At 37.0% G+C, this 144,179-nt stretch overlaps 1 protein-coding gene and 1 long non-coding RNA gene across 2 annotated transcripts; one reads left to right on the top strand and one right to left on the bottom strand.

The window, feature by feature from the left end:
- Positions 1 to 53,757: 53,757 nt before the first annotated feature.
- Positions 53,758 to 75,011, bottom strand: LOC120754058 (uncharacterized). Its single transcript, XR_005701315.2, has 3 exons — positions 74,872 to 75,011; positions 59,194 to 59,302; positions 53,758 to 58,015 (listed from the first exon to the last, which is right to left on the bottom strand). It is a non-coding gene; the product is annotated as an uncharacterized LOC120754058 (long non-coding RNA).
- On the top strand, positions 74,893 to 135,856 carry SPRED1 (sprouty related EVH1 domain containing 1). Its single transcript, XM_040067194.2, has 6 exons — positions 74,893 to 75,033; positions 108,862 to 109,036; positions 116,629 to 116,797; positions 118,053 to 118,102; positions 126,028 to 126,186; positions 130,842 to 135,856. Exons 1-6 carry the CDS (start codon positions 75,005 to 75,007, stop codon positions 131,499 to 131,501), a joined length of 1,242 nt encoding a protein of 413 aa, XP_039923128.1. The 5' UTR covers positions 74,893 to 75,004; the 3' UTR covers positions 131,502 to 135,856.
- The last annotated feature ends 8,323 nt before the right edge of the window (positions 135,857 to 144,179 follow it).

The following is a 144,179-nucleotide window of genomic DNA, read 5'->3' as shown; positions in this document are numbered from 1 at the left end:
AATTAAAAGAAACCTTGGAAGAATGTAACAGTAAATACTATTCCAGTAAGTGCTTCTCTTTTCTGTCATGTAAATATGGTACTTTTACAGTCTCTTCTTTAATTGAAACAGAGAAATGTGACAATATTCAGTGTGGCAAATGGCTTCAAGATATCACATATATAGGGAATTTTGTCAGCATTTATTTTGAACTGCATGCTTTTGAAACAATTTAATATTGCTTTTCCTCAATACAGGTGTGTCTCAGGTTCCACATGTCATTTTATTGTCATCTAGTACTTCTGAACTCTGGTCAGGACAGAGTTTTATTCAGCTCAGTCTGAATAAAACAAAATTAATACCTTCCCCCATCTAAATCTGAACCAGTCTTCCTGTGGATAAGCCTTATTAACTTAAGTGTTTCCATTTACATCTGAATATTCTGATTACCATCAAAACCAAAAGTGGAACTTCCAAAAGAAATAATATATTTCAGAGAAATGTCACTATGTCAAGGCACTTTATGAATTAAATAACTCTTAATAATTTTTTAGCTATCAAAGTATTACTATTCCTATTACTGGACCTAAGATGACAAGATTTCAAGAAAACTTTGGCCTGCTTTTGAAGTCCACATATATTCAGATACTCAGCAGAAGATAAAGATCAATATATTAGATGCTTATGAAATCATATACTTGGGGGGGAAATGATCTATTTTAAATTTTTGTATAAAAATTAATTGCTGAAACATTGTAGCATTGATATTGACAGAATATATATTACATTTATAATTATCAATGTCATCTAGTGTAATTTTTATTTTCTGATCGTCCAGACAACCTAGAATGCTATCCTCCACATAGGAAGAATATACCAAAATAAAGCTTACTTTTTTAAAAGTAGCACTAATTTCTCTGAAAAATGTGCTTGCTCTACACAGTCATGTCCAACTGGTCAATTCAAAAACCTTCAAAATCTTATTTTCTTTGCTATTCGGGAAAACCTTTATTGGTATTTATAAAATAAAATTATTATAAATACAGTAAGTATTTCACCAGATTTTTTGCTGAACAATATTGGACTTCTTGTTGTAACTGGTGAACAAAATCTTATTGCTATCCCACCAGGAATCTGATTATGTAAAGTTTAAAATACTCTTGTTATGAATAAAAATACTAATAATTACTAGAGGTCTGTCTCCTTCATCAATACAAAAACCTCCTTCCTAAGCAGTGGAGTAATTTCATGAGTTATTGTCACTATGGTCACATTGTTATCCTATGTAGAGATATTTTTCAGCATGGAGTGGTGTGGTGTTACCTTTATTCAGTATTCTATTGCCAGTTAGTGTCTCTTGAGTTGTGTTTTTAATCTATATTTATATTTATAAAAAACTAAAACAACCAGCCAAACCCACAAAGCAAACAAACAAACAAAAATCCCTGTGCTTCTTTCGGCTCTGGTTGTCACTTCCTGTCAATACTACACCAGACGTTTTAGAGCGTTTCCCAGTGCCCTGTGCTGTCCCCGGGGTTAGCTAAGGGAGGCATGGGTAAGGTTTTGTCACTAGGTGGAGCTTGAAGCTTCAGTCCTCAAGTGCTCATCTGCCTCGTTTCCTGCCTTCAGCAGGGAGTTCCTCAACATTTCCAATCCCGTAGCTAGGCAACTTCAAAACCTTTGGAGGTAAATTTGGTTGTATAATCTGTTGTATGTTATAAGTATTCCTATTAGAAGCACTTTTCTTTCTTTCTTTCTTTCTTTCTTTCTTTCTTTCTTTCTTTCTTTCTTTCTTTCTTTCTTTCTTTCTTTCTTTCTTTCTTTCTTTCTTTCTTTCTTTCTTTCTTTCTTTCTTTCTTTCTTTCTTTCTTTCTTTCTTTCTTTCTTTCTTTCTTTCTCTGATTGAGTCATGTTTGCTGGGACTGAAGTTGGTTAGTAATCAAAGGGAAAAGAATAAAGACTTTCCACATGTCAGCCTGCAGTGTAACCTCTGCAGCAAGTTGCTCCATGTTTGGCTCTTCTAATGCTCTACCAGAAAAAGCAGACTGATTACAAAGTAAATATGACAGTGCTGCTAACAGAATGCTATTTTGTATTGTTGTTGGGCTCTGAATGTTAATCACCAAAATCAGTACTCTCATATGCTGGTAGACTGATAGATAAAATAGCTGTGTGTCAACACCCAGCCCACAGCTGGGGATTCATGAAATCAACACCAACAGTCCTTATGTCCTAATATATTTCATGTGCAGTAAAAACATACTTCCCTCAGGCTACAATGTGCCATTTCAGAAAACGCTTGGAAATACGCAGCCTTACATATGGTAGAGTGACATTTACTCCTCTGGCACCACATGGAGTGGAGGAGGAGCTGCCTCATGCTAGTGGAGTGCTCTGGTGTGGGAATAACTTGACCTCACTAGGGAATCAGGAAATCTCCCCTGATTAGACCCTGCGATTATCTCTGTTGGTTAGAACATGGTGCTAGTGGTACCAAGGTCACAGGTTTGATCCAGGTATGGGCCATTCCCTTAAGAGTTGGCCTTGGTGATCCTTTGGGTCCCTTCCAACTCAGAATATTTTGTGACTACTGCGCTTAATTTGTACCTCTAGAGGTAGGCTGATTTTTCTGATATCTTAGTATTACTGGAGAGATAACGAAACCTTTCAAAAAGAACAAATTGTATATGGCAGTAAATAGTCTGCAGTGTTAAGTTTAGGACTTTTACCTAGAAAGTCCTGGCTGCACACTATTGCCAGGGAAGGCTTCTCCAGGCAGGCTCCAGAAGGAACAGAACCAATGCACAGGGCAGAAGGTAGAGCAGAGAGCATCCCATGAACAGGGAGATGGTTAGAAACCATTCTCAGATGAAAGTGTGAATGTTTAACTGTTTGTGTGAAAGTTGATACTTTAGCCTAACAAATAGATTGAACTATTCAGAAAATCTTGACAATAAGTAGGTGTAGAGACAGAAGTGGGAAAGCAGTGCCAGGAATTACACAATGGTTTATGTAAGCATTTGGGGTCATATTTTTGTACAACAAAAATATTGTAGCAGTCAAGCTTGTAATTAAAAGGTTTTCATCTAATAAAAACTGACCTGAAAGGGAAGCAGCTCAAGTTACCAGGCAACAATTTGCAATGGATCAAGGCATGAAAATGAATTGCATGAAAAAACTGACTAGCTCATATAAACCATCCTATAATCAGTAGAATCAATAATTTTGAATAAATCACATACACATTGAGCTACATACAAATTATAGATCAACAACTATTCATAAAAATCCACAGTAAAATTTCAAGTGATGAACACTATCTAAAGTTGTATCTACAAAATAAGAAAATCTGAGACTGAATGTATGCATATATACATATGTTTTTATAGTTTACATAAAACCTTGCTAATGAGGTTGTATTTATGAGTATTAAATATAATCTCGACACTACTTTCCAGGTGTATTAAAGCATGTCATCTTATGTTATAACATGTTAAAGACTTCTATTTTAATGGTTCTAAGCATGGAAAATTAGTATTTGAGTCTTTTGTGTGTATATATTTATCTGTGATTTTGGGGAAGTCTAAATTAATTTACTTTTTTCCAGAAAGGGGCAAAAATAAAAAGTACTCATATCATTCTCTTGACGAGTTTCTGTGTCAGAGCTGCCCAAAATATGTACCACATTCACCATAATTTAAGCGGTTAGCACGCTTATTTTGGAAAAACTTTACACTTTTTAGTCACACCTTGCACCAATAGGACAACCCTTGGCAAATCTGTATTTCTTACAGATACTGTGGAACTCTCAAGCATCATGACAGAGAGGCAGAGGTTATTATCAATTGCTTTTGACATGCTCCTCCATCTTCTTTATTCACTACTTTCCCTAAAACTGAGTGCAGGAGTGAATGGTGAAGAAGACTGTAGCTTCCTTTTGTCTGTGATTCAGAAGTGCAGCTACTGTTTAGCTATGAATTTCTTTCATATTCCCTACCTTCTTATAAAATATTTTCAAATGGTAAATTTTGAAAATACATTAAAAAATGAATTCATGCCTGGAAATTACTAAGCTCCACAATGTTAGGCATAGCAACCTTTAATGATTCCTGGATAGACAGCTTGGCAAAAAATAACTGGTTTCTGGTTTGGATGTTTCAGAAATAGAATGAGTTTATAGGTCATACTCAGTCAGAAAAGTTGAAAGCAAGACACATGCTTTGAAAATAAAGAATACATGTATTCATCATTTCATTGTTTTAATTATGGTGAAAGAAGTTGGTGTCATCATTTTTCACACTACAGGAATATTCTCATCTGAGGAACAATTGTAAAAAAACCCCAGAGATTCTTTAGCCTAAATGCCATCTGAAAAACCATCTACATTTTTGGTTATTCCAGCAAATTCATTCAAGTTTCTTGTATACATTATGATGCCCTCCCTATGATTTACAAATATCCTAAGAAGTTTGGAAAGAGATTTAAAAGGGATAAAAATGATAGTAAATAAATATTAGACTAAGTAAATAAAAATGAATCTTGTGGTGAAGTGAGAAATATGTCTAAAGTGTATTAGATTAACTGCACTTGTTTTTGCCATGATATGAATTTATTGTAGAAATACAGTGATGATGGGAGACATGTACCAATATACAGTGATATTAGACCAGCCTACGAATATACATTTTACTACACTAGCCTTGTAATACCTTCATGTTATTTCCTGCAAATATAGCAGTGGACTAGCCCCTTTTTTTCAGTATTACAAGTACTCTAATCAAAGGGCAAACATAATAACACAGATATTTAAAGTATGACTGGCACACTTAACCTTCATTCAGTCTATAACCAGTACAGCTGCTACAGGTGTAGGGGAGGGATTAGAATGAGGATCACTAATTATGTGTCCTTGACATTAAGTAAGGAAAATGGCTCCCTATTCAGGAGTGTCAGCAGGCACTAAAGATCTTGAATGAAAATTAATCTTTTCTTAAGCCAAATTGAAAGCTTGTTTTAAGCAAGCAATAGAAGAAAGACTATAGAACTACCATATTTTGGTGGTGTGTCTTTGTTAAATTTTTGTTAAGTTATTCTCCCAATGGTTTATCTCTCTTACCCACTCCCCCGCCCCCCATGTGTGTGGTTTTACCCCAAGTTTCCCCTCCCTTGCCCAGCTATCATTCACCCCCTAGATCCACCTGCTACCTCACTTACATGATGTCAATCCTCCCTAGTCACTGCCCTTATTTCCAGAGGGTTCCCTGTCAGTCCTATTTCCCGCCTGGGAATTCCCCATTTTTTCGACACCCCGTTGGTCCATGTGACCCTTTCCACGCCCCTTGCCTTCCCTATAGGCTGTCAGATTGGAGTCCCTCCTTACCCCTCTCCCCGCTGTACATCTGATTGGCTGGAGAGTTGTATCCGCCCCCTGTTCCTCCCCCATTTAAAAGACAGCGTAAGCGTGGGCTTTTTGATTTTTCGACGCTGTCCCCCTTGGAGGAATACATCCTTAGAGACACACGAGAGAAACCCCTTGTTGTCCTTTGTTCCGATCCACGGCGCGTCACAAGCGATTGCTGCTGAGAGCAGGCAGCACTGCTCTCCACTGCTGCCTGAGCGCGATCCAGACCCAGGAGCGGCCACTCTTGGCACCGTGCCGAGCCGTGAGAGCTGGCTGGGACTCTCTGGCATCTTGTCACCATATGATGAGACAAGGTGAAAGAGATGGTTTTTTCCTGTTCAGTTCATCCTGCATACCTGTATCCTGTTGGAAATTCATCATCTCACTACTTACTTGATCATTGGTGGATTAATTTCTTCCAAGACGGTGATTATTTTACATATATGCCCACCTTTATGGTGAAATTTAATGACTCTACTAGTCTTACTTTATAGAGTGCTTTTACCTAAAGTGAAGTTTATCCAGGATTGTTCACTCTCACTGGCACCTTCCATGTTTGACACATGTAAAAATTGCTTTTGATGAATGATCTAAGCTAGTTCTGTTCGTAACATTTGAGAGGAGAAACTTTTTACAGGAATCTGAAAGATTTTGCTTACTGTGTGTTCAGTGTTTGTGAAAGCAAGGACAAGTTGACAAAGAAGGGTATTTCTAGATATCAAGGTCTTATTGGTACAAAGATGGCTTTACAGTTTTCACATGTGTGAGTGCATAAACTGGACCGTCCAATCAAAAGAAGGGAAACAGATGGTCTATTCTGAAATGTGAAATTACTACCACATTGTGATAATATTTGGAACAAACACATAAGTAATAATATTTTATTCAACTACACAATTTTATACATTAAAATATCAGTAGTATTTAAAGAAACACACGCTTAAATTAATTCAAGGCTAAAAGAGGTAGAGAAAAGATCCTACATCTCCATGTTTGACTTGAGAAAGAAACATCATTGCATCTTTGAGAGTACAGATGTTTATTTTATTTTGAGTACAAAGATCATGAGGCTAGGAAAATACACAGAATATTTGTGGCATCTCTGTTAGAAAACCAGCTGTGTGTGGTAATAAAGATGCAGAAAAAAAAAAAAAAAAGTTGAAAAAAGAACAAAGAAATGGGACACAAAATCACTAGCTACATTTCCTATATAGCAGAGTAAAGAATAAATGCCAAGTTAGGATAAGGACCACTAACATAACCAGGCACAAATAGAGGCCTATTATGATTACAGCCATCCATCACTGTAATTAATATGTTCTAACCAGTTTTTGAGTAATAGTAGGTCTTCTTGACCAAGCTGATTGTTATCAGATGGTCTTCAAGATAGTGCTTTTAGCAGCATGTAATAGATTTGCCAAAAGATTGGCTGTGGCTCCTTTGTAAATATGTTTAAATGCCACTCTGCAAAAGATTCAGTGGTTTACACAAGCTGTCTGCCAAATTACAACTCTTCTTTCTACCTTATACATTCTGAATATTTGGATATTCATAGATAATCCAAAAAAAAAAAGATTCAGACTGGTAACATACACCATGCCACTGTCATTTTGCTACTCTTGATTTAAGCATATTGTTTGACATAGTGGTAGAAAAGGGTCTGGATATCAAAGATAAAAAAATAAAATGGATTTTTGCATAGAAATTCAGCCCATAGCATATTTCTAGCGTTACATTAACTAACAGAGAACTGTTATCATGTATTATAATGCAGACTCCCTAAAAATCTCTGACCATCACCATTTGCTCTTAAAATCAGGCATTAATGCATAATATGATGGTATTTTCATAATCCCTGCAAATTATGCTTACTGTGAACAATTCAAGGATTAAAATTAAACAGGTTGCAAAATTGCATGTTTGAGGAGAAAAACATTTCATTTTTATGACTTTTCACATGCAGCAGCCTTGTTAATATGGTGTGCAGCAGACCAAATTAAAGATGCAGATGAGTAAGGCCAAAACGTCTCACACACGTTAATTACTTTTATTAAGTTGAATATTCCACAAATGTTCCAAAATATTTTCTGCATAAAGTAACAGGGAAGTGTCTGTCACTCTTCACTCCTCTCCTGAAAGGAATCAAACTCTTCTGTGCTTAGAGTAGTTACTAACTGAACTTGGAATTGGCATCTACACTTGGCATAAAGCTCATGTATTTATGCACCATGTGTACATACACTTCAGCACAAACTTATATGTACACACACATGAAAAAATGGAGGAATGGGACAGGTATTATAAATTACAATCAGTCTGGAGTGGGACTGTGGCAGTGCTGTTCTTTTAAGATTTGTCATAAATCTCCCATTTGCCCCCAAAGGCCTTCATTTGATATTAAGATCTTGATTTAATTTGTTGCCTTAATATTTTTTTGTATTAATAACTGGAAAAGTGACCCTTAAAAGCACAAAATACTTACTAAAATGGGGTAATTTGGACTATTTCTAAATGTATTCCAACAAACATTATTGCTTTAATAGCTATAGTCAGGTTCTATAGGATTTTATTATGTTATGAATTTACCAGACATATTCTCAAAGGGTAATGAATAAGATTCAGGGGGGAATTTTCTCAGTGTTAAATTGCTCTGGTTAATAATATCTACCCATTGCCAAAGGTTAAATGTAAAACATGGTAAGATAACTCTCTTCTTTCAAATCTGAAATCATAGTACCAAGTTTTCCAAAACCATGAAAATGTAAAAGGTTGTTTGGGTTTCTTAGAAGTTTGGGGGCGGGGGTTGGGGGGTTTGTTTTGTTTTGTTTTTTGTTTGTTTGTTCATTTTTTTGGTTTTTGTTTTTGTTTTACTGGTTTTGGTTTTGTTGGTGTTTTGTTTTTTTTTTTTTTTAGTGGTGGGGTTTTTGTTGTTTTGGGGTTTTTTTGTTTGTTTGTTTGGGGTTTTGTTTGTTTGTTTGGGGTTGGGGGGTTGTTGTTTTTGTTTGTTTGTTTTTTTACAGCCACAGGTAGCTTTGGAATAATTACAGACTAGTCTGTAGCAATTTTTGGTTCTGGAAATGCAAAATGGTGTCATCAGACTTCTAGCATTCTGGTGGGGGATCAAGATCTTAGGCTGACTGTAGCTGTTTCAATGAGTACTGAGAGATCATTTGCCATTTAAATAGCTCCAGTCCAAGCCACTGCAAGTATGTTTATAACAGAACAGAACAGAACTTCTACCTCGTGTATTATATCTATTTGTGAACTGAAATACAAGGGCTCTCTTGAAGAACTGACTAGTGGTTTTTGTGCTGCCTAACAGGCTATCACTGTTTTTTTACTCTGACACAAGGTTTAAGTGCAAGTTAGAATGATTCAGAGTGTCTTTCTGCATCCTGAATTACCTCTATGTGAAATGGTGATGATATTTCATTTCAGCCACACATTACTTAAATTCCAGACTGTTCTAGGCAGGACAGTATTATCAGAGGTTTCAACAAAATTACGCTACTTCTTTTTTCCAGTGTAACTAATAGGTCATTCTTTTAAATAGTTTAATTAAATAAATGAATGAAAGTAGACTGCATCCTATCTAATTTTAGAAATCTAAATTTAGGTATTGAGTATAAGTAAGTCATTTTCATTTCTTTCATCTTCATCATCTTCATAAATGAAGAGACGTATAAACTCCCTAAGGTTGATTCATCCTAGCCTACGATAAATGTCTAGCAAAGGTGGAATGATTTTCCATCTCTTCCTTTCCCTGTCCCTACCATGAGCAGAGGCAGCTTGTTGACTACATACGTACCTCTTCACAGTTCCATGTAGTTGAAAGAACTGCATTTCTTGAGTATAATTTTTTAAAATACTATGATTAATCTTTCTCAGAGTCATTTGTAGTAAATATAAACCCAAAGAAGAGATTCACCAGCTTCAAGTTTCAGATAACACATGGTTAACAATTAAGTGTATCAAATGTTGACATGGGAAATGTGTACTGCTTTGTGGAAATGGGATAGAATTATTTGAGGGACAATGTTAACTACGATGGACATCTGAGTTTAGACCCACTTTACCTTCACTTGTGTATTTGAAGAACAGAGTTCAATCCAGACAAATACATTTTAGACTTTTATTTCTTTTTAGATTCGTTTAGAACTCATCCTAGTTGTAAAAAAATGAAACTACTAAAACTACTGAAAATCTTCACCTGCTATAATCATTGTGTTAGTGAATAAATTAAGGTTATAAAAATTAGTCGATGCATCCACCTGAGGTAAAAAATTTGGACCTGCATTTTCAAGCTGTCTGTTGGCAGGATTTCTTAGTTGTAATAATTTTGGCTGCATTGTTGCTCAGTGGTAATTTTGACATTAACAGCAAGTATCATGCTAAAAATGTTTTTACATTCTAAGAAATAAAGAATTAAAATATTTTTATTGTTTAACTGTATCAAAAACTATAAATACATAGTACCATATTATCCCATCATCAAAGCATATTCAGTACACTAGAGGACAGTTTACAGCAATTGATGTGATGAGTGTATAAACATTTACATTTTCAGCACTGATATGTTGGTTAGCACAGTTTTAAGTTCATACTTTTTTGTATATCTCAGTGTGTTATTAAAACATAGAAATGTATTTCTTTGAAAGGAATGGACACAGTTGCATTTCTAAGATTCAGGCTTCTGTTGGGTGCGGAAAATGCAGTTACCTACGACAATATTGAAATTCATTTTTGCTTGAGTTATCCAGCCATAACTTGTGTATATATATATCACTGCAAAGATTGCCTGCAAATTCCTATTTGAGCTCTTGCATAAGTGTATAATGAAATAGAGTTTGTCGCTTAGTGATAGTTATGTGGAATTAGCTTCATATCTGCTGATAATAGCGAATAAAAGTATACATTTAGTCAGTTGTCAGACCTCTACAGAAATACTGAAATCATGGCCAATGTCTGCCATTTCTAGAAGAGATATAATAGCTCCTGTTGCCCAGACTCTAAAGTATGGACTCTTCTCCCTTTGCATAAACATTTCTTTGACCTACAAAAGATCTAAAAAATGTATCATTCAAAACCTAAAGAAAAGAAAACAAAACACAGCCCCCCACCCCCGTGAAAAACACCATATCAAAACATAAAGACCATACAGTCCAGTCAGTGCTCTCTGACTCTGAAGACATCATACTGGTTTCTGTGTGTGAGCCTTGCCTGGTCTGACTCTTTCTCATAGACTGGGTAAGACCTTTCATTGTCAAAACAGAACACAAGGATTACAGAATCACATAATCACAGAATATTCCGAGTCGGAATGGACTACAACAATCGTCAAGTCCAACTCTTAAGTGAATGGCCTGTACAGGGTTCAAGTCCACAACCTAAGGAGTTATTAGCACCATGATCTAAGTGTGACTTACATTTAATTTCAAACATGGGAACATGTGCAGCAGTAGTTAGCAAAAGCTTGTGCATGAGGATTTTGAATTCCTCAAAACTGTTTTTAGTTAGCTTAAAGCACGTTCTGTAGAAACTTACTTCCTGTGTACAGAACTGTCATGTACTCTGTGTTTATATTCTTTTTTTGTTCTTTAAGTAATTATTTGGTGAGGCTTCTCACCATTGCTGGGTTTTTTGATCTACTGCTACATTCCTGACGCAAATCTGATGTGAAGTCTTGCATCTCTTTTTCCAGTAAATATCAAACACAGCCCAAGTTCCAAGGCTTTCTGTACCTTTAAACAGTACTAAATGCCAAACAAATGCTTCGTATTATCCACATGTGTCATGAGCACTCCTCCCTCTCTGATCCAGACTCATTCCATCAAGAATACAAAAAGCATGGGAGACTTTTAAGGAAGCTGCTCTATTCTTTCTCTGCTTATTCTTCTTTGGTTACTCTTTTTATTAATTCATATATTTCTAGTATCAGGTAGAGGATTGGTAGTGGATACCAGTAATTCCCTAATGTCCAAGTCTGAGCTTTGAAGAGCAATTATTATGTTTTCAAGTGAATTGCTGTCTGCTTTGAATATAATGTTTCCTCACGTGAGATTGTTTGGCCATCTGTTGCTTTTGATTCATCCTTTTTCAACTCTTTAATGCTGTGAGAGCATATTTAAGGAAAGCTTATTCATCAACATGTTTTTCAGTATATGTTTCAGTGTGTGTTTCACTGTATGTTTCGGTATGTGTTTCCCTTGCACCATCAACACAAAATGCTCTTCCAAATTCAGATTTCAGCTTGCAGAAAATAATTTTTGTTCACAAATTTTATCTGTTGAGTTTTATGGGGTACTTTTTTTTTTCAGCTTGTTTTTCTAAGACTTAAATTGACACTATCACTTACAGATTATCACCTTTTGGGTGATGGGGGAGTAGGGGTGTGTTCTTCATGCAAACAGTTAATGGTATATGGTATACAGTACTGTCAGTCTATTGAGAATGTTCACTGTCTTCTCCCATGTTATTTTTGTTCACTTCATCTTGGTGTACAAAACCATAATAAGGATCTAGCCATCATTTTCTTTGGTGTGGCTTTTTGTACTTGTGCATTTCCACAGTGTACTGTGCTTAACTATTTCCCCATGAGTCCTTCTTCCCTTCCTCTCAGAAAAAAGCTTTTAATTTCAACTGCTGTTGAACTGGTTGTAGCCTTTCTCTGTGTCTGACCTGAAGTATGCTCCAAAGCTTCCCCAACAATCCTGGTTCAGCAGCTATTCAGATCACAGTCTGGAATGTTATTTCTTTCCTAAGGAAACCAAAGTATGGACAAAATGGAAAGAAGAAGGAAGGGTTATTGTTGATGAACTCATATTTATGAACTGAGTCATGAATTTTACATGTCTTTTGTGATCGTGTATCTGCTAACCCCATCTTTGCTGTTCAGCTTAATAATCATGACACAAATTATGTATATTTTACACCCTTCAAAAAATAATGAGACTACCATTAAGAGAATGAATAATAGGAAATTTATATTATGTGATCAAGTTACCATTTTGCGCCTTGGAAAATCTATATACAGGCTTTGCATATAAGAAGCCTTCCATAAATTGTGATATTAACTCTATCACTTTCAATATTATTAATTGCCTGCTCAATTCCTGAACCATGTGAGATTTATAAGTTCAGTGCTCTGGTGTTTTTCCTCACAGTTTAGTCCATCCAAATCTCACTTTCCGAAGAATGTTTGCTGATCAATGGAACAAATGTAACATTTCCTTTTATGACAAAAGTGAATAGGCAGGTATTTATCAACTTTGAGTCATTGTTACATATTTCTAGAAATAATTTAAATGGCATAGATTTGTATTCTAAATTTAAAGTTTGCATCTTTGTGACGGTATTCAATAAATATATGTATTTTTAATCTGTGAGGAGCAGCAGCTTTATAAAACTCTGTCATAAGCCATTGAGAATGGATAGTTATATTGTGCAGAGATTCAAATTATACAATCTATGCTAGAAAAAACTGAGTCCGTTAATGAAGCAAACATCCTTCAGTTCCTTGGTTCTTAGTAATTTCTGAACAGCATGTCATTAAAAATTGTTCTTAATGCAAAAGCAGACCAGTTAAAAGACCTAAGATAACTAACAAGGAATACAGATTTGTTGGGATGATGAAATGTGAAGCAGTAAGTTGTGCTTAATCAAAGTCACCAAAAAATCAACCTGGGAGTATTAGAATACAAAAATATTCAATAGACATAGGGAGTTAGTTGTGACAAAAATGCTGTCTTGAAGCCCCTCAAAGAGGCAATAAGGTAGTGCTAATGTACTGGTTTGTACGAAACTAAGTTGTCCATGATTAACTTCAATTTCAGGCTGTAGTATCTTACTTTCATCAGAAGTGGGGGCCAGTTCTTTATGCATGCAGGCATTCATAGTAATTAATTTTCAATGTACTCACAGAAGAAACCAATGACTTTGGCCTTAATCCCTAACAATGGAAAATTTCTCTATTTATTATTACTATTCCTCTTTAATTTATAGAAGGAGGTTGTATTTACAGAATAACACTAACCCAAGTACAAATTGTAAACCATGACCAAAAAAGAGTCTTCTTTTGAACTGAGGAGGGAAAAAAAGCCCCAAAACTAAAACCAAAACCAAAACAACAACAACAACAAAAACCCACAAAACAAAACAAAAAACATGGTGTGATTTGTAAATCTGATACAAGGATGGGAGAGATTTTATTATTATGGATAGCTGTCCTGGAGTATTAAAAAAAAAATCTGATTTTAAATAAGCCTGTTAAGGTTCGATGAAGCATGGACTGTGACCACCAGAGAGGCTATTGAGAAAAACTTTCTGGTGTCAGCAGTTAAGATTATTCATACCTGGTAGTTGTGCAGTATATTTTTATCCCCTTGAGACAGTTTAAAAAGAATCTGAATACTGTGAGCTGTTCTTTAAATATGTCAGATTATGGTTTCTTGAAACAATGAAACAAAAAAAACACCCAAATGTAGAAGGTACATAAATTCAGATTCAGTCTGGACAAAAAATAGTATCTTGTTCACCATGGCTATGGACACATATAAAACAAAACAAAACAAAAAAATCTAATGGTTTCTTGTTATCCCAAGGGCTGACCTTACAGGACAAAGTGTTATGTGTATTGTTTGGATGCTGTAATTACAAAGTGCAGCAGCATCCCAAGAGGCAATGAGAGGTTTCCACGTGGCTGTTTCTTCAACATAACAAGCTTTGAGATGTGTTCTCTTAAAACAGGAAACAGTGGAGGGGAGAAGCTCATAGTTGCTTAAGTAGGATTTTAAGCAGGCAGCCTCCAAATCAGGTTGCAATAGCTGTAGATCAGGACATCATACTGTTAAAATTAATGATTTTACCAATATCTTGAAAATTATTCGGGGATGTGTAGTGCCCATAAGATATGTTCTGAATTGCAGTTCTGTGTTAGTATAGATTTGACTATACAGGATATTTCTCATGGTGAGGGAAGGGAGGGGGAAAAGAGAACTGTTTACTGTAGCCACTTTATACCAAGTTTGACAAAGCATTCCTTCTGAAATCTTTTCAAACATCCCGCCTTTCAACTAGGAAACAGAGCAGAGATTCCTTTTTTTCCCTTCACTGTCAATAAGCACAATGGGAATTAAAAAAAAATAAATAAAAAAATAAAAAATTACATTGTGATTTCTTGCTTTAGATTGTGACTATTAAAAACAAATTTTCCTTTTTTATTGGAAGTGTCATAATTCCCTTGAAATAGACCAGCTGTGCAATGAAGCTCTTTTAGCTAAAAGACATGAGACATTCAGAACTGTAATAACTTACTTCCAAGACTCAGGCCTTATGATCATAACTAATACTTGGGGTACTTCAAATTGTTCATTATTCCTCAAAGTATTTGAAAATTCTTGTCATTGTAAACAATATGGCAGCTTTCCTTAGTTAAAGTTCACAGCAGCTAAACTCCTTCTCAATCAAATTTTCCCTCAAGTTATTAAGCTGAAATATTAAACATATTAAACATATTGCAGCAATATTAAACATATTAAACATATTGCAGCAAGAACTGTATGTATATTACATAATGCCTCTCTCCGTCTTACAAATGTAATTACAAGACAACACTTACGCAAAATATGAAACAGGAAATTTTGGGGTATTTTCTCTGACAATATAGCAGACTGGAGAGAGAAGTCTTAAAGTTTGTCTATTTAAGGATGTGATCTGCATTCCTAGTTACTAATTTAGCATCAAGAAAGAGGAGGGTTTAGTTAGATGCAGTGCATTGCCTTTGATAAACAGATGTTCCCCTTTATTTAACTGCTGCCCACAAACTTAAACCAAATTTATTTTTTTTTTTTTTTTTTTTTTTTTTTTGTTAGAGTATGTTAATTTCCAGACCTTGGTAATTATGTTACTACAATTAGAACATTCCCAATTAATATGTATTGCCATAAATTTATTAATTCATCCCTGTATGTCTCCATAATTCCCATAAAGCACTGTAGCTAAGAAGCTGAGCCTCTCTGTCAAAGCTGTATGAGTAACAGTTCAATAAAGCCACACCTAGTTGTCAGTGGACCAGGATTTGGGTAAACATGGGCCAACCCAGCACTCATGTGTCTGGTGACTTGGTAAACAGTGAAGCATTCAGAATTTAGGGTCCTACCTGCTGAGTGAATATAACCCCACCTTGCTATTATTGCTGTAACAGCAAAGTAAACAAAAACTCAACACGCAGTTCAGGAGAGCTGCCATTGGACCTACTTGAAAATAATTCTGTGCAATTGCTTGATAGGTTGCTAAGTAAATAAAGGCTCGGCTTTGTTCTACTTTTCTAGCCTCTAGGTAAATAACAAGTGTAGAAAAGCACCCACAAGTTAATAAGCAAATAAAGCCTTTAACTTTTCAAAAATTATCTGTCTTAGATACTGTAACAGATGTTATCTTGAATGTGTTACTGATTGCACTAGTTTATGAAGAATGCTTTGTTTTATTCTATCAGATTATATTTTATCTTTATGTATCTTTGAGAGTTACAAATGTTTAACTTGAGAGAATGACCAGATGTACTGTTAAAAATGGATATTTATAATTTCTTTACTTTTTCGTTTCAGTTCAACTGCTATCCACGTATACCCACAATATTTACGTAGCTCAGGATGTTAATACTTCCTAGGGATGGGTATGAACAAGTGTCCTTAAACTGTAGTTGGTTGATCACTACCTCAGAGGATTTGCTTCAACATACTTCTGTGACTGCTGTGTTCCAGATTTTCAAGGCTCAGCATCTAGCACAGCAGTTATGTTTGATTAAGCTCTCTTTTCAATTATAGCTTTAAAGCTTCACAAAACCTCATTGGAAATGCTGCTATCCCAGCTTCAAATTCTTCATTCGCATTCACTGACAATGCTGTTATCTAGTGGGCAGAAAGATTTCCTCTCAAACACTCCATCCACCCCTAACTAAGAGCATTCATTTTCATAGTATTTCCTGAAGGTACATAATAGTATAGTTTTGGTTATTTTGTACTCACAAACTGTTAAATATTTTTGACCCGATCTTTTCAGTAGCTGAGCACCTCCTTGGAGGTGATGAATGCCATTGCTTTGATCAACAGGCTACTTAAACGTTGCAAAGATGAACAGCTCCTGTAGTTGTGCTTGCTCTCATGAAATACTTGGGCCATGCCAAGGAATATAAGAGGTTCTTACTTTGCCTTTATTTCCCTGCAAAAACACACAGCTGGAGCCTATGAGTGAGCAGTTACAAACAAAGAGTTCTATCAATCCTACATCCTGTATTTATTTACACCAATAGGACTTCTTGTTTAAAAAAAGGCTCCTAACAGAAGCATTTCCAAAATTAAATTGTAAGATTTTCCAAATGACTGAAATGTTTTTTCTTTCATGAATTCCCTTAACTAAAAGTATTAGAAAAGAAATCATACAGGCCATAGGAGCCACTGTGAGTCAAAAAACTGCAGGCAGTCTTAGAACTATAATACACACATTAGCATTGAGCAAATCACAGCTATATGGTAAGCAAACCAATGATCACAATAGCAAATAGCTCTGCTACTGCAAACAAACTGCCCTTTCATTACATGAAATTTGATAAAAAAGCAAATTAGGCCAGAAGTAGTAACATAGTTCAGTCATAATATATGATACAGATATTGCTTCACATTTGCTATACAGCTCTAGTTTCTCTAAGACTCATTTTAAAGAAATGTTGACTATACATACATACATACATACATACATACATACATATATATATATATATATAAATACCTTTATATAGGGTTTGAATAAAAGCAAGGTCTGTATGGAAGCAGACAATTAAACAAAAAAAAGCTCTCAATGTTGTTTTTTCTAAAATTAATTATAAAAACAGAGTAGAGAGCTGTCTATTAATAGGCTGATTCCCACTAGACAGTAGCCAAAGAAGGAGACTCCCTTCCTCTAGTGAGAAAAGATAATATCACGTCTCATACCTTGCCAGCAGTTTACCCCTACATAGAAGAACTCAGTTTGTGATCATCTTAAAATGGCCTTTCTTACAAAGACGGAGATTTTGGCCCAGAAAAGGACTGAAAAAAGTGCACAGCTCAAGGGCTAAACTATCGACCATTACAACTGGTAAATACTAAAGAACTTGTTTAGCAAACAGATCAGTTATAGGTGTGTTGCAGTTCTACTGTATTTTAGGGCTTAGGTGAATGTATGGATTTACAGGTGCTTTGCAGCTGCTGTATGATTTTTGTCTTTGATTTACCAGCAAACCTTGATTCTGTTTTGGAAGGTAACCAGCTTGTAAAATGTTCAACCTATAATAGGCCCATCTAGGCCACATTTTAGCTTCACTTTATACTTTTGGCTTCTTTGGCTTTTAGAGGCAGGAAAATATTGCTCGATAGGAAGGGTTATTTTTCGGTTGCCAGAATTCCTTTGCAGTTTTAATGGAAAGAAGCAGAACTTTTTGGGGGGAGCCAACATCTCATTTCCATTCCACTCTCATACAGCCACTGTTGTATCTGCAGGGCCTGCAGAATGTAACTGCTGCGGCAGGGCGAACAAAGGCGCCATTCAGCATGGAGAGCAGCTTCCCTTCCGCACCGCTCTCTGGCCGCGGCGAGCTTGGCTGGAGCACGCTATCTGACCGACACAGGATTCGCTGCCTGAACAAAACTCCCCAAGGACACCCGTTTGGCATCCTGAATTAGTCCAGCGGGATGAGGACTTCCTTTTTAGCACTGGCGTGAGTGCTGAAAGACAGCTGTGACTCGCTTTTTTTTCCCCGCTCTTTACATACAGATGTACTCTTTGGGATCGTACTTCACAGAACTATCGCTCATGGGAGCTCAGGTGGCTGGTTCCCCTACCCCAACTGTGTTCTGGGATGGTATGTTCCAAAGTTACAGAAGTTGTGAGAGGACATTGTTACTAATCTGCTGCCTCTGGAATCTCATCGCAGGGGTCATTTCCTGACTTTTATGTCATTTCTGTCCAGTCCCTTGAAAGTTCCCACCCCCTGCTACTTTGTAAACTAAGTAAAAGAGTGATGGATTTTCTCATATTCCTGGGTTATTCAAATAAAAAAATTAGTTTACCGTTTTGCTTAAGAAAATTAATATAAAGGCAATTGCTGATTTTAAATAGTCAAACTATGATTAAGTTATACACTGTCTAAAGAGAAAGGAACACTTTATTCATAGCATTGGTTCATTTTAAGATGTCAACCGGATGAAAAGTACAAAAAAATTGTTAAAACCTCATTAAAAGCGTAACACTTTTTAAGCAAGAGTGCATACCAATCTTCAGCACATCTGTTTTTTAAGAGAAAAACCAGGTCACAACTTTCATTTTCAAGCCCTAAATTACATAGTATCCATATTATATTTGCAAGGCAGGCTTTTCTTCATAGATAAACAACAGATATGGTTGGGAGAGGCTAAACCACCGTGACTTTAAGCAGCATTTCAGCACAGAGTGATCATTATGAACTGTGTCCGTACAACATCAAAAAACAGTGATTAAAGGGAAAGATAACCAGGCTAGGATCAGTTGATCAATTCTATTCCTAATGAAATATCATTGAAGCAAATGGAAGTTTACATCCTGGATGAGTAAGACCCAGTATGTCTGCTGTTTACTTCTGCATGTCATGAACAGATATGGCAGAAATCTTTTCTCAGATAAACCAGTTTATCTCCAGTGACTCCAGGGATGTACCCTTTATTTAAATCACTATGATCAGTACAATTGAATGTACTGCACAGTTCTAATTTGAGGGATAATGGAGGCAAACCTCTGATTTGTGTAGTATGTTGTGTTTTCTCCTTTATTCCTCCAAATAAAACTATTTTATTTATAGTCATCTCCACAAAATGTGGACTTCAGTAATAGTTGTCGCAAAGGATTGGTGGTTCAGTTCAGATATACATCCAGAAGTTTAGCAGTTTCCAGAGTTTACCTGATCTTGTCCAAACTTCTCCAGTTGGGAAATTAGATGGTAATTTCCTAAAAACAGTCTGTCTTGTGACTTTGGAGTGCTTCCTTGTTTCATTAAGGTCATCTGTAGTTCAAGAACAGCATTTTGGCATTTCCGATTTCAGTTCTGACTGAAACAGAGAAGTGCCATGACATAACTTTGTAAAAAACTTTTAAGATATTAGATATGCTCCCTGTTGGATTGAATTTCATGTTAATTTTATTCTATATAAGCTGATCTAGCCCTTTCTACACAATAATGTCCCTAGTTCTTTTACTGACCAAATATATTTTGTCCAGCAGCATTTTTCAAAAACAAAATAATTTGAATTGAGTGTGAAAACTAGTTGGCACATAATTGCACAGAAAGATTCTTTGACTGTTGGGAAATATTTTTCCAAGCACTTTTTAAACCTATCTCTAAGTTTTCATGTACTTATCCTTAGACTAAATGATATGGACAGATTTATTGAGTGTTGTTACTAAAGGAGTCATTTACACTACAGCAACAAGGCAGAATGCTGTTACATCTTACCTGCAATATTCTCTTATATTAAGAAGTCCTATAGTTCTATGAATTAGAATTTTTGGAACAATTGCATCAGGATTCCAGTAAAAAATTGGAAAATAATCTTGAGCAGTGACCTTGCCTAAAACTTCTGACTTTTGATTTATTTTTTATTATATTTCTTGTATTCACTATAGAGAAATAAATTGTCCTCATCTGCAATTGAAATGGGTTGGTCATTTGCATAAACTTATTTGAGTAATCAGTTTTTAAAGCCTTAAGAACCAGCTTCCAGAAGAATGAAGATAAATTGCAGAGAAAGCAGTTGAATAAAACAACCCATGGGGGTGTGATATATCTGCATTATTTCATTGTAATATTCCTGTTTCATCTATTTTGACATAAACACGTACAAAAATGTATTTGGACTTTCATTTCTGAAATACAACTTTTGCAGCCTGTGCTTTCAAGTTACAAACCTACACTCCTCTTAAGCAGCAGTCTCTCACACAAGTGTCCAAACAAAATTCATATATAAAACTTTCTGCTAAAAATACCCTGATATGGCAGCCTTACACTTGTAGTCAGTGAATTCTCGTGGAATTTAATAACGATTGTGTTTTCCAGCTGTACAAGTGCCTGCAAATTTTGTTGCCTGCAAAGCTGGCTGATTGTTCTGACTTTTTTTTCCGTCTTCCTTCATACTTTTGAATGATGAATACAATTTGGTTTAGGTGTTTCTGCTGAAGAGGTCTAGGAAGGAGAATAGAGTTTGAATAAGAAAAAAAGAGAACTAAAATATAGATGGAAACGAAATGACACAACCAATATGATGCTACTCTAGTAAAGAATTCTTTAATGGCCTAAGCAGCTGCAAATGACAAGGAATTAGTCTTCCATAGCTCACCAGGATATAGAGCATAACCTAATGAAAAGTTCTTCCATTCTGTTTTATTCTCTTCTGACCTATCAGATTATATATAAATGTATTTAATGCTAGTTGTTTACAATCATTGGGGAAAAATTCTTTTGTTAGACATTAAATAAATGAAGGAAAGCAGTAATCATGGAAATGCAAGCTTTTGCTGTGTTGCCTACTAATTGCTTTTAAAAAATTACTCTAGGACCTTGTATCATCAAAAAGTCTCCAAGTTAGTGACTGAACATCTAATATTTCTTTTAAAAGTGCAACTAAGTTTTGGCTTTTTTATTTTTTTATTTCATCAAGATTCTTGACCATCAAAAGGAAGTTCCTTGCCAATGTCATCTTGGTTACACTAAAGCAAGAAGCTGTGAAAGAAAACAAACCTCGCATCTTTGTTAGCCTTTTAAAGAGAAGTTAAGAAGCGTATTCTTTTGTCTCTTATTAATGATAGGTCTGGCCTGCAGAACTATCGTGGGGTTTCATATACCTCAAAGCTAGCCGAAGACTTCATATCAAAATGTTTTGGGCATTTTTTTAACCTTATAGAAAGCATGGTGTTGTAATATCCTTTTTTTTTTTCCTTCTTCCCCCCGCTGCAGGAGAAAAGCCTATGTGTAGAATCCCTTCCCTTTCCCATTAGGAAAACCATGAAAAATATTCTTTCCAGTTGACTGAATATGAAACCAAATATTCTGGTTTGCTGAACTAATCTGAAATGTTTCATTTGAAGTCAACACATACTGAAATCAATAACCCTCTGCGGCTGCTTTGCTATTCGTCTCATATGTATATTCCCTCTTGCAGGCTAGTGTTTCTTGGTCTAAGTCTTTTCCAATGAGATGGATGATACTTCATCAAAGACACGTGACCTGTTTTTCAAGTGAAAGACTTCAGTTTGGCCATATGAAAATATTTCATTGTGAAAATGCTGAGATTTAGTATTTCCTTATTTTTACACTGGAATTTTTCAAAATAACACAACAAAATAAATAGGAGTTTCAGCTCTTGTTTCACTCTGAGATGAAAGGATGTATAACATTATTAGTCTCAAACATATGGTAGTCTGATTTTCATTCAGATCAAGCATGATTAGAAAGAATTTCCCATCCTACTAGTACAAACTAAATTACTTCATTCTGTATACTCTGGTCCCAAGTTTGCTCAAGAATCCATTAGGTTTACATGAAGTTTCCAGAACCAGAAGAAGACACCATAAAATAGATTTTATGTATTTTTTGTATTAAGGCCTGAGTCTGTTCCCACGGAATGGAGTGCATGTTTTGTCACCAACTTCAGTGAGAGGGGATTGTCTTAAATGAATGTTTATGGGTGTAAAAGCAGAGCCACTGGGCATTTGGTTATCTCTCAATGAGCTACATCCTGCTGTGATTTTTGCTTATACAAATTATAAATGGTCACTTTGTAAAGAATTGGGTTATCCAGATCCGTAACAAAAGAACTTTTTAAAGTGGAAGTACTTTTACACTTGTATTTGAAGTTGCTTGCTAACATGGCTTTGATAGGGAGGAGTAGATCACTAAAACCTGTCTTGTTTTAGGGTCTATTCCATCTTCTGATCAGAGAAACAGCATCCACAGGGCTATTCTTTCGCTATCTTGGATGAGGTGTTTAGAAGTAAAACAAAATATAGAATATCCATCAATCACAAGCAGTGCCGACATGAACTGGTGTTGATTTTGTCTTTTTCCTTCAAAACATTTTCTGTGTAGAGACCCAGTAACATCTGTAGCTTTAAATATTTGGGATTTAGTGTATCTCACATATAACTTTTCCCTTCCCTTCCCTTCCCTTCCCTTCCCTTCCCTTCCCTTCCCTTCCCTTCCCTTCCCTTCCCTTCCCTTCCCTTCCCTTCCCTTCCCTTCCCTTCCCATTCCTTTTCATTCCTGGAAAGTTTTGCAATGAAGAGCTTATCAGAAAAACTGTCATGAATTTTGTGAAGATTACCTAAGTACTACATACTACATAAGTAGTACTAGCATTATGGTACAAGTATTAAAAAATGCTCTGAGTGAACTTCTGGGTGTAGGATTGAAATTCTTTCACATATGCCCCTGCTTTCATGTATCAAAAAAGATTTCTTTCAAAGCACTGCCAGCTTCACTGAAAAGCACTTCATGTTTACCATTATTTGTTCTTGTCAGGTAATTTTCATGTTCTCCTGAGGCAGAACTTACCCTAGAAGTGCAATTCCATTGTGTGTAGCATTACCATTCCACTGCAGCAAAATGCCATCTTTTCATTCTTCTTTAACACCAAAGAGCTGTATTTCTGACAAGCTGAATTCCCATGGCTAATGTTGTGATTGACTACACCAAGAACAGCAGCCTTATTTTATTCATGTTTGGCAGGATGCTTTTGGGTAGTTTACATGACTTAAAGCAGACACTTCTGTTTTCTTCATGGAACCCTCAAAGTAAAAATGGAAAATCATAAGGTTTTCTTTATCCATTCTGTGATTAAATGGTAATCATATAAAAGAAATATATTCACCTACATTAAAAATAAAATCAATGCAATAATATCCTATATCCATTTTCTTGTAACATATTGCTGTAATTATGTCAGACCAAAACATCTCTTGCTGAAGTCAATCTAAACCCCCACACACAGAGACACAAAATCCTTTGAATTTTCCTTTTAAAGGAGCAAGATTCAAAATTTTGAGCTAAGGTTGACTTTTGGGCTATGAACTTAAAAATTTTCGATAATTGGTAAAGAAAGTTACCTATCAGTTTGTGACTGGTGAAGCTCTTTCGCAATCCATTTTAGACTATTTAGTTTTCTTTTCTACTCTGGCTCTTTTAGACTCCGTAACATTGCTTGATTTCATCACCATGGAACATCAAATAAAACCTGGATGATATTTTTACCAGTTATTTTCTTTCTTTTATACTTGTTCTCAGTCTCTTTTCACTCTAAGAAAAACAACCAAAACAACCACAATCAATAAGATTATTCCAGTTCTGTTAAGTTGCTGATTTCATGCTTTTTGGGGATCTGGGGAGATTTCCACACACGTTTCTATGAGTATTTATAGTGACGGGAGACATTTTTCTTGGTTTCAAAGTTACACATTTCAATCTAAAACATCTGCTAATTCATGAGAAGACAGAAGTCCGAGTTTAATGAAATCAATTTCATGTTACCTAAAGCTTCTCAGTACAAGCCTGCTGAGTCCCCAGTTTCATGGCAGAAACTACGGTTCCACAATTTGTTGGCTAAATCATTCCCACAGAAGCTGCAGTTGTTTCCAGCAGCAGCCAATCCCTGCACCACTAAAATAAAGTTGTGAGGAGAAAAAAGAAAAAGTATCACAGATGGTCATTTTGCTTCTTGTCCCCATTTGATGAAACAGAGCACAGCTGCACTCATCCAGTGACAATTTCAGCTCAGATATGTTATGGTCCTGCAGCATCGATGGGAGTGCACCTTCCCTGATTGTGTCTGTTGGTACTCAGCCAGTATGTGCTGATAGAAACCTTGGCTGGGAAGGCTCATGTCAGACTGTGGCAAGCAAGGAGGCAACACACAAGCAGAAACCACAGAAGGAGAACTCAGCTGGAGCCCTGGTTTTCAGTTCTGCATTCTTAGTACCACATGTTGTTTGTCCTTAACTCTAAAGCTGCCGTGTCAATTGCTTTTGTCTTCTGGTCTTTGTTGTTGGTAATTACTGGATTATTCAGGATGAATTATAGAAGCATCTTAAATCTGGTTAAAGTTACACTTACTGAAAGAGAAAATGCTGGTGTGATTGCAGATCCTGTACTTGCTGAAAAATATCATTAGCATTTATTTTGATAACAACACAGGCTGCACTTGTCCAGTGCAAGTACCTATATTTATTCCTTGCTATGAAAATATCAAATCAGAATTTCCTTTAGCTTAGTGTTTGTCTACAGTTTCCAAACTGATTTAGACTGTGAAATTCAGACTTTACAAGGAATTTTGGTCTTTATGCTTTTCAGTAGCTGCTTTTGGCAGCCATGTCTATACATTGTTCAGAGTTTACCATAAGCTCTGTGCAGAAAAAGTATTTAACAGTTGTAGTGTCATGTGCTACACTTCAAAACTAAAATATCTATGACAGATAACCTAACACAGAATTATTAGTATCCACATTTAATTAGGGATCAAATTTATGAGGCTCTTTTAAAAGGACAACTAATTTAACAAGTTGCTGTTACAACTTGAAGTAATTTACACTTCACTTCCTTAATTTCACAGAGTTAGGCAGATTTTTCCAGAAAATACTCACTACCTGTTCAATTTCTTTTTTATTTTAAAGATTTCCAGCTGTTGTAATTTTAATTTGCATATCCATGGTATGTAAAGTTCACAATTATTTTTTATGCTGGTGCATCAGTGTAGCAGATGTTTTCTCACTTCATAAAGCTTACATGTGTGACTAGATTAAGTTCAGCAATTCTATAAAGCCAATTCTGTTGAGTTGATTACTTATCTAAATGAGGCATAGCTTTAAAATAATCATAATCATGTGCTCCATAGTAACTTAGTAAAAAAAAAAAAAAAAAAAAAAAAAGGGCAGTATTTTCACCTAATGGGGTTCAGAGAGTTTCTGTTACTTTTCAGGCTAGCTTTTGCTTTTCTCTTTTACCCATGAAGGATAGCTTTCTTTGCAGAGTCTAATGAGCAGTCATATATTTTTTCCTATCAGTTTAAAATTAAATGCAGCAGCAAATGCTAGAATCTAAATGGACTTAGATTCATCTGGCTAGTGATCTTCAGGTCTCTCAAATTCCTTAAGCACCTTTAGGACAGGTGAAACTTGATGGTTTTGCTATGCAGAGATTTATGAATATTTATTTCTTGCTTGCATGCAGGAGAGTTGAAATGAAATATCAGTGTTCAGACTGCCATATTCTCAGTGTTTTCCCATGATAATGGCTCTGGTTCCCCTCAAACTTCCAGAAACCTTGTCTCCCTTTAGAATATGCAGTAAGACTATATGTTAAAATTCAGTCTTTGCCCATTAGCACTCCAGAATCACAAGCCTTGTTTAAAAGAGATTATCCTAAACTTGTTCTTACACAGAAAACAGAAGTTGACTTGCTGTCAGCTGTGTTTGGGATAATGGTTAGTGACATTATTTAGGACATGGGAGATGGAGAACTAATGTCATTCTCAGCCTGGGGGTTTTTAAAGTACCTCTCTCTCCTCTTTGTGACAATTCTGTAATCATTCATTGACAAAGCAGGGTGGGTCAGATGTGGTGATACTGAGTTACTGCAGAAAACAGGCAGAAAAAACTGGTTACTCTACTCTCACTGTGTAAAACTCAGCCAAGTTATTTTACAGCACTGAATTAGCTGAATGTATAAGTAAACGGAGACATATAAGTCATTTTGTGACTGCTGTGGCAATGTAATAAAACCAGTTTACAATAATTACCTGTTTGTATAATTCCCAGAAAATATTGATATTATTTAGACATCCAAAGCATGTAGCAGCTTTGTACATTAGGCCTTCATCAACATAACATGACATGTTTAAACATGATAATTTTTTAAGTATTTTGTTGCATTAAGAGCTGTGTAGCATCTGTTTCCCATCAGACATGGTAGTTAAATGAAGAAAGTATTTTATAAAATCTTAAAAATTTGTTGTCTCTTTATGCTTGTGAAATCAGAACAGAATCGTCACCCTCAGTTGTAAATGGAAAAGCTCAACGAATTATTTTTTCGAGTAGACTATGCAGCTACAGTGGCTGTTTGAAGTTAGGCTCTTTTGACTGCAGAATCAGCATGCCTTAGCAGCACAGAATGGTCCTGCAGTTATTTTCATCTGTAGAGAGCTCTTGTATGCAAAATCTCACCCATTATTAATTATTGTATTTAGCATCCTCAAATACACTTCTGTCTAAGCACCTTTCTGAGTAATACCCTCTTGTTCTGCCCGTGCCATATGTACAGGGGTATGAAAGGATGGCAATACTCCAAACATTTATATATAAAGGGTATTACAATTCCTGCCATAAATTGGAATATACATAGTTAACTAAATTTTGTACTGTAGTGGCCTGTGAAATATGATGCCGTGCTGCAAAGTTGTCGTAATTCTTCTTGTACCCTCATGGAGTCCAGCAAATGGAGCACCCAAAGGATTTTTTATTTTTTAAATTAGTTATGCCATCCTTAATTTTAGGGGACTACCAGCATTTGCGTACTTTGGTCTGAGCAACAAATCAATGGGACTGCCTATGGAGTACTCTGAATTTTATAATAAATTGAAATTCTGAGTGAAAAACTGTAACATACATGCATGTAGAGAATACCGGTCCCTTTCAACTCAGGTTCCCAAACAATTTGGATTATCAGTCACAGGCACTATGGTTTTGAGTTTTGGACAGCTTCTGTACACATCATCATTAGGTTTGGGGGGAATTTATGCTGGTTGTTTTCTTTTCCTTTGGGCTAATTATTGTGTCAGAAAAGCCTGCCTCAGGCAATATTTAGTCCAAGTCCTGCCTGTTAGATGCAGGTAATCACTTCAAGAACTAAACCAAAATTCTACTTTTTTTCCAGTTAACAGGTAGGTCAGTTTAATTGGTATTTGATTACTTCTCTGCAGTTAAAAGGATTCCTGGTTGAAACTGGCATTTAACATAAATCTGGTCTCTGTAGTAGGCTATCCATCCTAGTCAAGTCATTGTTGGGAGGAGGGAATGGAAGAAAATCTAAAATCTCCAGGGCATTTAAATGAGGGAAAAAGATTTAATGGACTCTGTAAGAAGTTCAATATTGTAATACATTTGTAGGCCTAAAATTTAATTAAATCTGTTGTAGGCTTGAATAAGATATTTCTTGACCCTTGTTTTCCTATGGCGGGAAAAAGAAAGGGCAATATTGACTGACCTCACAGATGAGCATTCATGATGAATAAATACATGTTTATATTATATTACATGCTTAGGCTTTGAATATGTAAACTGATTTATTAGAATGAGAATAAACAAAAGCCACACACAATGTGCATTTCTAATAGCATATGTGCATATAAATTACCATTTGTTACATAAAGTATCTGAGTTATTGAAATCTCAGATCTTTATAAAGAAAATTAAGATATTTCAAGCTGGAGTATGACTCAGAACTCTGTCCTTAAGATCCTTTGTGCTGTCTGAAAGATCCAAAGCAACAAGGGGGACAGATTTTATATGAGAAGCAGCAAAAATGCTGTCAAAAGCTAACATAAACAAATATAAAATATAGAGAAAAATAAATGTGTTTTGCCATTCTGTATGACTCAGTGATGCATTATGTTTAGCAGTGTCAACCATATGTTTAAGGCAAAAGTATGATTGTATTTCAGCTGATGTTTTTTCTTTGATTTTACAATATACCTGAATCCTGCACAGGTCTGTATTCACTGAGACAAAGGATGACAGCAAATAAATTCAATACATCAACAAATTACAATTCAATAAAAATCTTTCAATATATTTCCAGCTAAAGATGGTAAGAATGAGATAATCAGGCTCCTTTCTGCTTTCCCTGTTCGTGTCTTTGGCCCTTTTGTAAACACTTCTCTCTCTCTCTCTCTCTCTCTCTCTCTCTCTATCTCTTTTTTTTTTTTTTTTTTTTTTTTTTTAATGGGGTTAAAGGAGAGCTAGCAGGCAGTGTAGTACCATTTTTACTGTATTTCTCTGAGTCACAAAGTATCCTGAGAGATGATGGTATCTGAATTTGTCAGCTTGGTCCCCTCCTTGCATCTGACATAGCTTCAGTGTCAGAAACAGGAACAAAGGCTTGTGTAAAACAAAAAGAAGCAAGCAGCAGGACCAAAAATTATTTATGCATATTAAGAATGTGCACAGCTTGGGAAAATAATCTCTTCTCCCCTACATTCTCCAGTTCATCCTTTTCTTTGAAAGTCACAGGTATCCAAGTTTGCAGTGATCTCTTTATAAGCTGGACATTCAGAAGTTTATGGAAAGATGACAGATTTGACAAATAGCATTTATAGCAAGATGACACCAGCTACTTTTACAGATTTTGACTTACTAAAAAATAGTGCTGACAGATGTTTCTCAGTATACAATCACCTAAATAACTAATAAGTTATTAGGGCAGAAGTAACAAAAGAAGAGTTATTATTTAATCCATTAGTGAATATTTTTGCTACTACAATGGTTTCTGAGATGGCCGTACTGAAGTGATGGATATATAAGAAGTGTCTAAGCCCTTCCAAAAGAGGATACGAACATTACTACAACAAATAAAATTCTCCAGAATGAATGCCATTTAGAAAAGTGTCTTTCAAAAATATTTCTTCAGAAAAAAAAGACCAAAAACAAACTAACAAACAAACAAAAAAAGACAATAAGTAAGCAACAAATAGTCAATAGATTTATTTTTCTTCAAAAGCAGAATACTTTGCCCTAGAATGGTTCTTACAACTTTCTCTTTCCCTGCCCCCCCACCAATATTTGTAAACCTTTCTTTGATAATTTCATATGCTCTCACTTCCTACTGATTACAAAATATAAAAAAGTATTTTCTGAGGCAAGGTCTTTATAGAGGGTTGCTTACGAGATAATTTATTTACCAATTTAAATTCTATGAAGGAAAGAGTTATTCCAAATAAGGCTTATGGAAGTTTTGTAATAAAGCCTGGTGACATAGTCAAAATCTTAAAATAAATGTACAAACAAAGAGGGCAAGGGGATAAAAAATAACTATAAAAGCTTTAAATCTGAACTTTATGATTCAATGTTTCTCATGCAGTAATTGACTATAACTGAAATGAGAATGCTGTGTCCTTACATAACTGATGTTAATTTGGGTCTAGAACATAGGATATCCCTTGATGAAGTATGGGTTTGGGTGTGTCAGATATGTGTGTGTCTTCATTTGAAATTAGCTCCACAGCTGAACATTACAGGAAAAGAATGTGCTGGAGTTTCTTCCCATGCCATAGCTGAGAATGTCACAAAGGAGTGACTCATTGCCTGAGCTATATTTTCTGTTTCTGTTGTGTTTGGTCATCTTTCACCAGTGTGGGAAGATGGTATGTCTGGTCTCTTAAGCCCCACTTTATGTGCAGTAGCTGAGACATGGCCAGCAGCAAAGGTGAAACAATTGTAAAATATATCCCCTTATTTTTCCAGTAGACCTGTGTCAGACAGCTGGAAAACCTACAGTGAAATTTCATTGATTGTGTGCTCTTCCACACATGGTCTGTAACACACAGAGTAGGTTCAACTCTACAATACACTATACTGCGCTTCCTATGTGGCTCTCAAGGCCCCTAATGTGCCACTTTGGGATATGGTTTAGTGATGAACAAGGCAGTGCTGAGTTACCAGTGGGATCTGATGATCTTGAAGGTCTTTTCCAACCTTAATTTATGATTCTAGAGGCTGTAACGAGGCAGGAGTCAGTCTGTTCTCCCAGGTAACAAGCAACAGGACAAGAGGAAGTTATGGAAGTTATATCAGAGGAGGTTTAGATCAGATATCAGGAAAAAATCTGCACTGAAAGGGTGGTCATGCATTGGAACAGGCTGCCCAGGGAAGTGGTGGCATCACCATCCCTGGAAGTGTTCAAAAGGCATGTAGATGTGGCACTTGAGGATATGGTTCAATGGTGAATACAGCAGTGTCAGTTTGAGTTGGACTTGATTATCTTAGAGATCTTGTCCAACCTTAACAAGTCTATGATTCTAATGAGAAAACCTCCATTAGCCAATCAATTCTGTGACAATCAGTATCTCATCTTTTCTTTTTTGTTTTTGAAGATGGCCTATTTATGTAATTTCAAACAGAAGCATCCTTGATTTAGTATAAATTACTATTCTATCACATACAGAGAGGACAGCTGGTGCTGTTTCTGGGGGAAGAAAAATAAAAGAAACATTTTATTTAGGACTTTTGTATTTAGGACTTTTTCAGGACCCTTCACAGTAAATGGAAAATATCAAAATTGACATGCTTGCACTGTGGATTTTACAGGCTACTTTCTCTCAACTCTTTTACCAGGTTACAAAAGTCAATGAATTGCATGGAATACAACCTAAGGCAGGATTTCTGTCCAGACCTTTCAACAAACCTTATTTTGTTGAAAATCCAGCTTCAATTCCTGACCAGAGCCCTACTGCATGGAAGCTACATATGGCTCTTGTGTATCTGTGAGTCTTTCTAATCTGATGCTTCTGTGTTATTATTTCAATAGTAGCTCAACTTAGTCAGTTTCAAGCAAGCCTGTGAAGCCAGAAGATGCAAAGGTCATCATGTCACAATGACACCATAGATTCTCATGTACTGCACTACCCAGGGTGTGGAGGACAAGCTCAATTATGTGGATAGTACTAGCTGGTGATAAAACATTCCTCCTAAAATAATAAAAGAAATAAGTGAACACACTGCAGCAATGGAAAGAAATCTGCAGGTGATCTGCATGCGAAACAAGAATACTTCCATTTGCTTGATAGACTACTGTGTGCTTGCTCTGAACTAGCTCAGTCCTTTTATTCCTCCCCTTTTTCTCTTCAAGCTGTCGTACAGGTTAGCTGAATTCTAAATTCTGATATTTATGCGAGTGGACTGAGTACTTGCTATATATCTTTGTGCACTAGAAGCTGAATTTCAGCTCCTCTTTTGATCGTTGAAAAGGTGTATCCTGTGTATGAATGGAGAAGAAATAATTATGGGCCTTCCTTGCTATTTATACTTGTTTTCCTTTTTTCAGTATTATGCATCCACTGATTGTTGTCACAATCATATTTCTTCTATGTGATAAAATATATAATAGCACAAAGAGATGTATTTCATATCACCTTCAGCACCTCATCTTACACCCTTACATAGTCTGCACCTTTCAAAGACTTAAAACAACATGCACAGTTCTCATATTTTGTCCTCCCCACTGAGATTTGGTTGATCTCATATATACACCCATTTCCACTGGATTTCACAAACATCATGATAGATAGCAGGACAATTTGGAATATGATGATATTTCTGGCTTATTCCACTACCTTTTTTTCCTTGATCATTTTAAGAGAGATGCATTTCTTCCTCTGTGCTCACAAAACTCATTATTTCTTTGTATGGAGAAGTTGCCTTGTGTGCTCAATCACTTCCTCTCTATGAGAAATTCATTAGACATAGATACAGTCACTCATGGTATTTCTTAAATTCTGTTGAACATGTATTTCTGACAAATGCTACGTGTTCACTCCAAGGCATGATGCAGCGTTAGTCATCTTTATGTATTCATACTAAAAATAGTCAACCCCACAGCCAACTACCTCTGTGTTAGTGGAAGCCAGCTCTGTGACTGTGGAAGGGTGACTAACTCCTAGAGCAAACATTCTCCAGAATGCCTCCGCTTACTCAGTTTAGCTAGGACATTTCCTCCACTCTCTACATGATTAATGTTCTAACCATTGTCCTCAACATTAGCTTTGTATTGACAATGGTAATGAGAAACATTTAGTGTGAAACTTTGTTCCAAATTTAAAAGATTCTCTTTAGCAAGTTAAAGGGGATATCTTTATTGTTTGTACTTCCTCATGTTCCATTTTTGCTAAAGCTCATGAGATCAAAGTATGCCCTAAAACATCTTACATCACTCCTAGAGTTTAAAAATTGTGTGTTGGCCAATAACTAACAATTGATTGCTGTTAGATTTCACCAGGCACCACAGAAGGGGTCAAACTGATAGGAAATTTTAATATCTTTCAAGAGAATGTGAGAATCTTCCTGGTAGCAGAGAAGAAAACTGTTACAGACTTCTCTGTTCTGGACTAAGCCAGATCTCTGCAATGCCAAATAATGGTTACAGTTACAAACAAAGTGTACATTTTCATGCCTCTTATACATATATACATGTTTGTATACAGCCATAGATATGTTTGTGTGTGTGTAAAATATTTCAATGTCAATATATACATATTTTTGATAAATAAAGGGATACACGAACAAAAACTGACATGTGTCCTTTCCAGCTCTTATTTTGGTAAACTACATTCCAAGTCTGAGTTCTGAACTTAGCACTATAGGTCACTCTAAAACATATTTTCAGAAACCAAGCAAACATATATCAAAGCCAAAGTATTAACACCAGTTAGAAAGAAAACATCAGTTTGAACTTTCATCTGGAACTTGAAGCATTGCTGTGTCCTGGGCCTCTTGCTTCAAGAAAGACATTGAACATGTGCTGAAGCATGTCCAGAGTAGGGTAATGAAGCTGAATGAAGCCGGAGTAAGTCCTATGACAAGCAATTGTGAGAGCTAAGATTGTTTAGCCTGGAGAAAAGGAGGCTCAGAGGAGATGTTATTGCCCTCTACAACACCGTGAAAGGAGGGCGTTGTGAAGGGGGAGTCAGCCTCTTCTGCCAGGTGACAAGTGGCATAGTCTCAAACTGTAACAAGGAAGGTTCAGGATGGACACCAGGCAGGTAGAAATCCTTCATGAAAAGGGTTGTCACACATTGGAACAGACTCCCCAGAGAGGTGGCACAGCCACAATCCCTGGAAGTGTTCAAGAAACAGCTGGATGTGGCACTCAGCACTGTGGTCTAGTGGACAAGTTGGTGACTGGTCAAAGGTTGGACTTGATGATCTTGGTCTTTTCCAACCTAAATGATTCTGTAATTCTGTAATATATAAAAATAATTAGTTCACAGGAAACATATCAGAAGTTATCCCACAAAGTTGTTTTGATGAAGTGTAGTTAAAAAGATGAAAGGACTGAGATTCCAATCCTTATGTTTAAAGCTAAGTATTTGTTTTGCTATTACCTTACTATTTGATGAAAAGTTGGACATGAGCCAAGAGTGTGTGCACACAGCCCAGAAGGTCAGCCCATCCCAGGCTGCCCCCAAAGCAGTGTGGCCAGCTGGCCAAGGCAAGGGAGGGAATTCTGCACTTCTACTCTGCCCTTGTGAGAGTGCAGAATGTCCTACCTGCATCCAGTTTTGGGGTCCTCAGTGTAAGAATGATGTGGACCTGTTGGAGAGAGTCCAGCTGAGGGCCACGAAGAGCACGAAGAGGGCTTGGAGCAGCTCTCCAGGCTGAGGGAGCTGGGGTTGCTCAGCTGGAGTAGAGAAGACTTCAAGGAGACTTTACAGCACCTTCCATCTAAGATGGATTATAAAAAGTGGAGAGACTTTTTATACACATAGTGACAGGACAAGGGTTTTAAACTGAAAGAGGGCAAATTTAGATTAGAAGTTAGGAAGAAATTCTTTTCCTGGAGGATGATGAAGCACTGGAACAGGTTCCCTGGAGGGACTGTGGGTGTCCCATCCCTGGAAGTGTTTTGTGGCAGGTTAGATGGGGCTCCAAGCAACCAGATATAGTGGGTGGCATCCCTGCCCATAGCAGGGAGCTTGAAATGAGATGATCTTTAGGAGCCCTTCCAACCCAAACCATTATCTTGTTTAATGATTCTAGGATTCTGTTTGAAATGAAGGCTTGTCTGCTCCCTGAACCTTGGACATTTTCCTTCCAGAATTTAAGCAGAGGTGACAAGAAGCTGTGGTTAGTTAAGTTTTTCCAATGGTAGTCATTCTAAAAACAGCTATCTCCAAAAGGACCTCAGAAATTAACAATTAATGATCTTACTGAATGTTCAAAGTAATTATTTTTTATTGTTTCTAAATGTACTTTTTGTCAAGGACACATCTCTCTTGACTTGTTTCCTGTCTGCACTTGATACAGCAGAGATCTAGAACAGTATTAGCATGACAAAGAGATATAACAACAAAGGACACTATATACAAAACAAATTACTTGCTTTTACCTCACTGAATGCCCAGACTATCCTAACAAACAATACCCTGGCTCCCAGTCAACTCCCTGCAATTATGGCAGAGACTGTTTCAATGCATGTACTGAAAAAAAAAAAAAAAAAAAAAAAAAATCAGTCTTTAGCTATCTAAACAGAAATTATTTCATTTCTAATCTGGCCTTGGAAAAGGGGTGCAAAAATATCTCTCATCTGGTGTGTGCAACAGTTTTAAAGTAGTATACTCCAGAGGATCAAATTATTCAGGCAGCAGAATGAGAGGCAAAACAAGAGCCAAGGATTTTGAATAAATACTACAGCTGTGGGAAATGAGTTGCAGAAATAAAAGGAGGAGGGACCAGCTAGTTTTGAGGGTAATAAGCATATGAAATCTAAAGGAAACAGAGCAAAACTGAGTCTGATTTATACCCTAAATAACTTCATTGAGTTCATTAGAGTTCCACAGGATACTGAATACATCATCTCAGAAATTGGTAGGTAAATGATGGCTGTGAATAGGAGAGAGGGAATTCTGCAGAAATACCAGTCCTTTTGTCTTAAGGTTTTTCTATTATACTATTTCTGAAAACTTGGAAAGTGACAGACTCAGAGTGGTAGCTAGCGCCAACAGTATTGCAAGCAGGTGTTACACAACTCCCCAGATCCCCCAGCTCAAGTGCTCTGCCTTCATCCACAGTTCCTCTGCTGCTCTCAGTTTGGATCGCTCCATGCTGTTAATTTTGTGACGAGCTGGGTAGTGCTTTTGTTACACATACAGATGTGCAGCACTGACTAGAAACAGACCTCAAGATTGTTTCCACTCTAGGTATCTTGGCCTTTTGTCAGAGCTTTTCTGTTTTTCCACGCTTTTCAGTCCTCTGTGTTTGCAAGGTTAGAAACAAAACGGTCTGAGCCACCCAAATGTGATTCTCCACTAGGGACTATTTCTGCTTCTGCAATTCTTTTCTGTACACCCTTCCTTCCTGTTGACTTTGCTGCTTTGGATCTCCCAAGCTAAGTCTCTTATTGCTAGGGAAAAGACTTTGTTGCTCTCCATCAGTCTTTCCTGCCCACCATATGTTTGGGCATGACTAGGTGATGAGTATTGCTTCATACAGAATCTTGCCTCCTGTCTGTCAGAAAAAGAATGCATTTCTGTCTTCAGCCAAAAGGCAGAGAAACAGTGAATCCTTATTCACAAGGAAATTGTGTTTTATTTAAGATACATTGTGTCTGAAAATACACATGCAGCAGCAACTGTGACTTCTTGTATGAGACCTAAGTTTCTCTATGCCTGAGCCTTCCACCTGAGGCGGCCCTTGAAAGTTTCACCTGTTTTAATTATTTCCTATGAGGTTCTGCAGTTTTTCCTAGCTTTAGGAAAGGAGATGGAAGACAGAAACCTGAGATGAACCCAAAGAAGAAGGCCTACCACTCAGAAATATCAAGAACTACATAGGTTTATTTTCTGCATTCTTTTAGTGGAATCTCTGCCAATCCCATCCCCCCTTTCTTGTTCAGAGGACTCCTCAGTCACAATCTTGAAGTTCTTAGATGCACTGTATCTGCTTTTTGCATACAACTCAAACCAGGTCCACCTCTCTATCTACTAACATCAGGCAGTACTGATGGTCAGCTGAAGCTGTTACCATTTAGAGTACAACTATTCTCTGCAGGAGACTGACTCAGCTCCACGTGCTGGATGCACTGCAACAAGAACCCGAGTCATGTAAAAATGTGTTGACTTTACATTCAGTTTCTTCAAAATTGAATAAATTCCATTAGCGATACTTCAGTCCCAGCCCTAAATACTGAGAGTCCCATTCATTTGGCACTTAGGGGAGAGGTCAACATTGTGGGGGGTCCCCACCAAAGCCACTCTGTCATTCACCTCCTCAGCTGGATAGGGAAGAGAAAATACAGTTAGTCTCATGGGTTGAGATAAGGACAGGGAGAAATCATTCACCAATTTCTGTCACAGGCAAAGCAGATTCATCTGGGGGAAATTAGTTTGATTTATTAACAAGCAAATCAGAGTAGGGTAGTGAGATATAAAACCAGCTCTCAAACCATGTTTTCTCCACCCCTCCCTTCTTCCAGGGCTTAACTTCCCTTCCATATCCTCTACCTCCTCCCCACAAGCAGCACAGGGGGATGGGAAAAGGAGGTTGCAGTCAGTTCATCACACATTGCCACTTCTTCCTCCACAGAGAGGACTCCTCATGCGCTTCCCCTGCTTCACCATGAGGTCCTTCCTCCAGAAGACAGCTCTCCATAATCTTCTCCAATGTGAGTTCTTTCTTCAGGCTGCAGCTCTTCAAAAACTGTGCTGCAGAAGTTCTCCAGTAGAGACTTCCCACAGGATCACAGTCCCCTTCAGGCATCCACCAGCACCATTATGGTATCCTCCACGTGCTACAGGTGGATTTGTGCTCTGCTGTGGCCTGCAGGGGCAAAGCTGCCTCATCGTGGTCTTCACCATGGGCTGCAGGGGAATCTCTGCTCTGGGATCTCCTCCCCTTTCTTCTTCACTGATCTTGGTATCTGCAAAGTTCTTCTTCTCACATATTCTGACTCCTTTCTCCTGAGTGCTGCTGGTGTTGTGCAGCAGAGTTCTTAACTCCATAATGCCCTAGGTGCTAACAGCATTGCTGATGGGCTCAGCCTTGGCTGGCAGCAGGTCCATCCTGGAGCTGCCTGGCATTTGGACATGGCGAAAACTTCTGTCAGCTTCTTATAGAAATCATCCCAGTAGACCTCTGCTACCAAAATCTTGCCACACAAACCAAATACAAGCACAAAGAACAAATTAAACTAGATGAAAGAATAAAGCAATAAATGTTTTCTACTTATCTCCCACATTTATAAAAGAACAAAATTCTGTGGAAACATGATCTGAAAGGAACTTTTTTCCTCACCTGAGCTGTTTATTTTCTGCAGTACTTTGCTAGATGCAGTAACAGTAATATTAGGATCCTAGGCAGTAGGCAAAGGAAGCAGTTGTAAAGCAGCTGTAAGCTATTTAGGTGTGAAGATCATTTCAAGAACCAGGAGTCCAAAATGTTCATCATAAAGGGTGGGAAAAAACATGAGAGAAGCAAACCAGTATTTGATGCAGTGCCCTTCTAAAGCCTATCATTGCAGTTGCCTATTCTCATGAAATCAAGAATAAATCCATTAGAACAATAAATATACAGACCTTTTAGGTCCTTGCATGTTTAAATGCAGAAATACTGTTTTGAAAACTTCATAGTTTTTTACTATGGTTAATTGAAAAAAAAAAACCCTGTGGATATACTTAGAAAGCCAACAGATGGCTCCAAGCCACTGGATTCTTCCACACATCCCGTGACCCTGACCATCTTTAACTACAGGTGTTTTTATAAAGCTTTCTATCATGATTATGGGAGAAGGCCAAAATACCAACTGAATCTTTTCTTCCTTCCAGGGCGTTCTCGCTCAAAGCTGGAATTGGTCAGTATTTTGATAGACGTTATCAGTTTCTGCCTGGCAAGAAGGAAGGAGGAGCCTCTATCACAGGTATGAAAGAAAATTATAAGTGGTGGGTTTTGTGTTGGTTTTGTTTTGTTTTAAGGTTGGGGAGTTTTGTGTTGTTTGTTTGTTTGTCTGTTTTTTTAGCAATAAATGTAGAGCTACATTTTTAATTCTTTCTTGTGTTGCCATTTCAAATATTTTCTATGGAATTATTCTTAGAGTACATACACATACATACACTGAGGAAGTACACAGTCCACACATGAGAATTTGTTCATGGATCTCAAATAAACAAGGGAAAATACTACTCTCACATCTGGCAGTCATTTCTTCATCATAGAGCTGTGCATCTGAAAGCATTGCATAATAGACATGCAGGGCCAAAATCATCCTGGGTGTAACAGTACTGACGTCAATTCCCTTACACCACGAAAGAATTTTTTGTGTAGAATGCAAACTGTTTCATGTTTCTTCAGTGAAGAAACACTTCACTGTGGATGCTTCTTTACTTTATTTTCTTTAAACAGCTGGCAGCTGGTAGACATTGGCTTGCTGACCAATTGTAATAAATGAGATGGACCATGAAAAGGAAAAAAGGACAATGGGTATGGAGACTAAAACAATTGGCATTGAGGAGTTGAAATGCTATGTGCTGTATGCAAGGGATGCTATTTCAGATTATCTCTCGAATGGTCACTTGAATTGTGTACCTACTATAAGCTAGAAAATACAGGTTATGCTCCTGAAATGCCTGGGATTTTTTCATAACATGCTTGGATTTCCTAGAAACATGAATCATTTCCTACTAACAAAGGGTAAAATTTTTAGGCATAGTTACGTGACTTTAAAAGCAGAAGAACTCTTTTAAAAAAATGCAGGAGCAATTTCCAATTTGCAGTTCTTGTCCTGTCACTTTAATTTTAAATCTCCAAGTGTATTTCCTCTCTTGTCTTCAAGGTGGCTGGTCCTTGGCGAGCTCCTTAACTCACAGTGTTAAAAACAGGCAGATTCCTTTAGCTGACACTTGAATTTACCTCCTGGTTTGTGGATTAGGAACCATTCCACTAGCAGAGAAACAGGAAGTGAAATTTCTTGCAGAAAGGTCATGAAAAATGGGAAAATTAATATCTGGAAGCACTGACTGATGGCTGCCAAATTAATATTTGCCTAAGTTTTGTGAGGTTGAATTTTGGTTTTGAAATCCAGAGGATTTTTTCTGTCCTAAGAAAGATCCTTTGTGATCCTTTGTGTCCTAAGAAAGGCATGTGTTGTACATCTTCCTAAAAGCAACAACGCAGATTATCAAAAATATTACTGTTGAACCATAATACTTTATAAAGGTTTAGGCTCCACATATTAAGGCATTTTAAAGATTTAGAGTCTGCTTATATAATAAAATTATATAAAGACTTATTAATCTCACACGTCTGTAAACCTTAGCCACAAAATTTCAGGGTACCTTTGTGGCTTCAGTGCAGTAAGTGGAATCTTTGCTATAAACAGAACTTTACCCTTAGCCCAAAATCAATTAAAATTGTTTCACAGATCACCAATGCTTTCTGCAATAACATCTGTAATTTACTAACTGTATTTGTCTGTAATTTGCTAACTGTATTGTCCTGCACAGAGGAAACAGAATGACACCGGTTCCTCCCTTATTCTTCTGTATCTTTGGGCTCTTGACCCTGCTCAAAAGGAATTCCTGAACAGTCTGCATTTGCTGCTGATACTTACACACTTAGGCACAACACTAAGCGGAGATTATGCCAGTCATAGCTTAACCTAAAATCTTCCATTCCTTTACAGTGTTCTCTCTTTGATTGTATTTAGTGGGAACAAGATCAAGATACAGGATGTGGACATATAAACATGTAAACATACACATACAGACATTTAAAAATATATTATGGATAAATCCCGTATAAATTTTACATTGTGGTTGGGTGTGAATTTATATTTTTTATATTTTTCAACTTATTTGTTTCAAGAGAAATGTAACAACTAAATTGAACTACAGCAATATAAACAAGCTACTAGAAAGCAAAAAGAAAAATCTGTGTGTGTGCATACGCACAACTTTGAATTAAAACTATTATTTCTTTAACTGAGGAATTTCAGACAGAAAAAATCAACATTTGCAACTTCAAACACAAAAAATAAAATAACATCCTTAGTCTAGTCACAGTTAACCACATAGTGACTAAATATAGCATCAGCTGGTCTTCAGGATGCATCCACAATAACAGATTACTCTAAATGTTCTGCTGCTATTCCTTACCTAATATTATGTCTACAACAAAATGTGGAAGTTTAAAATATCTCTGTAATTATGGTAAACAGACAACAATCACTAAAATTGCAGAGTACTGTCCACTGTTCCTAACCTACAGGTTGTATATAGAAAACTAAATTAAACAATTCTGCCTACCACTAGCATTCAAACACATACTGAATTCCAGGTGCTGGTGAAGCACAGGGAAATCGTATTTTGAGTGAGATATAAATTCATCCTGATTTTTGTTAAGATTTTAAGGTGATTTCTAATTCTGAGCAACTAGTGTATGTTTCCTTACTAACTGTGTTGAGAATTTTCACAGACGTTTAAAAATGTAGAAGTCATTAGAAAAATGACACTATTTCCTCTTGCTTCCTTACTTTGAAATGGAGAAATTACTCAACGTCCAAAAACCTTTATTCAGGTTAACAGAATAATGCAAGTCAAATTCCTCTTGGAATTGAATGCAAAAAGAAGCAGGTATCTTTAAGTGTCTCTCCACCCCCTGTTTTGAGGACAGCAGTCCTTATTTCCGGGCATGGCTTCCACCCCTCCCTGCCTGCGACCCCGCCGATGCCCTTTTGCTTACGTACAGCAGCCTTTGAGTGAGAACAGGAAGAGGCGAATCAAAGAAGCAGCTGTTCTCTGAATCACAATCCTCTCTGGATTTCTCTATAAAAAACCTAATAGAATGATAAGACCGAGAGGAAGCATAACATTCCTTGAAGCCACCTCTGCAGCTGCTACCAGGAAGCTCAGAGACACGGTAATAAGGATGGATGCAAGTGCACACAAAGCTTTTTCTTTACAGATTGAAGGTGTCTTTCACTTTGGCTTGTACAGTCTACAGGGCTGGATAGCCACAAATTCAGACTCATTTGTACAAATGGTCTGTTAGACGCTGCCTTAGTTTAGCTCCCAAAGCTCCCCTTCTATCACAACCTAAGTAAAGGCTTCCCAAGCCTGCATTCAATATTTTCAAAGTTTGTATTTCAGCTCTCTCTTTGCTTTTTAAAAATATATCCATTTTTGGTCTACTTGCTTCCTGGCCTAAATGAGCATGTAGAGGCCAAAATTTAATATTAACAACCTGTAAACAGATTTTTATCAAGACATCAATGAAAAATTTATAGATTTGTATAGCGGTTGTTGGGCAAATTCAAGAAAATCTTTTTTTTTTTAATTTTAAAAAGACCAACTTGTATTTTTTTGAATGCAGATTATCTGTTTCTTAATTACTTCAGATGCTTTTTCAATGAATAGAGCTGTAAGATGTCCTGAATTTCAAAATAAACTTTCTTTTGTCTTTCATGTAACAGATGAATTATACAGTTCCTGTAGAAGATACTCTCAAGATACTTGTAAAATAACCAAAAATCAGAGCCATTTGTTTTGAAATGCTTAGAAACATGACTAAAATCATAATCAATAAATATGGTTCAAGTTTTCTGGCCAGAGACCTGCGCTTCTGTTCAGTTTTTGCTTGGAATTTTATCAACAATTAGAGGTTACTAGCAAGAGCTAAGACCATAAAATCATGGAATATCCTGAGTTAGAAGAGACCCACAAGGGTCATTGAGTCCAACTCCTGGCCTAAGAGTCACACCCTGTGCCTGAGACCATTGTACAGGAACTTCTTGAACTCTGAGACATTTTTTTCTGTGACCTCTTCCCTGGGGAGCCTGTTCCAGTGCCCAACCACCCTCTGGGGGAAGAACTTTTTAGCGATAGCCAACCTAAATCTCACCTTACACAGCTTCATGTCATCCCTTGGGTCCGGTCACTGGTCACCAGTGAGAAGAAATCAGAAGTCAGAAGAAATCACCAGTGAGAAGTGTCTGCCCTCCACTTTTCTTCATGAGGAAGTTGTAGACAGCCATGAAGGCTCCCCAGAGCTTCTTTCTCTCCAGGCTAAACAAGCCAAGTTGTTCAGATGCTCCACATATATCTTCCTCTCTAGACCCTTCAGCAGCTTCACAGGACACTCTCTAATAGCTCTATATCCTTCTTATACTGTAGTGCCCAAAGATGCACACAGCAAAACTAATGTAATCATTCCTACGTTACTAGAATCATAAATGACTGCTCTTTTACCTCTTCCTCCATTAAATTGTACCCCAAACTGAGAAGTACATTCATTTGCAACTGATCAATTTCCATGCCAATTCCCGAAAGCTTCTTAAACTTAATTCCTTCTTTCAGCTGCTATTTCCCTTGTGCTGTTTAGAGAAACAAAACAAAACAAAACAAAACCAAAAAACAAAACAAAACCCCAAAACAACAAACAAACAAAAACAAGACATCACCAAAAAAATCCCCCCATTAATGACTGTCCTTCCTGACTCGTAGTTCCTTCCTCTCTTTCTGCTTTTACTGAGAAATTGTATTCTGTGTGATGCTCTTGAAAACTAGGCACTCGGTCATTCCATAATTTATGTATCAAATCAGATGCAGACTTACTTACTTACTTAGATTAATAGATATTAATGTTCCCTAGACTGCCACTTGGTTTGCTCTTCCACAGTACAACCTCATGGTTCTGAAGTTTTACCTACACCCTTCTATTTCCCCATCCAAATCTAGATTTTTTTCATAGTCTAATACTTTTTGTTAAAGGAATGCAGAAACTCCTTTCAGTGGGTCAATATGAAGAACTTCTAGAAAGTATGTACTAAAACTACAGGAGCTAGCTTGTGAGAATAATACATTTAGTATAATAAATCCCTGCCACTTAATTTAGCAGCCTCTGGTAAAATTATGTGACCCACCCCTGGAAGTGTTCAAGGCCAGGTTGGATGGTGCCTTGAGCAACCTGGTCTAGTGAAAGGTGTCCCTGGTCATGGCAGGGGGGTTGGAACTGGATGTTCTTTAAGGTCCCTTCCAACCCAAACCATTGTATGATTTTATGACCGTGCCTCCTTGTAAAATCTTTACATTCCTTCAATGAAATAATATATGCATATGACTAACGACTAATGAAAGTGACTACATTGCAGAATACTTGCAGTTTTGGGGATATAGAACAGGTTTCTATTTGTTGAGGGCAACCTTTGTCACTCACATTTTAGACTTCCAGTGTCTGACATGAAACGAGAAAAGTGTGGCCGTAACTTACTTGCAACATTTGTGGAAAACATGAAAAATATATAGACCTCATTGGATAAGGAAACTGCCACCATGACTCAGTTTAAAATGAAAGCATGATATGCAGAGAGTGCTGAAATTGGACATTTGCTATCTTGTTGCTTTGTAGTCATTAAAAGTCACCATGGACCTCCAGAAACCTTTTCTCCCATTCACTGTGTTTTTAAGCATAGATTTTAATAGATTTCATAACGTAAAAGATGGTGGAAAAAAAAGTGTCTCTGTTCTGACATTAAATTTGTGTTTTAAATTCACGTTCTGGTAACTTCCGTAGACCTTTCCCCATATATTTTGCATATGGTACTAATATGGACAGAAAAAAGAACTTTCCAACAAGTTTAGTTGGTGACCTTGGATGACACTTTACATTTCATAAAGTGTGAAAACAGACCTCATTAATTACTTAAAACATTTGTTTTCTTGATTAAACTTTTCATGAATACATGACTTTAATTTTCATTGTAACTTGGGCTTCTGAATGGAAAAGTCACCATTGGAAAAGAGCTTAGATGGCTGACTTGGATATTTTTTGATCAACTTTTGTTAGCTTTAGCATTAAAAAAAAAAAAAAAAAAAAAAAAAATCCTGTAATACTTCATCAAGTTCTGACTAACAGAGAATCAGAAATGTTCTAAAATGTACAATTACAAACAGGCCTAAACTCTGAGACATTTTTGTGGTTTCAGAGAAAACTGACTTAAGTACATACGTCCGGAAAGTCCCACCAAGAAGCCACTTCTGTATTTTCAGGAAATTAAGCAAAAAGACCTACTGCAATTTTTCTATTGTAATTTGTTTATTTATTTTAAACCACATAATAAGCAGAAATATTTGATCATAGGTGCATTATTTAGACAAAAAAGAAATTTTTGGAAGATAAAAGAGTTGTTTATATAAACAACTGTTCTCAAAATTTTTGAGACCAATTATAATGGTCTTATATTCTCTGAGACTGTGAATAGTGGGAGGGCTCAAAACTTTGTAGCTGTGGAACCAAGTCAAGATCACAGTCATTCTCTTAAGTACTTTGTTTTTACTTCCTTTTTCTGGAATGACACATGGAGACTACTGGACAGATGAAAAGTTGTAGCATATGCCAGGAGACGCCTCTGAAAAGTCTTGATAAAAAGGGTGAGTGGAAGAGTAGTATCCTGAATTATATCCTGAATTGCTCCTCCTGAGCCTAAGAACAGCTGTACTAGATCTGAAGGATCCCATAGCCCCACATCCTGTCCCCAGCACTGGTCAAGAGCAGGGACCTGCAGAGGGGTGTAAGAACAGGAAGACTGTATTGTCAACATTCCCTGGTATTTGGAAGATCCCAATGACCAGTAATTTATAATTCAGAAATTTCTTTATATAGGAACCTTGGGTTTGTCTAGCCCCATATTCTATCACCAAAAATATGTGTAGCTAGATATATAAAACCCAGTAAAAGTAGGTTAAACATACACTTTCACAGTCTCTTAATTCTTTTAGATTTGAAGACTTCCTAATCCTGATACCATTTGTGCAGTAATCCACCAACAGGTCTCTCTCCCGGTTGGGTAACCTTTCCCTGAAATGCTGTAAATTGCCAAAATCCACAATGTCCTTTGGTAACAAGTTTCACAAGCTTCCTACCCCTTCTGCTTTGAATTTTATTGCCAACAGCTCAACTTGATGGTCACTTCTTGCAGTTGATAAAGACTGTTAATAAATGTTAGAAGGATTAAAATTACACTCAGTGTGATTCTGATGTATCCCAGAATCACTTTTCACCTTTTCAAGAAGCATTTTTTTTTCATCATGCCTACTCTCTGCATTGAAAAAAAAGGAAAGTATTTTTCCTTTTTGGGGGGGAAAGTTTACCAGACCAACAGCTTTTCCAGTTCTCTCAGAGTTTCTGGATTTCAGCAGCATTTTCTATCTAAAGCCCCCAGCAATCCAGAACCCAGGCAGAAGGCACTTGAAAGATTTCAAACAAGAGTAAAGAATCCTCTTCTGATGCTGAGAAAACAGACAAGGAAACCTGGAAACCAGACTTTGTGTAATAATAGAGGTATCAGACAATTAGAGACTCGCACCTGCCAAATTGTAGCCTGATCATTCAGGATACTTTGTCTCTGTCCCAAACGACCTCTAAGCAATATTGCAATGCTGTGATACTCAGAGTGAGCCCAAAGCTGCACAATTAGTGATCACAATGGAGGGATCACGAGTTGAAGCTTAAATAGAAAGTATCTGTTTCATATCACTTCTGTGCAATCTTTGTACCTTTGTGCTAAGAGAAAAAGATACGTTCTCTAGGACTAAGAGAAAATGGAAGGAAACAAGAATGTTTTTCATATTAGCATAGTAAGTACTGTCATATTTCTGCCACTGAAAGGGTGATGAGCTCACATAATTCATACAATCAGAGCATATGTATATTATGGAATGTCCAGCAGCAGTTAAAGACACCGTTCCTTTGTTCAGTTGCCTCTTTGGTGTTGTGAAAATGTCTGTCTTCTGATAATGCAGGGTGCCTTCTCATATTACTACCTTACACTTTGTTGTCTTCTATGTTTAGGACAAAGTCCCCAAATGTTTTACCTTACTAAAGGTAGAATGTTGTATAGAGTAGGCATTTTTGTAAGGGTTTAATTCTGAAAAATGTAAGCAGTGATGTGAATTTACAGAAGAACCATCCTGTCATCCTGCATCCTGCTACTCCCACGCACAGCACAGCGCTGTGTGCGGTGTCACGGCCTTACCTCGCATAAGCCTCCCATCTGACAAGACATGACAGCTGAGCTCGCACACGCCACCATGCTCTACAGAAATACTAGGGTTTCTTATGCATAGTGACATGCTGATAAACTCTTAATTAGCTGCTGTTTATGAGTGTCTGCTTCAACTGTAGATCCTAGTTCATTTGCCTCTGCCTATACTATGTCTCTATGTGCCAAATAGGGATTATATTGCAACTGGTATCCTCTTGTGTGTGCCTATACAAAGGATGATCAGCTGTAAAGCCTTCTGTGAGACATTTTATATGGAAAACTACTTACAAAATATATCGAGTTGCACCAGACAGCTGTCTAAATTCTGGAATGAGTATCTGCTAACCATTTATATGCCAAGATTGTCATTCAGAGTTACTTGTAACTGTATTCACTAATGCAAAAAAAACTATTTGGCAAGTAACATTTTTCTGATTACCAGTCGCCCTGATACTCAACATTGTACCAGCCCAGCACAAGAGTAGCATTGTGCTTTTCCTCATGTTACCAATCTTTGTGGTCTACTGTGTTGTCACTTGAAATTTCAGATGTCTGTTTCTAATTGAATGCTTCCTTCTCTGATAATAAAGGTGATTCATATAGTGATATAAAGTCCTAAATATTATATGGGGGTTTTTTTCAGAACACACTTGACCTTTTTGCTTTAATGCCACTCAGGACTATTCTTTAATTATACACCTTTTTTCAAAAGGGAGTTAAAAAGACAGTAAGGACTGCAAATAATATGATCTCTAAAGAGATCTATATGAAAAAGGTATAAAGATATAAATATAAACTTTTTTCTTTGCACTGGAATCAGTGAAAGCATTTCTGACAGAACGTCTGTGACAGTATGTATATTCTATGGTGTCTTCCCTCTTTCAACACGTTCTTCAGTAAGATGCTGAATAAAATTAGGCTTCACTTAGAAGCAGATACCTGTTATATGCAGTCTTTGAGCAGCAATGAGCACAGTTGAAACCTATGCTTCTATTGGAGTCCCTTGTCACTCCGACAATAAAAACAACATGACTGTGCTGAGTAGATGTGACCTCTGCTTTTATTTATACTGGGGTTTTTTATTATTATTATTTACACCTGTATTTGGATTTCACTCTATTTTAATCTGCTCTGTCATAGGTCATAATTTATGTTTCCCCACCCTGTCTTTAAATTTGCATCCAAATCATAGAAAAGCTTACAAAAAAAAGAACCCTGTAGAGTGAAATAGGGAGAAACAGCACTGGCTGTTCCACTAGAACAAAAGAATTTTTCCCTCTTCAGATTCCCAGAACCTTTATCTGTGAGCCTAATGGGTAACCTTATCTCTAAATATTCACAAATGTGCTGAAGTCCTGATTCCATACCACTTTAGGTTTAGCAAAGTAACAAGAGTTACAAAATTATCCTTGTGGCTTACTACTTAATTTATCTATCCAGTTATTCCTCTCAGAACTTGAAAGGATGGATAAAAATAATATTCACCCCACCTTGCCACCCACCTACATTGACCTTTTTTACCTCTCTAAGCTTTTCCTTGTCTGATGGACATGGGAGTGACAGCAGAACTTCTTTAGTCTTGCTGCCAAAACCTCTTTTCTTGTGGGAGTTGGGAGACCTGCTAGTAAAGGTACCTTCTGCATTCTCAAATTTGAAGGTCATTGTCTGGCTTTGTGCTACTACTTATGTAGTAAGCTTGTTGTTGATAATACAGCATCCCTTCTTTGAAGCTTTAACCCTAAAAGACACCATTTCTATTTGGCAATAGTTTCTGATTCACATGTTCACTGAAGTCAGGCTTCCTCTTTTGAGAACTGGAGGAAACTAGATTTGTCATTTGAAATGTCAGCAGCTTTTACACAGGGAAGGGAAGAAAGAAGGAAAAAAAAAAAAAAAAAAAAAAAAAAAGGAGTGGGAAGTAAAGCCAGGGATTTGTACTTCTATCATAACACTGGCAAGACCTCTGAAAACAGGAACAAGAACAGGTCTTGGAATATTTTAAGTGTGGTGCCAAATTAGTTCCCACCTGTATCTATTAAAAAGTAGAAGTCAGCAGGAACATAAAACACTGTTGATTTATGTTCCCTAATCTCCTGCCAATGTCATATTATTGTCATTGTACAGTTGGCTTTACAAGGTCCAGCAAAGGACTGGCATCACCAAGGGCTATGGAAAGCCCTTTGTACACATGTAGAGAAAAGGAATGTCTTCTCCTTAAATAACAATCTTACTTATTCCTCTCAGTGTGAGATTGGAAATGGTAACACACCACTGTCAAAATATAGTTTAAAAAAAAAAAAAATCATCACAGAACTGTCTTTTATAAAATATTTTACACACAACCTAAGGGCATTATTATCACATTGGCAGAAAATCAGTTTTTGTCAGAATAAAGTTCATTACAAAATCTAAAGCAATATTTACATATTCAAAAGCATGACCATATAACAGCAATGCAAAGAGCCTCCAAGCAGGACAGTTTCTGATCTATTGTCCATTAAAATGGGATCATTTGGCCTATTTTTAGAAAATCTACCTTGAATCAGGTCAGCAGTCTGGTGACTTCACCCATTGCAATCACATTTCAGTGCATTCACCACAAGAGACTGAACACAAGACAGAGAGACATGAAACTGAAGAATCAATAAAAATAAAATCTGTGGAAAATGTAATCTGAGACCATCACTCAAAAATCCAAGGTGAATGAAATGTTTGTAGATACAGGAGTGCCACGTTTTTGACACAAGATGACAGATGGGTAAAGGTGTGATTCACAAGCGTTTACTGAACAGAGAATTAATCTCAGTATTACAAGAAAATTTGTGCTGCATAGGAAAGTCTGAGAGAGACCATATGGCTTTAAGTCAGGAAAATAACAGGTTTGCTGCATGTAAAAAAAAAACAAAAAAACCAACCTCTTACTGAGGTATGTGGTTTTGATGGCAGATTTAGCAAATGATTGGCACAATATAATAGAGTGTCATTTTAAGAACCACAGAATTATCCTACATTGGTGGTACATGCCTTTATTGTATGGGCTGAAGTCTCAGCCTGGCTCTAAATGTTTGTGTCTATTTCTTTTTTAATATTCATTATTCATTTTTTCACAAAAGATATTTTGCTTGAGGCGATGTGTAATATATCATTCAATCTATCCACTGAATGTAGCTTTACTTGGGGGAGAGACTCTAAAAGCAATTTATTTCCATTTGGAAATATGAACAGTTAACAGGAAAATTCTGTTAATTTTGCAATTAATTTCTTTTTATGGATGCGTAAGTCAAAGTTGAAAGAATTAATGTTTGACAAATTTTATCCTGTTTTACAGATGAGATTACATTCCTACACAACACTTTAAAAAAAAAAAAAAAAAAGGCTGAGGGAAATCATGTGTTTATTCTAAATATGTTCGATGTACACAGAGGAAAAAATATCTAACTGTAGCCTGTTAAGTATTCCTGGAAATTGATGGTTACCTCTTACAAACAGGAAATGCTTGGCAGGGGACAGAACACGATGCAGCGGCTTGCAGAAGTCACACCTCAGTTGCAGAAATGAATTTATACTGTGTTTTGATTAGAGAACTAGTAGACAACAAGTGCACTTAGTTCTTTCCATGGAGAACATCCACATTGCCCCCTTCTCCAGCAACAGTACCCAAAAGCCCATGGAGCGGAGTGGCAAAGGTGGTCCTGGGTCAGCTGGCTGACAGCAGACAAAAGAGCAACCCCTCGGAGCAGTGTGTGGGGCAGAGGGGAGGAAAGAGAGCAGCCAGCATGCAGAGCTCCCCTCCAGCAGCACTGCCCTCCCCGTGCTGCCACGCTCCCTACCCAGCTAGGAACCCCTCCCTCCCAACCAAAACTTCTCTGGCAACAGACCTGAGCAAATTACATGCGTGAAGTCCACTTTAATCGCAACCCTTGCAGCCACAGAGACATAACTTGTGATGCATCTTCTCAGTACTTCACCCAAAGGCAGACCAACCAGCTGAGGAAATGAACAACAGTAATTCCCCTCAGAGCATTTGCATCCTCTTCACAGTACTTCCTCATGTTCCTCATTGCATCTTTTCTTTCTCAATATAGAACTTCAAATATATGCATGCATAATTCAATTCTGTATTACACAGCTTCTTCTGTGATTTTCCTATCCTTTTTCAGTTTTAGCATGATTCTTTCCATATTTCTCCAATGTAAGACTAGAAAACAATAGCAACAAAAAACAAATCGGAAGTACTTCCTGGGAATTTTTGCATTTCCGTGATGACCTTCGGTCTTCTGTGTAGCTGTGGAGAACCTTTATCTAGTTTCTCAAAATCTCTTTTGACCACTTCTGTAAATCTAGTCAGGGTACCAACTCAAGCGCGTAACAGCAGTCCTAAGTGCCCCTAAATTACCTTCAGAAAATACCTGAGATGCCTCTCTTCCATTTACATGCCTGATTAAGTGCTTATTTGCTATGCAGAGCAAAGCTCTTGCTTTGAAAGTTCTGTTTGCTTAACAATTATCTTTTTGAACTAGAGCAATGCTAGACGTTTCTGCTCTGGTATTTCCAAATCCTTTCTTGGCATGGTTAATCAATCCAAAAGCCTTTTCCTTGTTTAAACAGAAGACTGGATTTATGAAGGCCACAAATCAAGTTTCCTTACTTGATGTTATAGTTTGAGTTGTTTCTGAATTTCTCATCTGCAATATGAAGACACTGACCAACATGCCAGCTTAGCAGCTCTGCACTACTCCAGTGAGACAAAAGAGTTTTAACTTTCATAGGCTTTATAGAAAGATAATTATTTTCACTTTCCTTCTGCAGCTTCAGTGGCTACAGAAAGTTTGGCTTTCCCTTTTCCAAAGACTTGGCATGAACAGCTCTCTGGGAGAAAGCGGGTGTGTTCCTGTCAGATTCATCTCTGCCTGAAATATGGAGTTTAAGCAGTGGTCCTTTAACTTCTCTGAATGAAAAGTTTTTTCTTTGTTCACTCTTTGTTCTTTTCCAGGATCACTCCACTTAAAGGAGAAGATGATCTGTCACTTTCTAGTGGGACTGGATGCTATTGTAGTGCCCAAATTCAGTAAACACGAGGAATTTTTTTAGCTATGGTCGCATCCCTCTTAAGATAGGCTGTCTTCTTTGTGATTTCAAGCATGCTTCAGTATTAGCCAATATATAAGGAAAAATATGTACATTTTCATTCTTCCAAGAATAGCCTAGTATTAAATAACCATAAATCAGTTGGAGACTGATCCCAACTGAGCTCACAACTCAAAACTTCAAAACTCAGAGCAGAGCCCAATGTTTGAATCTCTTCTATCCAAAATTATATAAATCCCGAATGTGGCTAAAGTACTACAACATAGACAGCTTCAATTGTTTTCTGTCTCTGCTTAGCTGTTTTCATGGCCTCAGTCTTGTCACTTTATCTTTCTCACACTCAATTTCTCCATCTATAAAATGGTGTTAAACTGTACTTCTCTGTAAAGTATTATAAAATGAACTGGGGAAATGTTTCTGTATTCCTGGGGTTTTATTATAGCGATCGTGATCAGAACCCTAGTGGTTCCACTGAATATAAGCCAAAGATTTCTGTGCCATTCATCACAGGTACAAAACCAAAACATTTTTCTGGATATCAAAAGTGACTGGACTGCAGTCGTTGCCCTCCAAGTAATTATCCATTTGTGAGTCACAGACGTACTTACTAGGTGATGTGTAGCAGAGTATCTACCTGAGGACTTCCAGTAGAATGGATACCCTTGTTCACCTTTAGTCTGTGATCTGGCATATAAATGGAAAGTCACAGGATTTAAAAGGTTTTCACATTTAGTATGCACATTAGTAATATTAAGACTGGAATTAGTTAAGGAAAGCATTAAGGAAAGTTCCTCTACTTTTAAAAGACAACATGCATTTCTGGCAGATGCTTCTCAATACAGGACAGCAACAAATCTTTTACTGCTTTGCACATGCAGGTCACTGCCAATTATATAAATAGGGTAGATAAGAAACTAGAGGATCTTAGATTGGGCAGTGCTATTTACTAGGATAAATAATTCAACAAATATAGAAGTAATCAACCTTAGAAAGTTAGGTTTACCTAAAAAGGCGTACCACATTTGCAGTAAACTCAGTTACCCAGTCCTTGCATCATCTTGCCTTACAAATTGGCCACATATTCATGCTGACCTAAATTACTGGTTTGTAATTGGACACAACCTTTGAAAAGTTTCTCATTTGGACTGAACTTTTTATGACCTGCATAGAAAACTGCTATTTGAGGGGGGAAAAAAAAAAAAAAAAGACCATAATTTGAGTTATGATGAGTTTTGCTCATAGGGATACAATTCATTTGGGAGTTTAATTTGCACAGAGGTCATTCCAAAAAAGCATTTTATAAATGTGACAACCATAGAATGCTTTTCTGCAACTAAAGAGTTAAATCTGGCCCTTAAAAAGCATTCAAAGCAATCTCTGAACGTTTTCTTTCGGCTTTCCTGTCCTTCCATGCTTTCATGTATGAGATGCAAAACAAGTCCTTCACCTGGGATTCTATGCAAAGGTTAGGTCACCAGCCTAACTGCTGAAATTGGCTGGTTGTCCCAACAATAAATTAGTAATTTGCTAAATAAAATCATTCTGCACCGCAGATGTATTTGCCAGTGCTGGGCTTATGTATGTGGACAACAAATCTGAAAGCCTGTTTTTTGTTGTAGCCAAACACACCTGAATTTAAACATGTCCAGTTTATAAACTGCCAGCTAAATCTAACAAGCTGACTATAGATAATATGTCGGTTTTGCCTACAAAGTAGGGATGCAAGGGGTCAGAGTTACTTCACTTACTACTTTTCTTCAGAATGCTTTCTCAGATGGTGTAGACAGTTGTTAAGATCAAAAATCTGCTCAGCAAAGTATGTGTGACTCATATAAGCCATAGTTTGCTGAATCATCCATTTTTACAGTTGAAGGGCTTCACTCATTCTTGCATAACAATTGCACAAATGCAGCCTAAACTGGGTATAAAATGCTCCTAAATGTGGAGAGTACTTTACAGCCTCTGCACCCAGTTAGTTCCAGTACAAATATTACTTACTATAAAGAGCAGTGGCAAGCAGAACTTGAAGAAGAAAATCCAGGGCACAAAATATTCTGGTTATATGGCATGCTCTATGGAATAAAAAAGTACAAATTCACACATACAAAAAAGTGGTTATACTGTCATTTATTTTGCAGCTTAGTTTCTTATCATGTTGCTTTGGGCCAAAGATTCTGTTATTAGGGTTTAGAAATAATCGTATGTTTATTAAAAAAAAAAAAAAAAGAAACTTATTTTAAATCACTTAAAGAGCTTGTTTAGAAAAAAATTTAAACATGTTCACTTCATTAATTTTGTGTTAGTAGTATAATATCTGAGTTATAAGTGCTTCTGGTAGCCCTTACATAAGTCAGAACTTAGTTCCTTTTTTTAAAATTTACTTGTAAAATAGGAAGAATTAAATCATGTTTTCCAGTATTAAAGGATCTTCATAAAAGTTTCATTATTAAAAGTAATTTCTATCTCCACTATTCATTTTGCATAAAACCCCCAAGATAGCATACAAATATTCTAAGTGAAATCTTACAACCCTAGCATGAAATACTGATAATAATGTGGGTTCAGGAGTACAGAAAGAGCATTATAAGATACTAAGTTCACTGTTCATCATCATCAAAACAGCCAGGACTGAGAAGAAAATAATTTTAAAGTATCTGAAAGTCAGCAAGAAAAACACAAAGGAAGGTGTTGAGACCAGATTGGCTGGATTGAAACTTCCAGTCTTTCCAGACTTGTAATTCCATTCATCTCTGGAACAATTCTGAGTGCTGGAAATCTTTTTTCATAAATGTATGTTTTACATTTGTGTATTTCAGTAGTAGTGATAGCAATAGTGGTATGTGTTATTATTTCCTTCATGTGCAGAACACCACTTTCTGAGCACCAACGATACCTGTGATCTCAGACCTGACAAAAATTGGATTACTGAACAAAAACTAACCTGTACTGAGTTACAGCAGCATGGATGTCCATAGGTTACGGTGATTAAACTACTACCAAAACTTAGCTTGGTTCTCTGATTTTTGTTGGAGAAAATTACTGATTCAACTTTTCATTTAGAGCTAAGCCTGTTAGCAGCAGCAGCTTCTGTAGGATGTATATCTTGAACACTTTAAAATCATGTTAAGAGAAGTGATAACAAATAAGCATCTCAATGCTGCTCTTTAGGAAAGAAGAGTGATAAGGGGGAGACTAACACACATCAGAGTAAGAAAAACTTTTCTCTATGCACATCTTTTCTTGAGGTGCTATGTGATCGTAAAGCTCCATTTTAGAAATACAGAACTGGTCAGGCATTAGGTCATAATATATTTGTGTTAAGATATAAGATATGACTGTACTATGAAACTCTAAAATGGATTTGGGAGCTTTTTGATATATTACCAGCCCCAAAATTGTTTTTATTCATTAATAAAATGAGTTAATCTATTTTCCATTCTTTAAGCAAAACTAAGCTCTACTTGAAACACTTATTAACTGTGTTACAGCACAAAAACTCCTTTAATGAGCTTGCCCAAATCTACCTTAAGGGGGCTTATTTGAACATTGCTATCCTCATTGTAAAAACCACAGTCACCACAGCCTCCTCCATTATGGCAAAGCCGTAGATCCACCTACAGATACATATAGGGGCAGCTGTTGCCTAGCACTTAATGTAGGTAGCATTCTCTTTGTATGCAAGCATCCTATCAAGTTACTCATTTACAAATTACCTTACAACATTCTTCTCCATCTTCTATTCTGTATGTGCATATGTGTGTACAGAAAGACACACATACATTAAGATGAAAACTGGAAAGTACACATAAATATCCAATCCACAAAGGGCTTTCTAAATTCGTAACCGTTCAGTCTTATCAGTACAACCAATCTTGCTGATCTTTGCTAGGAGGCAGAAGTGCCAGGATAATAATATGACACACAGGGTTGTTCCCTGCCTGCTGAATAAAATGTGGATTTAAAATTTAGGAAATATTTACTGTATATTTTAATATACTCAAATATATTTAAAGTCTTTTATACAGCAAGATAATTGTTAATTAAATGAAAGGGTTTCAGTTCATTTACATGTGTAATATTTGCACAATAATGTGTTGTGTTATGCATTTTGTTGACATTCTTATATTCTGCCAGAGAATATGCTGCACAGAGTTAATGAAAGAAATTATATGATTCTGCTGGTAATGTTTATTTACTGTATTATCACCATACAATTTAATTATTCTGATCAGTTGCGACCTGACTGTCATTACAGTCATGCAGAGATAGGGCAAACATTTGGAACTATAATGATAATACTTTAACCACTTTGCATTAAATTATAGGCAATATTTAAATTTCTCTCCAAACTTAGAGTAATTTCTGTCTGGGAATGTACCTTTTACTTCAAGTTTGGGGGGCTTGTTTATTTTCCTTCCTAATAAGCAGAGTTATTTCTAATTCATTAGAGTTCCTTTAAAAATCAGTCTTTTGCATGCATATAGATTTACTCTTGAATGTCTAATAAACAGTTTTGATTTGGAAATTAAAATTGGCAATTGATTAGACCACTCCAGAGCACAGTATAGCTCCACACTGATGAGAGCTACTCATAGATTTAACTGAAGGCAGTGCAAATTGCAGCTTATATACAAGCACCTTACTTAGAGAGCTAAATGACAGATACTAGCTCTTTCATTGACTTGAACTTATTTGCAACCAATAACACAAATGTGATAAAAATCTGGGTAGTAAAAATGCATTTGCTTAGATTTTACATGGTTTGTTTGAGACCTAATCTTGATCTTGTTAAATTTGCTGGTAAAACTCATGTAAACATCAATCAGAGGTGTAATCCTTTTGCAGATTAAAATGTTCTTGCCTATAAGAGGAGATGTTAGCTATTGGTCCACCTGAAAAAAATAAAACAAACTTGTAAAACAATCATGTCCGCCTGAGTCTGAATTAGATGGCTCCTTCAATATTCATACTTGTGGTTCAGCAGAGGAGGAGGTTATCTTTCATAAGATACAGAAGCCAATTACTGCTTTAGACTTACTGAATAATTCACTAAAAAATGAATACTGGAAGAAGTGTACTTAATGCTTTACTCAATTCTGAAAGTTCGATCAAAATGTGTGACTGGATCAAGCAGAAGCTTGGCACTAAATCTGATACGCCTTTTCTGAGAGGAAGATGCTCAAAAGATCTGGAGTATTTTTTCTGGTAAATTGGCAATTGTGATTGCCTGGGGGATTGGACAGGGGTAGAAACTGTTTTATTGAATGGATGAGAATTCTGAACACAGCAGGAAACACAATCTACAATGCTTTCCAAATTGCCGGCACTGATATTAAACATGTATGCCTCATCCCACTTGAGTAATAAGAGTACTGTGACTTAAATTTATTTCTCATAGTGGGGAAAAAACACATCCCACTGTGATAAAGTACTAGAATAATAATGAGACAACCTGGAGAATGAGCTCTGTGCTGTTCACTGTACACCTGTGCTGTAGTACCTGCCAGTCAGTTCCCATGGCCCCTCCATCCTGTGTCCCGCAGTCCCGCGCCAAATTGAATCCCAACAAAAAGACAGTTGCTGTGCTGCATGACTCCCAACCTGAAATTCTAGCTCATGAGAACTAATGGCAATTGTATTAACTGTTTAAGCACTATCTGAATGCTAAAAACATGAATTCTAGGTTGTTTTGTACTTCCTGCTCATTTTTCTTTCCTGATCCCAGAGGAACTGCAACAAAGGGTCTGTCCCTGTCTTCCAATGTACTTATTTTATAATCCAAGAGAATCTGGGGATATAGAAAACACTTCTGGTCAGGAGGAAAATTGCAAGGTCCATTTCCTAGAACTTGCCTGGTCCAGTTCCCTAAACGTGGCAATTCCTACTACTTTCCCTGGACAAGCTCAGCACAGTCTCGTGCATGTGTCCTATCAGCAGGAAGCTTTCCCCAGTCCAAGGACACTTGCACCAACAATGTGGTTTTACTACTGAAGCTTTTTCATGATCAAAAGAAAAATGATGTTGCTTAAAGCCTTCCCCTGGATGGCACAGGCCACCAGCCAATCTTACTGCATGGTAAGAAATACCCCATGCTTTCTTGTCCTTCTCTTCATGGACTCTATATCAAGCTACATTTGGAGGTGATGGGAAGTACAGCATCTACTTGAATAATAAGGAAATGTTGTTATACAGTTGCCCTTGGTAATTTATCATTCTTTAAAGAAAAATATGGGGAAAGAAGCCATCAAAAGGTTCAGCTAGGACAACATAGTTCAAGTTGCATCTCCCTGTGTTTAGCACATGATCAAGATATTGAACATCAATAATGAAACCATATGGACTAAATTTTTTACCCACTCCATTCCCAGTTCCACTTTTTCTTGTGGCCAAGTCTGGTTTTGGCGTTCGATCTGTTCTAGTCACTCCTCCCATCCCTTTGATTAAATTAGTTGCATATGTAGATTTGCGTTCGTGTGTTTTCTATTGTCAGATAGCATCTAATACTGCATCTCTCTCAAATGAGAGTAAGAAGGATGGGCACAAGCTGCATTTTATCTGTGGGTTTCTCCACTGTCTTCCCAAAGTATGTAACACTTTTCTCCTCAGACTTTTCTCTTTTTTGCCTTATCTTCATATATCTTGAAGAGTTCTTTGTGTGTTAGCTTCCAGTAGCTCACCCTCCTCTCTTGAAAATACAAGGACTGCAAATAAAAAAAATTAATAGAAAAAATAAAATAAGGTTTTAAAAAAGCTGGAAAAAGCAAATTGCATTAAGAAAATAGCAACAGGCTAATGTGATCCCACATAATTTCCTAACTTGTGGTGTATGAGGAGGCAGTGATGGATTTCATGCTGTGAATGTTTTATAACTACACTGAAAAAATAGCGTTTTATTGTAGGTTTGTTTCAGACCTCAAAAGCCTAATGATGGTCATGCCAAAATAGCACAACATGGAAGTGGTAAAATAAACCCCAAGCAGATGCCTCATAGGAATATTCTGTGCCATATGATTGCATGGTTTTACTAGGGAAGGCTTTCTCATACAGATAGTCCAATGGGTCATTAGTGAACCTGCCAGTCTTAGTGGACATTTCTGTTCTCTGTGAAGATATAATTCCTCTTCCTGATCCTTAAGGCTTGTTCACTCATGTATTTTTGCATCACAAAACCTGAGAGATTCATATATCATGCTAAATATACTAGATCACTAATATATTGCAGAGGAAGTCTATTGAAAGTAGAAAATGAAATTTTCAGTGATACCATTAAGAAAATCTTAATATTTTGTAGCTTTTTCAGGTGCATTACTGCAATTTTCACCAGTTCTAGTTTCCATCTAAGAGTTACCAGACACATGCATTTGGGAAACAGGATGTGTAGTATACATAGAAGAATGAGTCACAGAAGAAAAGGGCAGAAAAAGAAGGGAGAGAAATAGCTAAAACTGGGAAATGAATGGCAAAAGAGAACACTAAATCAGAAAGTGTGAAGCCAAATCAGGGACAGTTTTAAAATCTAAAAATAAAGCTTTCAAATAGATACAAATAGGAGTAGAATTAGTCTGATCCTCCATACGGGATCTCTCTTTAAAATATTATTTGCAGTCAGACTGAAAGGGATTTTATTTTAAATGCTGATCATATTTTGTGAGGTGCAGCCTGAGAACTGTGATTTATGTAAAGAGACTCCTATGTAATGTTAAAGATAAATAGAATTATTTGAAGCTAGAGGAAAATACTCCAGCTCTGTTCTTCATCACATTGGCTGATTAATATTGACTTTCTAGTCTTTTGTGTATTGCCTGATACCTGCTACTGCTTTTTCCAGCTGGTTATTATTCACTCAGCAGTAAGAGGAGAGAGCACCATTTTTTTTTACCTGGGTGGTAGTTATGAGTTAGTAACAATCTTGCTTGGAAAGATCCAGTGATTCATCCAAAATGATGGAATGGGGTATCCTGATCCATCTGAAGGTGGCACAGAAAGGCCTGTGGGTTTTGAGATGAAGTAGGATTAATTTGTGATGGTGTAGCAAAAGTAATGTTCTCAGAACTGTTTCTAAGAATAGCAGGATGACTTCTATAGCAATCTTGTGAGTAATTTGAGAGCAGCATTTATTCTGTGTTTCTGAATCTCATGAGAACATTTGAAACATAAATATACATAATTGTACAACAGATTTTTTTTTTTAAATCTGACCTTTTTTCATTTAAAATGGCTTGACTCACATAATAAATTTTCTGTGGTCTACAGTGTTTGAGGAATCTTTGTGTTATTTGGAAAGCAAGAGTATGTGCCAAATCTTGGGCCTCAAATTTCTTTACCTTATCTGTGAGCTAATTATAAAAGTCTATGGAAATGTAAGTGGTAGATTTGAAAATGAAAGATCTGGGAGCTTCAGCAAGACAGCTGAACCACAAGAGAATCATTCTCAGAAGATTCATTAAGATGCTGGCAACGTTTCTCCATGTGTTTCATTTAATAGAAGCAATCACTATACAGTAGCCAGCATACATGATCAGTGAAATATACTCATGGCCAACATAGGAGATAGTAATGGTCTCACAGTTTGAGGTAATCCCAAAGCAAATGTCAGCCACTCACCAATCTTGAAAGCCATTGATTACAACTCTAATGGAAAATCAAATAAAAGCATTGACACTGTTGAAGAAAGGAAAATGTGATGTGGAAAGATTAAAGGATAGACACTCTGATCTAGGTGAATCCAGCTGAATTAGCTGAAATGTTCAGAAGATTAGTAGTGGCAAGAGGCAGCTCCTTTTGCATTCTCAAAGTTCTAAAGTTGTTAGTCCCAAGGTCAGACTGCTTCAGGGCTACCTTGTACCTAAATCATGATATCTAAAGAGTGTTTCTTAGCAAATTATTGCAAAACCATATATTCCCAGTGTCCTTCCTTTGGAGACATCCCTTGCGCTGCTGGGCTGGCAGATATCAAAGAGATTATTTCCTGTAATCTAGAATAACATGATTTCTTTACATTTCATATATTTATGGCTGCCATAAGCTTATGTTTCTCAATAATATAATTTTACATTCTCACACCAGGCAGAAATTTGATCCCAAGCCTTCTATAAGCATTTTTTAAAAGAAAAACTGAAAATGTATATGTAAACATATGCACATTTGGAATTTTGTAATATTTCTTAGACAGTAATACAGTGAAGCATGGAAAATTCCTAACAGTAAGATTCATATAGCATAGAACTTGAAAATATATACAGGAACAATAGGCCATAAACAAAGACTGCCTGAAAGTCCAAGTTAACTGCTACAGTCAATGTCATCTACATAAATGCTAAAGTAATAAAAGCCAGAAAAAGCTTACTGCTATGTGTTGTAATCAAGTTCTCCACCTCAAAATTCAGCAGCTGATTTTGAAAGTTTGTAACTACTAAGAAACTTAGCACCAGATCAAGAAAAATTATTCTCCTGGATTCTGTTATGTCTTTGTCTCATTTTGTCTATTCCTGCACTTTTAGAAACTTTAACAAAAATCATTTATCCTATCAGATCATTAATATTGTGAAGCAAACTTTTTCTGATGGTTTCAGGAGATCAGGGACAAAAAAATAGACAAATGTGCTGGACTACTGTTTTGCTTGACTCCTCATTCTTGCAGATAAACTTATTTTCTTTATCTGTTTTGAGCAGCGGTTATAAGAGTGCTTCTCAGGTGGTATTTTTATTTTATCAAAGGTAATTACTATGTTGATTCAGGAGGGCATATCAGCAAAGAAATGGTATCTCAAGACTTCTTTGATGGTAATCTAAAAGACAATAGTCCAAAGAACATGCTCAAAGTGTATTTTTCACTGGATGGCCTTTTGCAGTGCACCAGGAGTCTGTGCCCTGAGCACAGCACATTTCTAGTCAAATTACTGGGGAAAAAAAGCTATTTGTTTTTACATTAACATTTGCTTTTGCACACTAGGTGGATTTCTGTATACAATATATATCAGTCAGCTGCTTTCTCCATTGACTTCCAAAAAGTTTCATTCTTTGATGTTCTCTTGAGGTTTAATTTCTTAATTTCCCAAAATGCTTTACCAGTCCACATTTAGCATGCCCACTCTTACTGTTCTAAATTGATGCATAGCCAGTCAAGCTAAATAACAGTTCCCAGCAATCTCAGATACACAGCATTTTCAGGTACACATTTTCTAGTAACAGTAGGAGAATAATGTGTGGTTAACATATTAGAGTGAAATCAAGAGATCTAGAATCAATCCATGCTCTTACCACAGGGACTCAGTACAACCTTGGGCTCATCATAGCAGGAAAATAATATACAACACATATCCTTGGGCCTCTGATGATCTAGGTGCCTCACTCACAATCTAGTCTCCCTAGCCAATTCCAGGCAACGGACAAAAAATTGTTGTAGGTGTCTCCCATTTCTGTCTTTAAACAGGATTAGACTTCCGCTCCTTATTGGATTATTCTCTACATGCTCATTCAATGGCCAGTGCAAAGAAGCCCAGATTTTGAGAACCATAGACACTGACACCAGCAGCATCAGAGCCTACCAAACAGGTATAATGTCACAGAAGAAAAATAGCTGAAAATGTTTATTAATTTTGAAATGCTTAATTTTTCAAGAACAACTGAAAGATAAATTTTCAGAAACAGCTGGAGCATTGTCTTCTGAGGGCAGGCTGATGGAGATGGGCCTGTTCAGCCTCAAGCAGAGACAACTGAGAAGTGACATTGTCTGAAGGGAGGTGGTCAGGAGGATGGAACCAGACTCTTCTGAGTGGTACCAAACAATAGGACAAGAGGCAATGGGCAGAAACTGATGCACAGGAAGTTCCACTTGAATATGAGGAAGAACTTCTTTACCGAGTGACCGAGCACTGGAACAGGAGTCTCTCTCACTGGAAATACTCAGTAACTGTCTGGACACAATCCTGTGCCGTGTGCTCTAGGATGACAGAGGTTGGACCAGATGACCCTCTGTGGTCCCTTCCAACCTGACCCATTGTGATTCATGTACGAGACATGTGTACATAATCATGGATGCGTATGTGTGCATGGCTACATGCATGTGTGCCCGTGAATGAGTGTGTGTGTGTGTGTGCGCGTGTGTATGAAAGACATTTTAAAAACAAAGGTTTAGAAGATTGATTCACAAGCATTTAGAAGATTGATTTAGCAATGGAAGAATTCAAGCAAAAACCCAGAGCACATTTCCAGCCATGTGTTCTTCATTGTACTTGTCTGCATTTCCATCTAGAATGAATAACTGGAAACACTCTTGTCAGTACACCAGATCACAAGAGGAGCAGGATGCTTCTTAACTACCACACATTTCGTAAAGGAGAAAAGGCTGTTTGCTGTAGTGTAAGTCAGATCAGGCTGAAGAGAAGCAATTCTGTCTCTTCCTCCCACACACAGACAATTTACACCTGCACAATTCAGCTGTGCTGAAGCATTTTAATCAATCTCAGAAAATCAAGAATTGGGTTTAAAATTCCCTTCTCATGAAAGATCAGAGATGTAGGAATGTCATATCATATATGTTGCAGCTGGTGTGTACAATGGAAATAATTAAAAATAGTTTCTAAAACCTAACTAATTTTTTTCATGTATTTGTGAATTGGATTTAGTCATTAAATTAACTGAACACTTCTTTGTACAGCAAATGCATGTACTTTGTTATTTACAGTGGGAGATTTTTTTAATCCTTACAGAATGTGGAGGCTAAGAGGAAATATGTAAAGCATTACTATTATCCATGATTCATTGACAACAGGGCAGTTTTTGTCCATACTTCAGAAATGGTGTTTCCTACAATAGTGCCAACTAAGAAAAAGAGCCCATTTTTCTAAGCACTATGGAAACAGAATAATCTTAAAACAAGCCCTACCTCAAACAGTTTACAACCTAAGGAATGAGAGAAAGCAGATAGGGATTGTTACTCTTTATGTCTTGCTTTGTATAATGAAACTGTAAAGAATTATATAAATTGTTTCTAGTTCTGATGTAGCTTTGTGATTTGCAGATTAAACTGAAACTTAAGTATGGTTTCTGCCTTACTGTTCCAAGACACACTTGAATTTCTGGATCTGAATAAACCTGACAACCTTCTTTCTCACAAAGGCTTTTAGTCTTACTTCCACAGTTTTTTAATCAAATTTGGATGAAAGGGCAGACATGCTGAAGCTTTTCTGATGCCTTCTAATCAGAATTCTAAATCAGATGAGGCATCAAAATCAGATCACACTTCTTTATACTTAAGCTGAATATTAATACTGTTTATTTATTTGCCCTTAATTGTTCTGAAGTTGTTAAAATGCTCTCATATAAACTAGTGAACTGCCTGCAAATGTTAGCAGACTAAGGTAGCAGGGGGAAATTTGATGGACAAAAATAGCTTTAAGGCCTTGAATGATAATTCTAATATCTTTGGGGGGGAAAAAAAAAAAAAACACAACAAACAGTTATCCTGTCTCTGCTTCTTCTGTTTGCAAAATGCCTCTTCAAATGTCATTTAAAAATATATGCAGGAGCAGTAGTCTCCATGCCATCCTACAAAGTGCAGATGTTTCTCATCAATTGTTGAAAGGAAATCAGCAAGCTGCAAAAAGGCAGCAAGTAGAGTTCCTAAAGCACTGCTCTTGGATTAGTCCTATTTGCATCTGGATGGATGTAGATGTCACTGAAAACAGATGTGGTTATTAGATGGACTGACAAAGCAAAATAATGGCAACAAAGGGAGATATCACACCGGAAAAACTGGGTAACTTTGAGGACTGGAGTTGTAGAAATTAAATTCAAACACTAAAATCAAGCATTTTGAAATTAAGAACAGAAGTTTTACTGTAAAATACAAGCTTGTCAGCTAGAGGAGGCCCAGAAGGAGAAGAACCATGTAAACATCAACTGGATATGAAACTATGATCAAATTGCTTGATACAAAATACAAATCCTATATATTACAGTGTATATATATACATACTGTATAATACATAATATACATATAATACAAAACTATTACAAAATTATTTGAGCTACCAATCTGCTAGAGCCAAAGAAGAAGATAAATACATTCATAGGCTATTTCAGGGATAGGGAAGGATTAATACCATTAGTGCAGAACCCTGGCAATAACTCATATGAACTGTCCGGCACAATTACTGTGTTTCATATTCAAGAAGTATTAATTCAACCGAAAGTAGTTGCAGAGATGGGCTATTCAGCTGGTCTTGGAAATGGAGAGCCAGGCATATGAGAAGAAAATGAAGAACTGGTCTGGTTCATCTAGAGTATGGAGATGTCACGACGGACTAAATATATCAAGGGGGGAAATAACTATTTAAGGTAGCAGACAGTGTTGTCATAAGAACACATGGGTATAATCTGAATAGACTGAATGAACAGATTTAAGCTGAATATTAAAATGTTTTGTCTTAATTAGGGAATGAAGAGAGAGACCAGCTTCCCACTAAGTATGGAGGAAAAACACATTGAGTTGTCCTAACACAGAAGTTTGCTCTAACCCAAACAGGTCAATATAACAGAGAAATTATCTAACATAGGTGCCCATGTGAGCAGAGCCACATAAGTTAATGGCTTTTTTGTCCTTATTACTTTATAGAATTCTCTCAGCTGTCTATGCACAACTTCATTTCTGAATTGAGGTTTCAGCAGAGTAACCGAACCCTTTATTCCTTTATGTATATACCCAAACCCACCAAACTAATCAAATAAAATATATGGGTTGAAAAATTGGGAGTCAACTATTTTTGCCCAAATTATTTATGTGTGCCATGCTGTGCTGTGTAAGATGGGGATTCAGCCATTCAAAAAGGTTGTGATATTATTTTAAATACAGTGTTTTCTAGGGATTCCCAAAGAGTTAAATTCCTTCCTACTTGGTATGTTTACCACCCATTGTATAAAATGTTACTATAAAAAGAATTTTGTTCATTTCATTGTTTAAACCCTGGAGATATCAAATATTCCTAGAGAGCTGGCGAGCAGGGATTTTACTGACATGCCCATGTAACACTGAAATACACTGGAAAGGACTAATAAATTCTTCTGGCACATTTGTCCCTAAACTTGTATGTCTGTGATCTGTCTGCTAACAGGTACTGCCTTAACATCTGACAGACCAACATCTTTTCCATTTGTAGCTGATTGTGATGTCTCAAAAGAATTAATTTTACCATTGATAACTAAATTATTCTTGAGAAAGCAGAGAGGACAATGCAAAAGTATTTACTGAGTCCAGTCTTTTTTCAGAAGGATTAAGTGTGTCCTTTTTCTTTATAACTCAGCTCTCTCTGAGATCCAAGACTACCTTTTCATGGTTCACAAGTTGTTGTTGTAATCAACTTGGCTGCAGGCCCAAAGCGAGCTGTGTGACTCAGTGACAGTTGCAATCAGTGCAACCAAGAAAAAGACAAAGAGCCAATACATTTGGAATCCACAGCAATGGACGAAAATGTTTGGAGAGCTTTTCAAGAAGTCTATTGGTTGGAGAGTTTCAGATTAAACTGATGTTTAAGATATTAAAGATCATTACCAAAGAACATATATACAGCATCTAATGCTGCCATTTTTTTTTTCTTAATTTAAATAGTATTATGTCTCAATTAGATACAGTTTTGTTAATACCTCACAATAAAATGTTTCACTGTTGCTGTGCACTACAAGACTATTGTTTAGGAAATGCTTACACGTCTTTTAATACAGGCTGCAAGTTACACTATCCTGAAGCCACAAAGAGGTCAAGAATGTAATTTACTGTATGCATGAGCTTAACTCTTAGAAACATCTATGAGATTTAAATATGGCCTAAAAATAAAATCAGTTGATTTTATTATTACCACGTACATCCCAGAGCCCCATATATCTTCTTGAAAAAATAATGTCTCCTATTTGCAATTTGCAGATTGCTTTGAAATCAAAAATGTTACTTCATTCGAAGGTATCTAAAATTTTTCCTCTTAAAAATAATAAAGTCCCTTGGTACAAATTAATTGTGTGAATTCTTTCACAAGCATTTTGGTAACATTTTTGTGATCTGCTTGTGAGAGCAATCAGGAATCCACGCTAACACTGCAGGGAGGAGTTGAATCTAGGGCGAGATACAGACAATGTTAGGTCGTTACACCTGTTCTGCGCTTTCTGCAAGGAGAGGAAAAATGCACAAGCATATGAGAACGAGTTAAAGATATCCTGAATAGCTCCAACTTATGTAATAGTACTCCCACTTTCTCTGCTAGCAATTCATTGCTTCTTCATGAACAGAAATGTACTTAAAAGTCACCCACAATCACACATATGAATACAGTCCCACTCTCACATTTGTACAGCAATCCCTGTAATATTACCTTGTATCCAGCAGCCTAAAAATGAACTTTTAAGGAGTAACATACAATTCACATTTCAAATAGTCCTGGGAACTCAGGAGATACCTCAGTGAGAACTATGACATGTCCCCCTGTTACAAAGAGCCTTTGGTTACATAAAAATTGCCAGATTGGCTCAGATTAGTTGTCCATCGAGTCTTGAATCCTGTTTTTGAAGGTGACAAGTACCAGATGCTTCAGAGGCAGGTGCAAGAAACCCCCATAGTGAACACTTATGTAATAGAGAGGGTTCTTCCTAAAATGAGGCAGTTGGTGGGTGGCTTGTGCTTCACAGCAGGAGAGTTTATAATGCCGTGAAATGTTTATCTTCGTTATGTAACCATTGATGTGATTACCCATCTATAGTCAGCTTGGGCAAAAAGTGCCACAGGGCTTTTAATAAACACTGCTAATCAAGACCTTGTTTTATTTCTCAGCTGAGAGACATCAGAGCAATTGAGGATCTGAGAGACCCTAGAGTATTATACTAATTTGCCAGACCGATCATCTTTTACAATGCAGAAAGTACTCTTAAGTAGGGTTTGTTTGGCCATCTAACAGGTGAGTGTCTGGTATAAGCTAGTCATTAACCAGAAATACATCCCAGTGCTGATAACTAGAAGAAGTGAATTTTTAGGGTTACACATTATGAGCTTGTATCGGGGAAGTAAGGAACAGGACTTTTTTCTTCAAGTCCTTGGGGGAAAAAAAAAAAATCTCTTCTGCAAACTGAATTAAAAATAGCCCAGGTCTGAAGCAGACTATAATTCTAAGATAATATTAATAATCTCCACTACTCTAGATGAAATATGGAGGTTTTTTCTAAAATAAAAGGATGAATTTGCTCCATAGTAAAGAAGAAAGGAAAGTTGCAGTAATAAAGTAGGAATGGAAACGTAGTATAAGTACTAAAAAACTCATCTGTACAGGATGCTTGATTTTTAAATAAGTTTATATTGCTATTTTAGATTTTTGTTATACTTCTCCAAGTTGAAACTTTTGTCCAAGAGACAGCATGCATAAATAATAATTAAATTGAATTTGTTTGATGGTATAATCATGTCATTAGTTAATTTAGCACAACAATGTATGGTTTCTAGAAATAATGGCGCATACAGAGTAGTCACCACATTGGTTTGCAGCACAAGATCATTTGCAGGAAAATAGACAAGTACAATGCAGAAATTCTCTGCGTTTAACATTATTTTAAACTAAATTATTTTGATGAAACGGCAAAAATGAGCATGGTGGAAGAAATTGGAATAACTGGAGTAACGCCTGAAGTGGTAGAAGGCAAGTTTCCTCTTTGCTATCCTGTTATGGTACAGTCTATTTTCTAAAGCAAAGACTATGTGCAACATTCACTTGCACTTGAGTTAACACTCCATTCAGACCTTGCTTATCCATTCCTGATTTCTTTCTGCTTCTATCGGACCAGAAAACCTTGAGAGAATTATGTATCTGTTTGCATATCTGAGGGACCCTTAAAAATAGAGTGGATATTTCCATGCTCATTTCTAGAAGTGAGGGAAATCAGGGTGGAATAAGAATTATCCTCCTATGGAAGTCAAGTGATGTAGGAACTTACTTCCTCATGACTAAACATATTAAACGGTTGTGTAAATGCTCCTTGCTCATGAAAAAAAGCCAGGTCTGCTTGAACGCCCAGCAGTGCTAAGTTGAAACTTACCCATCTGTGCCCTGAAATGCATTAAAAGTCTGCATAAAACTGACCGCAGCATCTCAGCTGAAATCTCCTCAGCTACATTGCAAGCTCTTGTTCCATCACACCATACCCTGGAAATATTTTAAATGAATTGCCAAAGACTGCACAAAACAGGGATGTGGGGCTGGGAGGAGAACCAGGACTGCTGATGGGTCATTCTGTGTTCTGCGCATTAGGCCACAGTCTGCCCTAGACAGCGCATTTCTGCATGTGGTACAGAAATGTGTCTCCTGCTCCTGATTCATATGGGCTGAAATGACTGCAATGAAACTGTCCCCAGTTGCTGGCCAGCAGGTATCACTGTAATTTCTGAATATATTTGGGGCTTTCCTTTTGGAGGATCCTAAGAACTGATTTTCTAGGTGACTATTGATCATAACAAGTCAAAAAGTAAATAATAAAAACAAACAAACAAAAAAACCCAACAACAACAAGCCCCCCCAAACATTAAAAAGCTTAAATTAAGAACAATATTCTAAATAAGATTTTGCGTGTTTTTCACAGAATAATTACTTCTTAGCACAACCATCCATGAACAGATGAGATTGCAGCCTTTTTCAGGGTATTTAGTCTGTTTTCTTCCTTGGATTTACCCAAATTTTGTACCAAGCCACACTTTAGGCTGGCACAACTCACCACTGCCTCCATAAAAAGCAGTTTTGCACTGTCACCATCTTCTTGCTCCACACTCCACATTATCCATTCTTGGGTGAGTGTGTTCATCTAGTCGCATGGTTGGCTGGAAATACTGAAAGACTAATCAGGATGTTTTTCCCACGCTAGTTTTAATCCAAGTGAACATCCCAGTGAAGTACATTGCCCAACACACAGATATTTGGGCCACCTAAGGTGCCAGATATGTAAGGGAACAGAGTAGGAGGAAGGTGATGTTGATTGTTTCAGTACCAATGCTGTCTAACTGGCCTTACCCTAAAGCATGTAAGATATCACCAAAATCAAACATGTACTAATCCCAAAGCACCCTGTGAGCATGCTCAAAAAGGACAGAATAGACATCCTGAGCAACAGATCACTGCACGTCAACCACATCTGCCACATCAACATCACAAGATGTGTTCCCCATCCTCCCACCTGGGTCTCCATCACGTAGCAGTAATTTCTATCCAGCTAGTTCTAAGTTATTGCAAATCATTAACTGGAAAAATTTATGAAACTTCAATATTCTGATGAGTTAGATCCATCTCAAATACATTAGAATTGATAGGGGTTTGACTCTAACGTTGTTTTGTATCTTGCTGGAAAACATTTTCTGAGCCAGTAGCATCAAGCAGAACAAATAATTTTTTATCCCATGTTCAGTAATAGGATTCCTGCTTAAAACTTAACAAAATCTGACTTTGCTGATATACTAATATAGATTTAATTAGCTCAGTTTACCTAAATCCTTATTAAGATGTGTGTAGTGACCACCCAGTGTTTTAACTCACACTAGGATTGTGAATGAAAGCTACTGCAGAAGAAATTCCCAAATGATCTCTAAAAATTTTCCTCAAAATCACAGAACACCCGTTTGACCTTCATTTTTTGTAAATGTGTCATTAGCATGTGGATACAAACATAAGCATCGTGGTGTTTTGTGGAGGTAGAGTTCAAAACTTTCATACTTAGGACTTAGAGCTATGAATTGGTCACTTAAATTCTGCAATGACTGACTAATCTGGATTGCTTTACTTAACTTCCACTGATCCTATTATGGATTTTAAGATGTGAATGCCATGCAGATCAGAATTTAGCAACCTAACCCACATAATACATCTATATATAATTCTTCTGCCACAGACTCAGAGTCCTGCTATACTCCATAGCCATTCCTGACCATTTCTTTCATCAGAGGTGTCACAGACACATGTGGAACTGTTTCAAGGAATGGTGAATAAGAAGACTGAGCCAAATGTATATGTTTTGTACCTGCTTGTACATGTTTTGCCCATGATGGTATTTTGTGAGTGATCTCTCTGCTGGACCTTATCTCAATCCACAAGCCTTTCATTATGTTTTCTCTCCCCAGTCCAGTTTCAGAGGGGAGTGACAGGGATGCTTTGGTGGGTGCCCAGTGTCCAGCCACGCTACACTTGCACAGATTTCTTCTTGTATGTTATATGGCTTCCTAATAACATACATTACCTTCATTTTGCTTTAGGGTTGCCTGACGGTTGCCTCCCCAGTTCAAAAGTTCCACAGCTACCAAAATGTTATAGCAGAGCAATGGCCTTGACATATAAATTAGTTTTCGTAAAGTGCAACTTAAGAGGCATTTGATATAGCAAAACATCAAATGCAATGTAAAAAATAATGATTTTTAACCTCACTTGCCCTATTCCATACTGAGCATATCTTGTCTCTAGCTAATGAGTCATCTCTGTACCCACACCAAAAAGTGAGCACATTTCAGCAGCTCTAGTGAATAGAATAACAGAAGCTTTCCAAGTCATAGAGAAGGTGGCCAGATTTCAACTCAGAACACTTAAATTGTCCAGATTCTAACAACGGAAAGCAAAGAAGCACAGAATTTACAAAGACAAGGCCCCAAAACATGTGGTGGTTGGGACACAAAGTAGTAAGTTGTCGGAGGTGTCTGAATAGTGACACATATGCCTAACTTGCTTCTGCCTGGTTTACACAGGCAGGACTCACACATACTACCAAAATAAACCATTTGCATTGAAAGCACCTGTCCACTTAATTCTGCTCAAAAGAATCAAACCTGGAAAGCCCTGAAACCAACTGCTGCTCAGCAAAATAATACCAGTACTCCAGGTACTCAACCTTTCCAACCTGGACAGGGGAACACAAACAGAAGTTCAGAACAGAGATACAAATCAGAGCAGATTTTCTGTCCTCTTCAGGATATTCAGGTAAAGGGAGAGAAAATGCTTGCAAGACCTCTGCTTCACATACTGTTGCATGAGACTGTTTGCAGAAGTCGAAGGGCCTACCACGGGTGAAGAAGCAGTGGGTCTCTCTCCTCTTACTACCACCACACAGAAAAGTAGAAGCCCAGGACGAGTCTCACATTTTTCAGTTGACAACTGAATACACATTTTATTCTTAATAAAGATGCTCATGGAAACATTAAAAAGACTGAAATGATTTTAAAATATTTGTGGTATATTAAAAACCGGTTAATTTTTTTGAATTGCCACAATGAAAATATTTTTTACATTAAATATATTTAAGGAATTAGAGTAAAAAGCCACACACCTAGATTAATGATCTTATCGGCATTGTCTCATTTGTCAGATGCAGTGAATAGAGCTATACCACCATCTGACAAACTGAACTATCCTTGAGCATTCTTGTACAGAATCAAAACTACAACTTACAGAATGTTAAATATTTCAACTTTAAAGCCAAAAGAAAATGGGAAATAAATTAGCAGGAAGTCACATTATCTTGCCAGTCACAAGACAGGAAGTTCTCTGAAAGAATTCTTACTGCTAAGTAAAATATTTTATTGTGCCCACAGCTGAGTTTTAAACACTTTTTCATGTGAATTGTAAAATTATATAAAATTGGGTTTGCAATGTGTTTTAAGAATCTGGATGAGGTTGTGCCATGAATAACTGTTCCATTTTTGAATGTATTCTTCTGAAAAAAAAAAAATATATATATATATATAAAACAATTGGAATTTTTCCCCCAAAGCCTCCTAGATAAAGAAACAAATTTTAATATTGCAGGTTTGAGACGTGTGCTGCTTGAAACATGTTCATGTCTTTATCAAAGAAAGTATGATAGCAGTTTACTGTAATTGTACCATTAAGTTTAGAGTGGAACCCTTTTATAGAAACATGGAATTTTGACCCACAGGAATACTGCAACATAAACTATCTAGTCTTTCTTTGCCTTCTAGGTAAGATAAAAATAGATTTTGTTTAAAATGCTCTAAGTAACCGCTCCACAAAATAAAAATCTGAATAAAATTGTATATGCTTAGTGAAAAGGAACAATTTCCTTAACAAATACGCTTCACAAATGAAATACTGCCCTACTTCTGAGCATTCCATCAAACGCTGCAAGCTTATAGTCTGGCCTTCAGTGATGTGAGGCACTCCCGATTCCCTTGAAATGGTAAAAACTCCTTCTCCTACTTTCCTATGTTCCTGTCTCTCCCTTCCTTGGGAAAAAGTCAGCCAACTGTAGTGTGGGAATCAGACACATTATTATTGCCAGGGGAACCTGCCCCATCTTTTTCAAACAGAAAGAGAGAACGGGTCATTGCCACTCCTATAGTACCACCAGAGCTGGGAGAAAAATCTCAACAGTTCCAGGAAAAAATTAAATGGAATTACAATTGACAGAGAAGGTTCTTAGAGAGCAGCTGCAAAAAAAGTGAGGAAGAACACAGGAAGCCTGGGATAATGGAATGTGCATTGGGAAAGTGATGTCTTACAGAAGCAGCTCCACTATGTTTTGGGTTCTCCACGAAGTTTGGACAGTGAAGCCTATCTGTTGGCAAGCGTGCATCCAAAGACAAAGGAAGAAATAAAAATCCAAGCGACAGACAAAACTACAGTATAATCTTTTATTATAACCTAATTGATGGTCTGACTCATGATTTTTTGAGTCCTCCAGGTTTGCAGCCCTGCTCCTTTTTCATCAGATCAAACATCACATTTACCATGCAAGTTCCTGAAAACGGATTTGGTTGCTGCTGCTTCTCGATTTCACTGCTTTACCGAAATCAACTACAAATGCTTCCATTTCAGCCTGCATTTAGAAAAAAGGGACAACTCGAGCTTACACAAACCCTCTCGTGCAGTCACTCCCCTAGAGCCGCAGTTACGGAGTCACGGAAATAATTATGAAAAGGGCCCCGCTTTTCCACGTCTCCGGAGAGCAGCCCGGCACAGCCTCGCAGGGCAGCGCTCGAAGCAGCGCAGCCCGGGCTGCCCTGATTCTCCCCGTCTCGCCAATGCAGCCGCTCCACGCCGCGTCCCAGCGGGACCCGGGGGCTGAGGGCGGGCGCTCCGGGAGGAGCCGCCCGGAGCAGGTATGGGGCAGGGGGTCCCGCTTCACCGAGCCCCTAGCGCTCCCCAGAGACAGCCGCACTTTCGCGGCCGCGCTCACTCCGGCTTAAAAAAGTAGCGAAAGAGTGGGAGCCCGGCCCGCAGGCGGAGACTCCGGCGCTCAGCCGCGCTAGCCCCGAGCCGTTCGAGCCGGACCCCTCGCCACCGGCGGCCCGTTTCCTCCCGCCACTCCCGCGGCCCCGTTTCGAGCAGAGACGGCCGGGCGCGGCGGGACCCGGGAGCGGCGGCCCCGCGCCCTCGGAGCAGGAAGGAGCGCGGCAGCGGCCAGCCCGCGTATCCCTCCGCGGCGCCGTGCGTGCGTGTGCGGCGACGGCTCCCCGGGAAGCGCGTGAGGCAGCGCCAGGGGGAGGGAACTACTTTCAGGAAACTCGAGCGTCGGGCAGCGCCGGGCGCCGCGGGGAGGGCGGCGGCGCGAGCCCGTCCGGTGGCGGGCGCGGGTCAAGGGGATTACTTTCCTCCCCTCGCTCTTCCCTCCTCTCCCGCCTCCCTTTCCCCCGCGGTTATTTTGGATCAAGCTGTGGCGGCGGAAGGAGCCTGAAGTCAACGCTTCCGCCCAGTTTTCCTGTGAGGAGGAGGCGGGGGCGGCCGCGAGGAGCCGGGGCGGCGGCAGCGGCCGCTAATGGAGTTGCTGCCGGGGAGGAAGCGCCGCCGCTGAACTTCCCCGCGGGCTTTCTCCCTCCTTTCCCCCTCATCCTGCAGCCGAGGGCTCCTCTCTCGCCCTGACAGCTCCGCTCCCCCTCCCTCCCCGCGCCTCTCCTCACACAAACAGCCGTGACGCATCCTCGCTCTCCGCCGTCCCCCCCCTTCCCACCCCCAGGCTGGTTTAAAACGCCTCCCTCCCCCCGTCGCCAGCCTTCTCCTAGGGGCCGGCGCGTCCTCCCTCCGCAGTGCTCGGCGTCGCTTTGGAGGGGGTGGGAGATCTTCGCCGAGCCTCTCTGCCCGCCTTTTCCCCTTCCCTCCCCGCCTGCCCCGGCCTGTGGCGGCTCCGGTGTCTGGAGGAATTTCTGCCGCCGCCTGCCCCGGCTGTGCGCGGGAGGCGGGCGGGCAGGGAGGGAGGCGGCCGAGCAGCAGCAGCGGGAGGAGGAGGAGGAGGAGGAGGAGGACAGTACGAAGGCGGCTGCAGCGGGAGATGAGCTGCAGCGGGAGGACGGTGCGGTGCAGCTTTTTGCGGTGGGGAACGCTCCCTTGTCTCCACAACTCTGTCCCCCTCTAACTGGGAGCAGCTCAGTAGCAGAAGATACTTGGTTTTTGCTTCTGTTTGCACCACCACCTTCACCATCACCACCATCATCATCGTCTCCAAAGACAGTGGAAATACGCTGCACCGCCGGACAACAGGATTTCGCTTTTCCAGGATAAAGACCGCCCTCCTACTCCTTCCCCCCCCTTCCCTTACTCACCGCACGGCCCGTGCCCTGGCCGGGGGCGGCAGACCGGGGGGGGTAACAATGGTGAAGTTTCTGGTGAGTTCTGGCTGCGCCCTGGCTGCGTCGGTGCTGCTCCGTGTGCCTGTCGGATCGTGGTGAGGAGAAAATGAGCGAAGAGACGGCGACTTCTAACGAGTGAGTGGCTGTGTTCCCCCTCCCCTCCGCCCCGGGATCGGAACGGGGATGGGGCTCGACGCGTCCCTTCGGCTCCGCGCCCCGCGGGGCCTTTGCCCGCGCACGTACGTGTGCTGTCCTCCCCCTGCGCGGACTGCGCATTTCTGCTCGCGTATATGGAAGCCCAGAAAGCTCCCTCTTTGTGAAGGAGCTTGGTTCGGAAGGGCTACGAGCCGCCGGCCAGAAAAGCTTGGTTTAGTTAAAGCCCGGTAGAAAACGGTGCAGGTAACGATGGTGTCTTGGAGGGGGAGGATAGGTCTGAAATGCCCAGAGAGGTGTCGGCACGTACTCTGATAATATCCTATTACTTGTAGATATTTCACATGGAAACTAGTGTGTGGGAGCTTCATCCTGCAGGAAACTGCTCCTGAATTTTAATTGGATGAGTCAGTCAGTGTAAATACAGCTTAAACCTACCCTAAAGCCCTTTTTTCCCTTTCTTTCTCTTTTGTCTTTTTTCTTTTCTTTTCCTTTTTTTTTTATTTTTTTTTTATTTTATTTTGTAAATGAGCACTTGAAGCTTTTCCCCCCTTCCCCCTCCCAACCCCTCAGAGAGGATGGGGGTAGTTCAAGGATCTCTTAATATTTTTACTGTGACTGGTTTGGAGGAAATCCAGAGGAGATTGTGTGTGTGCGGCTGTATTGCCCTGCATGTAGTCTGTCTTTGAAATACATTTGGGTCGGAGGCGATAAATATTTGTCAGAAAACATCCGAGTTCTTTATAGCGTTGAAAAAGGCATATAAAGTATTTTGAAACTTTTCTTGTGATCGGGAAGTTTAAAGTTGATTGCTGCGGTCTCCGAGCCGTAGCGTTACGATTTGCGATCTCGGTGTTTGCTCGGGCTGATTTTTATGAATGATGCGATGACGGCCGCGGCCATGGCGGTGGGGAGGGAGCGCTGCGCCCATTGTATCTGTAGGTAGCGGTGAGCGGCCGGGGAGCAGCCGAGCTGACAGACAGGGTGCGGACGGGGCTCCTCCGGCAGGAAAGACGGATTTCCCGTTTCACTGCCTTCTTCCGAGCGAAGCCTGCGCACCTTCCCGTGGGCTCCCCAAACCGGCCTTGGGGTCCCCGGGGAGCGGTGCGGGCCGGGCCCCGCGGGGAGCGGAGCCCAGCGGGACGCGGGGCTCGGGCGCTGCCGCCCGCGGCGCTGAGCGGGCCGGGGGGAACCGGGCCGGGGGGAGTCGCCGCGGCGCCCGCGGGGCCGGGAGCTGGGGCCGACGCCATGTTTCCTTTTTTTTTTTTGTGAATCGCTCTCATTTGCATACCACGATCTCCATTCATAAAAAAAAAAAAAAAAAAAAATTACGAAAAAAGAATTGCTGTCACCGCCGCTGACCTGCGGCGGAACCGGCCCTACGGAGCGCCTGAAGCGGCTGCTCCCGGGCCAAGGGCCAGCCTGCGGCCCGCGACCGGCGGCGGAAGGTCTCCGGGACCTGCTGTATTAATATGTGCTGTTCGCTGCTTGTTGACACAGTTATGTGGGAAATATCAGCTCGGGGAGGTGCTGGGAGCACGTGATCCGCTCCATTCATAAAATACCTGGCTGTCCATTCACAGTGCAGTACAGTGTCTGCATTCAGCAGCCTCGCAGATCAGACCTGCATGGGAAGGGAGAGGCAGCCAGGCCGGCAGGTTTATCGGAGAGGGCAGCAGAAAGAGGGCTTATGGCTGCGAGCATGGGAAGTCACTGTAAAGGGGGACATGGAGGGACGAGAAAGGCTTATTTTTATGGTCAATATTTATTCTTTTCCTATAAAGGAGCATTAATTCAGAAGTACCTTCTCGCTGTACCATCTTACATTTAAACTACGAAGAGTTTTATTTAGAAAATGTTGAAATGTTTTCCCCTTCAGGAATATTGAGTCAAAAATAGAATACTGAAAATCAAATTCATTATTATGAACATATTTTAAAGACAGTGTTTTAATCCATTTGGACTGGTTTACATTTTATTGAACAATAAAGTCTTACATCTGCAAGATATCAACATGGTGCAGAGGAAGTCAGTCATACTTAATGAGGCATCTGAAAATGTTGCCTATTATAAAATGCAGGTGACAGTGAAGACGACTAAACATTGCGATAGAAATCAACATTGCGATTCATTTTTTTGTCTGCTCACTTTGAGAATTTTACATCAAATTAGCAATCTTAGTTTCTCCTTAACCTATGCCGTGGCTAAAGAGACCTCTGAAATATCAGAATACCAGAAATGTTTTTAATATGGCATAAATTGTTTCAAGGGCAATGTATTATCTTTGATTTTAAATTTATTGAAAATTAAAAACCCCATATTGAAATTTACTGATGAAGGAAATCAGACAATGTATTTGTTTGATGTAACTGTTTTGTGGTTGCCAGCGTTAAAATGGTGATGCTCATTGCTCATGAATATGCTTTTTCATTATCTTAACAAATTACACTGAGGTGATCCTGAATTATACATTTATGGAGTGGAGGAGGCTTGTTGTTAGTACAGCCTACGAGAATGCCTGAAATATTGCTAATCTTTACTTAATATAAGAAAGGAAAGCTCATATACAGTATTTGCTTTGAATTTATTCAGTGGTGCTATAGAACTAAATCTGTTCATATATAAATACCCTTACAAAGCACTATAAACAATGCTTTTTCTTAAAGAATAGATGGGGGGTTTTTTTGTTGGTGGGCTTTCTGGTGGTTTTTTTTTGTTTGTTTTTTGTTTTTTTTTTTTTTTTAACTTATTAAAATATCAGAAGAAAAATAAGAAAAATGTTTATCGGTGGCTTTGACAGCATTTTTGACGTGGCCAGTCATCATTTCTCTCTGGTTGCTTTTGCGCATAGAACAAGCGTGTCACTTCAAATGGCTGGGAAATATGATTGAAATGCCAGATAAATAATTTGTGAAAATAGGTCAGATCTGCAAATTTAAATCCATCATATATTAAAACTTCACCATATTGAATTTTATCAGTAGAATTAATGACATCAATGGCCTTGAGTTCATTAACAGTCCTTTTGGCATGTAAGAGTGAATACGGGTACTTTGCAATGCATTTTGTGTCATTGTAGCTACCAGGAATATTCTGGTAATTGAGTGTTATTCTTTGCTTGTAAAACTTCATTTTACAGAGTCAGATATAGATATTTGTGGTGTCTAGAGTTTGACCTCAGTTAATAATAAATTCTCAGTGGTGGTGGGAAAGATTAATTAAGAAGCTACATTAAGGACTACAAGGTTTCTTCTTGATCATGGACATATGGAAGGCAGCCTTATAAAATTCTGATTACTACAGTTGCATCTTTATTGGTGATTTTAACATTGCTCTTGTAATGATGTTATTGTATTTGTCAGTTAGGTATTAGTTAAATGAAAGTATTTCTATACTTCCAGGTAATTTTATTCTTTTTCTTCCTCAGTGATGTTTTGCAGTCACAATGGTTGCATCAACACAATATATTCCCAAAATAATCAGTTTTTAAATGAAGGAATTAGTAGAATTTTTGGACTCATTGGTAATTCACTACTCATGCAACTTAACATAATAATGTCAAAGGAGACATGTCAGTGAGTACTGTACCAAATTCCTGTTTTGGTGGCAGGTTTTAATTGCTGTCTAGAAATGTGACTGAATTTCAGTGTTAAGGAAAACAGAATAGTTGTGCTGTGTAGTCCTCATTCAGTAAGGATGAATGATGACAGGCTTAAGATGGAGTCGTAGTTGCTGCAATCGAAAAGCAGGAGCACTGCTTTACTGGCTTGTTTACTTTCCTCTGTGTTGCAGGTGGCTGCTTTTTATTTCAGGGAGTGCTACTGCTCTTGAATCATATTCAGAGTTACTTTTACATAATGTATTTTTACAGATTCAGACTGTCACATGCTGATTGTTTTACCACATAAATATACTCATTTTCCTAGATAATTTAATTAAAGAGATTGTAAATTAAACACAGTATATTCTAATGCTGTGTGCTTAAAAGCCTCAGGTTATAATGCTATAAACATCCTCAAGTGTTGATTTGAAAAAGTAAAGATGAAATACATTTTTAAATAAGGTATTTATTCTTGTCTTCCTTCAGTATATATGAAAGTACTGTTTCTGTTTCATTTGTGCTTCAGAATTGTATTGAATTTGTCTTACAAGCCCAGATACTGAAAGATGAATGGGAAATTGTATCACAGAAAGTAATGCCTATTACTTTGGGCTTATTGGTTCTGGGAGGATTTTAACACTTTTCAGCAGGCTAATTTTCTTTCTGCTGTTCAGGGCATAGATGGACTCTGAAATTCTTCATCCCTTAATGGAAGGAATTTGTAAATAGAACTGTTTCTTGGTTTTGTTTTTTTAGGAAAGGATCTTCTAACCCAATTGATTATATTAAATCATTGCAATTCTGATATACTTTCAGTTGAGGGGAGGTTGCTTATGGAGTCCTTCGGAGACTTTTCCTTATGAGCTGATTCTCGCTGTCTGGCTTTATGTTGTATGACACTATTTTGAAGGTGAAACTGCATTTGCATGTTACATAATCTGAGAGTCAGTTGGGGGGGGTTGGTTATTTTTAATTTTTTCTTTAAAAAAGATTCACCCTAGCAACGGTCCTTGATTACTGTGATATTGCAGAAAAATGCTTTGGGATGTTTCAGCATAACTGGAACAAGCAATAATACTTGAATTCAGGAATGCCGAGTGTTACCCGTGTTTGTTTATTTAAAATGTAATGCTCTTGATGTGTTAAAGTGACTGTGAGGACATGAGTTTTAAATGTAAAGGTGTTTCTTGAAAAGAATACATCCTGACAGGATCAGAAGTCACAGAATTAAATCTGAGGGCAGTCGTGGTGCATTTGGGGGTAAACACTGGCAGTTTTGTTTGTTATTTACCCATTCTTGTGTATATCTGGAGAAATCGTGTGTATAGGTGATGACTTAATGGGATTATGACAAATACCAGAAATAAAAAATACTCCTCAGAGTATTGACACAATTTTAAAAAGGAAACAAAGGAAATAATTTTGTCTTTTTTGTTTTTTACTCTGCTGATTCAAAAAGAGTGAGTATGATCTGACTTAGAGTGTATGTTGTCTTAAAAACTGTTGTTCAAATGTTTTCTTTCTCCCTTTTACTCTTCTCCATCAGTTAGAACACCTCACAGGTTACTTAAAGGAGTTTGAAAGATGTCTGCAAGTTGCCATATTGTTCAAGATCCCAGTTTCTTTATGGCTGCTTTAAGAAGGAAATCTCTCTCTTTTTCCTTTCCGTTTCAGTGTGCAATAGCACTTCAGCAAGTAAATTTTAACTAGCAGACTTTGCACAGTTATTGAATGGCTGGAATTGACTGCAAACAAAAATTTAATGTTCCCTAAAAATACAAAATTTGTTCCTCCCTTTTCCCTTGAAAATATTCATACCTCTTTCTGAAAACACTTTCTGTTGTAGGGTTTTATTTAATTTTGGGCAACTAATGTGCTACAAAGTTTCTAAATTAAAATTCAATAAGATGTAAACACATTTGCAACATTTTTTTGTATATTCTGATACTTTGTTGGGTGTATTTCCTCTATTCAGCAATGCTTATTTTTTGGTGGAAGGAAGAGGCCTGAATGCTCTTGTGCACTGCCATATATTTCTAGACTTCAGACAATAGCAATACATCCGTTGTGCTTAGTTTTTTGTACTCTGTGAGTGAAGGGTGTGTGGGGTTTTTTTGTTGTTGTTTGGTTTGTGTTGGGGTTTTTTTGTGGGTTTTGGGGTCTTTTTTTGTTAATGCTTAGACTGTGCTCCAGTAAAATCTGTTTGCTGTCACTATTCCCTGTGTTTTTTCTCATTCATAAAGTGATAACATTTTGTATATGGTAAAATATTTCATGGCATGTTATTCTGGCATAAGCTGTAGTAGGAATCAATCTATAGGACTGTGGTGGTATTGAACAGCACTTACACTTTATAAAGTAAGCAGGCATTTTAAGTGTATGAGTTTTCTAATCTTTTCAAGCTTATCTTGAACAGTAATGTTCATACTGTATATCAATTGCTATAAAGTTATGACAATTTGCTTTAAAATAGATATTAATTTGTCTATATTCTTCACTTTATTTTAATTTTCTCCTACATATGAACAAGGAAAAGAAGAAAACCCAAAGCAACCTGTGAGTCTTTAGAGATGCTAAGGGACAAAAAAATTTGCATTTAAGTGCTCAGAGTGCTAGACTTTGTTTATAAGTGTGGTTCTGATTAAATAACAATTCACTTGCTACACACAGGCCCTAACTCCCAATGCTCCAATTAAGGTGGGGAAAGATGATATTATTAGTAGTATTGTTATTACTATTACTATTATTAATTTTGTCCCAATATAATGACAGTAAATTAATCTATCTGTGAAAGGAAATCACTCACAAGCATTTTTGTCTGTAAGAACTTATTGTCCTATGACAGTAAATATTTCAAACAGGGGAAACAGGCCATAGAAACTTCATCAGTTACTGTGTTCCATTCTGCACTGCTGTCTGATATCAAACTTCCATTCAGAAGGAAATATTTTTCATGTGTACAATATGCAAGAATTCACCAAATGTGTATCATTGAAACATCTAAACTGTCTTAAAAATTAGGTGGAATAGCATCTGTTTCTTCTCCCCCACTCCCCCCACAAGACGTATTCATTCCTGTGTCTTGACTACTGCTATTCAGGATGTTTTAATTAGGTAAGGAAGCCTAATTCTGTTATAGCAAGTTTAATGTTCACCTATTCAGAATGCCAGAAATAATTCTGTGGCCCAAATGCTTGGCTTGAATGGTTTTGTGAGTCAGTTGTTGACTGGAATGCTTTGCAAGACCAGTTGTCATTAAAGCCTATGGTAGATTTGGGGTTTCTTAGGTTTTTGGGGGTTTTTTTTTAATACTTCATAAAAGCAGTAATAAGTGAATAGGCCTTCCCCAAGATGATCTGACAACTGTTGACAATTGCTCTTTTCCTGCTGGTTAGTTGAGACACTAAACTGAAGTTTGTCAAAGTAAAAATGAAACGGATTTATTTCAGTTTCAAGTGAAGTCAAATGCTGTCATCAAACAAGTGTACCAACAAGAAGCATCAAGAATTTCATTAACAAAACAAATAATTACTGAAATCAAATGCCAAGTTTATTAGAAATTGTTTCTGAGACGGACTGTTCACTAAATAACCCCAGAACTGGTAAGATATAGCTATCAGTGAGGATTCCTGCCAGGCATTTTTATTCCTTCAGAAATGATGCAGAACTTTTTTGGTAAAGTGGTATAAACCTTGACGGAAGAAGTGATTTCTCTCTCCTTAGCCTTTTGAAAGGATTAAGTGAGGGTAGTGAAAGGCGCATTACAGTACCTGCTCTGATTTAGGAATTTTTATGTAGCTTCTTAGAAACTTTTTAGCTTCTCAGATGTGATAAAGTATTCTGAGTCCTGGGTATTCCTTTCTGTGCATGGTGTGCTTATTCTGGATCCCAGTACAGCATGTCTTAATATGAGGCCTGTGATTGAGGCTGCAATATGTTGAACCTTGAACAGGAATACATTTTAAAAATCTGTAAAGAAGCTAATTCAGGATTTAGAGCTGAGATTTGTACATTTAAAATGGGAAAGCCTGAGGGTTTTCTTAATCTGTGTATGGAGCTGGCCTTATGTAACAAAGATAGATATATCAATAGATAGATATAGTAAGCACTAGTTATTGCTGATAATCACTGGTCTTTGCTTGCTTTAGGACCAACAATAATTTGGAAGTCTCATAGCAGGGTAGACTTCGCATTGGTATGTCTGTGCCCTCTCCAGGGGGATTGTTAACTATCTCATTACAAGTTTCACTTGAGATTCAAATGATACTGATCTGTGCTACTGATATATTACTGTTCTACTGATGATGCAAAAAAATTTAACATTACTGTTTCTAATTTTGGAAGATTTTTAAGAAGAAATTGATTGCTGGTACCAATTTTACACAATAAGCATGCTGAGGGAATACAAACTTGTAAAATTAAATGCTTGAGGATTTGGGGGTTTGGGAACTGAGATTTTCTGTGCAAATGCAATCCATGTGGCCAGGGTGTATGAATTTTGATGATTTTGGTAATAAGAAGGATACAGGGTTGTAATCAGATTGCCTAGGTTCTGCTCTCAAAACTTCATTTTTATTTTTTTTTTCAACCCCTTGCCTCATTTACTTCTCCTGTGCTAGAGGGGAGGATTGTGCCTTCTGATCATGCATAGGTGTTTCTGTGTAATTGAAGACTACATCTTAGTAAGCATTAAAATTCTATAAATATGAATACTGAAAAGTAAAGCAATATTCTGACAGATTTGTTAGGGGGTTTTTGGTGTGGTTTTTTTTGTTGGGTTTGTTTGTTTGTTTGTTTGTTTGTTTTTAGTTTAGTCTGATTTTAGTCTTTTATCTTCAGATTTCAACTATGGGAGTATTTCAAATTATGGCAATATTGCTGTAATTGCATCCAGATTTGTAGCATGGTGTTTCTTATATTCTTTCTGCTAATGTGATTTTCTTAATTATTATTTGCAAGTTGAGGTCTTGGTGGTGGGGGTTTTTTTCCTCACCAGTTTGGAATCTCTCTCTATTTTTTGAGAAGTTTATTTGAGGGAATTGTACTTTTGCTATGTTGAACTTTATTTTGGTTTGGTTCTTTTAAGGCAGTAATGACATCTGTTATGAGAAGTCATGCACACTAGACATATGTATCACAATGTGGCAAATTATATAGTGCCAGTGAAACTGTTAACACTGTACGGGCTTATTTGCTGTGGAGACACCTAATGTAAGGGTTGCCATTAAGCCTTGGTTTTCTGTGGTGTCCCTCAAGTATCCTATAGGAATGGTGTCATAGTTCAGTCCTGTAAGTGCAAGGTACTTGCTGCTCTCATTGATGTGAAAATACCAGTTGCTTGTCATTTCTTAATGAGTAAAAATGTTTTCTACCTGGATGGTTTTTCCCTTTTTCTTGGGGGGGGGGGGGGGGGGGGGGGGCGGGCGGACGAAACTTGTGGCTGAATTGTGTTCATAAAATCTTTTACTATGTTGTGCTCTGTAGTTCCCAAAGAAGTTACTGTGTGTAAATCAGGCCATTATTAATTATACAGTTGTTTTAATGCATGAACACTCTTAAGTGTCTTGACAGAATCTTGCTTCACCTTCTACTTCTTTCAGCCTCCAGAAAACTTTTTAATGGATGTGTAACCACTGCTTGAGCAGTCTTGTGATGATCTCTAGCACAGTACTTTCATGCTTTCTGTATTTGTACTGAACGAGGCTAGCTTAAAATATCTTATATTATCTTAGGTGTATTCAGCTTGACACATCCTCTAGAAGAGCCCCCATATGCACCTTAAAATGTACGTGCTTTGTTACTATGGTGATGCAGAAGAATCGTGCATGTTAACAACCCGCGTTAGGTAATGGAGGATTTGCAGAAATCAGTTAAGCATCTGCCTGGGGCACGGAAAACAGAGTCTGTGACCATACCTGCACCTCAGCCTCCTGGCTGCAGGCAGAATGTGGGAATCTTGTTACGGGATTAGGTGCTTCCCTCTTTTCAGGTTGTCTGAGGGGCGAATATGACTTTTTGGTAGTGGTTTCAGAAGGTGAAGTAGTCTTGCCTTATATACTTTTGAGTATCTTCCATCATATTCTTAGGGTGTTCTGCATAGTGTAAAGGAGATGCTTGGGCAAATGTGTGTTTGTCACTGACACAAACCTCATTTTGCTTTTCTTCAAGCTACCTGGGCTGACAATGTGTGAATTCACAAGATTTCATTTCTCAGTTATGGCTGCCTGCAAATCGTGCAAGAGAGGAACATGTCCACGTTCATTCCCCTGAAGCAAAGTAGAAAACATGAGCTCTTCTTCACCTGTTAGTTGAATTCCAGATGAAGAACAGACCTATTCAAGGAAGCTATTCCATAACAACACATGAATTTAGAGTGCTGTACTTTAGTATAGTGTAATTTCCTGTGGAAGCCTTTTATTTTACTTGTTCTGGAGTAAGTTGTGGTTAACTAGGGGAAAACTGATAAGCTTAGTTGGCTAAGTAGAGGAGCTTTTCCAGATTCTCCCTTCTTTCTTTGTGGTACATTTTAAAAACTATAGGGTTTTTTGCATTAATTATTTTGTTTCTCTGTGGGTTTTTGTTTGTTTGTTTTTCATTTGATTGTTTTGTTACTGCTGAAAGTGACATATCTTTTCCATGTTGGCTTTGAAGTTTGTGGGTCTCTAGCCACCCTCATAGGTTTGGGGTTGCTTTTAGTATTTTTAGGAAGCATTTTTTCTGAGTATTTCTCTATTAGTGTTCTCATACAGGTTATCCTGAAAAGCTTCTCTGGCAAGTAAGCCGCTGGTTAGTGTCTCTTGGAGGTGTTTCACTGGCCCATTAAGTATGCTTACAGGTCTTAATACCAGGGTTTTACCCTTGAGCAATGTTAGCAAGAAGCTTGTCTTTTACCACTCTGGAACAATAAAAGCATAACCCAAATAAAAACATGTGTTTCCTTTGCTGTAGAAGGAGAGAATGCTTCCCACAGGCTACAAGTTCATCCTCTTTTCTTCAGTGAGAGAAGATGACATTACAGAAATGTTGAAAATCAATGTTGAGTCAGTTCTTTGCTACAGAAAATTCAACTTTTTTGATAATTGCAAACAAATCTTTCTGAAGTAGAACTACAGTTACATGTGTATCTCCTTTTTGGAACAAAAACAAAATGTATGGATTAGACTTGAGGCATAACTGGAAATAGGTTTATCAAGTGTGTTGTTTCAGCTGTTTTTTTAGGCCTGAGTGGCTCTTGGCAGATATAGGATTGGCTTTTCTACCGTTTGGCAAATCTATGCTGCTTGAGCTTGAGCCCCACAACTGAAGCTCAGTGGATGAAGTAAGAGCTTTCAGTTAGTTTTAAGATCCTCATGCTCCTTTCAGTATGAGTTTGGATCAACTCAGCACCCCAAATAAGGCATGATGATCCACATCTCTGCCCTGTAAAAGATTGTTTCAGTAGAGAAGTTGCAAGAGAGATCCCAACTGTATTTCACATGGCAAAGGAGGAAGGATCAAGTGACACTTTTCAAGGGCAAGTGTAATTTTGGTCAGTTTTTCTGAGATTGCTTTCTGAGTTTGTTTTGAAGGCAATTACAATCAGGTAATGCAGAAATTATAGTACACTACAGAAGAAATTATTTGCTTTCTGCATTTTGTGTTTCTTCACTTATGTATTATGTATGTATTTTACAGTGGAGAAAACATAACTCATTTCCCAGTTACAGCATTAATGTCCATGATCTAGGGTGTATTTGGTGAGAGGCGATTTTTTTTCTGCGTTGTTACTGCTTGGCTTCCCTTATTTTGTCTAAAGAATAAAACAGTATATTTGATTCCAGTAGAATTCAGTCTTAACAGTTGAAATGAAAGATGCTGCTCAATCTTTTATCATTAACCATAAAAAATTTGGTTGTATCATGTTTTCAGTAGGATATAACTTCCGTTAGCTTTATTTACACTGGGAAATAGTGTTCTCCAAAGGAGTGATTTTGCTTTCCTCTGCAATGGGTTCATACTATAACTCAGCAAATAATTTTGTCAGGATGTATTCCGCTTTGTCTTTGGGATTTGTCCTCCGTCAATAACAGTGCTGGACAAAAAGTAGGAAAATCTTTTGGTCTACCGATTTCTTCATGCAATATTCCAGTAAATCACAAGAAGCTCAGATCAGTAGTTCTCACAGTTTAAATAGCCAGCTACTATTTGTATGCCTCTAACTTCCATGACAGTGTGATCAGAAATTGCTATAGCATCTGGAACGGCATGTAGGGAGGTTTATGTATTCCTTCTGCCTATCTATTTTTTAAGGTTTGATTTTTCCTAATGATAAACTTAGGTTCATTAATCTTCAGTCTCTCGAGCTCCATTATATACCATTTTCTTCACAAAGGAAAATGTTGTGTGTGTGCTTTATTCATTCCAATACTAGCCTTGCACTGCAGTTGCTCAGTCTTGGCTGCTACCAAGTGAGGTTCCAAGATCCACAGAATTTAAGTTGACTTCAGTATTAATCATATTCCTTGAGATTACACAAAATTACTTATCTGTAGCTCTGAAGGGTCTCAAAGTTTTTGCTCCTTTGTAAAAGTTCACAGAAAAGGGTACTCACAAGCAGATCTTCATAATTCTATGGGGTTTTTTAAGAGATGTAAGTAAATGCCCCCTCCCCTAAGCAGTATGAAGATTCGTAATGGTATACCTGATATGTGCTATTGGTGGGTTTGTTGTAAAGGTTTCTGATAGCCTACATAGTTTGAAATACTTAATTATTCAGGGTTTGAGGGTTTGGTTCAGGTTTTTTTTTTCAGACCCTTTCTGTTAACCTGTGACGTATTTCAGAATAAACTACAGTTGTATAAGTATACAAGCCATTTAAAATAGAAATAAAAGAGAATTCCATTAATACACTGTGTTTAATCAACACTGACAAATCCAGTTTCACTAAATATAAGAGTACTGGTGCTGTCATTTTGACACACAAAATAACTTTGTCTCTATGTAGTTAATAGTCCCCTCTTAAAGCCACTAAAGCAAATTTACAGTTGAAATCAGTTAATGAGAGAGAGTGGGAGTAGATTTATTTTAAATCTCCTGAACTTAAATGCTCACTTATTTGCTTTTTAATGGTAAAACAGATCTGTGGTTTGAAATGGTTTGGGGAAGTTGTGACAAAGCAGATGATGATTTAGAGCTGTTGGAGTACTACAGAGGGGTCAGCTATGGTTTCTCCTTTCTGGGAGATTGGAACTGTCTCTTTGAAAATGTCTGAGAAACTCAATAGACATTGAAGATGTTCAGAGATGTCATTAATATCTGGACAGCGTTCCAAGAGCATCACAAATGAATAATGATTTAGTACTATATTTTATTTTTTTAATAATAATGCTGCTGTTACCTGAAAATTATCATGCTTTACGTAAAAGCATAAGAGTTACTGTAAAGGATCTGGCAAAAAAATTTGTTGACATCCTTTCTCTCTCTGGCAAAAAAATTTGTTGACATCCTTTCTCTCTCTGCCTTTTCCATTTGATATGGAACTTGGTTAAATTCCATATGCATCTGTTTCCTCATCAGGAGGTTTGAGCTGAAATATGTTATTTCTTTCTGGATTCTTTGGTGGGGAACTTTACCATGTGGTTGTTTGGTAGCATTTGACCTTAGCATAAAGTTACGTTTGGGTGGTTTATCTGTAACTGAAGTGCTGTTTTTTCAGGCATTTATAAGTTCAAGCGAACTTATGCCAGTTTATGCAGTTTTAATTTTTTGATGTTACTTGCTGTTCATACTTGATAGTAGGACTTGAAATTAGTCTTTGCTAAATGAAGTATTTCAGTATCTGTGTATTGCATGGGTATTTCTTTTCTTGAAACCATTTGTCTCATAAGAACTATGTGAACAAGGTGATGAGGGAAAGTGGCAAGTATGTTCTAAGGGAAGAACTCTAGCAATTCAGTTTTGTTAGGAAATGCATTGAATTTATGGTTATGTCAGTGTCAACTGCTTTCTTTCTGATGTTAAGGTGGTGTTTTAGCAGATAGGGAAAGGGATAGGGAGGTGCTGGTGCTCTTGGGTTTTGGCCTTGAAGAAGGACCTCATGAAGTAAGGGGGAGATGGCGTGTGTTGCTTTCCTTCAGTCTCCATTCAGCCAAGGCTTGTTTATTAACACCTGGAAACTGGGTGGGTTTCTTTTTTGTTTGTTTTGTTGGGTTTTTGTTGTGGTGGGCTTTTTTGGTGTGGTTTATTTTTTTTTTTAAGATGCTGCTTTACACTAGATACAATTAAGGCACAAACAAAGGATTTATTGATTAAAAGTTAGGTACTTCAAAATCTACCTGTGTGTTCCACTTAACTGTAGGTCTGTCATTTTTGTACACAAAACAAAATATGCTTAATGGAAATCAGTTGAGTTCTAACTCAAGGAAATTCTAACTGGTTTTTTGGGCCAAGGGAATACTGACTGCAAATGTGAATTCCTATGAGTTTGAGAGAGTGACTGAGTATTTTAAATTACATTTTTTGTGTTGTTGGGGTACAGTTAAATTATACCAGGGCTGGTTTTGTTGCATGCAATGCTTCCTCAGCTGTAAAATCTTTTTTCAAGGTATTAGAGAGATGAAGGTATCAAATGAAAATAAAGACAGGAGCATGGAAGGGCAAAAGTAAAGCTTCTGTAAGGGCTACCTGTGTCTACAAAATAGAGTCATTCCTTTCCCCTAATTAGAGCTGGACCTTCTGCCAAGACAGGTCTGCTGATCCAGCTGGGGCTTGCAGTAGGTGATATATACCATTCTTTCAATTCTCAATGGCATTGATGGAACCTGAAGCTACTTTTCTTTGCTCCTGTCTATCCTTATTACAAGTTGAAATGAGAGGCAATAGAGACAGTAAGAAAATGCTGAAAGAAAAAGAAAAAAAAAAAAGAGAGAGACTGACAAGGAGAGAAATCTGGGGCCTAGTTTTAGGTATGCATTTAAAAATCAATTAGGCAAACTGCTGGTATTAAATTTCTAAAATTATTTCAAATGCCTGTCTTGCAATTTGAAAGCTTTTCTTCTAGCAGATTTTCAAGGTTTTTCATTGAAGTGTATAGTACAGTGAACATTAGAGTCCTTTATTAAGACTGCTTCTCATATTGAATTATTGCCCTGTTGTCCAGTGCATTGAGTTCTGGAAAAATACCTAGTAAACTCCTCAGCCTAATTGATGTTCTATTTGGCAGTGTTGGAAGCTATAGATAGTTTGTCTAAGAATTGCTTCCAGCCCTACCAGTGGTATCCATGGCACTAGTAAGAAAGCATTTTTAGGCAATTTTTATCGCCTTCACTTGCTAGCTTTCTTGCTACTTTAAAAGAATACCCAAACACTATTCTGAAACTTTAAAGAAAATGCAAAGAGAAGTTTAAATGTCTCTGTGGGCTATACAGCTGCCACTCTTTGTATGAAGAATGACAGGCTTCACCAGAATGTCTGGCTCTTAAGGCAGGAGACCATGATGCTGAAACACATTAGAGCAATGTTTTTTATAATCTGCCAAAAGCAATTATCCTGCAAGACTTATAAATATGTGTTAGCTTTTATGTGTGTGATAAACTCTACAGACTTCCACAGAGATCTGTAGGTCTACTCAGAGTGATATATTTAAATTTTTGCAGGACTGAAGCCCAAGTGTTTGCATGAAAAGATGTTTCTAGTTGCAGGCATATGCTGATTATTCAGTAGCGTGTCAGGAGTGTTTCTTTGGGATCGGTTTGTTACGATTAGGATTGTTAGAATGCCGAGCTAAAGAGTTTTATATTTAATAGTATTTGATGTTTAATAGTTGTTTAAAGAAACCTGTCTGGATCCACCAGTATTTCTTCTCTGCAACAACTTCTAAGCTCCTGAGGGCTCTTATCTATCCAAGTATCCTATTTTTAATTTCTGTGAATCCTTTACTATTTTTCCCATGAAGATGTATTACTCCTTAAAAGTAACTTCAGGCCCTAAAAGTGGCTTTGTTCTGTGCTGTGTCTTTTCATCACCCTGTGACAGAAAATGAGCTCCACTGTTTGAGAGGAAAGGCCTGTACTTTGGATCTTGGCTACCAAATACAGCAGCTTTTCTCTTCACCCCACAGCTGTTGTTAATGTTTTATTCTGCAACTGCTAGAGGATGGGCAAGTAACCATCCTCATATGAGACAAAAATATAACTCCATTAGTCAGCTGGCGTGGGTTGTTGAAGCAAAAATGCAGTATTTTCTCCTGGTGGAGAAAAATCCATCACATCCTATTAAAGTTGCCATTAGCTGACTATGGGGCAATGTACATTTCCTGAATTCATGATTGCCTGTTCTCCTTACTTTGATGGCTGTCTACTTTAAAACTTGTAATTTAGTCAAACTATTATAAGATTGTGGTACATCTCTGGGGTTAATTTTATTTGACATATAATCTGTCTGGGAAAAACCCTTAAGAAATAATGATGTTTGATGCTAACTGAACTTCAAATTTCTCAAATTATTGTTGTGTAAATTAGAGAACCTCATTCCTAAAGAGGCTCCATGATGTTTCTCAAATCTATATTGACCTATGGGACTTCTAAGATTTAGTATTTAAACTAAAGGTGGCTCTGGGGGAAGAAAGGGGTTGTGATTTTTTTTGTTGGGGTTGTTTGGGTTTTTATTTTTTACAGCTGTCTTTTGAAGGTTGAAAATGTGATAGGCTAGAGGCATCCTTGACATTCTCTTGCCAGTCAGTATTCATTTTAAAGTTTAAGTGAGGGGAAGTTATAACCCTTCAACTTTTTCACACTAACAGTTGAACCCTTAAGGTTTTGGGATGTTTAATCTTCATAACGTGAAGCTATGACCTAAAGCAGAACCAAAAAAATAAAAAGGTGCCATCTTTTCCTAGCTGCTTATCAATGAAAAGAAAATTGCTTTTCTTTGGTATTCTGGAATTGTGACTCTTTCATCGTATCTAGAGCACTGTTTCAGTAGAAGGTAACTTTTTCTCTCTAAGGGAGATATCTATGTGGTCAGGCTTCTTCTTAGTTTGGTGCTTAGGGATCTTGTTACAATCTCTTATTTCTTTATTGTTTGTGTGCTTTTTTTCAATGTAATGAGGACAGAGTGAAATGTACAATCCCTTAAATTGAGAGGGATGAATATTTAACCTTAACATGAGGACTGAGTGGTTCTTTACAATAACACTTCTGATATTAGTGTATCAAATGTCATAGGTCATTGGTTGCAGGTTACAGGTGCATTAACACTTATAAATTAAAGGCAGGCTATTATGCAATTCATATCCTGAGTGACCCATGTCTGTTTCCACATTGTGTAGGATCTTGATGAAGAAATGATTCAATGGAAAACTGTGGTTTACTTTTGGTCCCTTATTTGCAGTAATGTTTCAATATAGGCAGATCCTGGATATATCTCCAGCTACTTGACAGTTCTTTGTCTCTCGTGGTTTTCATGTTTCTTTAGGACAAGTAATAGGCAATGCCTTCTGCTACTTTGGTTTTGCTCCCTATTCCCTGTAGTAAAGCCACTTCTTGTTTTCTCAGTAAGTTGTCTATGTGGTAGTAAAAAACTCAAGAACATAGCGGTGAGCAGAAAAGTTAAACAGGAGAATTAGATCACTGTGTTGTTATACAGATATGACTCTACTAGTTGAATTAAACTGAAAAGTAAAAATTACATCGCTCCAGCTGAGGAAACTGTTTTCTGTCAAGTCACTTCTTGCATGCTCATATATGTTGCATACCCTCAAACCTAGTATAAAAATATTGACAAAATTTTGTACTATTTTAACAAGAACTTGGTTGCTGGGCTAAAAGCTGTTGTAAAATGGAATTATTAATTTATTAGATTGAAAATAAAATCTCTGTAAAAATAATTTTTAGCTTCCCAGAAAAGAACATGGGCAAGATCCCATTTTGGTGTATTTGATCAGACAATTTTGGTTTAACCAGAATTAAACACAGGTTTCATGGATCTAAAGGCTGGGAATCTTATCAGCTCTTCACTGAGAGTGAGTAGTGGTATCTCCTCAGGTGCTGTGTCTTGGAGTGATTTTCCTACTGGATTTTTGCAATTTGTTGTTCAATAAAACTTTAATGCTTTCCCTTCATGAAAGGAAAAATCCGTTTTCACTATGTTTCTGATTGGCCTGTTTTTTTCCGGCCGATTCCAGGCAGCTACGGAGGTTTCTTTTCAGATTCTAACCTTTCTCTTTAGTCTCACTCTCCAGGAGTGGGTTTATCCTCTGCATGCATTGCTCATCATCAAGCAGGCACTGTTTTTTCTTCAATACAGTAATTTTCTTTATGTCAAAGCCATAAATGTTAAACAATACATCAGAGTCTTTGGTTTTTCTCTGGACCACTTGAAGTTGCATGTAGGCAGCTAGATAGAAGCTGGAGCATGCTTCTGTGAATATGGACAGGGCTGCTCTTATCCTTAAAGTAACTTTTTCTGTACTTCCTCCTTGTTACATTAGGCATAGATGTAGTAACAGGTCTCTGTGAATACAGGCATGTGGACACTGGTATCTGTAGGCTCTTGCTCTTACCTGTTTTTCTTCAGATTGGCTTGGTAGGAGCTTGTTTTGCCTCTTAGGAATTGAGAGAGATTGTCATATGGTCTGGTATAGTTCATGTACACAACTGTGATCCAGTAGAGGAAAGGCGAACTCCCAACCCCCCTACTGCTGTTTCAGAAAGGAACAGACAGGAGGAAGTAGGAGTGAGAACAGATTTCTGGATAGATTGGTAGGCAGTGGGGTGAATTCTTAGCACTTCCCACCAGAAGTCTATTCTAATAAGCGTTGAGTTTTAACTGTGTGTATGCTGCTGAGGAAGCTGGAATATGAGTATGAAGAGTAAATGCATAAATAGACTTTAAGTGATCATTTCAATTTAAAATTATAAAAGTTTTTATTTCATATCTGAAACAAGGCTGTGGTGCTCTCAGCCTCTAGCTGTGTGAACTTAATCATGGCTTGATTTTTTTTGTGTTTAACTTGCATTTTTTTCAAACAAAGTGCATTCGACAGAATTTGTGCACTACTGGCTTTATCTGTAAAACACTGCTGTAGCAGTATCCTGACTGCTACAGTCAGAAAGAATGAGACTTTCCTAGGGTTCACACCTAGGAAGTATGTGTATAAATTGATCCACAGTGATTGATTGAAATATGCCAAATGCAACAGATTTTTTTCTTTTTCTTGGTTTCTGGGCCCCTTAAAGCAAAGGGGTAATGTTATTTTTTCCCAGAGTGTATCAGAGGAACAAATGGATTTTTATATTAAACAAATGGCTAGGATATTGGTCATCAGTTTCAATCTGATTTAAATCTTTACTGCTTTACTGAGTTAAAGTAGCAAACAATGAAAGGGCAGTCTATTTAGAATTCAAAAAATTGTGTGGTTTATAAAGCAAGTTCTATGGCTTTCCCGTGGATTAAAAAAAAAAAAAAAAATTATACATACATGTGTCCCCCAAAATGAATATTTTAGATAAGTCTTTAAAAAACCTATGTTAACTGCATTTCTAATGATGAAATATAGTTTCAAACTGCCAGTGAAAGGCGTAGTTTGCATTCACCTACACAGCCTTGGCCCTAGACCTAAGGGGAACATGACTGAAGGTAAGTAGGGCACTCACCTGTCAGAATAATCTTTTTGGGAGGATGGGTGTTCTGTTTTGGTTGCACAACCAGTTCTTTTTACAGCTGTATGCTGATTTTAAAGTAACACAAAGGAGGTAGGAGAATTGTACCCCAAGACTGGAGAGGAAAGGGGTAGGAATTCAGGCTAGATTTAGATGCAGAGGTTTAGCTGTTTTCCCATTATCCCTTAAAAGCAAATAATTTTTGCTGCAGACCTACAGATGCTGAATCACTGATAGAGCTCTACATTTATGGCTGCTCAGACATATCCTATGAATAACATCTTGCAATTAATAAGGAATTCAAAAAATGAGAGATCAATGTAGCATTTATGTGCTTTGCGTAGTACAGTTTACTCCTATCACATAACTGTTCAATGGAGCATCACCCTTTAATTTGTCTCCTGGAGATGCATCGTCTGTCTGTGTCAAAATGCTTACATGAGTGCAATCTTTTTTCTTTTGAGTGCCAGTTTACTGGAACCCAGTGTTTAAAGTTTAGAATCCGTGGATTTTGTATTTGTATTATTTCCTTGCATTCTCAACAAATGCTGAGTAACTTTTTGTAAATAATGATCCTTATTAAAGGATGAATAACTGCAAAACTTGTAGGGTTTTCATGTTTGGGTCTTTTTTTTTTTCCCTTCTTCCTCTTTTGTAAAGAGGAGATTTGTATTTCCTCTCCCTTATGTGCTTGGCATAATAATGCAGGAGCACAAACTGGGGTGGAAAATAAAGTGGTTACAAGCAACAGGGGTTCATGATGCCAGTAGTACTGTAGTTTGGAATATATGTTTTACCAATAAATTGACTAATCTCAATTTAAAGCATCTCCTTTACAAGTAGTTAGTTAATGGTACGTCACTTAATCAGTTTTTGTTTTTCTTTATTGTGAATAAATGTTTAGTTGCAGAAAAGGTTCAGTTGCCAAGTGATTTTTTTCTTGGTTGTTTTTAAAGGCTACTTTTCGTTTTGAAACCTTTTTTGGGTGATATTTCCTTGAGTATTGGTGACTGCATCAATGAAGATGAGGTGATGAATCACTTCAGGCAAATCACATTTGCTTGTTATGTCTTGTAAACAGAGGCTGCTATAGTTCGTTTCCAGTGAAAAGATCCAGACCTGAATACTTTTAACCCTTCCTGAGACTTATGGTAGCGTGCATTCAGACTTCTAAATTCATACAGTAGGACTACTATCTTTAGTGCTAATTTTTTGTAAAATTATTAGTCTATTAGTATAAAAGTTTGGCCATATATGCTGTATCAATGTTTTAATGTACAGAACAGTAGTACTCATTTCTTTTATATCTGCACTGAAAATACTAGGTTTTGCATGGATTAATGATACACAGATTCAAAGCTACATGCAGGTTATATGTGTTTATAATTGATTCTCTTCTTGTGATGTATTTTCAATTATATTTATTGAAAATTGTGGTTTCTCTCACTGCATTAAGGGATGACCTTTTTAGTGTTCAGAATACCTATTTTCTGTGCTACTGGAGTTAAATCCCTTTGCACCTTCTGGAATCAAGAGTGCTTTCCTTTTGTGTATTCAGTCATTACATAAAGGAAATTGTTTTGTTAGCATGTAAACTGGACTTTACTAATACAAGGAGGGCCAAAACTTCTCACAGTAAGTATTTGGAGAAAGAAAAGATATGTTTCTTGGGAGGAAGAAAAATGTTTTTCTATTACTTTTTTACATGTTTGGTCCTCATGATTCCTCCCGTATGAAGCCAAAAAACTTGATCATTAGATTTTCTCTTTAGGTTTATATTGCAGAAAAGGATCAAATGTGCCAAACTTTGTGACTTAAATTCTGGGTGTTGATATTGTTAGTTACGTTCCAATCACAAAATACATATGTAATGTAGATAAGCAGGCAAACTCCAACTGGGCTGTAATTTACTGATCAAGGCTGGATAATTGTTCTGGATTGAAGTTGCTCTTTCTTCTGGATTATTCTTGATTCTCATCACCTTTCCCAGTGTTGACCACTGCAAAGCTGTAGAAACAGTGGAGAAAGTGCATGGTGGAAATATATGATCAGGGCAAGAGAAGGATGGAGAGTGCTTCTGACAATAGTGTCAGATCATATTACTTTAAAGTGCTTATAATAATAATTGTAGTGTAGGTATGCAAGGTGCCTTGGATTTATTAGCAGGAGATTGTGTAGAACTGTCAAGGTTTTTTGTGTTCTCTCACAAGTCTCTGTTAAAGGCCCTCCTGAGAGCATGCTGCAGAGAGTAGTTTCAGGAAAGATTAAAAGAAATGTGATTGCTCTGCATTTCCACCTGTCTCTGTTACTCTTTGGAAATGCTTCTTAAAACCATTCTTTCCACTTCTTTATGATGCTTACCAGTTTTCCACCTGTTAAAACTGTTAATATGGTATAGATTTTGATAAAATAACTTGTATTTGCTGGAAATTACTTGATCAATATACAATTAAAAATGAAAAAAAACTATTTTACTCTGTGGGGGTTTTTTTGGAACCAATCTAACCAATTTTTTCTTAATTTAAATTTGGCTACAAGATTTTAAACTGCCCTTTTAATCCAGGATAAAAAAATCAGTGTATTATAGAAAGCCGTAGCATAACAATTGCATGTTAAACAGTGATGTGCATTGTGATTATACTTGTCATTGATGAAGGGCACCTAGTTTTTCCTCGTGTGTCTGCTTCTTGTTTGGGAAAATACTGTTTCCTTTCTCTTTCCTACTTCTGCATGCCATCTTTCTTTTTTGTTCCTTCTTTCTTTTTCGCTCCACTACTGTTACTTACTTGGCAGCAGACAATTTATACAAATCATATTTTCCCCCCTCAATATTTTTGTGTCACAGACTTTTGAAACATCTATTACTTCGCTTTGGTTACTTGAGTTCTGGCAATTTTAGCTCCCTCTTCTTCCCCTTAAATAACTCTTAGGCTGTATATATATATGTATAATTATTATTTTTTTTTATGCTTCCTAGAGAAACAACTGTGTCAGCTGTTTTTTGTTTGGTATTTTTTATCATCTTTTTATGTAGAATAGGCAGTATTGGGTTTTTATTCAGTCTTCTGTGAAAATGCCTCATACAGATGGTCAGATTCAGTGTTGGGCACACAACACTTCCCAGTCAACACAGGGGTAAAGAAAACAAGGCTGAGCTACAAGGATTTAGCTACCTAATGGTATCTGAAATTACAGTGACAGTTCTAAAATTCTTCTACTCAAATAATCACTTCTATCAGTGTTATTGTTTTTAAGAACTCACTGACTAAAAAAGTCTTTTATCCATTCCTCCCAGTATTACTGAACTGCAGGCAAATTAATCTGTCTAGGAATTGCTGCATGACTAGAGAAGGTTCTTTCTTCTCCTCCTATTGAATTTAATTTCTTGATATTTGAGCAACCAAATTTAAGAAGCAGAGCCCTTAAAAATGCTATTTTACATCCTGCATGTAAAGCTCATACGTGATAAATGCATTCCCAATGTTGGGTTTTGAGCAAAATGTATAGAATTCTGTCGGTTGAACCTTTGTGATGCAGCTGATACTTGAGACTTAAATTTCTAAATAGTGAACATTTTAGCTCAAAATTTAGAGATTGTTAGCACCACTAAAGCAGTTATTTGTAATAAGCTGTTGGTCTTTTGACTTTGCTTTTCAGCATGCACAGTAAAATGCTGATTACTTTTCTTCAGCTAATAAAAGTTAATGACTTCTGGCTTATTTGAATTACTTGGACAGTATCCTTGCAGATAAAAGTACTCAAAATTCATTGTTATTTATAATAAGGGAAGATTATTTGTAATCCTCAAAGTTTTGATTGCAGACCCGGTCCTTGGAGTATAAATGTAGAAGGTCCTTCTGTTGCTGCAGTACCAGCAAAGGTCTTGTAACAAAACATGTGGGTACTAACGAAGGAGCCAATTTTGAAATCTTTGAGTTTGATCTTCTCCATCTATACACCTATTTGCCTGTTCTACCGGTTTAATTCTTCCTTATGTTTTTGAATATATGTCTTCTGTCTCTCTAAGCAGAGATATTTGATTTTCTGGTTGTATTTCTTCAATTATGCAGTCATGATTCATTTCCAGTACTGTTAAATACAAGGACACAAAAATTTTTGGAATGGCTTAATGTATATCTCATTAATTTAGTAAGATTTTTTTAGTTTTGTACTTTAGCCTATATTTTATAAGCTATTACCCTTTATTTTGTATAATAAAAGGGGAAAATAGCCACTTAAAACATTTTTACAGTGGATAGCAATCAGCTTTGTCTAGTAAAGCTGTGCAACATTGATGTCAGAACTGCACCAAAAAACCCCAACATCTGCTTAGTTGTTCCTATGTAACATTTTTGTCTCGTAGATTGACTGCAGCTGAAAGGCCGTTGTTTCACTCCTGGCTTGGATTCTACTGTCTAAAAACAGTTTTGAGCTTGCATTGCACAATGTTGCACTTGCTATCTTGGTACTCTAATCATATATTTTTGTGCAGTTTGACTTAGCTCTCTCCATCACCTTCTTCAGAATTTCCTCCTTAGGGTGAAGTTCTGCCCTAAGCCGTAATTTATCATAAAATGATTTGCATTTGAAGGGACCCCAGAGGTTGTCTAGTTCCAACCCCTTACCATGGGCAGGGGGCATCTTTCACTCGGCCAGGTTGCTCAAAGCCCCATCCAAGACACCCTTGAACACTTCCAGAAATGGAACATTTGCCACTTTTGTGGGAAACCTGTTCCAGTGCCTCACCACACTCACAGTAAGGAACTTCTCCCTAATATCTAGACCTACCCTTCATCAGTTTAAGGCCGTTACCCTTCTAGTGGTGTTAATGGTTTTAAAAGTCCAAAGAGGAAACAAGGAGATGCAATTATAATGCTAAATTATCTCATTATCTCATCATCTCTGTTGTAACCCTTTGTTTAGGATTGTGTTGTTGTCAAAACAAGGAAAATGTATATAAAGGATACTTTTAAGTGTGTTGATAGAGAGAGATTCAGTTATTATTGTAGTAGTTCTCATGGCTATAATTTAATAAATTTAAATAATCTTCATTTCAAACTCAGAGGCGTTGCAGTGCCTCATTATTGCTTGGCTCTGTGTTATGTTCATACATGACCCATATATTACATGCAGCTTTTTCTAGAAACTTGTGAAGAATAATACTTTAGCAGTAGTTGGAATGGGGAATGTAGTAAACCAAGGCTTAGTTACATTTTTGGGGGGATGTGCAGTTAGAATCCCTGTGTGCTGACCTTAGGGCTCATGAGTCACCTATTTCTATGCTTAGACTGCTGGTTAGGTGCTAATTATTACCGAGATTATCAAACATAATCATGCAATTATATCGTGGCTATGTAAATTACATTCCTGCTGATGTATGGCAAATATAAAGGGCATACCATTGAAACATTTTGTAAAATCTTATTAATATTTTGGTTTTTTCTGGTTTGATGGATTATTGTAATAGAAGTATATGCATTTGTCTTTCATTTGTTTATTTCTGTTTACTTCCTCTCTGAAATAATCATGGTTTGTTAAAACTACATGGTTCAAGCCATGAAATGCGGTGCTGTGTAGCAAGGGAATGGTAACTTCTCTTTTTGGTCAGTGAACATACACCTTCAAAAGTCTCTGTAAGTTCACAAGCTTCTTTCTTAAGGCTCATTCAGACTTTCTTTTTTACTCGGACTTTGGTGTTAACCATTTTGCAGTTTGGTTTGTAGTCTTTCTGTTTTGTTAGTGCAGACATTTATGATTTGTTCATTTGTGTGTGTTCGAAACATCCTTTTGAATGTTTACTGTTTTATTATTATGCTAAAAGGAGAAATTTAGCATTAGGGATTTTCTTAGAATATAATTTACTTTACAAGATTGCTTTTATATTGTGTGGTTAAAGTCCTTGAAAAGCCATGTCAATGTAACTGTTGAGACATGCTTTAGATTTAACAATATCAATGAGTGATGCTACCATCTCAATTCACATGGGTCTAAACACATGAATGTTATTTGTATACAAGATTCGTCAGCAATCTCACAGCTCAGTAAGGCTGTTAGAATATTTTTAGAAGTGTGGATATGCTTTATTTGGTTCCAGGTTCTGTTCCTTTTCTGCGCAGGCTGAGTGGGAAATGCATGCCAGAAATGACCTGTACTTTTTAGAAATTTCTCTTAATGTGATAAGAATAAAATTTAGATTTTGTGCTTGTCTATCTAATATCAAGTGTTATTTTAGGTGAATAAGCTCAGTGGGTCTGATGCTTTTTTCTTTGCTAATACATTGCCAAAAGTTCAAGAATATGTAGCAGCTCACCCCCTAAGCTCTGTACACCAACAGGCAACTCTGAGCATCATTGAATGATGCTCATCACAGATGCTCCCTGGCCCAAATGATCTGTAGTCCATGACAACCTGACAGAAATTTAGGCGGAGTAAATACAAAAAAATCAGTGATTATGTTCTCTGACCTGTTTGAGAAGATATAACAGCTTTTTATTTTTGCTATATAAGTTCTTGGGTGGAGGAAAATAATAGCTGTCTGCGCATTTGTGGAGTACTATTCCAAAATAAAACAAGCAGTGGAATAAAAAGTATACAGGTGCTTGTTTGAAAATAACATATTTAGTACAGTCTGTTGTACCTTAGGGTAGCTAAAATTGTTTATACGGAATGTGTTAGCTACCTTCATCTTATTTTAGGGGTCAAGAACTTTATTACAAAATGACTTGTTGATTAATGTATTCACATCTGTTAACAGGGTTTCCAGTCCTGCCATCCATAACCTCAGTGGCTAGATGACCAGCTTTGAAAATGAGAGTGATCTAATTGCACTTGCATATTTCATACTTGGACTTTGTGAGCATATAAGACTGGAGGAAAATGGCTATGAGAGAAGAGAGAATTCTGACCTATTTAGATACAAATATTACCTAACACCTTTCCTTAAATTGTTGTCCTAAAGTGTAGTCATCATTGCTATTTCCACGAAAATGAAATGTGCAATTGAATCTGTAAGGTTCATTAAAAAAACAAACAAAACAAAAACAGGCCTCGACTGGATGGTGTTGTCTGACAAAATTTACTGGAAGTGTCAAGTTGTCTTAGTTTCAGTGGAACCTGCCTTAGGCTGCAGAATTGTGCTTGTCCTAAGTTTATTGCAGAGCTCAAGAAAATGAAAAGCTTGTGTTCCATTGTTTCTTTAGATGTCTGTTTTTGCAAGGTTGGAAAGAAATGGTAACTTTTCTCACAAAAAAAAAAAAAAATCCCAAATGAAACCTGTTTCTTCTGTTTCACTTGTGTGCTCTTCCATCTTTCTCTACACATTTCCATGGTAAGCAAATGAGAATACATGGCCTCAGTACCCAATAGCTTGGTAAGAAACAAGTAATGATTTCACAGAATCAATAGAGGGTACAGACAGTTCTGTGCTATAAATGGAATGAAGAGATTCCTGTGGATCTTCAGAAATTCTGAGGTAAGGAAGAAGCAATAACTTTGAGAATATATGCAGAGAAGGGAAGACAGGCTAGAATAGAGAGTGGATATTTCTGGAGTTATGCTGTCAGCTTTTAAAAATGAGGCAAATTTAGGGTTTTCTAGAAGAAGCCCATTAAACTTGGAGGGTGCATGGTTATCAGGATCTGACCACTCAAATTATGTTACCCATCTGCCTAAAACTGGATGGAATTTAATTCAGTAGTTGTTGGTGCCAGCAGTCCTCTGTTGTGAACAGGCAGCTGTGGAAGTGGTCAAAAAGTATCTTCCATGTTCAGCTTATCTCATAAACTACTACAAAGGGGAATTACGTACTGTATGCTATTTATTTAGTTCTGCTACATGTGTCCAAAACCTGTGGAGCCATCTTTGAATGTAACTTTGATTCTTTTTCATTTTTGTGGAGAAGGGTAGAAAGAAAAATAATTTTGTTTGGATTTTTTATTTTATTGTGTATTTTATATTAGATGCCATTTTCTAAGTAATGTGCCTTAAGAAACTCTTTTTTACTATTAAAAATAGGCCTTCAGAAAGCAGTTTCTTTAAAACGAGTAGAATCCAAGTATGTATTGTGATCTCCTTTAGTATGATAAAATATTACTTGATTTAAACCAGCTTTCATGGATGACATACAGAAGTAATAGGAACCAGCTGCAATTATGAAATGAGAAGATGCTGGGGAACAGGGCTAAAATGTTTTTCATACAAATGTCAAATACGTGCTTTATATGTAATTTTGATGGGTTTCAAATCTTAACATCTTCTCCATCTTCTTCAAAGGAGCTTACAGCAGCAGCCATTCTTCCTTGTAGTATTAATTACTTTACATGGACATAAATTGTCTGTATTCAACTAGGAACACTAGAAACCCCCATTCATATTTTTTAATTTTCTTTTAATTATTCTTATGTTGTGTCCAAGAGAAAAATTCATGCGAGCAACATAGTATTTTGACACTTGTTCATTTGTGTCTCATTTTTGCTTTTGAATTGTAGGTGTGCTGTTAAACAACTTGTTTAATGAGCCTCTTCTACTAAATAATAATTGTAATCATGTATTTTTGGCTCTCTGAAAATACCAGTTATCCTTTCCTTACATAATACTGTTTTCCATGTAGCTTTTTCCTTTTGTTACTTTGGGTTCAAGCCATTTTGCTTAGTAGCTCAGGTTTCTGTAAATAGATTTTCTTCTTGTTGTTTTGTTGGTTTTTTTGGGTTTGTTGTTTGAGCAGAAATGTTCCGTTCAGGTGTTTTGACAAAATCTGAACCTCTTCAATAAATTAGTGTGGTTACCCATATCCTAAATGTGACAGCATTTGTCTGTAGCTCCTCCTGGAACTGCATGTCTTTCTATGTCTTTCCTTGCTAAACTACTCACAGAAATAAACTTCCTAGGCATGGTAGCCATGCACATTTTCTGTTTATTGTGAGGAATATCTCTTGCCTCTTTTTAAAGGAGAAAATCTGACAAGTCTTGCCTTCTACCAGCTACATTTGCATCTCCTTGTGTTTTAGGTAAGTCATTAATGTTTTGTGCCAGCCGCACTCATTCTCTAAACCTTTAGTAACAAAGGGTTTATAACATCAGCAGTGTACAGGTGAAGGTCATGTGGTACTGGTGACATTATTTTTCTTTCTATATAGAGTCAATATTCAAAAAAAAATGCTAGCTTCAAATAAAACAGACTTTAGTTTATTGATCTGACAGTACCTTTGGGCACGTGGACATCTGCTAAGCTGTTTGGATAATAACCATAAAAAGCCAAGTGTGGTTCATGTATGCTTGTTTGGTAAGGCTACAAACACGAAAGTATATTGCACCAGAAGTTAGAGGGACTAAAGTACCTGTGTAAAGTGCCAGTCAAAGGTAAAGAGCCTTGATCCACAACCATTTCACATTTGGAGACCAGCCTGGAGCTGTTACTTGAGTGCCAGGAAAGATACTGTAATTTCATAGCAGAGTGTGTCACGATTTTTCAGAACGCCTTTTTTTCCCTTAGCCTCGTCAGAAGCGTTTAAGTAGCAGTTTGCACAGTGACAACTCTTGTTTCAAAGTATCATGAATTCTTACAAATTAACCCATATATTTATGGGTTATATTTATGAAGTTGTACTTTATTGAAATTGCTGTGCTTTGAAATATATTAAAGAAAAGAAAGAATCATTGAGATTGGAAGGCATCTCTGGATGTCATCTTCCCTGCTGCTCAAGGGGTCACCTAAATCAGCTTAACCAGGACTGTGTCCAGATGGCTTTTGAAACTCTGCAAGGATGGAGACTCCACAACCTCTCTGGAAGTTCTCTGGAACTTCTCAACCTGTGTCAGTACTCAGGTATACTCACAGTGAAAAAGTGGTTGCTGATGTTCAAATGGAACTTCCTATGTTTCAGTTTGTGTCCCTTACCTCTGGTGCTCTCACTGGGCACGACTGAAAAGAGCCTCTGTCATCTTCTTTGCACCGTCCCTTGAGCTGTTTGTATACACTAAGAAAATACCTACAAGTCTTTTCTTCTTCTGGCTAAGCAGTCCCAGCTCTGTCAGCCTTCCTTCATATGACGGATGCTTCAGTCTCTTAACCATTTTTGTTGCACTGTGCTGGACCCACTCCAGGAGCTTCATGTCTCTTGTGTACTGGAAAGCCCAACACTGGACAAAGTTCTCCAGATGTGGCCTCAGTAGGGCTGAGTAGAGACAGGATCAGCTTCTGTGACCTGCTGGTGACATTGTTGGCCTCCTTTGTCCCAAGGGCATGTTTTTCACTTGTGTTCATCTTGGGTGTCCATGAGAAACTCAAAGTCCTTTTCTTCAAATCTGTTTTCCAGCTTTGAAAGAAATTATAATTCTAAATATTTTTATCAAAGCCAAAAGAGTCAGTTTCTCTTATGGTTGTTTATAATTCCACTTGCAGAGTCAGGTTTCTTGATGGTAACAGTAGTAGTACTAAAAAAACCAATTTGCAATTACAGTACAATTGCTTTAAGCAACATTTCTGAAATCACATTTGTTTTTCAGTCCTGTATTAAAATAGAAACGTGCAAAATGCAGTACAAGTAAAAGATTGGCAATGTTTAATATTAATTAGGAGAGGGAAGATTTGCATACTGTCAAAACTAGCTTAAAATATATGTAAAGCAACAAGATGGCTGCTTCCCCACTATGCCCAATGTCTCTTCCCCTTTTTCTCTGTGAAAAGTATTTTGCCAGAAGATTCTAAATATTCATTCTCTTTTGCTTGGCTAATGGAATAAAGGACAAATGTAACAACATTTTTTTATCTTTATTGCCTTGATATTAAATGTAAGAAATACCCTAAATTATCAAAGTAATTTATTTTTCACAAGAAAGAAGAAAATAATTATGGTGATGAAATTACAGTTGTGTTCCTTCCCCAGCCACTGAAAGAAGGCTGGTTCCTTAGCTGTTGAGCTGAAGGTCCCAGCCTATCTTGGCCAGTGACATGCTTCCTGAGCTTGTAGTTTGGTCATCCAGGTCATAACTCAGTTTGGGCCCAAGAGCATTACAGTGCTACAAACACACAGCTTTTGGAGGGAGGAGAGAGCCTTTAAAACCTCTTGTCACATTTTAGTGGCTGATGCTCTTAAAATGCCTGCTGCTTTCAGGCAAGGACTGTAGGTCCTCTATTTCCTGTCCACTTATGGTTTATAACCCTTTAACTTTGCCCCAATACTTTCTTAGGCTGCTTAATTCACCTCACTTCAGATTTTGATTTTGGTATAAGAATAATCTTCATTTGATTATATTTTTAGAATGGAACTTTACACAACATATTTATTATGCTATCTTAAAATAGCTTCATTTGGGGTTTACTAGGTAATGCTATACTCCTTAGTAAGTTCACTGCTAGAGGGAGAAAAAACAGTGTAGATGACAGTTTTGGGGGTTTTTTTAATCTTTCTCCTTTTTTCATATTTATAATTCCCTTTAATCACATAAGAATACCATACTCTTATCTCCTACCTGAGGCACTCAGATATTAGAGGGATCTGTTTCCTTAGTTGTTAAAACCTGGTCTTGGATTCCAGTGTCATTGTCCCCAGTCTTACTGATCCTCAGTACTGACTTCAAGAAAGCAGCATGCTCCTTTGGCCAGAATACCATTTCCTTTGAACCTTGCTGTGTCTCAGGAATTTCCAGTGGCCACAACCAAAACCAGGGAGTCTCAGGAAAGGTTGGCTTCAGTAGAGTAGCTTTAGACCTGCTGTTGCACTGCTTCTCTTCATGCTCCATTTCACACGTTTGTGGTACCTCTGGTAAAAGGCTTTGTAAGAGCAATGCTCAACTCATCACCCTGTTTGTTTGGTTTCTCTTTTGTTCAGGTATTCCTGATAGAGCTGCTAAACATGCAAGAGCAGGTAAAAACCTTAGGCTGTGTTAGGAAAACACTAAGGCCTTGTCTGTGCTTTTCCCCACTGCTAAGGTACACCAGCAGTTGAACGATTTGTTCTAAAGTTCCCAAGGGTAGATGAGGCTGTAATGCTTACAGATACAAGACTTCCAAGTGCTTTTGTAGTGCCAGTAGTGTGACAGGCTGATCCTGTTGTGTTTGCAGAGGATTTTGGAAATGTGAATCATTCATAGCTCCTGCCACTGCATTCTGGTTAATTGGAAACTAGTTTATGTTGTTGCTAAAAATATCTATTGTTGCCAATTGTGAGTTCCATTCAAATATAAAAAATAATATTAAAAAACAGCCATCAACAGAAACATAAATCTAAAAATCTCTTTGCAGACTTAGGAATTGTTACAAGTACAGAATTTGTCTAGTTAATCTACAGGATGGTTATATGGAAAACCAGACTTGTTTCAATATAAGAGATTGTTCATTAAATATTACCTTTTGGGTAAATTTATTTTGCACTAATGCAGTGGATTTGATAGTAGTTTCTAAAATATTTGAAAGGATAAACGTTTAAAACATTTGCTTGGAGTATATGGAAAGCAAATCACAAGATTGTTGACTAGGCATCTTGGTATAGGGTAGCGGGAAAAACCCCAACACTGATAGAGAATTCTATTGAATGGAAGTAGCTTAAACCTCTGTCTTTGTCTTTAGCAGTTCTTGGAAAGAAAATGGATGTGGAGTATGAACTTTCATTTTAAGAAAAAATTAATATTGTAGTATATTTTCTCATGTGGCCTATGGGAAGTTCTCTTTAAATGAACTCTTGCTGCAGTTGATTGATATACAAATAAATGCTCTAATAATCAGGTTTATGACCAAATTTATAGAGTGAATAACTTAAAAGCTGAATTTGTGGTTCACATAAATTGAGAATAGCAAAGACAGTTATGATGCTTAACCAGTTATTGCATTATATTTCTTATTAGTTTAGAGGAGAGTCCTGGAGTCCTCAGTTTCTGTCAGAAGAGGCTCTTCTGAGAGAAATGAGATGTGTATGAAGTGTACAGCTACAGTCTGATCTTAGCTCCGAGTGGAACACAGTGTTGAGGCCATTGAATGAATGATTCAACTTTCAGTAATATTATTAAGCATTGAGATGTAGCCAGTTTTATTTGCAGATATTAGAAATGTGATAGAGACATACAGTGAAGGATTGGGGTTTTTTTAATATATTTGTCCGCTGTGTTTGAGTACTTAAGTAAAAGATGTTGGTAAAGAAATGGTGAGCAACATAAACTGAACTGTTATTTTAACTATGAGATTTAGAGAGAGGAGGGGGCTTTGCTCAGATGCAGCAAACACAATTCAGCTGCCTCCAAGCCAAAAATTTATAGTCTTGTATAATTTTCCATTTTACAAACTATTACGTATTTAAGCTTTAGATGCTAGCAGCAAAATTCTCATATATATATACACACATACACACACACACAAGTGAATTGTATTTGTGAATCATACATGTGTATGAGAATGTAATATATTAATTACATTAAAAAACCTACCTTTGTTATTTTTGGGATTTTGGAGTGGGGATATTGGAAATAAAGGAGTGATCTTTTACAAGTGCAACATCTTGGTGAATAGTTTTTTCTCAAATGCAGAAGAAACAACTTTGATCTTTTCTAATATTTCCTCTTCAGCCCTTAAATTTGACATCACTGGTGCTAAGTGGTAAACCCTCAATCAGGAATATGTTGCAAAAAGACAACATCTTATTTTAAGGTGTTGAAATGTTCAATCATCAACTGCTACATTCATTCAGTAAACTGTACTTCGAATGTAGCATCTTATAACATCCTTGGCAAACCGTGGGGTTTTCCAAGATGTAGCGGCAAATTCATAACCAAAACTAAAAGTTTTCATTTAATTTAAAAGAAAAAACGAAGAGCAGGGAGAGAGGGAAATTACCAAAACCTATTTTTCCAATACTCTGGAATTTAGCCTTTAAGTAATGACATGATGATAATTTATTTTATAAAAATACTAAATTATGGAAAAAAGATGTTGGATGCAAGTAATTTTATATATTATGCAAATACAGGAGAGAAGGAGCAAATAGACACTGCAGATATGGATTTTAAGTAGCTGTAACTGGTTCTGTTTTCAAACCCTACAATTTGTGTCCTGACCTACCCTTGCAAAGGACGGGTTATATGCATGGGGAGGAGGGATGGATGAAGGGAAGCAGGGCTTCTGGCTAGAAGCCTGTTCTTGTTTAGATTTTAGTGACAGAAGGCCTGACCTCGTTCTGTTTTCTTGTTCTGTTTTCTGTGCAATTTCATGGTGGCTGACTGGCTTCATGATTAGTCTAAAATAAATCAGGAGTTGATTCTTATTCTCTTTCCGGCCCTCTAGCTAGATCACTGACTGTAAAGTTTTTAGAAGAATATGAGTTTTGATTTGGCAACTATATTCTCTGGTTAAGCTTCTTTACAAAAAATCATGAGCTCTGAGAAATCCTAATGAAGGCATAAAAATACAGAAGAACATTTTTTGAGGGTGGTCTTAAATTGTTTTCTTCAAGGTGATGTTTGTGGAAAGGCAGTGTTAGTTCTTGTGATCTTGGCTTTGGGTTTGTTGGTTTGGTTTGGTTTTTTACTAGACTTAGGTTTTCTATGTTTATGGAAAACTAATTTCTTCTTTTTCTTCTCTTTCAGTAATAGTTATGCACGAGTGCGAGCTGTGGTGATGACCCGGGATGACTCAAGTGGTGGATGGTTACCACTTGGAGGGGGTGGACTAAGCTGTGTCACAGTCTTCAAAGTCATTCCCCAGGAAGAGAATAGCTGTGCTGATTTTCTTATCCATGGAGAACGACTCAGGGATAAAACGGTAACAATTTGCATTATTTAATGATCATAAAACTATATGGGACATAAGTATAGATGCTTGCTCGTAGTGTGTAGACTACAAAGTAAATTCATAGTCTCAGTCTAATGCTATATCTATATCAATGATTGTGTACCAAAGGAGCCAGTTATTTGTTTTAAGTGTAATACCCTGCTTTTTTAGAATCAAGCGCATTGATTTTTTAGAAACACTCCATCCATTTTGGGGAAAAATTTTCTGTTAATTTTTCTTCCAATAAAAGATTAGACTTAAATCTTTTTTCTCTACCAGTGATACTGCATTTAGGAGGAGTGTCGGAAATGAGAATTTTATGAAGAACATGAAATCAGGTGGAAGTCCTCAGTAGTGATTTGGTTAGCTGTGGAATATGGCTATGACAAGAAGAAGCCACTTTACATGAGAACAACTTTGTATTGAAAGGCAGCATGAAGCTGACAGGTCCAAGAACTGACCTGGTTTGCTGAACACATGGACAGTATTCGTTCATCAGCTACTTACATAAAATACCAGTAATAAACATCTCTTAAGAAGCATCATGAAAATCAACCTCAAAAGGGAAAACTGGTGCAGGATCTCAGCCATTTCTACGTGCAGACGTAAGGAAGACAAAATGGGCTTACTAAGGATTGCTTAGTTACTTGTGTGGCAAACAGATTTCTGAATGTGGTTGTGTCTTACTGTGGAAACAAAGAGAAGTGGAAAAGGCACAAAGCTCCATCTTAATGACTTTTATCAAGAATTTACTCTTTTCTGCAAATGAACTTTGACTCTTCTGTAAGCTTAAAAGATAGGATTACTTATACTGTATTGCTGACCCTTTCTTGGGCACACTAGTTTCTCCCCTGAGGCAGGCCTGCTGAGATTTTTGCCTTGACTGTGACTATTGTAGGAAGAGAGCGTATAAATAGAAATTCTGCTGACTCAGTTGTTTCAGTGGGGCGTAGCGCTATTAGCAGAGTACCCTGTGTTCCCACACAGCTACATGCACCTGCAGTTCCTTCCCCACTTTGCAGTAGTTCCCTTTAGAACTTTTTTTATTGAGGCTCTTTTTGAGAAGCTCAATTACATTTAGAGATACTTGATTTTTTTTTTTCTTAATTCTTAATACTTGGAATATTCACAGCTTGCTTTAAGAATAGTAAAATGCTCCGAACTAGAGACTGGTTTAATCCATATGAAAATGTCCAGCCATCAGTGTCCTGATCTGTTTGCAGTGTCCTCTCCCCCATTTCCCCTAGGCAAGACTTGTTTTGTTTCCACTTCTGGTAGAAGGTTTTAAATGTTTCTCCTCCTCTTCCTGTCTAAAATCAAGGCTGTGAATTAGCATGAATATTTTTTCCAAACCTATATTGTCTTGAAAAGTTCGTTTTGTTTTCAGATTTTTGTGTGTGCCACATCCTGTGTCCATCTGTCTTCCTTGTACTTGCCCCCCAAATGTGACCTACCTAGTCTGTCAGGGCAGATTGTAATCTTGCTGTAGTTTTGGGAAGTTTCTGTTGGTAGTCAGCCCCTCAAAAACACAGGATAAAAGGTGGAAGAATTGCGTCTAGGACGAACACCTCTCATGTGTATATGGAATAAAGCTCCAGGAAGTAACAAATATACATTTAGGGTGTGGAGAAGAACACTGGAGAACCAGTAATTCTTTGATAACTGAATGAAAGGTCACTGTGTATTCATGTATTTCTAGAGACTTCAGATAATGCAATTAGAAGTGACAGCTAATGTGTAATGAATTAACCACCAAGTTGTATGGTGTGCAACAAGACCCCACTTAGCACAGAAGAAATAAGATCCTATACCAAGATATGAGATGACAAAATTTGGTCATGACACTTATTTAGAAGGGCAGAAGATAGCAGACACTGAAAGAGAAATTGTGTTGGACATATCACTGATTATAAAACTGTTCTGATCATTATGCTTTCAATATGGTTAATGGCTTTACATTCATTCTTAGGATATTCCTATGGATACAAGCTCAAATATTAACCGTTTCTTTAATGAAGCCAAACATTTGGGGTTTTAGTCCAAATTGAAGTGACAGGTGACTATTATATTTCATAATAATTATATATATATTTATTTAAGGGTAAGGTAAAAGTGGAAGCCACTGTATTTGCTATTGAGTAATACCAAATATTTTGATCATCTTCAGATTTTGCAGAAGTGTTATGCTGAATCCACTGTTTTTGTGCACCAGTTTCCCTCTAGTCTCATTTTAGAATGCCCTTGGTAAATCTCAATGCCTGAATAATCTTTGAAGTTAGTAGTATGCTGTTTAGTTGGTTGCTCTGTTATTGTATTTGAAAAGAGAGTGTAACAATATCTTTTTGAAAAACTTTCTAAACAGTTTTTAATATTTCAGTTTTTCAGACTCTGAGTACATGTGTCTTCAGGAATGTTTAATTAATAATCTACTATAATATCTACAAGTCACTTGAACCATAGTTTTCAGTTCACTAACTTTTTAGCAAGGTACACACAGCTTCTATGGAAAAAAAGAAAAAGTCATCTTTACAAATGAACTTTCCCACATTCTCTAAAGTCATATTACACATTGCTAAAATACTTTTCTAATCAAGATTATATCTTGATTTTCTCTTGCCCATAAGTCTCTAGGTTTGTGAACTGGCTTAGCTTCCAGAAAATGTAGAGAAATTCCCTTACCCTGGAAACCTAGAGTGTGGAACTTGGAACACTTTTCTGTGACGTGGAGAAGCATAGGTTTTGAAATATCTTAGGTTAGAAAGTAAACAGAGTTCAGATCTATGGCTTTAACCAAGATAAATAGGAATCATAATACCAATATAACTATTTAACCAATGTGTCAGTAAAAAGGGGGAGTTCTCCAAAGTAGCTTGAAATCCATAGGTGAGGTATTTGATGGAGGTATCTTCCAGGTGCCTCTTAAATTGTTACATTGAAGAGGAATTAGTTAACTTTAGTTGCTGCTTCTGACACTACATTGCAGTTCCATTCCAGTATGCCAGATTTTTTCATGTATTTTATAGGCTATGCAGGCATTTAATTACAACTATAGATCTCAGTCTGTAAGTACTGTATAAATTAAATACTCCTGAATGACCATCACATTATTGAAGATCCTTGTTGGAGAGGGTTTGTGTTGTTTTCAGACCTGAGAGGCAGGTTGCTGTCAGCCCTTCTGTGAACCACCTTCAGACTACATGTAGAACTTCCAAAATTTTTGTGCAGCACCGAGCTATTTAAAACATCTCGTGGCATTCACAAAACACATCCTAGTTATCTGAGAAGAAAATCAAAGTGGTAGCACCATTGAATTAATCTGAGAGACAATGCTCCCTGCTAGTTTGCTTAGGTTGTTTAGGTTTGTGTTGGAATGTAAGGGAATTTCATTAAGACTTTTCACATAATTACACATTTCCCCCTTTATTATAATCACTTTCCTAGATCAGGCTCCAGCCAGTCTGCTTGGAGCAATTGCACTCGCTCGTAACCTGGTCAGGTTGGCTGTTCTCTCTTTCTGTGTTTACAGTAGCTCTCTTTTATCTTAATAACTAAAGAGTGCTAAGCACATATTGAGCTCAAACTTACTGGAGTTTAGGCTTTGGTGGATTTTACCTTTTTGAATGAAAATGATTTTTCTTCTCCAGGCCTTTGCCATGCAAGCTTTTATCAAAGGAGAAAAAAAAATATTACTAGTTTTTTAGATCATAAATCAGGAGTGACAAAGTTTAGAATCTTTCCTTTGAATAAAAACTGATTGTGTAAAGGGAGAGACACAAAGCTAAAACTGAATATAAATACCATTGTCTTCTAAAAATCTGCTGTTTGCAAACTTAAATATTTACTTTTTAAATTGTCTTTAAAGTTTGAGGGAAGGTTGATTCTGATGGGCTGTAGTACAGCCCTTACATCATCATCTTTTTTGAACTGAATCAAAAGAAGTATGCATAGAACAATTATGTCATATGGTTACTGTGGCACTGGGTTCATATACTCTCTAGCATGAATATATTCAGGCCGTGCTGCTTGCTCCTAAGAGTAAAGCAGAAAAGGCATTCAAAAACTATGTGCTTACATGTTTGTAGATTTGGGTTGGGAATGAGAAACAGTGAAGCTGTCTTACGTGTGCTCTTGTAAGCTCTGAAAGTACAGCTAGAAGCCAGTAAAAAAGTATCTTGACATGTTGAATTATTGAGTCTGTTACCAAGATAGAAATTGTATCAAATGCAAAAGTGTGGTGGTTTTTTGGTTGGGGTTTTTTTTTTTTTTTTTCTGAAATAAGCTCTAAATAATGATGCTATATCTTAAATGCTCATTTTATTTCTGTTTAAAAATATTTGGGGTTTAAGTGCTGAAGTAGAAAATTTCTGACTCTGGAGATTGATCTTGTCTACATAAGCCAAATAGATTTTTTTGTCTTTAAAGAATTTAGTTTTTAGAGGTGAGAAAATAAACATTAAGCAAACAAGTATTTTTGAATAACAATGAATTCATTAGTGTTACACCTAATGACATCTAGATATTAAAAGGATTTTTTGATTAAATAACAGGAGAAATACAGCCCTCTTTGTCATCTGAGAATTTAAATTTTGGTCATGTGGATCTGGTTTTCTTCTGTCTTGAGTCTGATGATTCTGCAACATTTTCCGTTATGTGCCAAGGTAGATGTTTCATATTGGCATGAAAGTCTTATATTAAGTCTCCAAATGAAGAAAACCTTCAGAACAGTAACCCTGGGGTGTTTTTTGAAATGAAACTTAGTTAAGCTGTAGGCACTTTATTTAGAAATTTTCAGCTCTTTGCTGTGCTTATTCTTGGAGATCTTGGTGAAAGTCTGCCTAAAAAGGTTGAGGAGTGCATATTTTGGGAAACCATTTGGGAGAGTATATGATCTTCACCTATGATGTGAAGAGTTCTGAATCATAGCCAAGTGCATGAAAAATTATAGGAGTTTTGAAATACATCTTGCATTGAAAAAGCTTGGTTTCCATTTCCAGGCCTCGGGGAATATGTGTATGAGGACGCTTCCTCCCCAGCCCCCATGACAGTTCCCATGCTTGAGCATTGGGAAGCTTTTGGCAAAATTAAGTTTTACAGTTTAAAAATTCACTATTGCTGCAAAGCATAGAAGTGGTTCAGGGGGAGAAAAATGGTTCCGGGGCTGGTTGTTATATTTTTTTTATTTGATTGGGATTTTTTGAATTTCTGGAATATAAGAAGTACAGCTGAAGGGCTGGATGTTAATAAATTTGTCCCACTGCTAATTAAGATTTATAGCTTTTTAAATTTTCTCTCAGGTAGGGCAGGCATTAAGTCTTGCTTTGTATAGATTCCTATATCTGATAACATGCAATTTTGATACAACATATTTTTCCTTTTTCAATGCCCTTCTACTTGTATCTTCTGTGGTAAGCACTCTGTTACAGGTTTAGATGGGGAAAAATCAGTGTCACCCCCTCAAATGGGTTGTTTCCTTGAATCAAGTTAAAAACAATTACAGTGTTGGATGGGATGTTTACTTGTCTTGTTAATCATAGCTCGTTATATGAAATGTGAGGGTTGGAAGAGGAGGTGAGTGTTGCTTTTTGGGCTGGAGGAAGTTGATTTGAGTATTTTATAGTTTGATTTGTGTGTCTTTGAAAACCATAGCTTCTACTCAGTGAAGCTGTAATCTAGTTTTTATCTCTAGTGGTCAAATTGTTAATGGGTATGAATTTTCAGTATGAAGTAATCTGGACTAATCCCTTTGGGACCAGAAATTCATTGTGATGCTGTAAAATCAGGCATGCAGTACTTTTTGTTGATGTTTTGGATGACACTGCACACAAAATAGACTGTGAAAATAGTTGGTGTTAGTGTATTAAAGATCCCCCTAAAGAGCTCTCGGATCTAGGAAAGGCAGTGGTGTGAGCCTTGATTTTTTAACTGCTCTTTGAAAGAGGAAACAAGTTTAAAATCATCCAGAGGAACAAAGAACGATTATTTGATGCACCTTAGAACTGCAGAATAATCCTTTTTTCCTTCCTGCAACAACTTTTCCTGCAGACCTACAGCAAACAGATTCCTTTTTATGTTTCTTGTAGTCAGTTTTACTTACATATTTTGACCATTTAGGGAAATCCGAGTGGAGAAACAAAAAATTATTCATTGCTGAAGAAGTTTATATGGACAGATTGAGAGGAGATGATTACTGGTGGGTTTGTAGGGGGAATAAATAATGAAGAGCAAGAGAAAAATAACCTATTTGCCTGTGTAATAATTAAACAATGAAAGGAGAAGAGGAACACAAAGAATATGTAAGAACAACCCAAGTACAAATATATGTTTTGTTTTGTTTTTTTTTTTAGGTTTGAGGGGTTTTCTCAGTTGTTTATACATAAACTAATTCTGCCATATCCTATGAGGAATTTTGTATTTTTTCTTTTAAAAAGCCCCATATGTTAACAAAACAAAACAAATTTAAAAATGCATCAGTGAAATGAGAGAAAATTGAAATTCCTCATTCATCTCTTAGTCAGTGTAGGCCTTCTTCATCAAATACCCATACAGAGAGACACGTCTTGCCGGGAGATTTATTATACAGATATGGGAGCAGATCAATGCATCTCCCTCCATACTTTCTTGTTCACATTGGATGTTTTTTTAAAATCAATAAACACTCAGTGTAACAATGTTGCTTAAAATAATTTTTGCCAGTAAATATTCAAATATATTTTTAAAACCGGACTATTTAAAGGGGAAATGATTAGGCTTTCCAGTATCTGAAATGAGCCTGCAAAATAAGCTGGAGAGAAATTATTTAACAGAGCATATAGTGACAGGACAAGGTGGAATGGCTTCAAATTTAAAGAGGGTGGATTTAGATTTGATACTAGGAAAAAATTCTTTATTGTGATTCTGTGTGAAGATTGTGACTTTGCTTTATAGCTGAATGTGCATGTATACCTGTAATGATTTTGTAGCCAAATAATTCTGTTAATTATTCACAGTTACTGGTTTGGTTTTTTTATAGTTGAACATGAGTCACAAATGTATTTTTATCTAGGTGCAGGCAGTAGTGCATTCATAAAGATTTTAGGTTTTATTAGTTACATTTTTTTAAACAATTCTCTTGTATTACTTTCACTTGTATAGTAATATTTCTGGGAGAAATCTGAAAGTCTGCCTGAAAGCAGCATGAAGTTAGGCTAGTGCTAAAAGATTTTGTAGATCCCAGTGATACAGTAAAATTTGATATCAGCATACATAATGCTTTTCGGGGGGATGTGACCCCAGATGTTAATTTCCTGAACATCTACCAAGTCTGTGCTGGTTGTTGCAGGTATGATACACTTTTGTGGGTATGAGATTTTTGAATAGGAAGGTTGACTCAGTAAACAAGTAGCGTCTTCAACTCATGGCACTTACCAGCAACCGATAGCGAGCAATTTGGCCACAATGGAAATTAAGGTTAAAATCCACATCCTTGTAGCAGGAAGAAATTTGAAGAGACCTGATTTCTAGGTCGTTCACAAAGATGACTTTTTGTTCTCAAATTTGATGTACTTGGTCACTGATATTTTTTTCCTTCTGTTTTCTTTCTGAAGGTGGTCTTGGAATGCACATTAAAGAAAGACCTCGTTTACAACAAAGTTACTCCTACTTTTTACCACTGGAAGATTGATGACAAAAAGTTTGGCCTCACATTTCAGAGTCCTGCTGATGCAAGAGCATTTGATAGAGGTATTCGGAGAGCAGTAGAGGATATTTCTCAAGGTATGTATTTCAGGTGAAAGACTTGGTGGGGTGGAGGAATACTGAGTGTTTACTAAAAATATATATCAAAGCACTTTGTGTAACATTACATTGACAGTATTTAAGGATGTGGATTAAACTATACTATATTGGGATTTTAGTAGTTTTTGAAATAGTACTTCCGGCATTTCTAAAGTGCCATCATCAAGTGTCTTAATTGGTTCAACACTAATAAGATAATTTCCTGAAACATCCCTACATAATAAAGCATTGCCTCTTTCTTTTAGACATGAAGAAATGGAGGAAGCTGGAGTGTTATATTCTCTCACTTGGATCTTAGAAGCTTTTTGCAACTCCTGTGTTCTTGTAGGATAAGCTGGGAAGTTGAATGATTTGTGACCTGTTGAGTTCTCTCTTTATCTGCACATACTTTCAGTTAATAGTTTTATTTTTTACTAACACCTGACAGCATAGTTCTGAGGACAGGGTTTTTTTTAGGAACAGAAGAATTTACTCAGATAGCAATATGGCCAAATGATTCCAGAGCTTCACTGAATTAGTAGAAACCAGTGAGCAAGCTGAAAGGTATCATCAAGCTTAGATTCTGAGCTGAAAATATGATAAATGCATTGCTGGATTGAGACAGGGAGGGAAGAGGACAGGTGTCTATTGAATTGAAAGAACATTTCTTTCAGTACTGTAAAAAGTAATTTTAGGGATTTTGTATGTGTTACCCTACTAATGAAGGGAGGAGCATGTTTCTGAAAGGAAATGCTTTTTGACCTGCTGAAATGACTGCTTTGGCGTTGTGTTGGTATGATCCATATCCCTTCAAGACAAATAATTAGAGAACATGAGAGTCATTCTTTTTCTCTTCGGATCTCAGAGTTTCAATTTTTGCCGATTTGTAGCAAAATACAACACAGTGTGCATTCATGCCAACCAAATATGTCTGCCTTTAATTTTCAAAATGCTACATTAAAAGGAATATACTTCTTTGCTTCTGATTGCTGACGACACTTTGAAAATACCTTTATGAGGAAGGTGGGAACAAGAGAGAGGAGTGTGGCTAGGAATACTCAGTATAGAAAACGCAGAGTGTAGAAATGAATGATGCTTAATCAACTTGAAATGCAGTGATCTTAGGTTAAAAAGTAAACAAGAATATTTATATCATCATCACTGGATTCTGGGAGACGGTGTGGATTACTGGAAGCAGTAATACACAGTAAATACAAAGAAAATAACCTTGTCTACTTTTTTTCTTTATATAAAGGTTATCCACCCTCTCAAAATGATGTTGAAGTGGCAGAAGACTGCTTTCAAGTGAGTAAATTTTTAAATTAATTGTGCATTTTTTCTTTTACAAATGTACTGAACAGATTTTGCTCTTATTAATGAGAATAAGCAAAATAAGAGCAATAGCAAAATTCAGTTTAATGAAATAAGCTCCAGAAGAATTATCTAGAAGACTTAAAATATTGTCTGTCCTAAATGAAGTACTTATTTAATCCATAGGATCATTAAGTATCCTGGGTTTAAGTTCAAAATGTCTGTTCAAGTTATATGTCCTCTTTGATCTTATTGAAATATGAACTATTCTTCTGGGAAACAGAAAATAGAGGGAATGGAGAATCTTTTTACTTGTATATCCTGTTTGTTTTCTTAGATTTCACTTTGCAGTGATAAAACACTTCTAACGTCTAATGGTTAGAGTTGAAAAGATGCTGAGACTGGTTAAGAGAATCTAGTCCAAACAAAGACAGAAGTTGAGACAATTTTTAAAAACACACTGAAGATAAAGTAGTCACTTGTTGACATTCAAGTTTTTATTGATCCTTTTTTACACTATACAATTTCTGTAGGTCATAATGGCTTAAGAGAGAAAAATTTATGTCCAACCATGCTTCAGAGTTACAGCGCTTTATGCGTATACCATATCATATACCATAAGTACTGTAACACTGATGCCTAGCACTGCCTGGCAATATCCAAGAATCTGTGTTATTAAAAAGCTAGTATAAAAAAATATTATGGTGATATATATGCACACGCATAGTAAATAACTGTAATATAACTGAGTAAATCCTACTTGTGTCTATGTATGCTTATCATTTTTTCCTTCTTATTTATGGTTTTAGGGCAAGCTGTGTCTTCATTCACACATATATTCAGTTTTCAGAGTGCAGAAGTTTAAATTAATATGAAAATGGTAAAGAAACAAGTTGACTCAGGGATCTTAATGACTATTCAGAAGACTAATATTGTTGCTAAGTGATTTCTTATGGAAAAGAGTCTTGTCACTTATGCAATAATAAATCCTGTATCAGTGTAAATAGATCCTCTAGATCACAAAATCAAGAAACTTAGCAGCTGACTTTGAAGATTTTATGATAGGAGACTGAGTATTTAGTATTTAGAAGGATACTGCAATGCAGTGGCAATACAGAAGTCTCCTGATATCTTTTCATTTTATGGTAGAAGAAACTTAGTTCTTTGTGTAAGTGTGACCTGTGTAACAGCCTGTTGTTCTTTCTTTGCAGTGGTTTCTTTTAAGGCACTTGAAAGTAAAATTGCTATAAATATTAGATATTTCAGATTTTAAAAAGAAATGAGATTTTGACAGGGTGAAGGAAATGTGTGCCAAAATTAATGCTGTCCTTAAACAGCTCTTAAAGGACTTGCTTAAACATGCTTTGTTGCACAGATAAATAATTGAACAGTTTCTACAGGCCTAATGAGATTAGAACAAACCAATTATCTCTTGATTTTGCTGCCTACTTACTACATTTCTTTATAAGGATGCCAAAATTGAGGAAAATATCTGAGATTCATTATAGTTACAAATTTGTTATTGGGAAAGTGGAGAAAAGTGTATTTACAACATCTATTCTATATATATGTGAATAACAATACACTACCTATTTACATATGTAAATATGGCTTTACTTTGCATTCCATTTTAAAAAAACAAATGTATGTATTTTTAAAAAGTCTATAAATCAGATTTTATATATATAATCACACACTATATATATATATATGCACTACAGGTACACACAATCTTGTGTGGTACAAACTGCTGGAAGAACTATCTTTTACATTCTAGTCAGGAAAACATATTTAATGACTTCATCACAATAGACTTTGCTTAACTGTGGATTTGTAGTGTGGATAGATGTCCTGTTTTCTTGAAACAAAAATGCTAGCCTATATCTCTTATCATATCTCTGCACACCAAAGTAAAATAAGTGATACAAGCATTGCCTATCAATAAAAATACCAGAAGGGAGAAAAAAACAGAAATGCAGAGAAAACTGAATCCACCCTGGTTATCTGTTTCATCTAAACCAGGTTTCATGTATCGATAGCAGAGCTGTAATTCCAGTGTTAAGAACATGAGTGTAGAAAAGTTACACCATTTTAGTTATAGGCATCAAGTCTAGTCTCCAAGAACACCTTTGAAATGCCAAATAGTCCACATTCTCTTTCGAGTTATTAATTCCTTCCCCTTCCAAGATTGATACTCTGATAAGTGAAACTGGATATCCCAGAGTCTTTATAACTTTGATGAATAAGACCATCGTTCTTTAAAGATAATGTATTGAGTATTTGAAGAGTCATGTTGACTTATCCCCTACTTCTTGCCACCTCTACGTGGTTTAAAAGGCTTAATGATTTTTTTGTTTCCCTCTTTTTTTTATAAACTGTTTTCCAAAATCTCTATCAGTTATTTTTTGAGTGTGTTTTGGCATGTATCTATGCAAGGTCATGTCGGAGTGTGGATAGAATGTTAAAGAGTAGTTTTTCCTATACTGTTCTAGTCATCTTACACAGCAGGAATCCTATATTTTGTGTACATTTGAAGTATAAATATAGTATTTAGTCTGTACATAAATTTTATTAACAGTGACTTGGTTTTGTTGTTTTTTTTAAATGAAGATGAATAGATGATGAAGAAAGCTTAACATGCTTCATAAGTTATTTTACTGGCTGGTTATATTTGGTGCTACAGAGAGCAAATAAAATGATCCAAAGGAGATCAAAAATTATCATCTCCGTGCTTCCTTGTAATAAGTATTATCGCATTTTATAGAAGTAGTTAGCAGAAATAGTGATTGTTGAAAAGTTGTAAGTGCATATCTTAAATGTAAACCCACAAATTGAACTCTTGTCTTGCGCCTTCTAGGCTAACAATTTGCTTGCTATGTTATACTTTGGTTCACTAATTTTTTTATTTTTTTAGTTTACATTTGTAAATAAAATCCCCCAGAGAAAGCATTATTTTTGCTGAAGATCAAATTTATCATTTTAAAAAGACATAGCCTCATAATAGTTTCTTTAGCTTCTCTGTTTTTTACAAACAATGTTAAAATCCTAGTATTAAAATAATATGATCACTTAAGGGTTTGCATGGTTGCTTAAATTATTGCAATTATTTTTAGTTGTTTATTTAACTTATTACATGCAAATAGTTCATATCATCAAGTAAGCCCTAGTCTTACCAGATTCATTTCAAATAGAAGTACACAAATGAGTTAAGACAGTGCTAACTGACTTCTTATAATGTTGGTAAATGGAACCTGGACAAGACTGTGTACTTTCATGGAAATATACATTGGGAATTTGTTTTGTTAGGAAGTTTAGATGTTTTTGGTATAAAGCCTTGCATTTTGGATGTAGTAAATGATCAGCTTGTGTTAGTCAGCTTGCTTGTTTGTTAAAAGATTGGCTTGGGTTCTTTTCCTTTATCAATTATAAACTTCATGCTCTAAAACTCATCTAGCTTAGCTGAAAAAAAAAATCCTTAGACGTAAATCTAAAGGAAATCTAGAGCTCATACATTTAAAATTATTTTTGTGGGGGTTTTGGATCCTTCAATGCATAAGTCTTGCTTTTGTGAGCTGAAAAGTAGAGTAGTTGAGCTTTAATTTCTTTCAGTTTTTGTTGATTCAGCCATATTGGTGTTATTTATAGGCTACCAACAGATTTTAATAGTTTTGTAGCAATAGGAATTGGTTCACTTATGCTTTTGAGTTTCTTACTACTGGCACATGAAAACTGTAGACTGATAAATTGTAAGCAGAAAATAAAAAGTTTGGCTTGTTCTTTCAGAAGTATGTACATTGGACTTTTTGTTAATAGGAGGGGGGAAGGCCTGCAACTTACATGCATCTTAAGTGGTTTTGGTGCAGGCGGGGAAGACATTAATTGTTCATGCGCCGCTCTGTAAACACACTACTTAGTGACCTCTTCATAAGGGCCTTTAATGACCACTCAATTTATTTTGTCTCTAACAAAATGCTTGCAGAAGTTCTATTTTACAAAAATAACATTATGACTTGTAAGGAAATGTGAAATAATTTACCCTTGACACACTCTATTGTTTTATAGATAAGACAATACTACATGGTAAAACAATAAAGATTATAAATACCTAGTGCAGTTAATAAATTGCTTAGGTCCAGTTCTATGAACTAAAAGTAATTCTAATTCATATTATCAGTTTCAAATAAATCTATTCATATATTGTACTAAGTAATTTTTGTTTATTAAACTGGGTTTTTTGCTGGAGTTGTATATTAAAAAACGGGAGGAATTATATTTTTTTTTTCCTCACCAGTGTTCCTAGCAGCCTCTTTACATGTAGTGTTCTCTATATATTCAGGTGGAAAATTCTTTGAAGAAAGAGGCATGTCAAATGTCTAATTTTTTAGTTTAAACTGTGTGAAATATTCAGAGTAATCTAGGTAATATTTCAGCCTATGTCACGGACAAATACCTGAAAATAATAGAGTTTCTTTGCCAAATGTATTGCTCCATCAGTCTCAGAAAAAGCCAAAGCACAAGGAAGTCATTCAGATGTATTTGAAACCTAATCATTTATTCAGAATTGAAAAATTAAGGAAAAAGCATTTAAACGTCTCTTGTGTTGTTAGCATCAAACAGCAAATTTTCAGTCCTCATGGGAAGTAAATGCGAGAACTGGGATGCAGCGGAAATGTGGTCTCTCATCCATCCTTCTGTGTAATCATTAAACTTACTTAGAGGAGAACATTTTTAACAATGTTTGCAGAACAATGTTGAATTCTCTCCCAGACTTAACTCTGGCAAACTGGGAGAAGTAAGGAGAGAAAATTTGAAGAACAAGAGAAGCTCAGTCTGGTTTTCATTTTCTCTACAGCTGTCATCTGGCTTTGAATTCTGCTGGAGAGCTACAGCTGGAGTCATTTTATTGCTTTACCCAGCATCCTTTTGCTTGTGCGCACAGAAATGTTTTAGTAGTCTTGGAAAAAAATTCAGAGTATCTCTTAGCAACCATAGGACAGTAATTATTATACCAGCAGCTGGGAGCAAACCAGATTTCCGTTGTGCATTAAAAACTGGCGTAGGTTACTTTACAGATGATACTGAATAACCTATGCCAGTACTGTACTTTGCAGGCTGTGGTTAAAGAATATTGAATGTGGGCAGTGTAATTGCTTTGGACAGTAGAAAAGGAGAATGTGTGCATCTGTGTTAGTGTGTGTATTTGTTCTGTATACGTTCTTGTGGAAAACTTTATATGTTTGCTTCTTACTTAAATGCATTTTCAACACAATACCATTTTTGTTTCTGGGGCTTCCTACTTCAGATTGTCAGTGTTTCCATTATAAATGTGGGGTTTCAGGTGGTGTAATAAAACATCACATTGGAACAGGAAGTGTTGTCCAAGGAAAAAGTTTTTGGATACTAATAAACGTGGTTTGACTGTATCTAAACTACAGTTTAATTAAAAGCAGAGGTTTCAAGCATGTTCATCTGGCATTTCTGTAATTCAGTATAGTGAATATTTATTGGCTAAAGAACTGACATGATTGCTTTTCATTTTAATACCAGAAGTTAGTCTGTGTCCACTTAGCTGTAGTGTATAGGTTGGTAAGCTGAGCATTGTGCTTTCAGAAATGCTGTCTGGCGAGTTCTTGCCTTACAAAAGGTCATGTGCTTTTCTCTGTCTGCTGCCACCCCGAAATCTGTCCTTGAAGTCAATTAGTTTGAATTGTGGTATCTGTGTTGGAATTTTCTAAAAGCATTCTTTGATAGTTGCTGTGTATAGGGCACAAAGGTTTGCTTTAAGATTAAGGTTTGTATTTTGTACATCATCTGGCCCTGCTAGTTAGCACAGTAAGAGATGATCTGTGCCTGTGTCCTTCATTAGATGGAGCCCTCCTTGTCTGCCAAGGGGAGTACTTGTGTCTGCCTGTGTGAGCATGTGCACGTGTCCTTATTCCTCTATAGTGTAGATAGTTTATTTTTAAAGAAGAAAAGTGCAAATCACCTGCAGGGACAGGAAATAATGCAGGCTGCTGCAAATCTCACCCAGGGATAACGACTGGCTTGTGGGTAATATGTATTTTTTTCCCCGGCAAGGAAGGAGTAGAAGTTTTTTCAGCTTGCTCCCTTCTCCCTAGACCACTCAAATTTATAATAACCAAGGGAAGGGGAAAGGGGATGCTTATCATTGTGGTTTCTGTAAAATGGCTTCTAGCTGTTAGCTTAAATGCTTGTAGTCATTTTAAACATTGCTCAGACCAAAAATGGTTGTAGGCATTTCTTCCTCATTTTGAATACAGCTCTTATGTGGTTTGAGCCACTGTTTTGGAAGCTTTTTATGTCATTGGGCAATGTATCTGCAGGAGTACCTTCTGCTATGAAGAGGTTTGCTATTGCACTAATATTTGCTGCCTTTTTCTCTTAAAATAAGTATACATATATGAAGTCTAATTGTTGTCAGTCATTCCAATATTTCTTTTAGATTCCTTTCCCAACAACATTTGACCAGAAAATTTAATTTTGACAATAACAAGGTCAATTACTTTGTTGTGGTGTCAGGCTCAAGGATCTGCAAATATTACTTCTTTTCGGCATTTTGTCTGTCTCCAAAATTTTTCAGGGGAACTTTAACCTGAGTGAGCTTTTGTCTTTCTTGTGGTATACGCTCTCTAGTATTAATTACACTGATCATGAATTAATTACTAAATTTAATGTTTTCCCACATGGTGCTTCTGAAACAATGTATAAATTCTTAGCGATGTGACAGTTTTCTTTCTCCTACAAAATCAGCTACAGACTAACTACTTTGTATTATCTAGATGTCTTAGAACTTGATACATTAGGCTTTTATGTATGTGAGGTGCTAATGTGATCCTGGAATAAGTTCCTTAAGTATTTTGATGAGTGAAAACGAATGATTCTGAGTTAATACTTAACCTGTCAAAACATAAGGTTTGCCTCTGCCCCAGTATTATTCTGGAGTGTTTTTATTCTTTTCCTCCAAATGTTTTCTTGATACATACAAATCCTTATAATAAAGCTGAAGCATTCTCATTGCTGGAAGCTTGATGATGCCAGAATTTTATCAGTCTGTCCATGATGACAGCCAGTTAACTTTACAACATCCCTCAATGCAAGCAGAGCATACAGTACCTTTTTGGAGGCCCAATTGAATTTGTGTCAAAATGCTCTGCTGTATCCTAAGTATGTCCCAGTCAGTCAAGCTTAAAGAATGAGAACTGTTTGTTTTTCAATCCATTTCAGAAACTGGATCGTCTTACAAACCGGTATTCCACCCAAACATACTTCCTCTTCCTTTTTCTGAATGGCACAGGTCCTGCAGCTATCTCATGATATATTGCTTCATGGTCTCACTTTCGTATCAGGTTGCCTGATGCAACTTTAATTGCAAAAAGACAGTCATTACGTGTTTATTGCACACTTGCTGCAATTAGATATTTTAATTGAGCCAGTATAAGCTAAAAATTACCTTCTCTTCCTTTCCAGCTGATTTTGCTTTTAATTTATTAAGAGATCTGACAGATTTTTTTTTTCTCCAATCATGTTTGTGTAAATACTGCCAGCCTCGTGGGTAGTTTAGAGAAAACATCATCTCAGAGACAGTTTAATCTCTACTTCCTTAAAGAAGTCTGATTTGGCAATTGTATTTCAAAGGCATGTATGTCTAGTGCCTAAGTTGTGTACTGTCTGCAGAGAAATTCTGTATCTACTAAGGCTGACTCAAAGTAAAGAAAAGACTTGCCTACTTCAAAATGCTTTAAAAAATGTGCATTTAAGAATACTTGTATTTGTAGATACCTCAAACACATTATATAGAACACACTATATATTAGCACATTTATGTATGAACTTGTTTGGTTTGGTGTTGTTTTTATATAAATGCAAAAATCATTTAAGGGCGTTCTTATGTGTTCTAGACCGCTCAAGAAAATACATCAGGTTCACTAATGAAGGATCACCTTTTTCAACATGAAACGGTAGTAACCAGTGAAACTTACAACAGTGCAAATTTAAGGCCTTCAGCATTTCAGGATTTCAACACCGGGAGAGCCTGTTTTCCTAGCCAACCTAACCAGGTAAGATTACCCATAAAAGAAGCAGTCCTTACTTTGTTTGTTGTATTAATGGCACACAGTATGTAGTTTCTGCAAGAAATCACAGCATTCCAAATCCATGTACTCTCAGCTTCTTGAAATGTTCAGTATAAACTTTGCAGCTGAAATATTACAGTATTATTATAGCAGAGGTAAAGCTTTGTGAAGGTATTGACCTACCTTTGTAGCACACCAGACTACATGAATAAATCTTTAATTTCTTTGAAGTCTGTTTCTGTATTGCAGATTTCAGTATCTGCAACCTTAAAAAGCTGCTAAAATTTTTTCCGAAAATGTTAATTGGGCATTAGCTCAATCTTGGTTACAAGTATAGCTATACTGTTTTCTTAGAAATATTGAAAAGTATCTTTAAATTTGTTGTCTTGGATGCATTGTACAGTAGGGCATTTCTGCTAAATATTTTTATTGAAGTGTTGCTTTTGCTTTCTAAATGCCTATTTAAACTAAACTACTCTGTTTTGATGCAGAAAGAAATATATATATATATATCAGTTATGTATGAGAAGTATTCAGCCATTGGTACAGCTTTTGGTACAGCTTTTCCTTTAGCAATATACAATTTTTTCTAAAGCTAAAAGAACTGACAGTTTTTGTAGACTGTAGATGTAGTCTTAGTAAATTGGATTGTGATTAATTTGATGGTCTTATGTCTAGAACCAAATGCATGGGAAGCTTTTAGAATATGCTGAATAACAGAAGTCAAAGCAGAATGCAAGTTCAAGTAATTCTGAAGACTTACAAAAAATATTTCTGCTGCTTGAAACAAAGCTTTTTAGTGCCCTCAGTTATTTTTGCAGAGAAAAATACAGTTGTACTTAAGTCTTATATCACCTACTCTTAAGCTGCTTTATTGGGCAAAAGAGGCGCAAGCAGTGCTATCTGGAGAACTAAGAAGCTTGAAATTATTAATTTTTGATTTTTAATCATTGACCTACTCCAATTATCTCTTTGTATAAGTCACCTCATATTTTTGTTTCTGTTAAGGTACATATTTTCCTTCTTCCCATTTACTTTTAAAGAGAATTGTAAATATTTTTTAGAATAGACTGGTTGAGTGATTAGGTTATTGCAGCTAATATTTAATGGCTACAGTAACCAGTGATGTATGTCCTCTTAGTCTTCCCAGCATTGTAAAGTGCAGTACCTTAAAATATCTGTATGTTTTAAAAGCATGTGTAAAATTGACTACTGAGAGTGATAATTTAGGTTGTGTTAAACTGATTAGTCTGTGTCCATCTAATAGAAATTAAATCGAAATTTCTTTCAAATGACAGTGTTGGAATTCAGTTCTTGGAAAGTGAAGTTATGGGGAATTCCATGAAAATTTAAGTAGATATTTTTCTCACATTGCATCTGCACCTGCAAGCAACAGACACTCTGCTTTTTGCATGGTCTTGTGGGATGCACATTTAGAACATAGGCAGGTCACTAAAACTTCACATTCTGTATGTGCACACACTGCACTGGCTCTGCTAAACTCCATGGCACAGCAGATCTTGAGCTAATTATGGCATTTGTTTCAATTTTGTGTAAATAAGTTTGAACACTCTTACTTAAGAGTGTGCTCATAAGCTGAGTAGTTCAAGAAGCACATGCTCCAACTAAAGAAGTGATTAATGACAATTCAGATTTTACCTGTAATATTTTGACTGTTAGTAAAAAAATACTCGAGTCCTTCAGCTTTCCAGCTTCTGATACACGGATGTGTGTTAAACTTAGTACTTTGCAATGATATAGGCAGCTGCTAGTGTCTTCATATTGAGAAGTCACAAGGTTAACAAAGTCAGGTGTATCTCTTTGAGGAGAAGCAGCAAAGGTTACAGTACCAAGGAAGTGATTATGCCTTGTTTATAGGTGCACCCCTTCAAGTAAGGTGAGATACTTGTAGGTTCAATTGCATCAACAAAAATTTTCTGCCGAATTTCCGGTTAGCTAATCATGTACAGAATCAGATTCTCTGTGGAATTTCAGTTTGCTGTAACATTCTTCCTCCCTTCCTGCTTTAGCTTCACATAGATGACATTTGTACTGAGTTTTAATTTTGACTATTTAGAGGACTGAGCACACTATTCTCATTAAATTTTGCTACTATTTGTCCCTATCTGAATTTGGGTTCTGAATTGTTTGTAAGTTTTCGTGTACTTCATGCATTCACAGAGGTCCCATTTAATACCCAGTGAGTAAGCTCTTTCCAGCATTTCTCCAGTTTGCCTATTTTTCAGCATTTTCTGCTCAAAAGATATTTCTTAATATCAGTGCCATAAAGAATGTAGCACTGCCTTATTTGTAACATGCCAGTTAAGCATTTTTAGGCTCAAGACTTGAAAAAATAAAAGAATTCTATGTGTGTAGTGTGTTCTGCTCAAACAAATAAAAAGCCTTCAAAGGCTAAGAAGAGGTCAGATTCTACAGTTGTTAATATTTGTAGTGATCTTAAATGGTGATTAGCTGTCTGGGGAATGGGAGGTTGAGAGTGGGTTTTTTGTATTGAGGTTTTTGGGTTTTTTACTTTTAAACAATGGGTTTTATTTACTGTCTTAAGTGCATGCATAATATTCTATGTGGACAGTGGGATAAGGATCCTTTATGCCTGTAACATGTGGAATTCTAATTACTTTTGCGACTTTTTTCTTTAAATAAATCTATGCTGCAAAATGTTCAAATAAGGCAATTAGCCATAGTTAGTTATTTTTGCTAAACAATAGATTCTTCCTCTTGTTTGAAAACAAAATAGGGCAGAGAAGCAGTCTGCTTTTATAAGCAAAGGGGAAGCCTAACTGCTTGCATAGGAGCCTGGTTAACTATGGAAGAGAAGCAATGTTAGCTGAATAGGATATAACCTTTCTTTCCCCAGTATCCTTGAAGCCTTGTGGAAGTTCAACTATGTGGCATGAAGCCAAGAAAAAAAAAATTGTTCTTGTTAGCGTACTCCAGTTGAAAGTCCCAGGGCAAAGCATCTCTAATTACAGTTCTGTACTCATCACACAAGGATTGTTGAGCAGGGAAGTGGTGGTTAGAGCAGGCTACAGATATTCTTACATAATCAGAAGATAGCATATTTTAAGAAGCTCTTCCTTCCTCTTTTCCAGCTGCCTTCCCTTTTCCCTTGTCTCCTACCCCAAAACCAGGACATGCAGACTTCAGTGCAGTAGGAACATAGACACGTGCAAAGTGACATAGAATGTCTTAACCTAAAACATCATCAGTTTCACACACTGCAACAGATTAGAAACATGCAATTCAGTTGTTGTACTTGACTATGGAATGCTGACACATTGATTCTCATTAAGTTGAGTACTAATAAGGTAAACCATCTCAAAGCAACAATACTGATGCCAAAGATTATTCCCAAGTAATTCATGATTCTGGAAGAATTTGTAAGACTAATAGGTTAGGGACGGGTTTTTTGTCTTTTCTGAGAGATGGTTTACAGGCTATGCACTTGATAGAGAAAAAGACAGAATTTGACTTGAAGCCCACTCATAATCTGGCTCTGATTATAATAGTCCTACAGTGTAGGAAAATAATTGCCTCCCTGTAAGGTAGAAATACTGGGGCATACTGAGACCCTTGCTTTTTTGCTGCACCGTCTGCTATTTTCTGGAGCTACTTTTATAGACGTGCTAAATTTCTATCCTATCATCATTTGCATGTTTTCTTGCAAGTCACATGTAATGTGATTTCAGTAACATTTAGTGGCAATCCACTGTTTTACACTTAGATATCTAAGGCCTGCAGTATTTCAGTTTGGATGATTTTCTGATTTTTGTCATCTTTGACAACTTTTTCATACCCCCCCCATGCCCTTTCACTTTAAGGTGGAATAAGTAAGAACTCTATCTTATTTCTCCGCTGGTTTTGTATGTGTTTAGCACATTCCTTATTACTTGCCTTTTGAAGTAAAAGGTCTTAAATTATGGTCAGTTCATTACAAATTGAGAATTTGAGAAGTATTTGGGTCTTTGCCTGCTGGTCTCCTAAACGAATCAATTTAATTTAGATTAGCTACGGGGAGATGCATTCAGAATATGCGGTTAATGACTGATCATCATTCGAAATGTTATTCTTCATACTGCAAAATCCTTATCTCGATAACTTTGATAAGAACTTACCAGTATTCAATACTCGTTATAAACTGGAGAGAATTTGAAAACTTAGGGTGGGAATTAAGGAAAGCTTCTCCTGGATAACACAATAATGAATGTATCGGGGAGTTAGTCCTAAAGCAGCAGATCATCACATGAAATCAGCACATAAGACAAAATTAATCTGTGGAATTAGTTTTCACTTTAAGATGTTAACACTCTAATTTTGAGCATAATTCACAGAGAAGCATCAAGTTTTATGTGGATTCCAAAATACCCAAAGCTCTTACGAGACACTAAAAAGTCAGGAAAGAATACCAAAGCTCACAGACCTAATACCCTGCAGAAGACTCATTATGCTGGGGATGTTTGTAAATTGTAGTAGTGAGAAAATAATCTGCATTTTTTATCCTCAAGCAGCAAGAGAAAAAAAGTCTTGTTTTTTTAGTTTTCTAATCTATGTTTTACATTGTAGGTGGACATACATTTGAGACTTGACCATGGTAAACTTCTCTTATTTTGCCATTTCAGGTCCCGCTAAAGTCAATCAGACACGTTAGTTTTCAGGACGAAGATGAAATTGTCAGAATAAACCCCCGTGACATTTTGATACGTCGTTATGCAGACTACAGGCATCCTGATATGTGGAAGAATGACCTGGAGAGGGATGACGCAGACTCAAATATACCATTTTCTAAATCAGACAGTAAAAAATCTGACTATTTATACCCGTGTGGGGATGGAACTAAGTTGAATTCCCTAAAAGACTCAAAGAGTTCTGTGGTATTTAAAACTCAGCCTTCCTCATCAAAATTTAAAAACTCAAAAAGAAGAAAAGAGGATGGTGAGCGTTCCCGCTGTATATACTGCCAGGAAAGGTTTAATCATGAAGATAATGGCAGAGGCAAATGTCAAGATGCGCCAGATCCTATTAAAAGATGTATCTACCAAGTTAGTTGCATGCTTTGCGCAGAGAGCATGCTGTATCACTGCATGTCAGACTCTGAAGGAGATTTCTCTGATCCTTGCTCGTGTGACACTAGTGATGACAAGTTCTGCTTACGCTGGTTAGCACTGGTGGCACTCTCATTCATTGCTCCATGTATGTGCTGCTACCTCCCGTTGAGAGCATGCCATCACTGTGGTGAGGTGTGTGGGTGCTGTGGAGGAAAGCATAAAGCTGCGGGATGAATCAGTCTTGTGCCAAACAGAGCTGAAAAATCTTTGTTTCCAGGAAGCATCTAACTTGGATTTGTGGAAGCTTTTGGCAAGCTGAAGGGAATCTTCTTTCACGCAAGAGATGCTTGATGTGGAGGAAGCAGCAAGACTTGTCAGACCTTGGCATTTTACAAGTGCTAGCCACGCCTAACTATTTCCTTTGAGTGCGTGGCATTTGTTGCGAGTTGTGAAGGAGATTTTGCAAAAGAAAGCCTGTTCGTATTATTGGCTATAAAATGAGTATATAAACTATGATTATACTAAAAGGGATTAACTTTTGCCACTTTGTACATTCATGGTTTAGTTGAGGGGGCTCTTTTAAAAGGATTAAAACTTATCTGAGGGGAAATTTTAACTAAAAGTGCACTAGTGACAGTTGATTTAAGATTAAGAAAAGTTAATACTCAGCAAATGAGAAATGAAACTGATTTTAAGTGCAACTAAATCACTTATTAATAGTTTTTTGGAAGCAACTTTATGTATAAATAACAAATGTTTATATTTAACTAAATGTGTAAGGTACGAATTATTACGTGTTAAACTTTCCTTCCCTCCGATATAGTAGGTATGGACCATATCTACTGTCACATTCCATGGTAGAATTTAAATAGTTAATTTAGTTGCATTTTTATTCCAGATGGACAAATTGATATTTTCAGTCCTGGTTCCCTTCAGCTACAGTTTGTGTTGAGTTGTATCCATGCATTCTGATAATCTAAAAACTTTTAAAATATTAATTATTCTAGTCTTGAGTGACCAATATTTTTTTTTGTTCTTGTTAAGCACAGATGTAATTGTCTAAAATGTTCTTGTTAGAACATAACATTTATTTTTATATATAAATGACTTTGATTTCAACATAATAGCAAAAAGGACGTTGTTTCTGTTGTTCAACCAGCAAGTTGTTTTCTTTTGGGGTGTCCTCCAAAAATACTTTCTTGCATATTCAAATGTTCATTAAGCAAAAGGTACATTAAGGCAGTTGTAACAAATTGTCATCAGTGTTCTTGTTTATCCTTCTGTTAAACTAGGATCCTGTTCAGCTGTTTATCAAGTACTATGATTAAAACAAAAGATTAATAACAAAAGTGAAATTGTTTTCATTATTTTGAACCACAACTTTTTCTAATTTGAATGGGCAAGAACAAAAGTACTGTGTGTTTTGTTCAAAAAGAACAACAAAAGACTTAGCTTGAGAAATAAATTCCAGCTCAGGCAAAACTGAGTGAACTTCTTAATTGGGGAAATTTGAAGGCGGGGCTGGGGAGGGAGGCTGGGGAGTGAGAGTGTGTGTGTATGTATGTGCATGAGTGCTGGTATATTGTGTATGGTATTTCTTATTGTTTTGTACGTAGTAAGTCTAACTTTCAGGTAAGAATTAATCAATCAACTCACAGAGAATTTTTTAAAGCATTACATATTGTGCTATGTTATGAAATAAGAATAATTTACTTGTTAAAAACCTGTAAAGCACTAAAACCAGTCATAATTCATTAGCATAGGTGCCTGATTGACATCTTGGCTGGAGTGGGAAAGATTGTCTTTAGTATACCTTTGTTATTAAACACAGAACCAAATAATTTTAATTTAAAAAATGCATTACTTACTTTTCTCACTTATATACACATTTCTTCAGTATATTATGTGTAATTTTTTTTCTGCATGTATCAGATCCCTTAATTTTCCTTTGTCGCCCAGAAGTAAAATGAGCAAATGTATATAACTCTCTGTCTGTAAAATACTTTTTAAAAGAAAACATTTATATTTATATTACAGCTTGAATTGACCGCCTTGTGTACATAGATCATCTTAAAGTATTATTTCACATTGAAAAAGAAGACAAATATCTTGATAAGTTCAGAAGTTATGGAAGAGCTTCTAGTTTTGTATTAAGAGTTTATTGGATGGCTGAAGTCCAAGAAAATGACATGGTAGCAGCAATCTTGGGATTTACTGTTTATGTATTTGAAAGCTGCTACTCTGGTTGGTTTTCATGCTTCACACATTTTCAGCTAAACTTGGTTGCCTAGAATAGACTGTTAACTTTAAAAACAACTTTCATTAAAAAATGGTGATGGTTTTCTAGTGATGGGAGGAATTTAATATTTGTAAGTGCTAAGTTCTTAAATCAAGGTGGAGAATTATGAACAACCTAAGAAAAGAACTTGCTGGCTGTATAAGAAAATGTTGTATAATCATATTGTACATATACTTCAGAAAGAAATTAGTTTTAGCAGTTTTCCTCTGAAATTCCTGGTCCTGTACTGTATTTTATATGACACATATACTTTAATATTTTTATGAAATGTGTGCATTAATATTTTCACTTTGCATTTAACTACTTTGCTGCTAAAATAGTTTCACCTTTTGCTTTTCTCTTTGAAGATTTGTATCATCTAAAAAACGGTTACTGAATGGGCCCGTGCTTGCTTGTTCCTGTCGTGCTGCAAATGTCAGCCAGCTTGCCTGGTTTGAGAGACTCAACGAATGCAAAGATCCGAGGTTGCACAAGGATTGGGTTTAGTAGCATACACGGGTACTTCGTCTCTGGTGCTAGGGATCTTACCCACTGTAACATTTAGGAGATGAGCAGTGGAAGGTAGACATACAGCAAACCCATTCCAGAACAGCGTGTTGCAACCAGACATCTTTTGGGTTTGGCGGCACATAGCATTCATTCTTATCTCTTCTGAAATACTTTCTTGAGGATTTGGAAATAGAGAAATTTCTTCCCCGATCTGTAATCCTTGCCCTTAAAAAACTACGGTGGAGTTGTAGTTTGTCAGGCATGTAGTAGCAGAGCTTTTTGTTGCTTGGAGGGGACCCGAGCCTTTGGAAACCGTCGCTGAATATTAAGTAAATAAGCTCGTTGGAAGCCTCGCTTACCGTGAAAATAGTTTCCCTTGAAAGTGGGGGAAGTTAAGGGAGAGCGGCGCTCGGGCACCATCTGCCGGGCAAAAGCTCGGTGGCCTTCAGGTACAGCTCTCCACATCTCAGTGAACGGGCTGCGCAACTGGGTTACGCTTTAATGAAGTTATAGAACAGTCATTCGCAATGTGACTGGGATCCTTTAGCTCACCGTGCCTCTTAAGTTTCTTTATTAATACTGAAGTAAAAATCCTTTATTTTGTTAGGTTTAAAATTGTTGTGGTAGCCTGTTACAGGAGCATAAGAACCAGGAATGAAATGAAAATTCTTTTGGTTGTGTCACTGGGCTTATAAGAAAGGGGGTTTATTATTTTTTTTATTATGATGATTATTTTATTTATTTCCCCTCTGGAGGTTCTTCCCACAGCAAAGTGATGGAGTTTTGATACTCATGCAGAGGGAATTTTGCCTTTTGGTTTGTGATACAAATCAAGTTGTGAGTATGCACAGGTGAGTGTGTGTTCTCACACATGAAATTCAGTAGCTGTGAAGGATACACCTACAGCTGTGTGCATGGTTAAAGCAATATCTAATAATAATCTACAATCATTATGATAACTGTTTAGTAAGAGCATGATGTCATAAAACTCTTTGAGAGCTTATAGAAGAGATGTTTCAAACAGTCTTAACCAATACAGTTTTTCTAGAGAAGCAAAGGTTTTTTGAAGAATGCCTTAATTGTGCATGTTGGAATATAACATTCCCATTTTAGATGAGTTCTCTTCAGAATGGTCTGTTCGTGTGTACCTGGAAGATGACATCGAACACTTGTGTAAATAATGCCCAGGTTTAAATTAGACTTTAAATCTTTTTCAAGCTTATGGCACAATCTGCAGCCAGTACAGCTATACATTCATATTAGTAAAATGAAGATTAGGATTGCTGGCTGGCAACAAAAACAAGAACTTGAAAGAGATGCCTTATGGTACTATTAGTCCAGCAGCTGGGATAAAACTTGTTTATTTTGGTGCATTTACAAGTATAAAGAGAGGTTGAGGAGGCTGTTGGGTTTTTTTCATTTTGTTTTATTTTTTTTCCTCTGAAAATTTTGATATGTTGTGGTTCGTTAAAGAAATCAAAGCATTTGGTGAAAAAGCAGCCTTCATGTTTAAAGCTGCAGTATAACTGTACATGGTTTTCCTTCTTTTGCTTGGTGCCATTTGCTTTTCACCCTAATGACCCCAAAGTGCCTCATGTGTATATTGTTTCCATTAAACCTCAACCGCTATTTGTGTCTACTAAATGATGTATAATTTAATTAACTCATCCCATAGGTGTTTGCTTAAAGAATATGAATATAGCTTGTTACTTTGGGTATATAATGTAAATATGTCTTTAACTTTGTAACTGGTTTGTTATCAATATCCTTGTAAGGATATATCATATCCTTGTAAATTGACACAGTAGATAACAACATAAAAACTGTTTCAATGTTTTTCCTGTAATTACCAGATTAAAACTATCTTGAAATGAAAAAATAACACGTTTTTCCATTCTGTGTTGGGTTTGCTCAGAACAGTGCACATGAAATGAAATGTTGCAGCTCAAGAACAGAATAAAAAGAAGTAAATACAGGTATTACCAGCATGTCTCATTGTAGGGACCATTTTTAAGAGTTACTATAATGTTCTAAAGAAAAATGGGCTTATACCAGCTTGCTTTGTATGCACAGCAGTACTTGTCATTGACATCATGCTGAGGAAGTCAAGATTCCTTTACATAAAACATATATATCTGTGCTCCCACTTGACGCCACCACAAAAATTCATATCTCTGAATATAATTCTAAGCTTTGTGTAAGTTACACAACAAGATATACACCAGAAAAGGAAGGAAAACTAATCAGTCCATGAAGAAAAATGAACAAGCAGAAATCTGTGAGACTGTAATTTGAAAGTTCAGTGGTCAGGGTTCAGGATAGATTATTTTAAATTGAATTGTATTTGCTTCTAGCTTTTACAAATGCTTTCTTATTGGTTACAGCCAATAAAGTAATTCTCCCTGTTCATTTGATCAGTTGCTAACTTGAAGAATTTTTATTGCCAGGTGTAAATGTTGCATGGACTATTAAGTATAGATACTTAAGCTTTTAATTGATGATGTGAAAATGCACTTCTATCAGAGAAATGAAATTGAATGAATTGAATGACAAATAAGGTGAGGAGTTAGTAGAGAAAACTATAGAACTATGTGGAAAATGCATATGAGAAAGTAGTTCAGCATTAAACATGGTTTCATACAATTTAGAAACCTAGTGTTACATCTCAGACAAATCAACCTTAATGTCATGGTTAATGCACAATCTTCTGGGTTTGAACGAGAAAAAATGATAGGTAAGAGGTTGGTCTTTTCTTAATATTTTTTCTCCTTTTTTTTTTATTCTTATTTTATTTTGGGGTTTTGTGGTAGGTTTTGTGTTATGGGGGGGGTTGTTTGGTTTTTTTGGTTGGTTGGCTTTTGTTTCTTGTTCTCTTTTTCCTTACAACTGAGTCAAACAGTTGCTGGAGAGCTGGTGGTCAGTTTCTAAAGAGAATTCACAAAAATATCTAAGTCATTTAGCAAATAATACTTAGCCTTTTGTATCGCTGGTTCCTGAACCTTTCAGCTTACTGTCATGGATCCATATGGGATCCTGTGCCAGAACAGAAAGACTTTGATCTGTAGGATTGTATCATCACTTCCATAATTTGAGAAGACTGAGCTGTAATTTAACAGTTTGGAAACAGACATAACAAGTAAATGAATGACAATAAAAAATTATCCACGTTTTATACCTTTAATTTGAGATTGGACTGTGTGTACGCACACAATGGGATCTGATTTAATTGTGCTTTGAGTAATGCATACTGTGAATCACTCACAATACTTGGTTTTACCTAGAAGGAAAAGGGAAAAAAAGAGATAAACCAGTTCTTCTAGAAACTTGTATCTCTAGATATCCATGCCCTGACTTGAGGGGTTTGAGAATATTTGAGAAAATAATGTCTTTGACAGAATAAGCTTCTCAGATTAATTGTGATTTCAGCTAAGTGGTGGTTTGGCAGACTCCAGGCACATCTCAGTACCCACCAAATTATATCTGATGGTTTTCAGCAATATGCAATTATCTATGTCAGTTTGAGGTAATGCACAGAAACAATTATTTCATGTTTGGTATTTGCTGCTTTTTAATTTTTTAAACCACCAACAAAAACTTCTTCTGCATTCTCATTATGAGTAATATGAATCAGGGTGAGTAAGCTCACCAAATAATAACTGTTTGAAAGAAGCGGAGACACCCTTCTAAATGTAGACCCAGTACTGATCAATCAAATCTGTTTCTGTGGTCAGTGCTAAAAGTAGCTATAAGAAAGCCTGTTAAGATGATTAAGCTTACTGTTGCATGTAAAACAGGCTTTGAGTTATGAGCTAATCTTCCTTACTCCAGTATTGCAACCTGCCAAACCATTCCTGTATGAGCTCTCTCTTTCCAGTACTACATTTGTAGGATACAAATCTCTTTACACCTGGCACCACCTGGGAGCTGGCTGTCTCTTTGTACCTGACAATGTGCTTAGGTGCTTTTCTGTTGCCTATATTGCCTGTGAGGGAAGTGTTACAGTGACTTGATCTTTCCTGTCTTTTCTCCATAACTTGTTTGTCCCCTTTTTCTTTCGGTGTGTTCTGAAGTCGTCTTCAGCTTTCTCTGCCAGCATATAGAGTTTTTGCAGTCTGTGTGTGCATCTGATTATGATAGCTGCTGATTACTAAATGCCCATTATAAATAGTATTGAAACATTTGTACTGCAAGCCTCAAAAGAGTTTGAAATACTGAATCACTCCTGAATATGGTAATGCTGAGAAGTTGTCTCCATTAGGTGGGCATTCAGCCACAGACTGACCAATCCAAAGAACTGTTTTCCAAGTCTGATATGGCTTTACTTAAGTTTTATTTTGTCTATTGCTTACTTGAATTTAACGGTTTATAAGATGGGTAATGGACTGGATTCTGCAAAATATTATTGGGCAACTCTTTTCAAGGGGAGCAGGAAAACTAAAACACTGAAGCTCTGAACAACTCTTGGTTTACTCTCTTGCCCTAGCAATCACATTGGTAATAGAGTTAAAAAATTTTAACAGTTGTTTGGAAGTATGTTGAAACAAACAAGGTGGAACAAATTAGTTTGGGAAGGCTATCATTGTTGGCCTTCAACAGTACTAGAGACACTTGAGTCACCAGCTGTGCAGGATCCACTGTTCCTGTTTTCCATGACTCTACAGCTAAGTGTTAAAAATGCTGCTTATGGAGGAGAGAACACTTTTTCTTTCAGGGCTACTTCTCTCATGAAAATATTGACTAACTCTTCCTGCTTCCTTGGGCTTAGTGGTCTTCTGCTAGTTCTTGGAAGCCTGGAAATTGGTGGAGATGTGAGAAGTGAGAATGGTGATCCCTGCAAGGCCAAGAGGTAACACTGTGTGACAGAGGTTATATTACCTCTGTGGAATCATGGGAATAGAGAGGGGCAGAGGAGCATCATCTGGGTCCTGCTCACAAAATTAATCTCTCCAGGATGTGTTGACAGGAGATGAAGCATTCACAAGAAATTTTAAACATTTTGATTACAGCTATTCAGTTTCTGACTTCCCCAGAGCCTTTGAGACTTTTTGTGTACCTGAATTAATAAATAAAGTCTGATTCAGTCAAGGTCCTGGCTCTTCCATAATAGGCAGTGTCTCAGAAATCCACCAAGTCGTAGTATGGAACACGCTTCTTTGTACATGGTGCGTGTCTGGGATTTGCACAGATGAATAGCTAATTGATTGGTATTGAAGGTTGACTGCTGTCCAGACATTTCAATTAATGACACTGTTCTAAAATAGTGGTGCTCTCCAGACTTCTGATTAATTCTAATTTGTGGCAGACTTGCACAGATCTCTGTGTTAGCTACATTACTAAACTTATATTTCTAAAGTCACGGTTCTGAAAGCTTTCGTGCATTTGGAGCTAGCTGACTAGAGAAGTGGTGAGTCTCCATCCTCAGATTCATGCAGAACTCACCAAGGCAGGTCCCTGAGTAATCTGCTCAAGCTGATCCTGCTTTGGGCATTTGAGGTTGGACTAGGTAATCTCCAGAATTCACTTATTCACTGCATCGGCAATTCTGTGGTTTTTCAAGAAAATTATGAATTTTGAAGAAGAAAGATAGTTTCAGAATAAGCGATATGATTTTGTGCCTGCTAAATCTGATCTCTAATTTTGAGGCAAATCCTACAGTTAATGCTTGAATATTTCAAGTTACAATCAAAGGAATGTCATTTTAGTCATGTCATCATTACAACTCAATGTTTTTCACTGTCAGAATTATTAAAATATGAATATATTTCATGAACAAAGGCTTTTCAATATAAGTAATAGGTATTAGCATGGTATTGAGGTGAGGGGGAAAGCTAAGTGTTAGTAAGCTTAAAAATATTCACAGGAGTTTGCATAAGTACTGAACTGCTGCTTCACATGCTCTTTTGGCACAAAAATGTTTTCCCAGAATTGCTAACTTCAAGATAGATTAGTTTAAAAAAAAAGAAAAAGGAAAAAAAAAAAAAAAACTCAGGACCTCCAAACATTTTCCAGATTACCAATCTATCTTAAAAGCACCTCTAAAACCTGGATGGAATCTGAGCCAAGTTAGGTAAAAATGTCTGTGCACAGTATATTTGGAAGTCACACGCATCTGCTCAGGCTGAAGCATTGGCAGCAGGGTGAGACTGGACGTGGGTGAATACAGGCAGAGCTGGCAGCTAGTCAGTGAATCTGGGACCCTGTGCCTACTACAAAATTTAAACTGTTCTTAGTAGCCAGAGTCAGAGGATGGGTGGGGACTTGAGAAGACTGAGTCATTCCCCTTCATGCTACTACTAAAAAATCGAAGTAATGTTACTGCACACAAATATTCATCCTGGTTTTTGACAGACATTTTTCTGAAGTGGTTACTAAAATAGATTTTAACTGTATAATTGCCAGTTCATATTTCTTAGTCCTGTTTCTCTCTTATGAAGTTTAGGTAAATGAAATATTCTGAAAACTTTGGCCCTTTTTGTGTTTCTGGAAAATTCCAAAGTACCTGAACTGCATCGTTTGCTTGTTGGGTGTCTTGCTGCCAATGGATTCCTGCTATTTTACCTCCAGCCAGCAGTGAGGTGGTAAGTCTGGCTCATCAGCTTACTCAATAACATGCTGATCGTGACTCAAGTCCTTCCTGCACTATCCTTGATGACTTCATGCTCCCTGTAGCTTCTGTCTCCATTAATCCACCAGTGTCTCCAAAAAATGCTCAACTACTGCCTAAAATTTCCCTTCCCTTTAGACCAGTGGCATATTTGCTTTCCCCTCAGTCCTCATTTATTCATCCTGATACCTCTGAACCGGCTCACACTCATGAGTGTTGTGGCACTTCTCACTACCAATAGTATTTTCCTCCAATATTTATTAATTGTAAATATAATTTCTTGGTAAATGCTGCTGTGAGTCTTTACAGTAGTGTCAGGAAAGAAGGATTTTGCCTCAAGATCAACCAAAAAATCCGCTACTCCTCCCATAAGGTGGGAAGTAAGCTAAGGGAGGGTGGGAGTGGCTATGTTGGTTGTACTTTTCCATGCTATCACTCCTTAATATTGCAGTAATATACCTTTGGCACCAGAGTTAGGGTTGTAAGTCACTGGAGCTGTAAGGCTCACTTTGACTTCACACCCTGAATGTGTGGCCCAGATGTTTCTACTGATAGTCCTTCACTGCAGAAGTTATCTCCATTCCCTCTGAATTTCTTTAACATAAACATTTACATTTAGAGGGGAAAAGTAAAGTGAGAACATGAGCAGATCTGTATTGTAACAGTGTGTTAGGACAGTTGCTATTGCTTGGAGTAATTTAGAAAATGCTCAACCAGCATTTATGTATTTTTATATCTCTAGATGACATAGAATACTTTCTTCCAAACTAACCTTTACAATATGCTTTACCCAGTGCAGGTATTCTCAGTTGGCTACATATCTGCTGAAGAATGAGATAGAAGTTACCTTTAAGTAGTTACCTATCCCCATACCCCTGGGGAATAGGCTTCAGTTACATCTCGAGTGCAAAGCTGCCAGCGGTGAGAAACAGCTTATTGCAAGTCCTTGTTCCCTCAATTTGTATATTTTTTCACTCTTTTCCTAGCTTCTTGCACTTGAGAATCTACTTTTAATCTTCTGAGGAAGATATAGAAGCCTTCCCCTTCATAAAGCAGGCAATCATAAGGTAATACAGTGAAGTATTTTTGTATGGACCTGGACAGAACACCACATAGGCTTGCTCTTTGATTCATAGATAGCATGCACTAGATCAGTGATGGGTTGTGTTATTATCATTTATCCACAAATGACCTTTAAAAAATGTAGGCCTCCTTATCAAGTTGGCTAAAGAACTGTCCTTTGCAAGACATCAAAATTATACAGATTTGTAAATGGACAAACTAGGTCCTGCTACATGTGTGGACCTCTTCTGGGGTTCTAAAAATTTTGCATATGTGAAGAATCTCACCTTGTGCGATCAATGATCGTACTGTAGAAAAGATCTTCAAGCATGCCCAGTTTAAAACTCAGTGTGTGGCAACTGGACGTAAGAACGTTTAAATGGAACTGCTCCCACGTGTTGCAAAGGTCATTTAGGAAAGGCTGACATCATTAATGATTCATGTCTGCAAAAACACAGCAACTGACATACTATCACAACATCACTCGAGATGAAAGGCTTGGCTCTCAGAGCATTTGGTGAACACACTTCCGGGACTTGGTGGAACTTCGACATCTGTGATGCAGCCCAAGAGGAATTTCAGATTGCATGTTTACATGGATGATTGGATGGCACTTCATCAGCTGCAGTTGTCTTGCAATGATCTTTTCTTCCCTATTTCCACTACATGTAGTAAGCAGTAAATGCTTTACTGTATCTCTGACTTTAAAGATCAACCCTACTTGCAGTAATCTCACCAGCTGCTGACATGCTTGAATAGTCACTTACTAGATTTAGTCACTTACTAGATTTAGTCACTTACTAGACTTTAAACAACTTCTGAAAGCTGGGTGGTAGCTAACACGCTTATAGAATTTTCAGTGAGTTCTTCCTATTTTGGACAGTAAGTTACTCGTCAATAACACATCTATAGCAAGAGTTTTGAAGATCTCAAAAGATTGTCAGTTCACTCTCACCTTGATTTCTTACAAAAGTGGAGAAAGGTAGTAGAGAGGTAGGTATCAACAGGTGCTGCTTGGTGTCAGTAGGCATAGTCTAGCTATGTTATATATAGATATAGATAGATATAGCTCTGTTATGCAGAGCTATTCAAAAGCCTGCCATGTCCTCAAGTAGATCATCACAATACCTGAAAACTTAACTTTGTCTTCTTTTCATACTGAGTGTTAAATCACAGCTGACAGTAATTTGTGATGTCAAATCAGGACTGAAACAAAGATATTTTCCAAAAAAAATTTTTTTTATTTATTTATTTTGGTCATATCCTCCAAGTCAATTATGTTTGCCTATAGGAACTTAGAGTAATCAGATTTCAGGCATTCAGAATGTAAAACTGCTTAAAATCTTACCTGGGCTCATATACAATGTGGTGAATGCCAAGGACTGCTGAGTGCACAGTCTTGGTATCATCCAAAAACTTATGCTTGCAGAAGACTTTCATGTCCATCCAGTATGTATGTCAGTGAGCAAGCAGCAGTTAATGAGCTAGGTAGCATGTAAACAATGTCTTACAGTGGTTTATTGACAGTCTTCTTCAGGTGAAATAGCTCCAGATGAGTTATTGAGGGCTGATGCTACACATAACCTGTGTAAGTTCGTTTCAATGTTTTCAAGCCATTAACTGACTAAAATGAGAAAGCTGAACTGGGGTTTACCTTAGTAGCTTGGTATTCAGCCTTGCTCAGCCCCTGCATTAGTTCTGCTCATCTATTTAACTCAAACACAGTTGTTTCAGCTCTTCTACCAACATAAATATTGCATGCAGCGCTCTGCAGAGGCATGGCATGAAAAGTTTCTTTTCAGCTGAGCAGAGCTTAGTGAACCACAGTATGTCCTGAGGAATGGCAAATACACCCACCCCAATGCTGAAGCAAATTGTGGTATCTTAAGCAAAATCTCCATATCCAGGTAAACAAATTGTGGTGCCTCAAGCAAAATCTCTACAGTCAGGAGATTCTGCTTCTCTCCCACCACCAAGTACATCCTAGTGTTTTGGGCTGTTTTGTGGTTTTTTCTCTCTTGTTCTCAGTCACTCTTTTGCTTACATAGATTGTTCCCTGAGCAGCAAGTTTAGGCTTTCATGCTACCTGCTGCCTGTAGATTTAGAAGATCATCAGCTTTGGGGACATTTGTAGAAGTGCCTCATCTATATGCACACTGCTCTAGAGTTGACAGTGTCATGGACAGCTCTTTTAGGAGATCTGTTATAAGCCTGAATTTTCAACAGCAAACATCAGGCAAGAACATGGTCGGTATCACTTATAGTCTTACAGGTTCCTGTGCTGTGACTTGAAGCCTCCTGATGCTTTTTGTTAATCTGGCAGTGACAGAGTTACATCTTGTCTCATCACCATTCACCTCGATGATGGAATTGCAAATCTTGTGCTACGATGTACAAACCATGAGTTTTCTTACAGCCATCCCCTAGGAACAAACAACAACAACAAAACCTTGCCAAA

The sequence above is a fragment of the Hirundo rustica genome, chromosome 6 (assembly GCF_015227805.2).
Source record: "Hirundo rustica isolate bHirRus1 chromosome 6, bHirRus1.pri.v3, whole genome shotgun sequence".
Classification (NCBI taxonomy): domain Eukaryota; kingdom Metazoa; phylum Chordata; class Aves; order Passeriformes; family Hirundinidae; genus Hirundo; species Hirundo rustica.
Note: the sequence above shows the minus strand (reverse complement) of the source record. Positions and strands in the feature narration are given on the sequence as shown.

Coding starts and splice junctions, on each gene's coding strand:
- SPRED1 (XM_040067194.2), top strand. CDS start 75,005: ATGAGCGAAGAGACGGCGACTTCTAACGA. Junction 75,034..108,861: donor GAGACGGCGACTTCTAACGA/GTGAGTGGCTGT, acceptor CTTCTCTTTCAG/TAATAGTTATGCACGAGTGC. Junction 126,187..130,841: donor TTCCTAGCCAACCTAACCAG/GTAAGATTACCC, acceptor TTGCCATTTCAG/GTCCCGCTAAAGTCAATCAG.